General features: G+C 34.2%; 4 protein-coding genes across 5 annotated transcripts; 3 read left to right on the top strand and 1 right to left on the bottom strand.

Annotated features, from left to right (window-relative positions):
• Positions 1-22,505: 22,505 nt before the first annotated feature.
• LOC133200232 (forkhead box protein B1-like) lies at positions 22,506-23,516 on the bottom strand. Its single transcript, XM_061336052.1, has one exon. The coding sequence runs from the start codon at positions 23,514-23,516 to the stop codon at positions 22,506-22,508; it is 1,011 nt and encodes a 336-aa protein (XP_061192036.1).
• A 15,744-nt stretch (positions 23,517-39,260) lies between these two features.
• LOC133172279 (fibrillin-2-like) lies at positions 39,261-93,660 on the top strand. Its single transcript, XM_061307138.1, has 65 exons — positions 39,261-39,451; positions 42,634-42,716; positions 42,918-43,013; positions 45,490-45,585; positions 47,923-48,120; positions 48,665-48,790; positions 50,280-50,405; positions 54,438-54,590; positions 55,035-55,199; positions 56,082-56,204; positions 57,609-57,731; positions 61,791-61,916; positions 62,201-62,323; positions 62,579-62,698; positions 64,102-64,290; positions 65,883-66,008; positions 66,164-66,289; positions 66,411-66,536; positions 67,866-68,060; positions 68,217-68,345; positions 68,610-68,756; positions 69,143-69,181; positions 69,302-69,427; positions 70,983-71,108; positions 71,335-71,460; positions 71,805-71,930; positions 72,165-72,287; positions 72,422-72,547; positions 73,159-73,290; positions 73,407-73,529; positions 73,762-73,884; positions 74,484-74,609; positions 74,972-75,097; positions 75,226-75,348; positions 75,722-75,880; positions 75,987-76,055; positions 76,175-76,294; positions 77,881-78,006; positions 78,269-78,442; positions 78,607-78,648; positions 80,219-80,347; positions 80,628-80,756; positions 80,849-80,974; positions 81,423-81,545; positions 81,970-82,095; positions 83,362-83,487; positions 83,588-83,713; positions 83,808-83,960; positions 84,058-84,123; positions 84,594-84,719; positions 85,648-85,770; positions 85,851-85,973; positions 86,297-86,413; positions 86,497-86,619; positions 86,727-86,873; positions 87,710-87,763; positions 88,382-88,507; positions 88,960-89,082; positions 89,325-89,441; positions 89,747-89,875; positions 90,140-90,250; positions 90,334-90,456; positions 91,110-91,212; positions 91,341-91,524; positions 92,285-93,660. The coding sequence occupies exons 1-65, from the start codon at positions 39,261-39,263 to the stop codon at positions 92,666-92,668; spliced, it is 8,439 nt and encodes a 2,812-aa protein (XP_061163122.1). The 3' UTR covers positions 92,669-93,660.
• A 1,983-nt stretch (positions 93,661-95,643) lies between these two features.
• LOC133172290 (peptidylglycine alpha-hydroxylating monooxygenase-like) lies at positions 95,644-105,855 on the top strand. 2 transcript variants are annotated; one of them, XM_061307151.1, is made up of 13 exons: positions 95,644-95,888; positions 96,618-96,749; positions 96,871-96,928; positions 97,062-97,149; positions 97,763-97,881; positions 101,688-101,777; positions 102,592-102,640; positions 103,201-103,265; positions 103,366-103,446; positions 103,822-103,898; positions 104,385-104,438; positions 104,532-104,581; positions 105,261-105,854. In XM_061307151.1, exons 2-13 carry the CDS (start codon positions 96,624-96,626, stop codon positions 105,595-105,597), a joined length of 1,194 nt encoding a protein of 397 aa, XP_061163135.1. In that variant the 5' UTR covers positions 95,644-95,888; positions 96,618-96,623; the 3' UTR covers positions 105,598-105,854. The 2 variants fall into 2 exon arrangements, with proteins under 2 accessions (XP_061163135.1, XP_061163143.1); XM_061307159.1 differs by lacking the exon at positions 95,644-95,888 and adding an exon at positions 95,942-96,076 and having other exon boundaries at positions 105,261-105,855.
• Positions 105,856-106,833: 978 nt separating this feature from the next.
• LOC133200222 (peptidylglycine alpha-hydroxylating monooxygenase-like) lies at positions 106,834-111,247 on the top strand. Its single transcript, XM_061336041.1, has 12 exons — positions 106,834-106,988; positions 107,125-107,179; positions 107,335-107,422; positions 108,071-108,180; positions 108,263-108,340; positions 108,650-108,698; positions 108,772-108,836; positions 109,238-109,318; positions 109,476-109,552; positions 109,690-109,743; positions 110,688-110,737; positions 111,031-111,247. The coding sequence occupies exons 1-12, from the start codon at positions 106,848-106,850 to the stop codon at positions 111,221-111,223; spliced, it is 1,041 nt and encodes a 346-aa protein (XP_061192025.1). The 5' UTR covers positions 106,834-106,847; the 3' UTR covers positions 111,224-111,247.
• The last annotated feature ends 6,809 nt before the right edge of the window (positions 111,248-118,056 follow it).

Here is a 118,056-nt window from a genome sequence, read left to right as displayed (position 1 = left end):
ATAGGAAATAGTGGGTAAGCGTCCAAAATATACTTATTCTGATAGATAAAACAGAAGTAAGGTAAAAAAAAAAAAAAAAAGAATACACCCTTAAAGTTACCATGCTGATGCTAAGTATCTGTCAATCCAGCTAGTATGGTGATACACACCACACTTATGTTCTAATATTATACTGAATTAAAATTGAAACTCGTGTGCTATCTTAGTATAGTCAAAGATAAAAAACCTCTTTGTCAAAAATTTATTTCTGCAACATGGTTTTAACACGAGTACTCGAGTAACCGGTTACCAATTGACAAGCCTAATATATAAGCAGGCGTGGATCCAGGATTTTTTTTTCCAGTGGGGTGGGGGGGGTTCCAAAAAATTTCAACCCAGAAAATTCTTGACAAGAAAAAAACAAAACAAAAAAAAAAAAACAAAAACGTAAACTCCTTTCCCACACGTGTAAAACTGATATAAAACTATTTCGGGGGGGGGGGGGAGGGGGAGTCGTTGACTTCTAAAACAAGCTTCATACCTATGACTTATCATACCAACTTTACACATATCCGCGTTTTCGGGGGGGGGGGGGGGGGGGTTCTGCGTTTTCTGGGGGGTGGATGGGTTCCAAGGTCACTTTTAGTTGGTTTAGTATATATATTTAATGACTGCAAATTCCGGGGGGGGGGGGTCCTGACCCCCCTCTAGATGCGGCGCATGTATAAAAGTTAACGTTGTCAATGATTACCCGGTTACCCGATTAGAAAGGGCCGAGTACTGAATACTAGCTGTAAAATCAGTACTCGACTACTGGAAAAGAAATAAAATCATGCCATAATGCTTATTATATGTAAAAGTAAATAATTTTATGATATAAAGTACCTATGAAGACGTAGATTAGGGCCGGGTAGGAGACTGGAAGCATTAATAGTAAAGAGTAGGCGTACTGACACATCTGATAGGGACCGTAAGCCCCCAGCCCTCGGAGGATAACATCCACATCGGCAGACCGCATCCCCATAGTCTCAGGTGGCGAGAGAATCAGTCGTGGCGAGCTTCTAAACAAAAATAAAAGATATCAATTGTTTGGATACTGGTTTCACAATGTGCGCTTAAGATCCGCCAGCATACTCGCTATTATAATACTTACGTGCATAATTGGGTTTGTTCCCATTTCGCCTTAACTGTAAAATTTGCTTACAGACCAGAAAACAGTGACGTCGTGAAAGCCATTTCAGCGTTTATTCCTATTTATTGTCTTAAAAGCACATTTTAAGACCCATAGACGTTACAGATAATATAATATAATGTTAATTTTGTATTAAAATTACAATACATAGGATAGGTGTTACGTTGCTCCTACGACTGCATGAAACTAAAAAGCTGCCCAAAGATATGCGCACTCGAATTAGACTCGGCCTCGTTAAGCGTTTTAACATCATATTCTCAATAATATAAAAGATGAATTTCAACTCTAAAACTCAGCATACAAATACTTGGTTTCATGTAATCATATTAAACCATAAACGCAGTTTGGGTTTTAACATGAACAAAATGTTAAAAAAAATGTATTCCAGCGCAAATATTAATGTCACTTCACTCATTAAGATGTTTCAAAACGAAATTTTTTCACTTGCACAAGCTTTCACAATTAATTGCATGGAATATGGATAAAAAGTCCCCCCCCCCTTTATAAACAGAAGACTAATCTCTTTCCGCAGTCAAATAAATGGATCCTGTAGCATAGTCGTAGAAAAAGAATTACATGTAACTTCCGTAACGTTTTTGTTTAAAACTGTATACACAAACCATGCAGATCTGTCAATGAACCGGAACTTCCGTGTACCTAAAAGTGAACCAAATTGTTATGTATTGTAGCTGCGAGTCAGATCAAAAAAAGACCATCGCTTTTTGACATAACAAAATGGATTAGACAAACATTGTTGTCTCTCTCATTTAAAAGTGAAAAAAATGTTTAATTATTTTTTGAACAAAATACTTAATAATTTCGATTAACATCTTAAAATAAACGACAGTTATATTTTTTGCCAAGAATTATAAGTTTTATTGCTGAAAATTAACTTTCGTAACAATTAAGGTATTTCCACCCTCCTGTGATGTCATAGGTTTTTGCAAAAACTGTTATTAATTTGAATTCATACCCCATTTAAACATATCTTTTACAAGAATGTGTTTCAATGGGTGTAAAAACAAATATTGTTTAGTAAAAGAATTTTAAAAAATGAATATTTTCTTTATTTAATCAATTATTCAATCTTAAAAGTATTGCTAAGGGCAATAACTCTTTCTCACGAAATCTATATTCAGGCATTTTCCGTATTGTACTTCTAATGTGAAATGGTTTCCCTGATATTCACAATTCAAACATATTTTTAAAGGAGCATTTATTTTGGAACTTTTAGCATCACAGTTATCTATTACAACCAGTTTTTACATTAGTTTTATTATACTGTTTACTAAAAATGTACGATTTTTTGAATGCTGATATATGCTTCTGTTTATTTATGTCTTACATCTTTTAAAATATGGCAACCTATATATTTTATGCGATTATTCATTAATTTAAACTATATTCCATGAAAATAAATGCAGTTTTTTTTTTTTACTTTGAACCCATAAAATTACAAGGATGGAAATACCTTAACTTCCCGGAAACGACCCCCCCCCCCGCAATTTTAAACTTACTAGCAGACTCATGCCAAATTTCAAAAATCATGTTTTATCGATCTATACTTAACATCAGAAAAAAATAAAAGGTCATTATCAGGTTTATTGCCTGACGCCACGCGCGTCAGACAGTATAAGGATTAATTTTTCTATGATTCGAAACTAAACGATCATTCTTAATGAACTAGATTTTGTGCAAGCTTATTTACATCTAGTCTGGTTCCGGCCTACCCATAATGCTACGCACAGTAGCATTATGGGTAGGCCGGAACCAGGCTAATTTACATCGGAATTTGTTACCTGTATTTAAACAAATACAGCTTGCAGAAGAAAGAATCATATTACTGGTGCAAAATAATGATGTGTTTAATTCCTTCAGGTTTTTTTTTTTTTTTTTTTTTTTTTTTTTTTTTTTTTTGCATGCACATGTTTATTCTTTGTGATTCATTGTACGGACATGTCCGTGTAACATTTTTTCTGTGTTTCTAAACTACTGGATCAGTCCATCTGCCTTCTACGAAAGGGGTGACACAATCATTTTGCGCCAAATGTCACATGTAAATTATCTTCGTGCCTTTTTCTTGGATTGTTCTATTGAAAAGGTGTGATAACTCTCTATGGAAAATTTTTTTTAACCTGATTCTTAAGCTTCAGTTTTTTTTAACAGTAAATTTTATCTCATTTTTTAAAAGAACACATCGTATATGGGCAGGCAACACTAAAGCAATGAATTTGCTGATTATTCTTACTATTTATCCCATAAGTTGACTAGTCCAATCATAAACAAACTCCCTCCACCTAGTAAATGGTACACCCCTTCTTGATTCAGTCTGTTTTACACCTTTTTTTCAATATTACATTTATTAATAATGTACGTTACAAGGTTAGATTTTTAAAAAAGCTTAGAAAGTCAGCCAGTAGCATATTATTTCATGCTTTGTGATGAACAAGGGATTTCTTTTAATACAGAGACAAGATCGTAGGTCAGTACCCGTAGAGGAATGGGCTTCACTCCCGTAAGGTTTTTAAGTAAAGAATCGGCAAAATGAAGAAGACAAAATCGATTGAAAAGAAAAACTAAACAATTTTAAAACTGTACATAAAGATGTACTACAGAGACATTTATGTGCCTCTGCTGGGGATTGAACCCGGAGCCTCTGACTTGCCAGTCCAGTGCGCTACCAATTGAGCTAAAGGATTAACCCACTAGTACAAGCTAGTAGGATGCCGTGTATCTTACACTATCACAGATGTATTTTAAACTCATATACAATACATGTACATCTATATATGGTAAGACCATCATCGCGTGAGTTTCGTCCCGGGGGGGGGGGGTGTTATTAGTATCTTGTTTTGCTCTAGCTATAAAATGTACAGGCCATTTACTTTGCGTCCTAGAGCAGCATTGAAGCATTTTTGTCTCAAACACTTCAAGATAACTTTCCCAGTTAAAACTGTTCATAATTTACTTTGTTGTAGAGAACGACGGAAAACAGACCAGTTTATAAATAGAGGCCGTCTCATCAATCTATCACTGACCAGCGCGCGCGCAGAGAGTGTGCATGAAAAAGCGCGCCCTCTAGTAAGAGAGTACATGTAAAATGAATTTCTTTGAAACGAATCATCTAACTTTTTTCCCAGAATTATAATCTAAGCTAGCGCACTTGCAGTTTCATCCCAACGTAACTGGTCAGCCCGTGGGCTAACTAATAAATGACCGAATAGTGGCATGTCCTAGATATTCGTTGTTCTGTAGTATTTGGTTATGGCATTTGAGAAGGTCAATTGTACATCTTGTGTAATGAAGTATCGCAACTATATCGCTCCTTGATGACGGAAACGTTTAGCACCTCTCTTGTTTATACGTTCCATAGATATTGATTGATTAGTCAGGCAAGCTTTTTGAAAAGCTATTACTTGTATATTTTAAAATCACGGGTAATGAAAATCACATTGAAGAATTAAGTTGTTCAACAGGTTATTCGAAGCAACTTTTATTTTTCGTGTTATATACCCTGAATTGGTTCATATATATTGACTGACTATCAGCTTCAACTAAAACACTACAGGCCCTTATAATGCAGGGGGGATAGTATTTTGGTATTTAGTATATTGGTATATACGAGGGTATTTTGGGGCACTATCTGAGGATAGTATTTTGCTATAGTAAATTTTCCTTTAGATTCTGGTTCCCCCCTCTTTTTGATGTTGTAAGGTCGAGCACTGGCAAATTCTAGGATTTGTGCAGTAAATTATCTCCCCCCTACTTTTGGTCAGTTTAAGTTTTTTTGTTTTGTTTTGTTTTTTGTTTTGCTAGATAAAGAATTTCCTAGAAACAGTTTGAAATAAGCAAATTATTCTTTTAGCACTACTAATATTAAATTGCATGCTACTTACTTGATACGATAACAAAGGACATCTAAAGTAAAGCAAACATCAACCCCATATATACAGGTGTTTTCGTACCTTGAATTGATCACCGATCTTTTTGGACAATGACCTAAAAAGTATGTAGGAAAATGAAAAGTAAAATAAATTACTAATTCAGGACATGTCTGTGAAGTTTTTAACGATGAATTCGGGGACGACTGAATAATAAGATTGCATAAATTATAAAATGTACTGAAGTATTTACTTGTTCTGGTAATTATTTGCTATAATGGCACCCTTTATCTCTCAGATCAAGCTATCCAAAAAATTAAGTCAAAATTGACCGACTTATTCCGTCCCTTTATGATATATGTACAAAAAATTTAATTTGTAAGGAAAATCGTAACAAAGAAAACTATTCTTTATAAGAAATACATGTATATATAACGTTAAGTGGACTGTTAGATGCTGTCCAGAATCTGAAAAAGCCACCTAAGTCTTGAAATGAAAATACGAACGTACATGTAATGCAATGTTTTTTTAAAGCGTCTAGACAAGTGTCATGTTTAAATTTTGAATTTACTAGGTGGAAGTAAATGCGAAATTTACAGCATGATAAGTAATGTTGTAAATTTTGCATTTACCTCCTAGTTAATTCAAAATTTACAACATGATACAAGACGAGATATCTACATTGTAGAGGTAGGAAGAAAGTACGTCAAGATAGAGCTTTAGCTTTAATACTGGGAGGTGAAAAAAGAAGAGCGTGAAAATTACATAGAGAAAAAAAGCACAAAAATACAAGAAACGATAACAATAAAGGGTAGAATCTAGCACAACACAGTCATTCTACGATAAATGGATCAATTCAGGGTATAAAACATGAAAAAAAAATTAATTGTTTCAAATAGCAAAATGAACATCATAATTCTCTTAGGGACATGTCAGTGAACTTGAAAAAAAAAAAGAATTGTGCACAAATCTGGTATCGTTAACGTTTTACAACAATTTTAATACTCAGTATATCATTGATTTTTATTATTTTTTCAATAATTAAAAGCTGAATTTGACCAATTTTTCGTTTCTGATGATCAGTATAGAATGCTAAAGTATATGATTTATGAAGTCTCGCATGAATCCGAAATCAAGTTAAAATGTTGGGAAAAATATCGTTACGGAAGTTAATTCCCAGCAATAAAAGTTAAAATTCTCGGAAATAGGTAAAATTAAAGTTTGTTTTAGGATATTAAACAAAAGTATGAAGCATTTCGCACCCAAAATAATAAAAATCTTTATACCTTTAATGCAAAAACTTTCCTGAATTACCATTACGGAAGTTAATTTTTTAAGAGAGACAACTTTTTGTCCAATTCATTTTGTTAGGACGAAAATGTAATCGACTAAAATAGCTGACTCGCAACTAGAATCGATGATATTAGGTTCCGTGGTCACTTTCAGATAAGTTTCAGTTCTTTTTGAAATCTGCATTCTGTGCGTGAAATTTAAAACAAAATCGTTACGGAAGTTAATCGATTTTTAGCGACATACTATAATTTCGCATGAAAAAAGATCCATGCATGCATTTCTTCGAGATAAATTGTTTGATTTCTTTTTATATAGGATAAAAAACTTTCTTTAACATTCATTACACTTTTACGGCTGGAAATTTCATCTGGAAATTTGTAAATAAATGAAGTGACATTAGATTTGCAGTGAAATACGTTTTTCAACATTATACATTTATTGACTGGGTTCGAGGGCAACATGCGTTTTGTCAGACCAAAGAACCAAACTGTTTGCCTGAGGCTGTTAGGCCGAAAGCAAACAGTTTGGTTCGAGGGGTCGAGAAAACGCATTTTGCTCGAGAACACAGTCAGTAAATGTTTTGTTATACCTTTTACTTTTTATTTGGACATAACATGATGTAAATTTTGTTTACCCGCACTGCGGTTTAAACTTTGTCAATTCCGTAATTTTTTGTCGAACTCACACGAATTCAAATAAGATACAGCTGACCCCGCCCACACTGTGACGTAAGCGGTCCAACATCTCATCGAGAGGTCCAATATCTCGCTCTGCGGTCAAACTCCGATTTTTTTTATGACCGCTCAGTCAAACATTGGAAATATTAGACTTTTTTGAGTATAGAATTATATAGGAAACAATTTTTAAAGCTATAACAATACATTATGTTCATATCAAAACTGTAACTTAATTGGTCATGTTTTTGTAGAACAGACTCCCTACAGTCGCTGATGGATTCAAATCCTAGGACTTCTGCTATTGCTGGGAAAACCAAAATAGAAACCCAGGTTACCTCTCTACTCTTCCAGAGAAAAATAAAACTTTATCAGGTATAAAGCTCAATAACCATGTTTTGGTAAGGCATCTCTAAAATAATGTTTACCTGCCCTCCCCCGATTCAGAGTAAAAAAACTGGGTCGGTGGGTCGCTAGGTAGATGGGAAATTTTTTTTTCTCAGAAAATGTCAAGATACATGTTGACGGAATGGGAAAATTCAGGAATAAAAAGAAAAATTCCTGGAGGTTGAAAAAAGTTTTGAGTCGAGCCATTTTTAGCCAGTCGGTCGGAAGAGGGCAACCAAACATTTTTTTTTAAAGATGGCCTAAACATAAATTATAATAAAAAAAAAATTAGTATTTATTTATTGACAAATAATTGCTAACTCTGTTTCATGGGCACGAGTTAATCTAAACTGCCGTCTTACCCACTGCAATTGAACTTGCTGATGTCTTTATTTCAACACAACATCCTCAAGATCAAATGATGGTGAATATATAGTACCAGAAAGGTTTTAACGAGGTTCGCTCCTGAGCTTTTGAGCAGATTCTTATCTTAACCTATATTTCAAAAATTCTGCATAATGTTTTAATTCTTACAATAAATTTGGATTCTACAATGCCAATTTAACTATATTCAGTTAAAACTCCATGATTAAATTCCATACCAAAAGCATTAAGTGAGGAACTATATTTTGTGGCGGAAGGTTTTTTAGAAGAAAATGATCATTTTTTTCTCTTTCGAAGAATTAAAAGTATGTCAAGTTTGGATTTCTATTTTTACATGTAGTCTGCACACATAGTTCTTTTGTGCAGTGGACTGTTTTATACTGGTCCTAAATTATCTATTAAAAAAACTGCCATGAATTCTATCATCATATTTGATAAATATAGCAAATATATTGTGGAAATGAAGAAAAAAATAGCCCTAATTTAAGCTTAAAATTAGCACTATTTTAGTAATATCTAAAAATTAACATCACAGACCCCCACTTTTGATTTTCTTTTCTGAATATATACGATACTTTTAATCATTCTTCTTAAATTCAGTAAAATGTCATTACTTTCAAATGATTTTTTTTGCTTGTTAAATTTTAATACCAGAAAAATGAAATTGTTTGAGTGCAAAAAGGTCAAATAATTGAACATGCGGAGTAATTCAAAAATTTCTTCGTTGTTACAAATTTTAATGTGTCTTTAAAGATGAAATAAGACTGTGTTTGTTCACCATAATTTATTTGAACAAAAAATATTGAAGGAAAAACTTTAAAAATTGATTTATGTGTAAGACGTATTTACAGTACAAAAAGGTCAAACTAAATGCTCTGTAGCGCCAAAAGAAGCGCATTGACCCCCATTTTTTGTTTTGATTTTTAATAAAGCTATGTGTATAAATTCTAAAAATATACTTGATAAAAAATTCTCATTACTTTTGATGGCAGGATCCAACCTCCTTAATGAACTGTAAATAGATCAATGGAGAATTGTTTCCCCTGGGCTAGGGTAAATAGTCATTCGCGACAATACACCAGAAGGTGGTCAAGGCCGTAACTACCATTGGGGCAAGTGAGGAATTTGAACTTTAATTGATTAGCTGATTCTTTGTACTAAATTAATACTTTTAACTTCAGTTTCAATTTCTGTAAATCGATCATCTACCGGGTGCTTTATAATAATTTAGAAAAGCATATAAAAAATAATTCAAAACGTGAAAACTTTCAAAGATTAAGACTTTAATTTGCTGAAACCCAGAATTCGGGAACTCTCCCCTCCCCCGAGAATCCCTATAGGACACTACCCTGGACCCGCTTGGGACTCGGGTGGTCCCCAGATCCCTTGCCTCACTAAAATTTGAGCCTAATTACGGCCTTGGTGGTTTGCGAATTTAAGGAAGAAGAAGGACTATCCTGCGCGCAAACTAATTTCCCGAAGCCTTTTGCGCACCTTTAGTGCGCTGGTGTAAGGTTGGCGGTTAGCGATGGGGCCATCCTTAAAAAACTGTTTTTTGCGGTAACGCGACCGACTCATCAAAATCCACCCGACTCAATTTTTTTAAACCTGTGTATGTATGTATTTTTTTTTACAACCGTATCTGGTCGCCCGCGTGGCGCAGTGGTTAGAGCATCTGCTCTAGAGCCGCGAAGTAAGGAGTTGATCCTTACGTCGTGGGTTCGAATCCCACTGTGGGATGTGGAGACCGGTCCTTCAGATGAGACCGTATAAACCGAGGTCCCGTGTCACAGTAGGTGCTGGCAGGAAAAGAATCCCTCACTGCTCAAAAACCGTAAGTGCCGAGTATAGGGCAAAATTTGCAGCTCTCCACCGGCAAGGGTGGCGTCTCCATATGAGTGAAAAATTCTCGAGAGGGACGTTAAACAACATACAAACAAACAAGCGTATCTGCTTTCCGTTTTTATCCGACCATTTTTTGCTTCATGTCTGAATTATAGAGACGCTTGATTTCGTCAGTCTGCAACTATTAAAAGCATTTTGATGATCACGACAAACTCGTGTTTAAAAATGGCGACGACATGTCCGCGGGAAACACTTCTATGATTATTGTTATTGACACACGCGTTTACTATGAAGCAAGAGGGAATTTCGGTCAAAAAAGTTGCCTTAGGCTAAAAACTTTGCCAGGTTTTCAAGAGATTGAGATTTCAGTCGTCGTACATTTTTTTTTATCACTATCTTAAACACGTTAAAATCATTATTGAGGGGGAAAGTGTTATATTCTCCATCCGATGTAGTTTTTCACTGCGACAGTCCACAAAATTTTAGTAGAAATCAACATGGGGTCGTATTTTCCAGCTATAAACGTAAATTATGCAATACATTCGGTAAATGACTATAGATGTTTTGTACTGGGTACGTAATTTTCTTGTCATTTAACTGTTCAACTTCAATACATATGTATTACGTAAATGCCATACTGAACAGTTCTAGTAAATAAATTTATCAGGAAGAAAATAACGTTCAAAGGTAAAACAAAAAAATCTTACTTTTCTCAGCGTTTTTTAATTGTCAGAAACACAATGAAGTGTTGTCATAATAAAATATCGCTTCCTTTAATTTGTGTTAATTTGACCAAAAAAATGGGGATCCACTCTACTAAATGAATTTTAAAAATCAATTAGAAATGTTCAAACACTTCTATTTAAAAAAAACTTTGATATGCAGCACATTTATTTTTAAATAAGAATTTTATTACATATTTTATATCAATTTACATCAAAATGGTTTTCAAAAAGTATGTCAAATACTGAATCGGGAGAAAAATGGCGAGAGAGAGAGAGTAGAGTCCATGAAACATTAAATGCAGCCGGATGAATTGAGGAATGTAAATACACATATGGTTGCAGTAATTGTATACTAGTATTTTAACTTTTAAAAATGGTGATTTGATCTTTAGATCTAAATTTGAAAAAATGGGTTAAGGTGGGCTTCTGATGATTGCAGACACAGGTCATATTAAGCACTTAAACCATCAAGATGACTTGTGCGAACAAAATTTTCTTGGTAACTTGCAGTGTGCCAGCAATTGTCCAAATGATTCAGTAAGAGTATGTGATCTTAAAAGTTTAAGAAATTTGGGTCCATCAGATGCTGGTGTTAAAATTACAACACCTAAAATTAAATCATTTCCGACATTCGTCTACCAAAAAAATATACCTACCTACCTACTCACATCTAAAATGATGAGTCGCGTTACCGCAAAAAAAAAAAAAACCAAACAAAAAAAAAACAACAAAAAAAAAACCAAACAATTTTTTTAAGGATGGCCTGGTGGTCATAGAGATTGTAACAGCAATGGTGACCCTGTCTCTTAAACGATATCAAGCAAAATGTCTAACATGTCACCTAGGTAGTCACTTACTGATTTGGCATCCATACCTGATCCATCACACTTCCGGTTGCAAATTTTACGCAATAATCTTATAATAGTCATGTGGTGTCTATTAAAGGTGTTTTTCCATAGAAGACATTTTTGTATTCCTTAATCTAGTCAAAGTACTTTTCAACCAATAAATTCAAATTTTTTTTGAATGGTTTTATTTGAAAACAAAGATCTCTAATGGAACAGCTTGCAGACACCATACCAACTGTCCTACCACGATCTTCTACGGTCAAAAGCTATGTACCCAGTCATGTTTTTCATGAGCTTTTAATGAAAGCAAACATAAGGAAAGATATTCTAAAGAAGAAAATGGAAAGAAGAAGGTATGGTTTTAGCTTTATTGTGCCCTAAAAATTTAATGTTTTCAAAAAGTTTTGAAACTGGCTTAAATATTAGTTGAGTATATGACTGTAATAAATCAGGAAAGAACATAGCATGATGGAGTACCATTCTGGATATATGACGTCATTAATTTGATGCATTTCTCTATTTTAAACAGAAAAAGCCTCAAAATGACCCATTTCAAGGGTTATTTTCCTTAAGAAAATAGTGTCCACAGCCGTCGCCCACGTTAATTTTTAGATATGTTGTGTAAAATTCTTTGAAAAATCACATATCTCAAAATCTTTGTGGGCGATGCCTGTGGACAATATTATCTGAAAGAAAATTCCATTGAAAATTGATGTCTTCTGCAACTTTTTAAGAAAATACGGGAAAATGCACAAGTTTATGACGTCACAATTAGTATTTGGAAGGTCATGTGAGAAAAAAGATTTGTATGATCTTTCTGCATGGAATTTCAATAATTCAAAAAGCATGAGTTTTAATTTTTTACATCACTTTTATTTTTAAGAAAAACACAGGGCAAGATTTGTATTGAAACCATACCTTGTTCTTTCTCTAAAACGTGTGAGCACATTTTCCATGCATTTTTATGAAATGGTTACGCTTTGGTTATCATTTATTTATTTACCTGTTTGGGCATTTAAACATCTTACTTTTAGTTAATGTCATACCGGTAAATATATATATATATATATATATATATATATATATATATATATATATATATATATATATATATATATATATATATATAATTATATATATATCAGATGCCATGTGCGGATCTAGAAAGAGAGGGGGGGGGGGGTCGGGGTCCGTTTTCCCCTGGAATTTTCAGAGTTATTAAAAGTAAATACTGATGCAAATACAAAAAAATTACTATGGACCCCCCCCCCCCCCCCTAAGAAAACGTGGACCCCACCATCACCACCACGAAATAGGTTTTTTTCACTTTTGGGAAATGAATTTTAGGGGGGGGGGTGTTTTGTTTTTGTGTTTTGCTTGTCAAGAAATTTCTGGATAGGATTTTTTTAACTGGGGTGGACCCCCCTGGAAAAAATTTCTGGATCCGCGTCTGGATACGTCTTTAAAAACGTTTAAAAGGTAAAATAAATTTAATTACTAAAACTTGATTTTCTATAATGGTGCATTAGAAATTTTGTCTAGTGTATGTACGTAATGCAAGTCCGTTAGAACGAGTCGATGGCACCTCCCTGCATTTTTTGCCAAATTAATGTCAGGTGCTGTAAAAACGAGTTTTAACAGTGCAAAAGGAAGCGACAATCGTGAATATGCGGGGGAAAATACAGGGATGAAATGCACTGATCAGACTGTCACAGAAAATTAGCATGTCGAGGAACTAGTTCACATTATAACAAATTGTCCACGGCCCGGGACATTTGTGTTTAATGAACACACCTTGGTTTCCCCAATAATTAATACTTTTAACATAACAGTGTGTATCTGTATAGCCGACCGACTATTCCATTTATGCCATACATCGTTTCATTGCAACTTTGACATACTATGAAGAAAAAAAAACTTCGAAAAACATAAAACAAATTTTACAAATACTTAGAAGTACAAAACTTTACGCGTACACCTATTCTGAAATTTCATACGCAGTAACCCGGACCTGAAATAATCCCTCCTCTTATGCCAAATTATCCTCCACGTTAATCTGGATACAAGACTGTATCAGTGAAAGGAACTCGGGGTAGGTTAGTGAAAGTTAAATATTGACAATATTTCACACGAACACTGCTAAAGGATATTCTATTTTATATTCTATTTTACAATGACTACCCTGTTATTAGTTTACCTAAGTGATCAAAATATTAGATTGTAAGGAAAATCAGTTATAAACTTACCAAAGTAAATAGAACTGTTCACAACTTTTGATGACTGGTGCACATTTCTCTGTTAGTCTAGAAGGTATTAAATTTACTATTTTTATTACCATAGTATTGTTTTTTTTAAGAGAAGTATATGTCACGGATCGTGATCGACAAGTCGTGAAGACGCTCATTAAAATTTTACTATCTCTTTGATTGGGTGTCCCCCCTAGTACTAAGAGGCTTTGATTGGGTGTCCCCCTAGTATTAAGAAGCTTACATAAATCGTATACGGAATTCGAAACAAAAATATTGCTTAGAGAAGATTGTGTGGGAAGAGGTAAATGAACAGGCCCTACATGTGTACTTTTAAGAACTAGAGAATTCACATGCGCGGATCTAGAAGAGGGGGGGGGGGCGGGGGTCAAGAAATTTTTGGGTTAAGATTTTTTTTTGACTGGGATGGACCCCCGCCCCTGGAAAAACGCCTGATTCAAAACCATTATTTTTCTTTTTTTTCTTTGGAAATAGATATTTGTGTGATACGGAATATTTTCTTTTAAATATGTGTGTTTTCACTGGCTGCATATTATTGTCATGGAAACCAGCTGACATGTATCACAACCTGACTTGGCAAAATATACATGTACGTCATACACGTATTGAAAAATTGAAGAAAAAAAGGAAACTTTTTGTCTACTTAACGCGAGGATTCAACATTACAAAGATGAAAAACAGATTAATTCAGTGATTTTTTTTTCTATTGAGCTGAAGAGATTCATCTAGATAATGCTAGTAGGAAAGTGACGTCGTACTAAATACAACATATATAGATAGGCAATTCTGCAGATTGTGCCACATATTTTTATTTTTTTTTCTTTGTTTGTTTGTTTGTTTTGTTTTGTTTTGTTTTTTTTTTGTTTTTGTTTTTGTTTTTATTTTTTACAGATTTTCATATTTAAAATGAGAACTGTTACTGTCTTATACAGTAAAGCTAGGACCAGGCTTTGAAACCCACTCGGCACACCTCGGCCGATTCGTACCTAATCTGATGTAGGCGACGGAATCATCCGAGGTTTGCTGAATGCTTTAAAACCATCCAAAATGAATAGCATTCTGAGTTGAGATTCTGGATAAAAAATTAGGGGACTAGCATCATTGCTTATAGAAGAATTGATATATCTAAAATTTTATTAAGTAAACTTTTCGATAAATCATTTTGGCACTACGTATCGTGAGCATAACTTTATTCCCTTATATATAAATAATCACTGATGTTTTATGAGTAAACATCGCTTTTGACATCTATTAATAGCATTTGTTATTTTCAAAGTTTTTGGTAAAAAGATAGGAATAGCGCGTGCTTTCAGCGCATTTGTTAATCAAACTGATTCATCGATATGAAATTCAGTGATACGATTCAGTATCCTCAGATACGGAAGTGTATTAGTGCCACGTAGTATTTTTTTTAAAGTTGGAAATTCTAACTTTAAAGTTGGCTTTTCCAACTTTAAAGTTGGTATCATATATGAATTATATTCCAAACGATGAACTGGCTACTGAGGAGTTTGTGGAAGAAGATTGTGCACTGTATTACGGACGAACATGATAACAATATTCATGTTCCTGAAGTTTCTTTTAGAAATTGCATGATAGGGAGAGACAAAACAACATAAGCTAATATCATTCTCCTAAATTTCATTAAACTTAGTTCATGTAGAACTTAACTATAAGACGTACCAGTTATATCTAAGGGCGAGTCCAGAGAGGGGATGCACCCCCCCTTTTCCCTTTTTTTATATTGTCGATCGAGAGAGAGAGAGAGAAAGAGCAAAAAGGTAACCGTTATTCATTTCTGAGTATTTGATATTCTTTGGTTCAGATATGTTGTAACCAGATATATAGTAAATAGAGTCTTAACTTATGATATAAAATTAATAATTATTTACCTGAGAAGGCCTATGCTTACCACTATACCCAGGTGCTCGACAGTTTCCACTCACAGTGCACATCCAGTTTATGTAAAAAAAAAAAAAAAAACCTTATTATTATACAATAAAATATGTTCAAATCATATGTTTTTTCTATCTCCACGTAATATGATACCAAAAATATAAATACATGTGTAATTCTGTTTATTCCAAGGTCTAGGTAATGTTTTAATTTTCTGAATTAGCAGACGCGCATATAGCAGCGACATTAAGAGTTTGAACAAAGGTACATGTATATGTGTATGTATGTGGTAGATATATAATGGGAGGTGAATTTCGACTGAGTAAAAAAATCCCGTAAGCTGGAGGGCACCAAAAAACACGTGTACTCTAAGCCTAATGAAAAATGATTTTGTTTGGTATGAAGTCATCTGACACGTCTAATAATGCTCAGAAATATTCACCACTGGGTAATCCGACACACTGTCCAATCCGACATTGATTTTATTTCCCGCAGCATGTCGGATAAGACAGGTTTCACTGTAGAATCTATCTGATTCTCGAATTTTCTGGACACTAGGGAAAATTTGAATACATGTATTTGCATCGGTAGACAAAGATTCGTTTAGGCAAAATAAAAAATGAATGTCGTATATTTTCCTGGTTAAGTTGAAGAGAAGTGTTTATTAAGTCATTTCTTGCCTGCATACAACGAAAAAATGATAAATGTCTTCAGTTTGGCTGCAAGTAAAGTTGGGGGAAGAAATTATATTTCTCCGATGTAGGTCGCTATTTAGGATAAAATTTATAGGTCTTAATTTAGTGTGAATAATATTCCAAAAATGTTTTCCATATGAAAAATAAGGAGGTTTAGAGGAGGGTGTACAAATACTTTTTTTTAATTGATTGACGGACTTTAATTCTCTAACTCCCAGATTGAGAGAAATCCAGTTGTTTGTCTAGGACAAAGGATTTTTTAAAAAAGATTTCAAGTCTACATTTCGGAATTTTAGTGTTTTCTGTATTACGAGTTTTGTATGATGAAATGTTCCCTTGAGTATATTTGGAAAAATCTGATTTAGTAATCAGGGACAGTGTTGTAATGTATTTTAAACATTGTAGCTAATTTTGCTTTCTTACTTCTCTCTACAAGAGGTTCCCATCCCATTTCTGAATAGAGCGATTCACTAGAAACAAAAATGAGGAGACCCGTAATGATTCGCGCAGGGGCCAGTGGGTACCATTTACATCTACAGTTCCCTTAAAACTTTATAAATAAATTGTTTGAGGGATGATGGTGAGAACGACAACTCTGGAAGAGTCTAACAGAGGAACGAACGACAACTCTGCAAAGGACCGATGGTAGAGAGTGGAATGACCTACGTTAGTCTTTATTACCGTAGGGGCTTTTCTTCCGGATTATTTAATGTAAAATAAATTAATAAAATTTTTGAATCTACTTATGTATATAGGTGTGGTACTTTTAATTTTTAAACATGGTATTTCTTTTCTTAGGTCGTATAATGCCAAGACTGTAGAGATCAGTTATTTTTAAAATATTTATAAATACCCCGGTACCTAGCTAGCTTTTCTTAACTACCTTCCAGGATCTTTCCTGAAAGCTCGAAAAAAACCTCGGATATGTTTTCCGAGCTTGCCGGAAAGGTCCGAGAAGATGCGATTATTACAAACAGTACCACACTGGTACATCACTGGAATATTTTAAACTATGCACCAAGTGGATCTACTGATCTCTTATTTTTCACCTCAAAATCGAAATTACAACTTAAACTACAGAAGACCTAAAGCACGGTTAATAAGTTATGCCATTGCTGATGTGAAACCCACTCTAGATTCACCATTCTGAATCGAGAACCTTCCACCCCCCCCCCCCCACCCTCTCAGTGCACCACTGTGCCTTCCTATTAAATCGATTCAGCAAAATAAAACAATGTTTCAGATATCTATGATTTATGATGGCTACAGCGCTCGCTCAGCTGCCTTTTAAAAGAGAAGCTTGTTTTACTAGAGAGATGATAAAATTCTCTGGCTATTATAAGCATTTAGAATGTAAAATCTTAAAAATATAAATGTTAATGCTTGTCAAACTTTCAATTTTCCTGAAAATTCAGACGATCATTTATTACCCAAATACCACTTTTGCTTTCAATTTTACCATGGACATAGCGCCATTATAAGTTCACAGAGTGATGCATGCTATTAGAGTTCACCCATACTACAGTATAAAAATAAATAAATAATAATAAAAATAATATGAAGTAATAAAATAAATCATTGATAATATTGATTATAATAAAACAAGAAACTTTTTTATTTACCTATCGTGTCGTCATCTTGTCCGTACGCCAGCTTCGGCCATGTTTGTTTTTGCATTGCTAAATTGAGCATTTTTCAAATTAATATACATGAGTAGATTAAATATTTAATGGGGTGTCTCAAGTACCTGCACGACACGTTTTAACTTTTAAGGCCCATTGGCCTCGTACATTTTCGGGGGATTCTTTTTACTGGATGTACATTGTATATTTCACAACTTGTTCTAGAAACAATGACTTTTTAGCTTGAATTATGTAAGGAATGTTTCTTGCAAAATTTAGAACTAGTGTAACCACCGTCTTCTAATTTAGTAGGTGGGTAGGTGGAATAATGTACATGTACCTTTTGTAGTATTTATATATTTTTCGGAAAAGAAACACGCCTCTCTCTCTCTGTGTGTGAGAAATTGTAATCACTGTCGATGTCATATTATCAATACGTAAGCCTTCAAGAGAGGGGATAAAATTTAACAAATGTTAACATTTTGTGAAACTCGAAAGGAAAAATGATCATAATTAAAATGCGCTAATTAACCCCTCTGATCTAGACCTTAAGATGAAAAAAAGATTAGTACATTAAAACATGTTAACAGTTTATTTTTGGTATTCATTCCTTTTTTTCTGTAAAGCTAGACGTTCTTATTGACTGAAAAATTACAAGCTAGGTTTACTATAGTTCAATCATTTCTGGTTATTTCATAGAACCCTTTCATCATTTTTTTAATCTACCTGGAAACGAAGGGTAAAGAAAAGTAACTCGAATGTTCCAACGATTGTAGTTAGAGCAATTAAACGGCTTCATTCGTAAAATTAACAATTCGTGGTCTTGCTAAAACATTCAGCTCTGTTAAATATTAAACGAATAGCATTTCAAGTTTTTTTTTTTATATCTTTATGTTATAAAGGTAAGAAAACTAAAATATTCATTTATATACAATTAAAACTTACTCGAATTAAAATTATTGCAATATTAAGGAACAATATTCAATATTGTGAAAAATTCACAACAAATAGCTCAACAAAAAGGATCATCAAACAGGAGAGAGAGGACAGGCTCTAATTTTTTTTAAATTCGTTTTTGAAAGAAAAAAATTAATAGAGTTTCATATTTAAACATCGTGTTTAAGTTTTTTGTTTGGTAAGAGGAAAGAATAAAAAAAAACTTTTGTTATTTTTTTGTTCCAATTTGAATACAAATATTTTTGCAATGTTGAGAAATTTGACTTTGACACTGTAGCCGGGGGATACAGAAATGAAAGGCGTGATCAAATCATCACTGACATGCATGTAGACAAGTACAGGAGATTAAACGATTAACAAGATACAAATTACATATTATCCTTTTAAACAACTCATTATCTGCTGATCGGTCAATATTTGTTTAACAATTTAAATTTCTTTTTTGTATAAAATATCCTATAGATATCTTGATTTTTGATTTTTTTAAAATTATTTTTGTAAACAAAAAAGCATTAAGGAAAAAGCGTAGAATGAGTTGAATTTTAGGTGGAAATGTTGACAACTGCAGAAATAATATTCAAAATAATATGTTATAAAATAAATATTTAATTCTTAAACCAACAACCTAAATATCGTGGATGTGGTTATGTTGTCGTGTTTACTGAAGTATTTTATTATTCTGTAAGAACAGTGAACCCATCCCAAACACTCGGATATAACATTATACAATATATACACAAACTCTTTCATTTATTAAAAAAAATACAATGTAATCCAAAATTGAAATAACTAATTTTGAAAAATGTAACAATTACCTTTTTTAAAAATAATTGTTTTATTGAAATTGTAGGCTAATGTAATTAATTGTTTTAGTTTTTTATGAACTGAAATCTGATTGGACAGTAGGCGTGTTGCCTACTTAAGCCATATAATTGATTGCTTACTGCTTAGATATAACAGTAAAATTGTTCGATACAGATTATATGAAATTCGATAAACATATATATTGTAGATGATTATTTCGAAACAATACACTTTATATTGACTAAGGTCTAATGTAAGTGAAACCGAGTCGTTAAATCATTCCACTAAGTTGCAAAAAGTCTTTTGTATGTTCACATAGGAAAATTCCTTTTAACTCTAATGGAATCTATCCTGGAATTTATCACGTTCAAGAATTATCCCAGAACATTAAGGCACTTATAGTTTTCGAAATGTCACTGAAGAATTCTTTTTGCGATCTCTTAGAAAAATATTTTTATGGAGAATTACGCGTTTAATTTTGTTGACACAGGAATGGTTTTATCTTTATTTAATTCCATAATGAAGTTCTGCATGGGGTTATTAAGCAGCGGTTTGGAAAAATCTTCATTGAAAGACTTTAAGAATAGCCGCAGGAACTAGAAAAACAAGAAACTCATGATAAAGGCTATGCAAAAACATGTCTTCGTCTATCTAAAATTGCTCTTTCTTTCCCGATTATATTGTTGCTACAAATCTCTGTCTAATTTTTATGGAAAACAGCCTTTCTGTATGCTGGTCTATCAATATTTTCACCATAGAAAAACGATCGTTTACGATTCACCAATATTTGACTAGAGAAGTCAGTTTAAGTTAAAATCAGGTATTCTATCGCAAAACACTTTTGTATGCATATATATATTTAAACGTACATTTTGTGCCGTTAATTTTTGGTACTATTCAGCATCAATACGCATAACTACAAGGGGACAATATCATTTATCATTATTCTTTAGGAAACTTGTTTAAAATGGGGGGAAATGGATGCATGGATTGGTATATATTTTTGATTTATTTTGGTTGTAAATGAAGCAAATATGAAATTCCTAAAATATTAATGAATTGTAAATTTTCTATAATGATCAAATTTATCATTTTTTGCTATTCCCCTTATAAATTTATTACTTTATAGGAAACAACTGAGAAATCTTAAATAAGAATTAAACTTTATGTGGTTTAACTTATTTATTTTATAAATATATACATAGACCTAGTATCAATTTTCACTATTTTCGGGGGGAAAAAATTATTTGTAGCAAGTGGCCTTTATCAAACGTTTAACAGTAATTATCAACCGAAAGTTCAGAAATACATCTCTAATAAATGTAGAATATAAGCTCATGATTCTACATATTTTGCTGTACACGATATTCTGAAACAGTATGTAGATTTCTGGTTTCCATGCGAACAATTCAAATATATCTTTAGACTACGAATCAGAAATAGGAGGGAAGGTAGAAAATCTTTAAGGACATACGCAACGTACTTTACCTAATGATAATTTTTCAAGGTATTCTTAATTTAAGATTAAAGTGCCATCAGATGTTCATAAACAAAAAAGCAGCTTGCATTACCAGGGGTTTTGAAAAGATATCAGCTGATGAAAATTCTTGTAAAATTCAAAGAAAAATATACAAAAATTACTATACATATATTCTAGTTGTTTTGTTCATCCAAATTTGTTTTAAAAGAATTGTACAACAGCATATAAAGACATTAAAATGTAGCACACAGTTCCTTTAAGTATTGGAACTCTTCAACTCCAGGGAAAAAGACAATAAAGTTCAAACTACGTTGCGTATGTCCTTAAGTCCAAAAGTTGTAAAAAGATTTTATTCAATCGTTGTTGTTTTCGTTTAAATCATATTGATATTGCTCAATATCAACATAGATGAGCAGTCAGTTGTATTGGAGACTTTTACAGGTTAATGATTGCGATTAAGGAACCATTTACAAACTCATTTATAAGTTCATTTATGTTGCGTTTTTTTTAATGTGTTGTAAGTGAAACGATTTTCAAACCTGTATAAGACGCAACTTGTTACCTGTTGGCACCTGCTTGGTGTCATTTCAAACTCTCAAGACAAGCAAATACTTCGATAGTTCACCGTATTTGGTCAACAAATATTTGTGTCAACACTGCTCAAACATCGCCTGTTCGGTATGTTACAGGTTAAATATTTTCTTTTGATGAAGGTGAAAAAATGTTGACCTTATAACTTCCAACAATCCTAGGCATTTATTACCGGAAAGATTTCTAATGAATGCATTTATTAATTATCAATGTATCAAAACGGTATATTGCTAAAATCAACATCTATAGTCGTAAATTGCAAAGAAACAGCATTCACTTTCAATGAATCTCTTTCATTCAAATACCGTATAGGTATATTTGAGTTTAGTGAAATTACTCCAAAGCAATCAGCTACAGTGCAAGAAAGACAACATGCATACTACCCAAATTTTTAAAACGTGCAAACCCGCAACATTTAATCAAATATTTCCGGCCTCATTCTAATTTTCATTTGGCAATAGCATGAAAAATACAACCAAGAAATGCCACTAAAGGAAATAATATCCTTTTGAAATAAATAAATGAATAAAAAAATATTTTTAAAAAATATAATAAAATAAATAAATAAATAAATAAATAAATAAATAAATAAATAAATAAATAAATAAATAAATAAAAAATAAAATCAAAAACAAGACTTTGTTTTTGTTAAATCAATTTATTTATTGCACTATTTAGTGAGATTCCTCATCTCCAAAAAAAAAAAAAAAAAAAAGATCTTTTCACACACATTCATACAATTATCCAAATGGTTATTTATACATAAATTGCGTATTTGTGCACATTAATCTAATCAATCTACTTTTCATATTTACAAATATTATATACAAATATATTAATTAAATTGTTCACCATAGCACTAAAACAAGTACAAAAAGTCAAATTACATTAATAAACAAAAATATCTGAATCTTTGGAGACAACGTATTCCAATGGTTTGAGTATAAAACGATATCACATTGTATCACACAATTTCTGTGTGTTATCACTGGGCTGTTTGTAGTCTTTGGAGACCTGCGTACTGAGACCCACAATAGGTAGATGGCGGGGGTAGGGAAGAGTACCCAGGGAGGGAACCGGTGGAGGATGGGACGGGAGGAACTTGAGATCCGGGTAAATAAGATCCACTGAGGGACGAACCGAGAGACGATCCGAGAGTAGAGTTCATATTCATCCCGGGCGTGTTGTAATACGGAGAGTAACCACCGTGAGATGATGTGTTCCAAGATTCCGGTTTTGACGGTAACCCGTACTGCTGGGGTTGGGGTAGTCCCTGAGAAAACGCAGAAAGCGCCATAGAGTTAAATGAGGGATAAGGCTTGTATCCGGAGGGGGATCCGTACAAACTGAAATGTCCGTATGAATTCACATGCTGAACATGGGCTGGGTCCTCTCGCTTTGCCCGCTGAAGCTTGAACCTCTTCGCTCTTCTCAGAAAGCTTCCATTGCCGAACATATCCCCACAACCGGGGTGTAGAGCCCAGTAATTTCCTTTGCCTGGTCGTCCGGGAGCTCTGGGTATTTTCACGAAACAGTCATTTAGCGAAAGGTTGTGTCGAATAGAATTCTGCCATCTTTGTTGGTTGTCTTTGAAATACGGAAAACGATTCATGATAAAGGAATAAACTTCATTTAATGTCATCATTCCTGACGACGAACTTTCAATGGCCATCGTGATGAGTGCGATATAGGAATACGGCGGCTTGACGTCCGCAAATCTTCTCTTCTGCTGGGAAAGTGTGGTCGTCCCGGAGAATTTCATGTCATAATTGTCTATGTCCGACTCCGGTGAGTTAACGTTATCCGGGATTTCCGAATCGCTGTGATCCGACTTTAGATTCCTGTTAGTTTGATCTTCCTCGGTGATGCCGTGGGGAGGAATATTTCCGTACATGTTGACGGGAGTCTGCATCATGTGCGAGTTTGATGCCATCATACAGGAAGACTTGTCCTCCATGTCATGTCCACTTAAAACTCCGGCGTTGCTCTCTAACATGGTTGTGTTTCAATTAAAATTAATATTATCTCTTCTTTGAACAATATTTTACTTGTGATATGAGAATTCGAAAAGTCAATGTTTTCTCTGGAAAGGTTAGAGTAAACCTACGATGAGTCTTTTTTTCGCTTCAGTTTTTACCATTCTGTGATGTAAAGAATTCGCCACCAAGCTTTCTGATTGGTCAGTTGCAATCCAGAAGCATGTTTTTATAGGCTAATTGACTTTAACTACTTCTTTGTAAAGAGATTAACGGTCAGTGAAAGTTGAATATGGAATCGCCCCTGGATACGAAGTGTACAGGAAAACCAACCTACTGTGAAATCACTAATTTGTTTTTGAATGAAGACCAAAATTAGCTCCTCCTACAAGTTAGGACTGTGTTTGCATAATGATTAAAGAAACAACTTTGGGGAGAAATTGCTGAGAAAATATACGACAAGAAATCAAAATGTTTGCAAACAACAGATTCAATGTTTAGTGTTTTTATTTCAATATATGTTTAAGAACGGTGATTTAGACCAATATGTTTTTGAAGATAGTTTTGATAAGCGTGATTATTTAGATATGAGTATTTGTAACTTTTTATAAGCTTTTATAGTTACAGTAATCATCGCAGGAAAATTAAGTAAATGTTATGAAAATTCGGCAAAGTATTGTCCTGGTCAAACTCAAACAATTTTCGCGTGTGTCAGGGCCATGTAACATAGACACAACATTTTTTGTGCGATTTTTGCAGAGAAAGATCATTTTATATTCATGTAAATAATACTGCAACGGTCGGGAGGGGGGGGGGGGGGTAAGTTGCAATAACTGAAAGCAGTGGTATTTATTGTTTTAATTCTATGATTACTGCAAACGATATAAAACTTTTTTAAACATTTTTTTTTTGAGGGGGGATCTTTTTTTGACGCTAAACGTATATTAAAAGGGAGAAACTAAGTTGAAAGGTGACTCTTTTTTTTCATTTCAATGAATGAAAAACATAGGAATTAAACTTTTTTTTAAAAAATATTGACTTTAATAGTATATATGAAATCTTGCAATATACATGTGCACTTGATCTGAATGGGTTACATTGATGTTTATAACAGAATAAATTGTAATAAAAATTGTCCGTGCATATGTATGAAAAAAAAAAATTCCCTAAATATTGATTAATTTAGAGAAATTTGCCGGGATACGAGAATTGTAAAATGACCATTTAAAGGATTATTATGTAGATTTTTTCTTTTATTTCCGTTGCTCAGAAATCTGTAAGAATTCAAATCATTTCTAATAATTGAAATTATTTATATAATACATTTGTTTTCTTAAATCTTTAATTAGCTGTTTATCTTAGTAATTTGGATCTTATAATCAATTCCTTAAGTAACAATGAAGATTATCTAACCTTTGATAGAATTAATCAAAAAATAACCTTCTTAAAGTCTGAATAAATATTTTGAAACTTCTTCAGTCTACTTTTACACGTGGAATCCGTTCGCTTTTTCAGGGAGTCATCTTTATTCAAAGCGTAAGTGAATCTCGACGTAACAGGATTATCCGGAGAAAGGGCAGACTAAATGGGAATATAGGGGGGATTAGGACGGTGCTACTTGTTTGTATAAATGATTACTGAAGTTAATTTTCTTAACTTAATCAATCAAGAGAACAGTAAAATTCTCTCTTTCTCTCTCCCACCCTCTCTCTCTCCGCCGACTGCAAGTAACCGTTAGATTCAGTGTCCTTTTCAAGCAAATAATTCAACACTAAAAACTAATAATCTAATTATTTATATTACAATTTATAAATGGTTTACAGAGTCCTATTGATATTCTTTTACTATACACTGTATTTTATTCTATAAATTAAAGAAAAGATTTAAAGTATTTTTTTACGACACATAAACTCTAGTTATGTGTGAGAAAACGTACTTGAAACAATGCAGGTACAAATTAAATCGTTATTGTCGTACCATTGATTTTTATTTGAAACTGAAAGTGTTTTAGTAATGTCATTGCTTTGATTTTTAAATAAAATTTAATAATCAAAACTATTGAACTAAAAAGAAATTATACGATGTGGAAAAATCACCTGAAATAGGCATGTCAGGTCTAAACAAGATGTCAAGGAGCCCGTCATTCAAGGCAATGATGACATCTAACGATGATAATGGAAACTTACACGATACCTATTGTTATCTACACCGGGTCATTTCGAGACATTGACAACTTTCCATGGAATTCAATTATCTGTTTTGCGATTTTCCCGAGTGTTACTTGCAATCTGTTGGCCCCAGGGCTCACCTTAAAAAAAGTCAACTAGATGTGAAATTTGACAGGCACCCACAAGGAAACAAATCCTTCTAATCAATACTAACATATTCAAGGATTAGATTTCTGTGAAAAACATTGTCTGTATAAAATTATTACATATTTCAAATGTTGATGTGTTGTTGCAAACTGGCTACATAAATTATTTAATAAATGTATGTGCATAAGAATATTTGAAACATATATTATCTATTATTTCATATATAACACGTATGAATTATTTTAAATTTTTTCCCCTAGATTTTCTAATTTTTTTTGTCTATAGCTTAAATACATTTATATTATATATACATTATTGGATTATAAAATAATAACTGTGAATCCATTAAACATTTCATTGGATAAGCAAATATCAAAGGTTCCGACAGTATTTGCCGCTCATTAATTCCTTAAGAGCAATTAATCCAATTAAGCACCGATTAACGGAGTCAAACTCGAAAAGAATTATTCACCTAAGAATGCATATATAATTTCTTACGAAATTGAATAGACATTCTTTCAAATAAAAAATAAATATCGTAAGTATTAAATAAGTAAATAACTTACAACACAACTAATTTGTTTTATGTATGTCGGCATACTTTTATAAAATATAATCGTGGATATCCCCAAAGCTAAATAAATAAAAGTAGAAAAAATATTAAATATAAATAATTCATAAAAATGGCTGATTTACTGATTAATTAAAATTGACAAAATATGGAGAATATTAGTTTTACAAAATACTGTCCTCTCTGACGTATTTATTTGAATAGAATAATCTCTGAATTGGTCGTATTGTTGCGTTTCTTTTTCGATAAAAAAAAAAAATGTATGACAGGTAGAAAGACAATAGGAATACTTAACTTTTGATAAATCATGAAAAAAAAATTAAGGAAAGATTACTTGAAGTAAAGTGGTTTGTTTCAAAATCTTATTTTGTATATTTTTTATCGACAAGTTCATGTTTCTTACACAAAATGGTTTAAATGGAAACGAAAACAAATTACATTGCTTGTGATTTTCTTACACGGTAACATTAAAACCCAATCAAATTTAAAATTTGAAAACAACAAAAGTCATTATTCATTGTCTATACTTTGAAAAAAATATCCGTTGTTTGGTTAAGAAATTTTACATTTATTCATCGTTCAGAACAAAAAATCTGTCGATAAATTTATATAAAAATCGATTCAATGTTTAATTAATTAAAACCTGGTCATTTTATCTACGTGTATGGACGGAAAGAAGTTAACATTTTGTAATTATCATTCGTTTTTCTTTATTCATTATTGGTGGTTTTGAAATTAATGTATGAATTACATCTAACCTTGAATGTCTTGAAGAAGATTTTTCCTCTTTTTTTTCAGTTTTCCTCAGAGAGAGAGAGAGAGAGAGAGAGAGAGAGAGAGAGAGAGAGAATAACTTATTAAGAATCAGGGGCAGATTAACAGATGTTTTATCCCCTTATTATTTTGACCAGAATCAAACACAGGACTGCCGTTTTGTTTGTCCATTCCTTAGATATTTTAGTGTATTGTGCCCAGGTGTTCAATATCTATCATCAGTGACCTCCTCCACAACTAAAACTGGTTCATAATTAACCACGGACATAATGAGAGAGCCGTGCTCCATATTGCAGCATCAGGAAGCAATCCAAAAGGTCAACAAATGCTTTGGGCTTTTTGTTTGATTTTCAAATTTGCATTAACGGTGAAGTACTCTGACCAAACTACTTCTGGTCAAGATTTTAAAACGTTGCAATTATAGGAGTTTTGCTAGCCTCTGTGTATCAGTGTTAAAATATTTTGACCATTAATCATAAATAGGTTGGTTTAACAAGCAATTTCTTGCCATTTTGGAATAAATTCTTAGAAAAACAATGATTTGGGTTTATTGGTAACCATTTCTAGCAATACTGAAGAAGATAACTTGTAAATGTTCTCGCTCCGACACACAATTGGTCAATTAAATATTAAGTAACAGGGCTTCTTTGGATAGCCCAGGTGTTCTCAGGAATTTCAAGTTCTCGACAAACTGAAATCAATCGCTGTATAATCCTTTTTCAAGGCCGGAAATACAGTGGCCATTCTCAGGAAATAGGTATATCCGATATCTCAAAGTACACCCCCCTAAAATAACAATTTAAAATAGCCAAATAATATTTTGAAAGTTTTAACAATAGATTAGAAAAACTTACCCGATTTAGCATGTTTGTTTGTTTGAATTTTGGACTAGAAACAATCGGTAAAGCAAGACTGGCGTACTCCGCTTACTTTATTACTGTTTAACAGAGTCGTTAGTATACATCTTATTCATATTTCTCATCGGCGGCCATACATTTTTATTGGACTGAAATAATCTCTATACTTTTGACCAATATTTCGAATTCAACATTGGAATCGTACAATATGCATAAATCTCTCTCTCTCTCTCTCTCTCTCTCTCTCTCTCTTCAATGTATGTTACAGCAGATGTTCATTTTTTGTTGTTGAAGAATTGAAGTTAATAAGTCAATATAGCCTGCGTCACTTTTGCAAACTTACCCAAATTGGATTCCAAATGATATATTTCGCCGGAGAGTACATTGTAAAATAAAAGCAGAACTTTCCGTGTTTTATTCAATTTTAAACGTGAATATTTGAGTGCATGATTTATACCAAACAATATTGTATGGAAGAACGGGTATCTGTTAAAAAAAGGGAACGAAAACAAAAAGAAAAGAAACGAACCAAAAACAAAAAGAAAAGAGACCAAACGAAACAAAAAAGTAAATAGATTTATAATGAGGTGTGGGGGAGGGGGGGGGGGCTAACTTTATCGATCAGTGTACGGATATGCAAATGCAGTTTTCTTTTATTAAAGTGTAAATATGACGGGGAGGATGTTTAATGGGCAATTCGTATTTTTAATAAAATTCCAGGCATCTAATGCATATTAGAAAAGGGGGAGAAAGTGTAAGGTTTATGTATAATGAACGGTACTTTTTGTGAAAAAAGTAAGCAAATGCTCATACGCTAATGCACGTTTTGAGAATAAAGGGGGAGGGGTCACCTCTTAATTCCTGTTCCGACGCTATATCAAGTTGTTAACAGCGTTAAACCTAAGCCGTGTACCCCCCAGGTCCCTTGATTGCTAAATAAAACGCATATACTGAACATAAAAAAAAATCAAACATGAAATGAAAAGAGCATCTCTCTGAGCTCCAGTCAAATAGAATCGTGTCATAAAATTTAGTTTCTGTGTCCAATTTTGTTGCAATAGCATCGCCCGAAACTGCTTAACAAATCACGTGCATTGAAGAACTGCAAAAATGTAAGAAACGTAGCGGTAATGAGTTAAGATTTTTCGCAATGTAGCGGTAATGTTGACTTCCTCCCTGTCTCTCTCTCTCGATTGGTCCCATAAAGGTGCTCGCAAAAAAAAGTGATTAATGTACGGAGTACTCCCCCCCCCCCCCCCAATTTACTTCCGATGCGGCACGTATTATCAAGAGTGGTATTGAATTATTGATGACAAATCTTGTATTGAGATTAAATATGGGCTAAATTAATTTAATTGATGATTACTTAAGTAATTCTCATCGTATTTGCTTACGTCATTTCATGTACAAAAGTAAAGATTCATAAATCATCTAAGTTTTCTTAGCAATTTCTGCATTTCCGTTGAAAGAAGTTTACAATTTTTTGTCTGTGGTTATTGATTTTTACAGCAAATTCACCTGAAGACCAGTGTCAGTATATTGTAAAGATGTACAAAATACGAAAATGTGTATAACAAAAGGAATAAATGCCCAATGATATTACCTCCCTACATTTTTTTTCAGTGACGCAAAATCGTGTATTCTGAGCATCATCTAGGGACAAAAATCACTATATTGTAATACTAATCTCATGTGATAATCTTGTTTCCACTGCAGGTCGGCTTAAAAGAACTCTCCATACACACAATATATGCACTATACAGACTACCTAAAGAGTTTGAATTCCATGATATTTTTTGGGAGTAATCTGCCCTTAGATCTAAAATAAAAGACATGTAAATTGAAGTTTACAGTGTAATTCTCATTTTGTAGTGAATTCAGGCACTCTTATCTTATTGTTAGGCCAAGATAAAGTAAATGCATAAATCCCCCCCCCCCCCATTTAAGTAAACAACGGCGAATTTTTCCTGGGGGTAAAATGCAGGTTCCCCAATATAATACTTTTTTATGGTTTAATTTTCTTAACCCCCCTCCCAACGTTTTATTAGTATATGATGTGTTCTTATTTAATGTGAAATTGATATTTTGATTGTTTATAAAAATTGTTTCAAATATTGAATTAGCAATACTTATTTTGTTTCGTACATGACCGGAAAAGATTGGACTAAAATAAGTTCTTTCGAATAATTCAGTTTTCTATTGTCCTATTACTTATTTCACTTAAAAGTTTGCGACAAAAGGGAAGTGCACACCCCTTTATATTTTCCTCCGATTAATTCGCATTTTCACGTTGCAGGTCATTTTACTAAGAGAAATTATATTTTACAAATTTACATTCTTTGTGTATTACAATCCTGATGAATGATTATATAACTAAACCTTACATTGGTTGACTTAAATATCATATTGTCATTTTTTGTATGTACTATCACCCAGTGAATTAAAAAAATTACAATATGACATAAAGAATAAAACAATCATAATAATGCATTACCATGGGTCGATTGCTGATTTGACAATACTGTAAAAAAAAAGTGGAGAGAACAATATTTTCAACATTAAAAGATTATGTTTGGCAAAAAGTTGGAGGTGGGGTGGACGGTCTGGTGGATCGTAACTTTTAATATTGCCTGTTTACTAATGTGATATACATGTATTCAAAACAAAAAAGAACTAATAAAAACATACTGAACCTCCCCCCCCCCCCCCCAATGCCACTGATATTTTCTTTGTCCAGTTTCTCTTGTTATATACAATTTACATTTTGTACATCTTTACAATATACTGACACTGGTCTTCAGGTGAATTTGTGCAAAAAAAGCAATAACCACATGGAAAGAAAAAGTTAACTTCTTTCAACGGTTAAGAAAACTTTGAATGTTAATGAATCTTTACTTTTGTACATGATGTGACGTAAGCAAATACGATGAGAATTAGTTAAGTAATCATTAATTAGAGTAATTTAGCCCATATTTGATCTCAGTACAAGATTTGCCATGAATAATTCAATACCAACAATACGGGACATCATATATACTCATTGTCCGTAATATGTTTTTACAGTTTTCAATTCATGTACTTCGATTTTCAATTTCTCTTGTTATATACAATTTACATTTTGTACATCTTTACAATATACTGACACTGGTCTTCAGGTGAATTTGTGCAAAAAAAGCAATAACCACATGGGAAGAAAAAGTTAACTTCTTTCAACGGTTAAGAAAACTTTGAATGTTAATGAATCTTTAATTTTGTACATGATGTGACGTAAGCAAATACGATGAGAATTAGTTAAGTAATCATTAATTAGAGTAATTTAGCCCATATTTGATCTCAGTACAAGATTTGCCATGAATAATTCAATACCAACAATACGGGACATCATATATACTCATTGTCCGTAATATGTTTTTACAGTTTTCAATTCATGTACTTCGATTTTCGCTCAACATTAAAATGAAATGTCCCTGCTGCTAATGGTTTTGTACCAGTCAGTTTTAATGCTTATAACAATATTTTGACTGTGGATTGAGAAGGACTATTTAGCGACAAATCGGCAATCGATGTTCAAAGCTAGTCCTGAATTAATCCCCCTTTGTATAAAACGGCACAAAACACATGTCAAGTTTGGCCCCCAGACTCACTAGTCTACTCAAAAAAAAAAAAAAAAATGCTGAAAGTATTTGAAAAATCTCTGGCTATATCCAGAAGTTTGTTTAAATGCATATTCCTAAAAATGTTTTTTTTTTAAGTCAAGAAGATTAAACCCATCTTATCATAAAATGATCATAATTATATAAATTCTTGCAAACATTTTATGTTTTATATTTTTGCATATATATTGATATTCTTTAACATTAAAATTATTATTTTATTATCTTGCTAATTAAAGTATCTCGTAAGGTTTTTAAATTTTCTTCTTCCTTTTTTCATGCACATGTTTGAAATTTACATGCAATTCCATCATTTCAAATCAGTTTGTTGGTTGACTCATACCATCTGTAAAGGATAATTAATTAGATTTTTTCGAATAATAAATTTAATTTAAAAAATGTTGATAAAGCTGGAAGGAAAGTGTCAGTTCTAAAATTGAAAACATGCATTTGTTAAGTTTATATAGTATGGGAACTTCTGTCACTCTTTGAAAATGAATGCTTTTGGAAAAGTAGAATTTTTGTCACGATGATGTCATCATTGGGGAGATTGTTTGGATTCAATTCAGAAGTTTTCAACTTATCCCTAACACCTGCACGTGGTCTTACTGGCCGATACCAACTGTTCATTTTCTCTTTTGTTACTCCAAAATTACAACATATAGAAGACCAACCTTTTAAGTAGATAATAACTCTGAATTTATTTGCATAAGGAATTAAACGGACGGATTTACTAATTGACAAAGATCAACAAACAATTGGAGAGCGCTGGTCATTTTCAGCCCCAATGGAAGTGTCGCGGTTCCCACGTTTTTACCAGTACATGCCAGAAGCGATGACTCTCGGCCGTTAGCCGCAATAAACCTCAGACTAAGTTGGACCTACATGTACTCTGAAAATATTTGTTTCCAAATGTGCACAAAATACATATGTCTCCAGTTTTATTGTTACAATACAGGTCTTAATTTCCTTATTATTCCTAAAATCATTCAATAAAACAACTGTAAAAGACATTATTTATGGGAGGAAAGTTATTTTGAAAATAGATTAAATTATTTCTGTGGAATAGAAATTTTTTTTATAAATATTTCATTGGGATGGAGGTTCCTTTTGGTATTGAATGAAACGTTTCTCTCTCAAAATTTTCAAAATTTGCAACCTATTCCAAAACTCTTCCGTTAGAGGTACCTTTGATTTGAAAATATTTTCTTTTCTTTCTATTGGCATGCGCTTGACTTGACAGATTTATGGCCATACGGACCCGTTTTCCCTTCAGTCAAGATTTCGACATTCTTGTCGCACCAACCCCCCGCGCCTCGTTACGTCATTTTAATTAACCTGCTACCTACGTCCCCGCCCAATATACGCTCTACTTAGTTCTTGCGTGATGGTACCGGTGTCAACCGTTATCTCGTTGTAATTTCAACGTAGTTTGTGCAATTTATGGAATAATCATAGCTTTAAAAAATGTTGAAGTGAAAATCACTACTTTTAAGTAAATGTGAAAGATATGTCTGGATTTATTATACTTGGTTGCATTTCAAATTTTGTTTTTGTGGATCTGTTTTATCTAATAAAGTAATTAAATGAATGTTTAAAACAGGGACCTATATACTAGTATATATAGGTCCCTGTTTAAAATCCAAAAAAAAAAAAAAAAAAAAAATCTGGCAGTTACTCTAGGATGGTTTTAAAAATTTCAGTTCGACTGTTTAACGTGTATAATAATTTATTCTTTAAAAAAGAACATAGATTCAAATTAATGATGAGGTTTTAGCTAACAAAACTATGGGTTTTTTTTAATTTAAGGAATGTTCTCTTTTAAAAAATAAATTATTATACACGCGAAGCGGTTTATAAAAATGTAAATTGTTCCAACCCACCATATAAAGTAATTTTTTATCCAATAAAGTACTGCGTAATAACTAGAATTAAATTACATTATTTTACAAATTACCTGTATATGTGTTTGCCTATATAAAAATAAATAAACAATAAAAACATTAAAAGGAATAAAAAAAGAATTATACTGATATGTAATTAAAAACTAATCATAGAGATGCACAAATATCATATCTCTTGGTTCAAGCTAAAGCAATAAAAACTTTGCTAAAACATATTAAAAATTTATATATGGCAAATTTATTACATGTTTTTATTTTCATTGAATATCAAAAATCTGTTTGATCTCAACCACATGTCCATTATATCAAACTCTAAGATTTGTAAAGGGAAAATAAATAATTGTCTGAACTATACGAACTTGCATAGTAACAGGAAAAGGAGAGTAGAATAATATATAACAAAACAAAACAAACAACAACAAAACAAAACCAGGCAAAAAACAAAACAAACAAAAAAAAAAACACCCCAAAAAACAAACATGAACAAGAAGAAAAGAAAGAAAAAGACCCCCCCCCCAAAAAAAAGTAAAAAAATAAAGAAAGAAAAGAAACGGAAAACAAAGGTGCTATATTGTGGTTTATGTTTTAGAATAAAACTAAACCAAACAAACAAAAAATAGGAGACAAACCAAACAAATTAGTTGGGAAGATTATTGCTAGTCGGAAACATCAGAATAAATACCGGTACCAATTTTTAAATATCTTTTATGCATAAATTTCACGAATTGACAGATTTTTCAATATTGTCGCACTGGCCGTAAACACTATATTGGTATGGTGTGTGTGTGTAGCTAATGACACAGGGGAAACTGTGAATATTTACACCAACAACGTGATTGTAAGTCAATAGGAGTCATTGTACATAGGAATGTACTACTCAAGAAAATCTTCACAGGTTAATTGTTTAGTTATTTCATGGTGAGATTTGATGGCGTTTAATGGACTTAGCTGACAACCCCAAAGTATGAATTAAAAGCTTCTATAGAAATCTGCATACCAAGTATCACTCACAGGGGAGCGAAGGCCAGAGCCCTGGAATAGGGGTTGTGACGTATAGGTCAATATTTATGGAAATTCTTAAAACACCTGGGATAAAAAAGTGAAATAAATGTATGTGTGATGTGTTTATCCCAGCTTCAAAACCCCAGTCTATCTGTTGGCGAAGTTGTTATGCAAAAGGAATTTCATATACAAGTGGCTGCAACTCCCCCCCCCCCCCCACACACACACACACAAAAGAGAGAGAGAGAGAGAGAGAGAGAGAGAGAGAGAACAACAACAAACAAACAAGCAAAACAAGATACAAATTATAATGTGTGATTATTAATAATAATAACAAGTAAAATGAACATATATGCATATATACATGTAAGATAATATTTTTTATGATTTGATATCCAAGATAAAGTATGAAACTTTATCTATATTGTACCTGTAAAATGTGAATCTACGTACATGCATGTATTGACAATCAGGAAATTATAAGAAAAATAGCTTTAAAGATACATTCTGAGATAATATATAGATAGTTAGACGTGATTTATGGAAAACGGCTCTCGATTATAAGATTTTAATTTGTTCCATATAATAACACAGGAAATATAGGCTAATGTAAAGAGCACAATTTATCATCAATCCGAAAGGATTATAACTCAGAAAATTCAACAGGGTCTGTGGTGTCAGAGGTGGGGAGGGGGGGGGGGGGTCAACCCACCTAGCAATGTTAAATATATGCATTTTCCCTCTTTAAGAATGTTCTGTAACTGAGCTAAGCTGTTGTCTATTATAACATGAGATAATATGAATTTATATAGGTCTCTCCTGTTCACCAATCTTTGGAATTTGCCATACCACGGGTTTTAAATCACCATATCCCATTCCTCCTGAACTTGAAGTTGTCTTCCCAACTGCTATGCGTTCTATATGATCACAATATTACAGTCCAAGAACGAACTGGCCTCTCCCTTTTAGAAGCTGAATATTACTTTGTCAATTCTCCCTACTTTTCAAAATGTTAAGAATACCCCCCACCCCCCACCCCCCCCCCCACCCCCGCATTGACCCGGGCACCTCTATGCAAAGGAATAGGACAAGAAAGATAACTCTAACATTGTAAAGTAAAGTTGAAATTGTCAACCAAATGGCACCCAGAGTTGTCGTTTCTTGTCACTTACTACAACCTAATCGAGTGGAAACAGAAAGGATGGAAGGGGTTGTGAGGGGCTTAGACCCCAAAAAATTCAGAGAAAACGTGCAAATTACTGAACATAATGTAAGCTATCTAAAATCAAGGCGTCGCAAAAAAGATCCCTTTTTGCATCCTCCAAATCATTAAGTTAGTTATTAACCAATGCCACAGATCAAAACAATTTCTCTTTGGGTCCCCTCAACCTTATTGATAAATGTTTTACATTGAAGTTAATTTTTAAAAATAAGGAACAGAAAAAAGGCGTCAAAGATTAAAACCCGTTATCATGAAATAGATTTATGACCTAAGTAAGTCTAAGCTCTATTATCACTTCCTCTTTCCATAGCAAAAAGTAAAAAAAAAAAAAAAAAAAAAAAAAAAAAAAAAGACTATTCGAAACACAGGCACCTGACGCATGGATATTTTCTTTTTCTGTTATATTTTTCATGAAAATTTCTTCTAAATATATAATTATAGTCTGTTGCTATATATCCAGTTATATCGATATTAAACCAGAGCAAAACTTGGGGAGAGTACATTGAAGGTGCTTGGACACAGATTTGAAGTAAATATTTTCTCAAATTTTCCGTATAATTTCATGACTTATATGTTGTTATAGCATTTCACACTAAAATATAATAAAAATCTTATTTCATCTCGAAGTTATTAAAACTTTGAATTTCTGGACCCGTTGGATTGACACATCCTTGCGCTTTCACATATTTTAATTTTATTCTTAATATTTAAGAAAAGTGGCAATTTTGTTGTGTATTAATGAAAATATTAAAACTATAACCCAGAAATGTTCGAAAGCAAAACCCACACACTGTATTGTAAGTCCGTGCTCAGTGGTGTGTGCAGAGTTTAACAATTGAACACACCCGGTGAATCGTAAACATTAACAACAACAGAGCTCGTGCCCAGTTTACAAATACAGTTTACGTTTCACGCGTGTGTTCAATGTGTTAAACTCTGTACACATCACAGAGCACGGACTGACAATACTGATGGGTTGGTTTTGCTTTCGAACATTTCTACTCTGAATTTTCTGGATTATAGATGTAATATTTTTCATTAATACATAACGAAATCGCTTCTTTTCTTAAATATTAATGATAAAGTTAAAATTTGTGTAAGTGCAAAGATGTGTTAATCAAACGCGTCCCGCAATTCGTAGTTCCAATAATTTCCAGATAAAATAGGTTTTTAATTAAATTTTCGTGTGAAATGCTATTGCAATATACAAGTTGTGATATTATACAGAAAATTTGAGAAAATATTATGTTCAAATCTGTGTCTAAGCACCTTTGACAATATATATATATATATATATATGCAAAGGATAAGGATATGCAAAGGATAAGGTTAGTTTTTTTTTTTTTTTTATTTTTTTTTTTTTTTTTTTTATTACTGTACATGTACTTGGTTTTCAGTTTTGAAGATGGTACAGTGTAATCAGAATAGCTCGCCCTTAACATGTACAGTTCTAGAGATACTTTTTTAATTTACCAAATAACTCCAAGATGAACTCCAATTAAACCAACCTACCCCTTTTCATCTATTCATTAATTTGTATGAGATGATCAAATGACATCAAACAAGAATTAAGTCAATTCCATCGGAAATATTCGATACCTCGATCTTTATGCGTAAAGTGAGAAAAAATGAACTGTACAGTTGAAGCACATAAATAGGAAATCTAGATCAAAGTCAACTCCATATTGGTTGTATATAAAACATTATAGATTTTCTGTTATCCACAGAGTTAATACTTAAATAGATCATCCACTCATCCACATCAACGCTAACCGGAACAGTTTAACAAAATATGCGGAGACACATGATCAGATGTCGCCTCTTACAGTAATCCGACCAAGGATCAAAAGGTCATAAGCCTACCTTGATTAAAAGTTTATGAATTTACTTAATATCAAGGTCCCCGTCTTATATAATCCAAACGAAATCAGAAAACATTGTCACATGTAGTGTTTTCTTGACTCGAGTTCGCTAAATTAATATAACATAACTAATCACAAGAATCCTTTAGCCAGATGTGTATTTATACATTTAAATACTGGCGATTTCATCATATTGTGTTTTAAACTTTTAATTCATCGAACTCGAGTCAAAGTCTCGGAAAACACTGTGTGATACTTCTGGTTTCGTTTAGTTTTGTATTAAAAATATATTGAACATGGCCGTAGGAACCAGGGGGGGGGGGCGTTCCCCCTCCCCTCCCAATAATTTTGCCGATATATAGATTTCTATAGAAAACATAGCTGCTATATGCTTGTGCCCCCTCAAAAAAATGTCTGATGACCTTTTCTTTTGCTTGTTAGGGAATTTTGGGTATTTGATAGTGCCCCCAACTAAAAATGTATGGCTGTGCCCCACCCCTCCCCAAACTGAAATTGCTTCCTACGAGCCAGTTGAATATTTTAGAGAATAAGTTGCAAGAGGAAGCTTTCTCTCCACCCTAAATCTCTCTCTCTCTCTCTCGGGACTAGGAATTCAAACAGAAACTTCTCTGGATCAGCTTTACCATCTTTGTTGTCCTGAAAATCTGGTCTACTACCTATAATGTATACATACAACGTACTCACTTATATACATTACATACTAAAATGTACAGAACATATCCATGCTGATCATTTTGGCTCATTTAAAATGCAGTGTAATGCGATATCGATATATACTCACACTTTTTCTAGACCTTTGCTGATAAGCGAGCCAATTTTTTTTTATCTTCAGCCGTGTAAATTTTTAAAATCTAAACATTTATTCGCCAAACGGTAAACATATGCAGCATGGTTGCTGCTAAGGTGACACGCAGAAAGTAGTTTGAAATGCAGAGGCTCTAAGCCTATACAATCAAAGTTCCCGTAGGAGATAAGTATGAATTAGAGAAATGATACAAATTAGAGGTTAGATATATTAATCCGCTGGCACTCGAGGAAAGTTAAGAGCTCTTGACATTGTGGACCCGACATTCCTGCGTCGAGCAGGGGCTTTGCTACCTAAATGTTTTAAATAACAGGTGGTCGACAACGTTCAACAGGGTGAAGCAACACGGTATCATTAACAAGAGGTTACAGTGAACACGCCTGCATCTTATTGTGGATTACGGTGACTGCTCCACATGGGTTTTCGGTAGTCGTTAAATATAGCAATAGATGTAGCACTAGATGCAAAACAAAGTCGCAAATGTTTCATTCATGAGGAGATTGATAGACGGGTTAAGAATTTACGTTTTGGAATTTTTGGGAAAGTGAAGCATGGGATTTAAGTGTTTTATATACCGAGATAAAACTGACTGACATTTTTTTAGCTGACTGGTTGGAACCTTACTGGGACTTTCAACCAAATTCTGGCCTTGTCACGATTTCATAGAAATGTCAAGCTAAAAAGTGGATTTGTATATTGTGTGATCAATTTGCGGAAGAAAAAAAAGCCGAATTCATCCATTTTCTAACATTGTGGTTAAAGTCATTGTAGACCCATAATGAAATTTGTGAGGGAAAAGTTGAATATAATCATCTTCACTGCCGTGATTTTAAGTGTCATTCAAATACATTATGTGAATGGACAAAGCAAAAAAAGACAACAAAACTACTGGTCGTATTACCAAAGAGATGGTTCTAACTCACGTACCAGCAAAGGTTCAACAAGACAGGACGTTAACTTACTGAGAGGGTAAACTAATATTAACGCTTTCATCACACTCCATTTGCAAACTTGCAAAACATAAGACTCTTTCTTCATCAAAAGTCCTTGTGTATTTAGAATACTTTTGTTTACTTTGGTGTCTGTTTTTTTCTCAGAGAATCCATAATACAGTAACGTTATTACATGAGAGGCATAGCTTCTATTTGAGTGTGGATCAAAAGAGAATCTATTTGCGAAAATTATTTGTTTTGTGTAACACATTACAGATGTGCTTTAATGTGGTCAGGGTGAAAAGAATTTCACGAGTCAGCATCTTTAGTAGAATACACATAAAACGTTATAATTAAATAAATATCTAAAAGAATGTCAGAGTTCATACTATCAAATCTATGTACACAACCTCTTAGAATGTTATCAGCTCGTTTGTCTGAAGTTCAAGCTCTCCTGGCGAAATTCAACAGCTACTAAGTTTTTCTTTTGGTCATTTAGGTTAAAACTAGCCGATAAGTGTCTATGTAATTCTAATTTACAATTTTGACACTCGACAGGCAGATTTGATGACACAATTCATATCGTCTGCTGACTTAGGATACATTCTGGCACACGTAGACTTTTCTTCTGAAGAAACTACAAGATGCATTCTTTATGTTTGAATATTTGATAAATTGATCTACAATCTTTAGTAAATGACCAGGCGCAGATCGAAGTTGGGGGGGGGCGCAAAAAGTAGGCAGGGGGTAAAGGGCCGCCTTGAGGCCCCCAATGGGTCCAGGGCGAAGCCCTGGTGGGGACCCAGTGTGCGAAGCCCCAGTAAGCTCCTGGATTCTGGAGATTTTGTTGGGTAAAAATGAGGTCTACCGAGGATACGTTTTTAGCTCACCTGAGCTGAAAGCTCAAGTGAGCTTTTCTGATCACCTGTTGTCCGTCGTCCGTCCGTCCGTCTGTAAACTTTTCACATTTTCAACTTCTTCTCAAGAACCACTAGGCCAATTTTAACCAAACTTGGTACAAAGTATTCTTGGGTGAAGGGGAGTGTAAATTATTAAAATAAAGGACCAAGTCCCCTTACAAGGGGAGATAATCAAGAAAAGACAAAAATAGGGTGGGGTCATTAAAAAATCTTCATCTCAAGAACCATTGGGCCAGAAAAGCGGAAACTTATGTGGAAGCATCCTGGGATAGTGTAGATTGTAAATTGTCAAAATCATGACCCCCGGGGGTAAGGCGGGGCCACAATAGGGAATCAAAGTTTTACATTGATATACATAAGAAAAATCTTTACAAATCTTCTTCTCAAGAACCACTGGGCCAGAAAAGCTGAAACTTATATGGAAGCATCCTGGGGTAGTGTAGATTCTAAATTGTTCAAATCATGACCCCCGGGGGTAGGGCGGGGCCATAATAGGGAATCCAAGTTTTACATTGAAATACATAAGAAAAATCTTTAAAAATCTTCTTCTCAAGAACAACTTGGCCAGAAAAACTGAAACTTATATGGAAGCATCCACAGGTAGTGTAGATTCTAAATTGTTCAAATCATGACCCCCGGGGGTAGGGCGGAGCCACAATAGGGAATCCAAGTTTTACATTGAAATATATAGGAAAAATCTTTTAAAATCTTCTTCTCAGGAACCACTGGGCCAGAAAAGCTGAAACTTAAGTGGAAGCATCCATTGTTCAAATCATGACCCCCGGGGGTAGGGCGGGACACAATAGGGAATCCAAGTTTTACATTGAAATATATAAGAAAAATCTTTAAAAATCTTCTTTTCAAGAACCACTGGACCAATAAAGCTGAAACTTATTTGGAAGCATCCTGAGGTAGTGTAGATTCTAAATTGTTCAAATCATGACCCCTGGGGGTAAGGCGGGGCCACAATAGGTATATTAAAAGGGGGAAATCTGGTAAAGAACAGCATGGCCAAAGTTACTCAGGTGAGCGATGTGGCCCATGGGCCTCTTGTTTCATTTTCTCGACGAAACTGTGATTCACGCTAACTTTGACAATTTTAGGGGGGGGTTGGGGTTGGCGCCGGGTGCCCCCCTCCCTTAAATCCGCCACTGAATTGACCTCTAGTAAAACCAGCTTTTAGTTAATAATTAATATTATACACGTAATAGCACTGCAATATATTATATTGGTTGGGGTTTCCCTTCATTTTGGATACAGTGAGATTCGTTGCTGAAAACTTAAAATTTTACCTTATTATGCAGAATAAAACATGTTTTGTGTGATAAACAGTAAAATCTTACAGCGAGTCCTTCTGGGGTATAACTGCGTCTGGTCAATGTAAATGTTAGGAAGCACAAGGTTTGACACTAATTTGTTTAGATACTGTGTTATACAAACTAAAAGTTGAGATTTTTTTCGGGGGGCATGCCTAAACCGCCAATACCTGTTTTTACAAACTGGTAGAAAATGCGATAGTAATCCTCACAGAATCTATGTTGTAATTTACTTATATAGATTTTTAAGAGGATCTTTTTCCATCATTTAAACAAGTGCCCAAAACTTGATCATTCATTATATCTTATTGAAAAAATTCAAAGTCCCGTTTTGTCTATCTTAAAAAAATGTATTTCTAAAGAAAAAATCAATTGTATTTGAGAACTACGAACGCCTTTTCACATGTTTTACCCCCCCCCCCCCCCCCAGTTTGATTCTAATAGGCTTTTGCAGAGGACATATTGAATTTGTTTTACCAGGAATATATTCTCGTCAAATGGCCTCATTGCATTAAAAAGCATGCAGTGCTACTGGCCTCGATCACTTTTGATTCATAATTCGAAAGTAGATGCATACTAGAATATGCAGTAGTTTTCCCACAAAGGACTTAATTTTTCAAAGGATTAAAATTATTAATCAAGCTATATTAACATGTTATTCTAGTAAATTTATAAATATGTTGAAAGTAGGGTTGAACCATCTAATGAACCACACTGATTTAATGAGCCATTTGCGGTTCAAGAGTTTGCACTTAGGCATGCATTGGGTTAATCTTTGATAAAAGTGAAGCATATCAGTGACTATAAGGACAGGATCAATAATGTTGACATTTGATTTTCTGGGGGAAAAAACAACAAACAAACAAAACAACAACGACAAAAAAGTACCTTGAAATCTCTCTATTTTCTTTCTCATTGACATAATTTTTGATATGGCTGCTACTTATAATTTTTATTTTGATAAAACTCAGTTTTCTTTTCAGACCAAATACCTGCGGTTCAGCTTCCAGAAGGTATTGTTGCCAGGGGTGGACTCGACAGCCGGGACAGTACAGATGTATCATACGTAAGCATGTATACGGCTCAGATCTCTGTATGATGTCTAAAATTTGTCAGACTATTTATCTACAGATGTGAATAAACGAAGTCTCCAGATAAATCTCAGTGGTTCTTATGTTAACTTATGTAAACTAGAAGTAAAGATTTATTTGTATTGATTTTTCTGTAACTGTTTATATACTTAATACAGAAATCTTTACTTCTTTAGCTATCTGCCAGCTTGGATGTGGTGGGGGAACATGTATCCGTCCTAATCTGTGTTTGTGTTCAAATGGACAGCCCTCCACCTCTTGTCAAAATGCAGGTAAATACGTGTAGTTATATGGTCGAAGAACGCGTGCATAACCTGATAACAGATGCAGGAGCCTCTGCCACCCCCATTTTTGTGAAATTGGGAAAATTTGGGGGAATTTTCAATCCAAGACTGACTGCCTCCCTCCACTTTTTGTTGCAGTATTTTTTTTTTTTGCCTATTTTTTCTGTAGAAATCTAGAGAATCTGCCCCCCCCCCCTCGATTAACGATTTGAGTATTGTGAAACTGAAATGCCTATTTACTTTGAAAAACGATGTTTCCTGCATAATATAGTCATTTATTTTCCAAGCATGTATGACATACTGGCATCTACATGTGTAGGGCTACTCGGTGCATTATGAAAATGACATTTTTCTCGATATGGGCTTGTCCCAGGACACAGTTAGATTATTTTACCTAGATTTCATGTCCTTGACTTGTCATGCACTTATTTTGCATTATTAAAATCGCTAACAATTCAATTTAATTCAATATGTTGAAGGTGATTTTTGAAAACTAAACGACTTATGAATTGTACGACTTAACCAAAATCAGGAAAAAGTCGTCTGGATGCTTTGAATTGAATGTAACAGCCGAAGCAGACTATGTATGCTATTGGGTTATTTTAAAAGTTTTTGATATTGTAAAACAAGTATTTCATGAAATGGAAAGAATATAATTTCATATGAATATCTTGGCACTTGTAATATGCATGAACTGCTGTAACGAAGCCGTGATACGAGTGCTTGAATTTATGGCGCGAAAAGAGGGGGATGGGGGTGTAAACAGATTTCAATGATAGAATATGGCACACAAGTAGACTACACTTAGATAGGTAATTCTGTGTATCGATTTTTAATTTCAATGAACAGTTGCCATGGTTGCTAAAAATAGAAATTTCTTTGAAATTCTTTCAAAACGCTACTCGATCCTGATACAGTTTTAGTCTGATTTCAGTATAACTTGGCACACAACGGACTACACTAAGATACATAATTCTTTGTTTATCATTTTTTTGAGTTTTTGTCAATTAACAGTGTTGCCATGGTCACTAAAAATAAAAATTTCCGTGAATTTCTTTCAAAATGCTACTCCTCCTACAGTTTTAGTCTGATTTCAGTGTAACTTGGCACATACATGCCAACTTTTGAAATTTCCTTGGGGGAGATAGTGCATAACGACATTTTTTAAAGTTCTAAATTCGCGGCATTTTGTCGTGAAAATAAGTATTTGTTGGTTTTTTTTAAATATCAGTCTAATACCTTTTATCATATATTATTACTACTTTATAGTGTTTTCTTCTCTATCAACTTCAACAAAAACACAATATTATTTGAAATTTAAAAAGGAAAATTTTAATCAAAATTATTTAATATGTTAATATAATGATAAACATTACCCCCCTGCCATATGCAATGTCATACACATACAGATTATTACATGGATAAGGATGTTAAACTTAATTACAAATAAGCTAAAGCAAGTTAAATTACTAAAAGAGTTCGTGCAATTACTGCTTTTGTCTGTTGGTAAATTACATATTTTATAAAGCTACGAAGTCTCAGACAAATAATTTGTAATTTTTTTAAATTAAAGGGAATACTAAGAAGAAGTCACTTTAAATGTTTTCATACAAAGTCTGTAAAAGGCTTGGTACGTCTTCTCCTTCCTAACTTTTTTGAACCACTCCTGGAATTCTGCCAAAAAAAAAAGTAACGGTTTGTACTTGCAGACCATAGTGCCTATGTTGCAGACGCATCTTTTCAAGTTGGATTTTGGCAGTGTCTTTTCCATGATCAATGACGTAGTTCGTAATTATAGTGAGAAATGCCGTATTTCCTAAACTTGAAAACCTTTTATTAACAGCTTATATGTATATTGTCAAATTTTGCGGTAAAGTGTGAACTCGTCACAAGTTTGTATCCTGTTGTGTGTATTTCTAAAATTTTCACATCTGCCATGATTGTCTAGGTAAATATACACTGTTAATGAGAATTGGGGGCAATTAAAACCACAGTAATGACTGGTAGCACAGTTGACACCTTGTTGATAACCTGTTATCAGCGGCAATAAACAGATATCTACCGATAAACATTCGAACCGCCATCTTTATTCACACGGAAATGTGGTATTATGCAAAGCAGATTGGTAAAAAATCCGGAATTCCTAAAAATCGGTAGAAATGGGATTAAAAAAATATATCGGTAGACAAGCGGTAGGTAGGGTTAAAAATCGGTAGACTCCCGAAAAAATTGGGAAAGTTGGCATGTATGTTGGCACAAGAAGATTAAAAATGTCTAAATCTTGTCTAAATATTGTTATAAAATTCCAAATTTTAGCCCTTAATTAGCCCTAAAAATTCTTAATTTTGTCCATATATTTGCCCCAATTTTTTGTCAAAGAGTGCTAATCAGCCTAGATTTATTCAAAGGTGAAGGATACGCTACTTATGAAAACAAATCTACAAGTTTATTGTCTTTTTTGTAGTTGTGTGTAACCCTCAGTGTCAAAATGGAGGAAGATGCATTGGAAACAATAGATGTGCATGCTCGTATGGATTCTCAGGGAAACGATGTGAAAATGGTAATTAAACTGTACCTGGCCATTAAAGGGTGCTGAAATCTAGATCGGAAGATTTGTATTCAATGCTGACTTTAATACTGTGTTAATAGGTCATTATATTTTCAGATTACTGCAGTATTGGAATTCTCTGCATTTTTAGAAAGCTTTTTATGTTTAGCTTTTGAAGTAAATTGTTTTACTTTATTGCATTTAAATATCAAATCACAAGACCACATAAACATAAGGTGACCCATTAGTTTGCCTTTTTTGCATATTTGGTATCAAAAGACAAAATTGAAAGACATTTATGGGGGATTTGTCATCATTTACTAGGTATTTCTGCAAAGTTGAATAGAATTTAGTGTTTTTAGACATCTTAAACATTTTTGTTTTCTCAAAATGATCACCAAGAAAACAAGTTTTCTCTCTGCCTGTATGTATATGAGAACTTCATCTTCAATGGAACATGATCTGTTCTGTTTTCATAAATTTGTAATGCTTTAATCAGCAAAAAAATTATTTGTGACAATGCATTTATTCAAGGGAGACATTTAGCAAGGTTCAATGCAATGATGCTCATGTACATATATGTTTGTTGTAAAAAATTAGATATATATTCAGGGAAAATATGTATGTTATTCTTATTTACAATATTGATATGTTAGCACAATATATTATCATATTCTTTTATTAAGTATGCATAGTTGAACTTGAGGCGTTTAAGCAATTTCACAGGGTTGAGGATAACCACTCGCCCACTCGCAAATACAAGTAAAATTTTGCCGTGGGCGATTAGATATTAAAAATCTGGTCACCCATATGGCGAACGATTTTTTTTTCCGGAACATAAACACATTTCAGAATTACATACTTTGTACTTTCAGTTTTAAGAAAATGCTCTACTAACCTAGACTATATTTGTGCTGCATGCAAGCATATTAGTCAAACATGTACGTGACTTTGATCAAACATGGCGATTTATCGAAGTGGTTAAATTTGCAATCTCCCTTAAATTTGATAATATGAGGCAAACGTTTGAGATTGTTCTTATAGAACAATTGTAACAATCGGCTATGGTTGTCAGATACGGTACTCAATCTGGACAATCAGATACACAATCCGGGGTCGTTATTTATGGATAGAATTTGAATTATCGTGTCAAATGCACACAAAAAAAGATCGGAATCAAACTTCATCACGGGTTGTATGCAATTTATTATTTAATATGCCCCCTTGATAAACCATAGATGCTTCATTTGTATGATTAAACACTACAAAATGTAATGAATATATTCTCGGATTTCAGTTTTAGAAAAGACTGCGAACATATTGATACCAGGAATTTAAAAAAACTAGGTTAAAAAAATTAGGATTTTGTTATTTTTACTAAAAATATAATGTCACATTAAATGTGGGCCCGTGGAACACATTGTGGGCCCTTAAAATTTGTAAAGTTAGGAGCCCAGATGGCCCCTAAGGTTTCAAAAGTTAACCACAACCCTGATTATCATATGTGTCAGTATTTGAAATCAAAGCCTTTAGGCAATATATGTCAGGTTTGAAAGTAGATTAAACCTTGCATTATTTTGGATGCTCTGTAATAACACATCTGTAGATTATTTTAAGATGTATGTGTTTACCCATTCACAATAGAAGTGCTTATTTTAAGGGTGCTTCCTGTGACATTTGATATTAAGTCATACCTGCCAGTCCTTAGTTTACTATTCAGCTGTCAGAGTCTGACGATGCAGAAAGATGTGTTTATTCTAGGGAGCATTTTACATTGATAAATCAAAACATTCACTGAATGCTAAAACATTTTGAAAAAAAAAAAAATCAGTAATCAAAGCTGAATCTTTTTTTTTTTGAGAAGAATAAGAATATATAATGACCAGGGATGCAAGTAGAGTATCTGCATATGTCAAAAGGGATCAAGACCTATGTTAAAAAAGGCACAAAAGGATTGTATTAATGTAAACAGGATTAAATTTAATGCCCATATGTCTCTCCGTTTAACCCTGTAAGGCTGATATTTTTCATGTCAAAATTCCATTATGCATAGTTCACAGCAAAATAAATATATACTTTTCTGTAACATCAAAATTATACTTTAAAAGTGGATATTAAAGTGTGTTGTAAATGTAAATTACAACTTGTAGCAGTAAAACTGTATGCATGGGGGTTATTTCAGAAATACTAATACAATATAGCACAAGTTAAAATTGAATGAGAAATATAGAGAAGATTTCTGTTCACTTATTTAGTGTCATGTGTAAATTTCTACGTTTATAGTAACTTGTAACATCTACAGAAGCTGAATTCATTACACCCTAACTGTCTTTTTCCCTTCTTGTTTAGATTATCGAATAGGACCATGTTTTACCCAACTTTCAAACAACATGTGCAGGGGTCAACTGACAGGGCTGGTGTGTACCAAGAACCTGTGCTGTGCCACAGTAGGAAAAGCTTGGGGCAATCCCTGTGAGCAATGCCCCATTCGACCATTCCCTTGTCGCCGTGGTTACATTCCAAACTTACAAACAAACACATGTCAAGGTAAAGTGTATATGCCTCTTCAATTCCTTTTCTTAGGCTCTACAGGTCAAAAGCAAGCAGAACTTTTGTATTGCTTCAAGTGTTTGGCTTGTTTTTGTTTTAACAAAAATCTGCACATGATTTTTAATTTGTGTGAGTTGTGAACCTTAAATTAATTAAACAAGATGTTTTCGATAGACATTTGACCTTGAAGCTCATAAATGATCCTCATGACTTTTGCTGTAAATAACCTTTTCTGATTATCATCTTCTGATTTCACATATTGGTAAATCAAGATACAATGATTAAGATAATTGTCACAAGAGTTGATATTGACCTCTTGGTCTTGAAATTGGGAAATCTATAACATATTTAACTTACCTGTTGATAATGATATCAATCCTTAACTTAGCACATAGGTAAATCCAAATGAGATGTTTCAATTCCATTCTGCATTTTTGTGAAGTAAAAAGGTCAAACATTGTTTAATTACATTATATCAATGCATAGATTATTTCTGTCACAGTATTTTCTGTGTTAAACATGTAGTATAAATCTGTTGTAGATGTAAATGAGTGTGTAGCAATACCTGGGGTGTGTGGAGGTGGGACATGTGTGAACTCTGTGGGTTCCTATAGGTGTGAGTGTAAGAAAGGACAGAGACAGAATCCTATCACTCAGGACTGTGAAGGTAAATTACAAGATAAATATCTCTCAGATCCTAAACTGCTGGACATAGGAAGCAAGCCAGACTTGAAAACAAAAATAAGTTGGGGCATGTTCAAAATCATAGTTTTAACAGATTTTAAATTAGAAAGTAATGCACACAAACATTTTAAAATAAAATTTGTCTAATCCGGCCAACCACAGGTTCCAAAGAAATTGGACGGATTAGACAACATTCTGGATTAGACAACATTTTAAACAATTGAAATTATTGAAAGGGACTTGAAGTTTTAATCGTATGCAGGCAAGTTTTCGGAATACACAATATATGGATTAGACAAGTTTCACTGTATATTGCAGAACTGATTACAAACTTTATGATATTTTATTGTTACTGATCTCATATAAAAAACTCAATAAAATTCTGGAAATTTTTCAAATGTCATTTCAAAATCTAGAATACTGTAATCACTTAATTTTTGCAGCACCTTATTTTTGCAACATTGTTATTTGGTATTTAAAAGCCAGACAAAGTATTCATGATTTTCGGTCATTTCTCTATATATGCTTGAGTAATGCTAATGTATGGGAGGATGAAATTTTTGTGAGCAGACGGTCTCACATAAATACGCAAAAATAAATTTTTCGTGAATAAAAAGTGATTTACAGTAGATAGTTTTTTCATATGTCGTATTTTCCCTTTGGAGGAGGGAGTTATTCCCCTTGGCCATCTTGGAGGTCAGTGGTAAATTTTCCTCTGAGCAACCAATTTTAAACATGTATGGCACATACATGTATATATGGGGAAAAATCTTTACAATATTTGAAATTATGAATGAAAGGTGGCTTTACCAAACATATATTCGTCAGAAAAACAATGTTATCTACACCTCAGTGCCCAGTATAACAAGAATAATGTAGGAATCTGTGCATGTTGACATCCAATATTGGAAATAACTTATTATAACTGTGTCTATCAAAAACTATCCATATAGTATAAACACTTTCAGAATTGACAATTCCTAGAAAGGTCCTTTGGTGCTCATTGGGACAGATATGGTAAGGAAGGCTAGGTCATGAGACATGAAAAATTTTGAATCTCTGTTAGTTTTTAAGCAATACAATATGTATTTTTTTTTGCAAAGTATTAGATACAATGGACTTCATATTTATGTAGGTTAGAATTATTTCCTTCAGCTGGGATTAAATGTATATACATTTGCTTATATTTCCACTAGAATTCACCTTCATCTGTATGAACTTTGCCCAGCCCCCAACCTTGTAGCACCTCCTTACAAATAAAGGTTACATGGGGAATATATCATTTATCTGATCAATCTGAGTAAGATTTAGTACTGGTGAAAACTCATCACTCATTCTTGACTCAATGATTGGTTATCGACCCAAAGGTTTCAATGCTTTGATCCAAGGTCATTTAAACAATTTTTAAAAAAATGTAGGCTAAAATATGACATAATGGGAAAGACTAAATAATTTATTTGATTTTCTTGTAGACATTGATGAGTGTGCTGAGAGAAGAGATATATGTAGAAATGGGAAGTGTACAAATACCCAGGGGAGCTACTTCTGCACCTGTAATGAGGGATTTGAACTTTCCCCAGATAAATCTACATGCATAGGTATGTATAGAAGTACCAATTTGTAGACGTCGCAGACTTCTGACATATGATACAGGAGATGAAATAAAGCGTAAGTTTGTAGGAAATGATAAACCAAGTAAAAGTAGAAGACAGCATTGTAAGTGGCCTGTTTCTGAGGATGATAGGGCTCTATCTTAGGAATTAATTTCTTGCAATAAGTTTAATGAATTCATTTTCATATTTTTATTTACAGTTAAACTTCGTTATCTCGAAGTTGACGGGACTGTTGATGAACTTCGAGATATCCGGGGGTTCGACATATCAAGGATTATAATTCTAATGAACTTCAAAAAACTTCGCGCAGTGAACATGCACTTAATAAAATTCCTTCTTGTTTGAAATTCTGTATACGATTTCTTAAATATACATGGACATGTATTTAGCATTTAAAAGATTTTTACATCCTCTTTATAATTCGCAAAATAAAAACTTTGTATAGTATGCACAGAAGTATAATCCTTCTACCAACACGGCAAGTCTACTCAACCGCTAGGATCGTTTCCCATGTATACATAACCGGTTATTGTCTATGCATTGTAAATTTAAAACCGGTCGCTGTCAGAAAAACGGAAACGAAATATACATTTTTTTTTATTGGAAAAACATGTTCATACATGTATAATCCGTTAAAAGAAAATATTTTACCATAATAAAATCAAATGCAAAAGAAGAAACACGCACTTTTGTCTAACTACAGAACGACACTGAACCACAGGGCACTATAGCACTTGTCAAGTTTTCACTGCGACACACGCTCACATGATGGTGTGTACTGACGATTGTAAATTCTGCGCGCTCATATAGGAAAAATAAATTCTAATTGCATTAAATTACAGAATTTTGTTTCACTTTAATCTTTATAATTTTCGCTTTGATATGCATAAACTATGCAAGCGCGCATATTACACAGAGCATTAAATAGCGATTACCAAGATAAACGTACCCCAGCCACAAAACAATTTATAACGTGTCATCCACGCGTATGCATAAGACTTATACACACAACCTTTAGCTTGCATAATTAAAATCAAGGTAAGCCATACATACACCTCGTATAATTATCGCGCTATTGTCTGTTGATCACAGGAACACAGGTAACCCATGCGTGACAGACAGGTGGATGTTATCAATAGAGCGTTCAGTTTACCTAACGGACTTGATCATCAGAGCGGAAAATTATCCTGACTTCGAGATAATGCATATGATTTTAATGAATGGGTACACAATTTTACTTTGAGATAAGCGGGGTATTCGACATTACCGTGTTTGACATAGAGGGGTTTATTTTAATCATTTATAAAGCAAATTTCGTCGGGACCGCAGTCTTACTTCGACATATCCGGGGTATTCGAGATATCCGTGTTCGAGATTTCGAAGTTTAGCTGTATTTATTTATTATTTTTTTTTGGCATTCCACAATTTAATTATCCACAGTTTGTTAAAAGTTCAAAGGATTTGACTGTAATAAAGTTCTGTGCTAGTCATATTATGTATGATGGTGAAATGTCCACCAATGGCAGGGGTGTGCAATTACCATCGCCCGACGCCCGGGGCTACCAAGTTTAGAGGTCGGGCTATCATAAATCTATACTGTTTTAGCCCGTCGGGCTGGTAAATGTAAAACATTTACTTCGACTGAATTGATGTACGGATTAACTTTGTTGTTAAATCATATTAATCTTTGATTCGTTTTGAACTATATGTATTGTGTGTTGTTATCGCAAGTCATTTCAATGACAATTATAGTGGATAAAAATAGGGAGAAGTACCTGACAATTACAAAGCGCAAACCTTTATTTGTTTTATTTATTTCAACTTAAATTTTTTTTACCTTTTTGTTATACTTATACATGTATTGTTTTCGGTAGTTAATGGGCTAGTGACTGGCAACCTCGGGCTAGTAACTTTGTTACTGCCACTAGCCCGACGGGCTAGTAACTAAATTTTGTAATTGCACACCCCTGAATGGTCCATCTTTCTGTCTGTAAGCAATTTTTAAACTGGTACTTCTCTTGCAGTTTTGGTCTGATTTCATAAGATATTTATGCATTTTTGTTGGTGGGGATGGGGGATGCTTGCATTAATCATTGAACAAGTAGACCACTTCAAAGTTCTATTTATCTACATTTAATCCATATTTAGCTGTGTTGCCTGTAAAGCAGTAGAGCTACAGTCACATCACATACTTCTGGTTTTTTTTGTTGCAAATTTAATTTAAAAAAAATTCAACCAATATTTTCTAGATCAGTAAGAGACATTTTAATTATCTGTTAATAATTAAAGACGTTGAAAAGAAACAGATAGATCTGGGTCTTGTTGAATTTTCAATTTTCTGATCTACATGTACTAATAGTATTAGATGGAATCTTACTGCCTGCTTATCATTTCACTTAAATTCCAGACACATATTTATTTAAAAAAAAGACACACTGCCATCAATCTCTCTAGTTTTGAGGGAGGCTGTGGTAATTGTAGGCTTAGGGTAATTTGTTCTCCATACTATCTGATAGGTATCAAGCTGGGGTTTAATCATCGCTGATGGATTATATTACTCCACAAAAAGAACCCAACTTCTGACACTATGCAATTCTGTGATTCATGCAGAAGCTACTTTATATACATGTTGCTCTTTGAGAGCATTGTGAGAGATCCACTTAACAGTTCTAAAGCATCTCCAAATGAAAACACAGAAGTTTTACACCATAGTGTAAACAGTCATGTTTTGAGCCAGGAGTTCTTTTAAAAATATTACGTAATGCATTAATTACAAGTGATTTTTAGCTGGGAATTCAGGGTATCAGTTTTTCTCAAAATCTCTAATTTAAAGCCTCTCTTGTACATAATTTGAAGTTGATAGGACATTCACTTTGGTAGTAATGTAATAAATAATGTGGTATTTAGTCAAATGATAAGTCAGCATAATTAATGTTTCCTTTTAGTCAAAATATTTTGTTCCTATAGTTTGCATGAATAGTTTTCATGATGTTTAAAGTGTAGATCACAAGGACTTTACCTTGAGTGTTTACCACTAATTCTTGGTCGATGTAAAGTGCAGCTGCACATGCTGAGAGTAAATTCCAGAAAGCTGGTTGTTATCAGCTGATAATGGACAAAGCAATTGAAAAACTTAAAAACATATACATTAATTTGTTCTCCTGCACCCATGTTTTAAATTTACTTTCTGTTTTAAGCTCGCCTTAGCTTAAGTCTGGCTTCTGTTGTCTTGTTTCAGGATTTTCAGCTTTGAATGACTCCTATTGTTTTCAATCATATAAGATATATATGCATTTTTATGGTTGGGGGATTCTTGCATTAATCATGGCCCTGCTGGGGGCCATGATTTGAACAAACTTGATTTTACTATGTCAGAAAACTTTAACATAATTTAAGTTTTATCTCTTTTGGAGTAATGAAATTTTTTAAAACACGCACCCAGTATTGGGCTTTTAATTCTTGATTTTCTCCCCTTTCAAATGTGTGACCCATCAGGCCATCTTTAAAATAATGTTTGCCTTCTCCTGACTCAGAGTAAAAAAAAAATTTGGATCGGTAAGTAGGTGGGAATTTTTTTTTACCTAGAAAAGTTCAACAAACATATTGACAGGGTGAGAAAATTCAGGAATAAAAAGAGAGAAAAAATTCGTTTCCTGGAGGTTAAAAAGTTTTGAGTAAGGGCCATTTTTAGCCAGTCAGTCGGGAGAAGGCATGCAAACAAACAATTTTTTAAAGAGGGCCTTATTTGAACAAACTTGAATTCCTTTACCCAAGGATGCTTTATAACAAGTTTGGTTGAAATTGGTCCAGTGGTTCTAGAGTGGAAGTAGAAAATTCAAAAAGTTATAACAGACAGACAGACTGACCACTGACAAACTTCAATCAGAAAAGCCCACAAGCTTTTTGTTTAGGTGAGGTAAAAATAAAAGAGCAAAATTTTTCATATACATGTATGCCTTTTGCCATTTTCAATTAATAAGGTACATGTTTAAATAATCAAATTTGTACATGTTGTAGGAATACAGAAGAAAAGATGCTTTCTGCAAGCTGTAAACAACAGGTGCTCTCAGCCAATGGTTCCCCTTTTATCTCTGGCTGATTGCTGCTGTGATTCAGGAAAGGGGTGGGGAGATGTCTCTAACTGCCAAATATGTCCAAAACCTGGAGAGGGTAATATTCATTGCTATATAAAGCTGGGTCTATGCAATTAGGATATGAACCATAATGATTATGGTGCTATTTGCTAGCTGTTTTACAATTATATGTATAGTAAAACCTGTCTAATCCAGATATAGTGTGTTCTTGCATATTTCTGTGGACTTTTTGTCCCTTTCAGTAAATTCTATTGTGAAAATTTTTTCTAATTCAGAATGTTGATAAATCTGGCAAGTTTTTATGGAACAAGTGGTGTCCTGATTCAGCAATTTTTAATTGTATTCAATAATTAACAGAATTATTTCAAATTTTATGTGGCATTCTGCCACTTCCCATGAGCTAATATCATGTAACTTTTATGGAATATGCTTTACTTTGTAGCTCTGAATTGATAAAGTGCCAGGTAGCTCAACAAATTTTTACTTTCTGTAAGTGTGTATATTGATTTTCTTTTTAAAGAGGCCCATTCTGCACTTTGTCAGAGAGGGGGAGGTTTAGTTAGAGACAAATGCCGACTATTTCCCAATCTGTGTGTGAACGCTCGCTGTGAGTCCACCCAGTATTCCTACAGGTGTGTTTGTTTCCCAGGTTACAAACCTACAACAGACAAAAACAGGTGCACAGGTAATCATATATAACAAAAACAAAGAATTTAGCTGCTTTTAAATACTTCTCAAGTTATCACCATGCTAGATTTTTTAAAAAAGTGATGTAAAAGGAGCAAATTAATATATGAAATATTTTGAAAAAATTATGTATTAATTAAAGTTATTGACTATATATATGAATATCGAGAAATATACCCGCCTGAGGTCTTTGCATGGTAAAGTGGACCAAGCTTGCGAGGTTCACACCTGCACAAAGCTGGAGGATGGGAACTTCCTGATATTCAGTCAACCTTATTATTGCATATTTTAATAGTACCAATACATTTTTTTGGATTCATTTGAATGGAATCTGTACTTTTCTGGTCACAAACATCCTTACAGAATAGTAACTGCCAGTTCAATGGATAATTGTGAAGTCAAATGCACATGTATGTGATATAAAATGGAGAGATGGGAAAATATATTGTGATGTCACAAACGAGAGTAGTCCCGGGCGGGCATTTACAGTGTGGGACTGTGGGACAATATGGCTCTGTAAATGCCCGGGTACTCTCTATACATTCTATTGAGAAGTATATCAAAATATTTAATAAGTTAACCAACTCCTGATTCAGAGAAGACTTTAATTTAAGAATGTGGAATGGCAACTATTTAATTGAACTTGCCATAGGTTTTGGTCAAAAATGGTCATTATGTGAAACCGTACTTGTCTTTTTTACTTGCGTTCTCTTTTTTTCCCTGTCATTACAAAAAAAGAAACCTAGGTACCTATGATAGGAAATGAGTTTTCCCTAGAAAATTATATAAAAGAAAACAATTCTTCCAAAGGATGACAGTTTTATAGAAAGCTCATTGGAGAGTCAAACAATTGACTTTTTTTTTACCCATTTATTGATAGATATAGATGAGTGCTCAGAGCAGCAAGGCATATGTCGTAATGGTCAGTGCTTTAACACTCCTGGGAGTTACAGATGTCGTTGTAACCGTGGATATGTACTGTCACCAGATGGTCAATGTAAAGGTAAGTGTCAGGAAGGGCTGATGTGTGAATTATCAGAATATACTCATGATATGATGCATATCACAGTGACTATAAGCTCACCTGAACTATAAGCCCAAGTGAGCTTTTTTCACATAGTTGCCCAGTGTTCATCTGTCTAAACATTACACATTTTTTGTCTAATTCTCTCTAGAACCTCGGGGCCAAATTTGACCCAAAATTGGCACAGACCATCTTCGGATAAAAGAGATTTAAAACTATTCAAATGAAGGCCCATGCCCCTTCCAAGGGGATATAATCAAGAGAAGGCAAAAAAGATGGGGTCATTTAAAAAGAACTTTTTCTCGAGAACCACAGGGCCAGAAAAAGATGAAACATATAAATTCAAGTTTGTTCAAATCATGGAAAAAAGAGAGGCGAATGTTAAGTCGGACCACAGCAGAGGGTGCAATTTTTCATGGAAATACATGTATATAGAAAAATATATAGGAAAAAATTTCTTCTCAAAAAAACAGCATGCCCATGATTTGTCATATTAATATGCAAGCATCCTCACTCCTCAGGTAGTGCAGAGTTGTGTTAGTAATTGAATAATGGTGGAGGCACTATGGGGTCAATTTTTTTTTTTTGAGGGAGGGACTTGTGTAAAGCATTCCAATGTAATGCAGATTCAAGTAAGTTCAAATTATGGACCCTGGGGCTAGAGTTGGGCTGAAAATAGAGATTCAAAGTTTTACGTAAGAATATATAGGAAGGAATTGAAAAAATTAAATCTTTTAAAAAAATAGCAGGGCCACACTAAATCATTTCAGTGTGCAAACATTCCAAAGTTGTATGGAGTATGGTCTCAATTTTTTTTTTTCAAATTATGGACCCTGGGATTAGGGTTTGGCTAAAATTGGGGATCAAATTTTACATAATGCATGTATAAAGGTTAAAAGAATCTTCTCCAGAACAGCAAGCCCATGTCAGTTGTACTGATGTTGAAGCCTCCTCATGTGTGGTTTTTTTTAAGATCAGTTAAGTCTAGACACCTCTGGGCAAGGGTACATGTAGTTTACAGTATGGTGTCAAATTTTGCATGAAAATAAAGAGGGGGGATATTTTAGCAATCCTCTGAAGAACAGAGGGGCCAAGGTGACTCAGGTGAGCATTATGGCCAATGGGCCTCTGGTTAGCTTTGGTACCAGTATCATTGAAAAGCACTAACCAGTAGTTATGTGAGTTCCAAAAAGTATGGAAACAAGCTAACATTAATTCTTAGAATAGAAAGGTTTTTATTTAAAAACAAAGTTAATGTGATGTTGCTTAACTTTTGGCAATCTGCATATACTTTATATTGATTATTTTGTGAACAACTTAAAAACAAAAATGTCAAAATTAAAATAAATAATCAAAGTTTAATTTTGAATATTCTGTTTTTAGATATGAATGAATGTGCCACTAAAAGGATGTGTCCTAATGGTCGGTGTGTAAACATGGACGGAAGCTACAAATGTGATTGTAACCCAGGTTATCGTCCATCATCTAACCTACAAGTCTGTTATGGTAGGTAAGGTCTGACAGGAAGACACAAGATTTTTGATAAATCACATTTACTTATTTAGTTAATTCCTTGTGATCATCATTCAAAACAAATATTAGATTTAATTGTTGTCAGCAAATCTTCAAGTTTGGGATCCACAGTAAGGGAGTTTATTTTATGGATATATTTAATTATGTGAGAGAAGTGTAAATCTGATGAGTATTATTGCCAGTGGGGCCAAAATAAAAAATAGGTTTGTTTCCCCTAACGCGACCGACCCACTTAAATCGTGCCGACTGAAAAGTTTTTTTAATAAGATTATTCAAATATTTATTTTTATTGTTTATCAATTTTTTAAAATACAATTTCATCAAAATTCGTTTTTTTTCAGAATGGCGGCTTTTGTTTTACTCTCATTTGGCGCCCACAACATGTGGCCACAGAGGGTTATTTAGTGTTATAAAACAACGGCGATGTATCAGTCTTAATATACATCTTTAACTTATTAGCATAATCCTACACTCTTGAAACATTTCATGAATAAAATATATCATGACTAAAGAGTGTTAAGATGGTATTTACAAATGTGTCTTCTAAAATTAACGTACGTAGTAAGCATGACGAAGCCCACTTTGTGTATGCATATCAATAAATTTCACTGCATTTCATTCGTTTTGGATGGAACTTTAATCATTTTAGATATGGTTTGGTTGAATTAGATATTGTTTATACATGTACAGGTACTCTCTTTTCAAATAGTGTTAAAATCTTTAAAGTTGGATTATGGTACGGCTTCCTGAGATGTCCAGTGTAATTTTCTTTTCTTTAGCTGGGCCCTTGAAAATAGGTTGTTTCTTTGCTTTAAAATACCTTTAAAAATTGCTGGGTCGACAACATTTGAACACCTGCCTGGTGGAGGGCTCCTAATTTAGACTTTTTCTTGGCACTTATGGCCATTGATCATACATGTAAAGCATCAGTAAGGGATCTTTATCGGCCAACATCTACATGTATACTGTGACACTGCATGGCCCTACGTTTTTTTATGGTCTCATTTGACTGACCAGTTTCCACGCCCCACGTCGGGACCTGTGACTTAGAATAAACTCCTGAATTACGTCGTGACTCCAAAACAAAACACTATAATTACTGCGCCACGCAAGGTCCTTGACATTTTATCTGGGTAAGCACTCGAAGATGATAGTAGGTTTAAAAAAATATACTCGGATGGCTGATGGTTGAGTATTTGCGAATCTTGTCTTTTTGTAAAAATTCAATTTCAATAAATTTAAAATTAAGTTTAAATAAATAATATTTGTGAATTAATTTACCATACATGTTAAATTTCATTTGTATGATATTCGGTTTAAAAATCGGTTTCTTTTGTTCTTTCTTATTTATACAGATATTATTCAATTTTCAGCATGTATTTTCAAAACTGCTGTCAGAAAAAAAAATAATTTACCTACCTACCTACTCAACTTGAAATTTTAGGGTCGGGTTAGGGGAAACAAAGATATTTTTATTGATGGCCTGGTCCTGCTTTGTTTTTAGCTCTTCTGAGCCAAAGGCTCAAAGAGCTAATGCTATGGCCATTTGTGCGGTGTGCGTAAACTTTTTAGAATATGGGCCATAACTCAAGAACCCCTTGGCCAATTATTGTCAAATTTGTCACAGGGTATCCTTGGCCCAAGGGCTCCCTTTTATACTAAAACTGGGGTTGTGACCCTTTAACAAGGGGAGATAATTAGGAAAATAGAAACAAAAGTACTGGTTGCTAAAAAATCTTCTTCTCAAGAACCACTGGGCAGATTATCACCAAACTTACACAAAAGGATGAGGATATGTTGTAGATTTAAATTTGCAAGGGGATTTACCCTGGGGCAAAGGGCGTGGTCTCAAGGTCACTTCAAAGTTGACCAAAAATTACATTTTATTAAAATGTTGATATTTTGCTTACTATAAGGACTAGGACCATCAAATCTTGTCAGTTGGTGCATCTAAGGACCTCATATCATGTTTACTCAAAAGTAGGTCACGGTGACCTACTTTTTAAATTTTGCGGCCATTCTTTTTCAAAATGATTTAGAGGCATATTTTGAACAATTTAAGGCCTATGATCATCAAACTTTGTCAGTTGATGCATCTTGGGTCCTCAAAGTACGTCAACTAAAAAGTAGGTCACCTTGACCTACTTTTTGAATTTTATGGCTAAACTTTTTTAAAACAATTAAGGTCATTAATTCGAATACAGGGAGGCTTAGAATCATTAAATCTTGTAAGATGATGCATCTTGGGGCCATAAAACATATTTATTAAAAAGTAGGTCACAGTGACCTACTTTTTGAACTTTGCAGGCATTCGATTTCAAAGCGTTTTAGAGGCATAATTTGGACATTTTAAGTCCTATGATCATAAAACTTTGTAAGTTGATGCATCTTGGGTCCTCAAAAAAGGTCAACTGAAAAGTAGGTCACCGTGACCTACTTTTCAATTTATATGACTATAATTAAATATTTCAGGTACTAATTGGCTTAGAATCATAAAACTTTGTCAGTTGATGCATCTTGAGTCTTCGGAGTAGGTCGACTAAAAGTAGGTCACAGTGACCTACTTTTGAAAATTTATGGCGTTAATTAAATATTTCGGGTACAAATTGGCTTAGAATCATCAAACTTTGTCAGTTGATGCCTCTTGGGTCTTCAGAGTAGGTCGACTAAAAAGTAGGTCACCGTGACCTACTTTTGAAAATTTATGGCTTTAATTAAATATTCCGGGTACTAATTGGCTTAGAATCATCAAACTTTGTCAGTTGATGCCTCATGGGTTGTCGGAGTAGGTAGACTAAAAAGTAGGTCACGGTGACCTACTTTTGAAAATTTATGGCTTTAATTAAATATTCCGGGTACTAATTGGCTTAGAATCATCAAACTTTGTCAGTTGATGCATCTTGGGTCTTCAGAGTAGGTCAACTGAAAAGTAGGTCACCGTGACCTACTTTTGAAAATTTATGGCTTTAATTAAATATTTCGGGTACTAATTGGCTTAGAATCATCAAACTTTGTCAGTTGATGCCTCATGGGTTTTCGGTGTAGGTCGACTAAAAAGTAGGTCACCATGACATACTTTCAGAAAATTTATGGCTTTAATAAAATATTTTGGGTACTAATTGGCTTAGAATCATAAAACTTTGTCAGTTTAAGCGTCATGGGTCCTCGGAGTACAACAACTGAAAAGTAGGTCACGGTGACCTACTTATGAAAATTTATGGCTTTAGTCAAATATTTCGGGTACTAATTGGCTTAGAATCTTTAAACTTTGTCAGTTGATGCGTCTTGGGTCCTCGGAGTACAACAACTGAAAAGTAGGTCACCGTGACCTACTTTTGAAATTTTATGGCTGTATTTAATATTTTCAGGAATTATTTGGCTTAGAGTCGTCAAAATTTGTCAGTTGATGCATCTTTGGTCCTCGGAGTAGGTTGACTGAAAAGTAGGTCACCGTGACCTACTTTTGAAAATTTATGGCTGTAATTAAATATTTTGGGTACTTATTGGCTAGAATCATCAAACTTTGTCAGTTGATGTATCTTTGGTCCTCGGAGTACAGCAACTGAAAAGTAGGTCACGGTGACCTACTTTTGAAAATTTATGGCTTTAATTAAATATTACAGGTACTAATTGGCTTAGAATCATCAAACTTTTGCATCTTGGGTCCTTGGAGTAAAACAATTGAAAAGTAGGTCACTTTGACCTACTTATAAAATTTTATGGTTATAATTTTAAAAAATATTTTAGGTATTAATTGGCTTAGAATCATCAAACTTAGTTGATGGGTCTTCAGAGAATGACAAGTGATAAGTAGGTCACCATGACCAACTCTCAGGTACTAATTGGCTTAGAATCATTTTGGGTTCTCAGAGTGTGAATTGGAATTTCAAGGGTTTATCTAAATATACAGGATACTTCGAGGCTTCAAATAGAAGTGATAGGTTGTACAGTTTATCAGAAGAGCGATTCAAGGCCCATGGGCCTCTTGTTAAATGTTCTATGCTACTGAGTTGCAAAGATTTTGTTTTTCAGATATAAATGAATGTACAGAGAATGGTAAACTATGTACTAATGGTCGATGTCAGAATACAGAGGGATCTTACAAATGTATCTGTAACCAAGGTTATCGGCTGTCCCCAGACAGGGCTTACTGCTTAGGTATGTTACATATGAAGCTAAATGAATTGACAGTTGTTATGTATGCTACATCTTTTCATTTTGCTAAATATTACATGAATCAATTCAAAAAATTGAATTTTAAAACTTTCGAAAGTGAACTTTAAAAGTGACATTGAATCAATTATTCAAATATTTATCCATGTAAAACAGTGGTACAAAAAATTCTACAACTCTTCAAAAAACAATTTTGCTAATTATGACTGAGTACAAATGACAAACTCAAACTGCATGACCATTTTAAAGTAGTTTTAGTTCTTTTTCAGATTACAATGAGTGTGAACGTACTGGTATGTGTACACATGGTGTATGTGTAAACCTAAATGGTGGCTATAAGTGTGTGTGTAACACAGGATTCACATCTTCTTCTGATGGCAGAACCTGTCTTGGTGAGTGGAATTAGATAACAAGGGGTTTTTGAATGGGAAAGTGGGGCAGTTGGTCAAAGAGGCATGTGTTTTCATGGCTACTGGAGGTTGGAAAATTTGTGAATTTTTGCCCATATCATACTGGTACATGTGCAGATTTTCATCCCAGATCTAATTCAAAGTATTTAGTTTTTTATTGGAGAATTGTTCTTTAAATCTGAAATTTAGTTAATTAATTGTCTGTTATAAAACAACAAGAAATGTTATCATTTTTAGATGTAAATGAATGTCTCAGAAATCCTTGTGTGAATGGAATATGTATTAACAACCAGGGAAGTTATCGGTGTGAGTGTCCCAGTGGCTTCCAATTACAGAGTGATGGGAAAACCTGTCTAGGTGAGACAATTGTTCCTTGCTATAGAAATACGACTGTGAGTAAAATTAAGGTCTTGTGTTTTATTATGCCCCGCCATGAATATGGGCGGGGCATATAGTGTTTGTCATGTCCGTCTTCCGTCCTTCTGTCCTTCCATCCTTCCGTCTGTCCTTCTGTCACACTTTGTGTTGAGCTCTGTTCAAAGCTCAGTTTCAAAGAAACTATCCAAGATATTTTTATCAAACTTCATATGCTGATAGATATTGATGAAAACTATGCAACTGCATCAACATTTTTTGACCTTGACCTTTCCTTTGACCTTGACCTCACTTTTCTTAAATTAGTGTTTAGCTCAGCTTTAAAGATACCATTCAAGATACTGTAATCAAACTTCATATGTTGATATATGCTGATGTAAGCTATTCAACTGCATCAACATTTTTTGACCTTGGCCTTTCTTTTGACCTTGACCTCACTTTTCTTAAATTAGTGTTTAGCTCAGTTTTAAAGATACCATTCAAGATAGTGTAATCAAACTTCAGATGTTGATACATACTGATGTAAGATATTCAACTGCATCAACATTTTTTGACCTTGACCATTCTTTTGACCTTGACCTCACTTTTCTTAAATTAGTGTTTAGCTCAGTTTTAATGAAACAATTCAAGATATTTTTAACAAACTTCATATGCTGATACATTCTGATGAGAGCTATTCAACTGCATCAATATTTTTGACCTTGACCTTTCCTTTGACCTTGACCTCACTTTTCTTAAATAAGTTTTTAGCTCAGTTTTAAAGATACCATTCAAGATAGTGTTATCAAACTTCATATGCTGATACATACTGATGAGAGCTATTCAACTGCATCAACATTTTTTGACCTTGACCTTTCCTTTGACCTTGACCTCACTTTTCTTCAATTAGTGTCAAACTTCATATGCTGATATATACTGACAAGAGCTATTCAACTGCATCAATATTTTTTGACCTTGACCTTTCCTTTGACCTTGAACTCTTTTTTCTTAGATTAGTGTTCAGCTCAGTTTTAAAGAAACCATTCATAATATTTTTATCAAACTTCATATGCTAATACATACTGATGTAATCTTTTCAATTGCATCAACAATTTTTGACCTTGACCTTTACTTTGACCTTGACCTCACTTTTCTTAAATTAGTGTCAAACTTCATATGCTGATACATACTGATGAAAGCTATTCAACTGCATCGATATTTTTTCACCTTGACCTTTCCTTTGACCTCACTTTTCTCAATTTGTGTTAAAATGTTGCATTACTAATATACCCTCGGCGGGGCATTCATGTCCTATGGACATATTTCTAGTTTTGATATCTCAAATGGTAGAAACGCATATTGTTTCTTGTACATATTTTTTTTTAAAATGGTAAATCCAATGTCAGATATTAGGCATGGCAGTTGCTACCTGGAATATCGACGGGGCCACTGCTCCAGTGCCCTGGCTTCTCAGATGTCTAAGTCACTTTGCTGTTGTATGGACGATGACCTGCAGAAGGCATGGGGACCTCGTTGTGAACTGTGTCCAAGGAAAGGAGAGGCGCAGTACTCACAACTCTGTAGGGGCATTCCAGGTCAGTGCTGCTTAAATGTATACTAGGTAGGAAACTTAAGGTAAAACTAGATGTGTTTTGCTCTGTTCATTTGCAAGGTTTTTTTTTTTAAGGAAATGACAAATAACTGTCATATTTTATGTTGTAGGTTTTTTTTTGGTCACCTGAGTAAACTCAGGTGACCTATTGCTATCTGTTTTTGTCCGTCGGCGTGCATCGTGCGTTTAAACATTTAAACATTTTCAGCTTCCTCTCTGAAACCGCTGAACCAATTTCAACCAATTTTGGCATATAGCATCTATGGGTGAAGGGGAGTAAATATTATGAAATTCATGGCTCCTGCCCCCCTGGGGCCTGAGGGGTGAGGCTAAAATCATCAATATAAATGCAATGTTTAAAAATCTTCTTCTTTACTCCTGGACATCAAGCAGCAAAACTGTTGGCATGATTGTAATAAGCATTGAGCTCTCTACCAAATTGTGAAATTCATGGCCCCAGGGTCAGGGGTTCTGGTGCTAGGGTGGGGCTCTGTTGAATATATAGTGAAAATACATTATTTCTTATAAAATCTTCTCCTCTGTTTCTGGGTATTAAGCAAATAAACTAAATGCATAGTTATGATGAGCAAAGCTGCCTCTTCCAAAATTGTGAATTTCATGGCCCCTGGGTCAGGGGTTTTGATGTTAAAGCAGGGCTCTATTGTTTATATAATGAAAATGCATTAATTCTTTGAAAATCTTCTCCTCTGCTCCTGGGTATTAAGCCGATGAATCATGTACATAGTTATGTTGAGCAAGAGTGTTTCTTCTAAAATTGTGAATTTCATGGCTCCTGGGTCAGGGGTTTTGGTGTTAGGGCGAGGCTCTATTTATTATATAGTGAAAGTGCATTAATTCTTTGAAAATCTTCTCCTCAGCTCCTGGGTACGAAGCTGATGAACTAAGTACATAGTTATGATTAGGAAGGATGCCTCTTCCAAAATTATGAATTTCATGGCCCCTAGGTCAGGGGTTCTGATTTTAGAATGGAGCTCTATATATTATATAGTGAAAATGCATTAATTCTTTGAAAAATCTTCTCTTCTGCTCCTGGGTATTATGTCGGTGATCTAAGTGCATAGTTATGATGAGCAAAGTTGCTTCTTCCAGAATTGTGAATTTCAAGGCCCATGGGTCAGGGGTACCGTGGGGGGGGGGGGGGGGGGAGCTCTAATGATTATATACACTGAAAATGAATTAATACTTTGAAATCTGCTCTTTGGTATTAATCAAACATTTAATATGAGCAAGGGTGCCTTTTCCTAAATTGTGAAATGTGTGGCCCTAGGGTCAGGGGTTCCTGTGGGGTGGGGCTGATTACATAGTGGAAATGCAATTTGGCTTTGTTCCTCTGCTCTGACTCTGGGAATTAAGTAATCAAACTAAGCATGCTAAGTTTATTATGATGAGCAATGGTGCCTCTTTCAAAATTGTGAATTTCGTGGCCTCTGGTTTAAAAAAAAGGAACCAAATTCAATTGTTGGAACGTTGTTATATGATACTCAGGTGACCTATAAGGCCCGTGGGCCTCTTGTTTTTGATTCCAGTTATTGAAAAATTCATTATTTATTTCAGACATTAATGAATGTATGCTGAATCCAAATATCTGTGAAAATGGAGCTTGTGAGAATCTGGAAGGAACCTATAGATGTGTTTGTGATAAGGGTTTTACCCCAAATCCCACAAGGAAAAAGTGTCTTGGTAAGAGAAAATAATAAGGGCATGCTCAAAAATATATGAAGTAGGGAAAACTTATAATAGGTCTAAACTGCTTTAATCAAAAGATGAAAAGTTGATGTCAGGTTTTAGATTTCATGACAATGTTATGTATTATGCAGAAATGATTTTCATTGCAGATATAAATGAATGTCAAAGGTACCCTCGCTATTGTGATGGTGGAACTTGTAAAAACACCATAGGAAGCTTTCACTGCACCTGTCCCTCAGGTTTCCGACTCAATCCAGCCACTACTGCTTGTGAAGGTATCACTGAAGCCATTAAAGTCAAAGTATCAGATATCATATTAGGAAAATCAGAATGAATTAAAATTTCTCAGGAAAGAAAACTTAGGCCGATTAAAATTGATATTATTGATGTTTACAGATATAAATGAATGCACAGACAGCAACCCTTGTATTGGAGGGACATGTAACAATGTTCCTGGAAGTTTCCGATGTGACTGTTTGGACCCAGGAACAAAGCTTGATGCTACTGGGAGGATATGTTTAGGTATTAGTTTGTATTTAGTGTTAATTCCATCTCTTACATAGCTAATCTATTGCCAGGGTACTCCAAATCAAGCTGACACATGAGTAAGATATGTAGGTTTTAGGGAAATGACTTTTTATGTAGATTATGTTCATAAAATGCTGTGGAAATCTAAGAAAATGTACAGCTATTTTTATGCTCTCCTTGAAAAAAGGGGGCATATCGCTTTGCACCTTTTGGTTGGACAGTCGGTATGTTAGTCTATATGCGTGTCAGTAGACCAAGTGTTGTCCACTCAATATCTTGAGAATCCTTTGCTTGACACACATCAAACACTGGCACACTGAACTCCTTGAAGAAGAAGATGACCCCTACCGATTTTGAGTCATAAGGTCAAGAGTCCAACTACTCTGGACATAGGAAAATATTGTCCATTTAATATCTTAAAAACCTTTTCCTTGACTTGATTCATTGGTTTCCCTTAAGAAGTAGATGACCTCTATTAATTTTGAGGTCACAGCTCAAAGGTCAGGGGTCAAACTGACATAGAAAGATATTGGCTGCTCAATATTTTTAGGACCCTTTGCTTGACATACATCAAACCTAGAACACTGATTTCCCGTAAGGAGTAAATGACCACTGTATACTTTGAGGTCCCAAAGTCAAGGGTCAAACTCCTCTGGATGTAGGAAGATATTGTCCTTTTAATATCTTTAGAACTCCTTGCTTGACATTAAATTCGGTACATTGGTTCCCCTCAAGGAGTAGATGAGCCTTATCAATTTTGAGGTAATAAAATCATAGGTCAGCAATCAAACTGGACAAAAGTAAATACTGACTGCTCAGTATCTTGAAAACCCTTTGCTGGCAGACACCAAACTTGGCACACTGGTTCCATTTAAGGAGTAGATGAGCACTGTAGATTCTGAGGTCACAAGATCAAGGGTCAAACTGGACAAAGAAATATATTGACCATTCGGTATCCTTCAATCCTTTGCTTGACACACATCAAACATGGTACACAGTTTTCCCAGGAAAGTTACAAGATCAAAGGTCAAGGGTAAAACAACATAGACACTAGACAATAGGAAGATATTGTCAGTTAAGTATCTTGAAAACTATTTGCTTTATGGACATCAAATTTAGTACAATGATACTCTCTGTAAGAAGTAAGTTTCCCATAGTGATATTGATGTCTGATAGAGATCAAGCTTAGTACTGTGTTTTCCCCAACAAGTAGACATCCAAATTTTTTCATTATCATTGCAGACATTCTAAATTTAAAGTTGTTCCCATATAATATTGCCACACAGGGAACATCTCAAACATTTCTTGTTTGTTGTGTTGTAGACAACAGGAAAGGATCTTGCTGGTTAGAGATTAACAATGGTCGATGTGAAAATAATGCTCGGACCTTGGTGACCAAGTCAGAGTGTTGTGGAAGCATTGGTGTAGCCTGGGGCAGTCCCTGTGAGGAGTGCCCTACATCACAGGAGAGGCAGTGTCCCCCAGGGTATGCCACAAATGATGGCAGAAACTGTTTAGGTAAAAAAGTGCTGAATCGCATGTTGATTGTTATATGTATTTTTACATGAGTACACTAGCTTCCTCACATATCAGAGATGAATTTACTTCTTCACATATCAAAGATGGAATAAATAGAGAACATGAAAATCTTTTCTTTTCTTTTTTGGTTGACAGATATAAATGAGTGTGAGATGTTTGAGAACATCTGTGAAGGAGGAGGTTTATGTGTCAACACTCAGGGGTCCTTCAGATGTAACTGTCCCCCAGGGCTGATTCTAGATGCCTCTGGCAGAAAATGTATAGGTAGGGCAGACAAACACTTGAGCTGTAATGAAAAAGTTACCTAATTTAGAAATTTAAATTACAAAAAGGCTTGTGTTTAAAGACAAAAAAGTAAAAGATGTTTCTAAAAAGAAAAGTATTTTAAAGATATATTTAAAAAAATATATAAAAAGAAAATATATAGATAGAGAAGATCCATAGCATATACAATGCATTGGTATTCTCTGGAGTACCTTTCAGTATTTCTTTCATATTATGAAATGTCTCTGAATTTATTTAATACAGATAAGAGGGAAGGCATCTGTTATTTGGAGTACAGAAGAGGGTCCTGTGAACGTCCTGTGGAAGGGAGGTACTCAAAGGTCAAATGTTGTTGCTCTCTGGGGAAGGCCTGGGGACCAGACTGCTCAGCATGTCCCCGTAGAGGTTCAGGTCAGTCTGTAGACATTAATTTTGTTCTCGTGTCTCAGGCATTATTTTGGATTGAATAGTTTTTAGGAGGGAAAAATCAAGTATGCACACAACTTAATATGTAACAATAGCCAGTCAAGCACTAGGTATATTTGTTGCCATGCTGTCAGGAGGAAAAAAATCATGGTATTTCTTTAATTTGTGCCAAGTACATTTGCAGTTAATTCATCCCCTGATAACAGAATTTTTTGTAAGTAATAACAGAAATGTTATGGTAAATCGAATGAAATTTTCACATTTTAAACATTTGATTTACTTATATTTAATCATAATTAAGTAATATGCATTATGAGTTCTAGTAACTGTCTGTTCTGCTCATTTGAATTGCAAGAATTCATTATTTACAGTTGAATTCAAGCAGCTGTGTGATACAACAAAACAACCAGGTAAAAATGGATTATAAACTTATCAATTTTGTCAGTTTTGTTCTAAAAAAAAAAAGTAATCTATAAGAGAACAGGTTGTTCTGTTTATGTGTGCTAATAAAATTGTTTTATTCTTTATAGACATCAATGAATGCCTTGAGTTCCCAAATATTTGTAAAGATGGAGTTTGTGGTAATACAGTGGGAAGCTTTACCTGTAAATGTAATCAGGGATACACTCTGGATGAGACGGGAACTACTTGTTTAGGTAGGTATATGAATTAGAGGAAAAAAAGAAGCGGTTTCATCTCTTCTGAGCCAAAGGCTCAAAGAGCTAATGGTATGGCCATTTGTGCGGTGTGTGTAAACTTTTTGGAAAATGGGCCATATCTCAAGAACCTCTTAGTCAATTTTTTTCAAATTTGTCACAGAGTGGCTTTCATTTATTGTAAAACTAGGGATGTTTCCCTGAAACAAGGAGAGATAATTTGGGAAATAAAAACAAAAGTAGTGGTTGCTAAGAAATCTCCTCCTCAAGAACCACTGGGCATATTATCACCAAACTTATATACAAGGATGAGGATATGTTGTAGATTAAAATTTGCATGGGGAATCGCCCTGGGGCAAAGGGTGTGGTCTCAAGGTCACTTCAAAGTTGACCAAAATTTATGTTTTGTTTAATCTTTTATATTTTGCCCACTATAAGGCCTAGGATCGTCAAATCTTGTTAGTTGATGCATCTTTGGAGCTCATATCATGTTGACTCAAAAGTAGGTCACGGTGACCTACTTTTTGAATTTCGTAGGTAATCATTTTCATTTTAATTTTGATGCATAACTTGGATACTTTGAAGCCTCTGATCATCAAAACTTGTCAGTTTATGCATCATGGGATCTTGAAGTGTGTCAACTAAAAAGTAGGTCGCCATGACCTACTTTCTGAATTTTATGGCTTATCATTTTCTAAACATTTCGGGTCATTATTTCAGATACTAAGAAGTTTAGAATCATCAAACCTTGTAAGTTGATGCACCTAGGGGCCTTAAATCAGATTTGTTAAAAAGGTCAGAGTGACCTACTTTTGGAATTTTACAGGTATTCATTTTCAAATTGTTTTGGGGCATATTTTGGACACTTTGAAGCATAGAATCATCAAACTTAGTCAGTTGATGCATCTTGAGTCCTCGGAGTGGGTCAACCAAAAAGTAGGTCACCATGACCTACTTTAGAATTTGATGGCTTTTTCAGTTACTAATTGGCTTAGAATCATCAAACTTTGTCAGTTGATGCATTTTGGGTCCTCAAAGTGTGTCAACAAAAAAGTAGGTCACCGTGACCTACTTTTGGAATTTGATGGCTTTTTTCAAATACTAATTGGCTTTGAATCATCAAACTTTGTTAGTTGATGCATCTTGAGTCTTTGGAGTGTATCAACCAAAATATAGGTCACTGGGACCTACTTTTGCAATTTCATGGTTTAATTTGAATATTTCTTGAATCCTCGGAGTGTATCAACCAAAAAGTAGGTCACTGTGACCTTCTCTTGCAACTTCATGGCTAAATTTAAATATTTCAGATACTAATTGGCTTGGAATTATCAAACTTTGTCAATTGTTGCCATGCTGACCTACTTTTGGAATTTCAAGGCTTTATCCTTATATATAGGTTACCAAGAGGCTTAAAACAGATGAGATTATAGGTTGTACAATTTTCAGAAGAGCGATTCTAGGCCCTTGGGTCTCTTGTTTTTTTCTATACTTAGTGATCACAAGTTGATCAGCTGTTCAGCTGTTGGAATGTATATTTTGGAGGTTCTGATTGTAGATATCAATGAGTGTAAGATCTCCTTTGGTATCTGTAGCAATGGCACTTGTATCAACACACCAGGAATGTTCCGTTGTCAATGTGACCCAGGATTTAGGCCTGTCATGATGGACCAAATGTGTATGGGTAAGTCTTTTTTTTTTGGATAAATTGTCTGATAAAGAAATAGTAATATCAGTATCCTATCTTGAATGCTTACTTTTCCCCTCCCATTTAAGGGAAGTGGTTGCCATTAAAAATACATGTATACTTTAGCAGCTTTACAAAGTATGGAATTTTGTCATTAGAATGTTTGATCTTGCTTTATGAGTTAAAATTTGTGATTGGTAATTTGATGTAATGTTTGTTGTAGACATCAATGAGTGTGAAGAATTACCTGCCCCTTGTAAAGGAGGACAGTGTCTGAATCTTCCTGGAACCTTTCTGTGTGAATGTCCTGAGGGACTCATTCTCTCTCCTGATGGACAGTCCTGTCAAGGTCATTTTCCTTTACTAAGAGATGTTGCTTTTATTTTGAATTTATTTTTTTTTTTTGAATGGAATTTAACACATGCAAAAATACAGTAGAGCCTTGTTAAAATCTCGACACTTATGTTCCCGAGCAAATTGTTCAGATTAATTAAGTGTCTTGATTACTGGAACATACTTGGTATATATAAATATAAATAGTTCTCCACAAATTCCAAATGTCCAAAAGGTGAAGTGCCCGGATTATTGGCATTTGGATTAACCAGGCTCCACTGTACATGTATACAGTATTAAATATTAAAATAAATTTGTTTGACTGTCTCTCTTAATATAAATCTGAATCTCTATTGGCAGATATTGATGAGTGTGGTGACAGCAGTAGTCTGTGTAGTTATGGGGTCTGTGAGAACTATCTGGGAGGATATCAGTGTCGCTGTTTAGAGGGATACGGCCCCAATCGTCAGCATACCTCCTGTCTAGGTATGGCAGACTGCTGGTATTCACATTCTTATTGCCAACATTTTGGATGTTTTTACAAGTATAATAAGTTGCTTTATGAAATTAAGTGTCCAGAAATTTCTCCCTTGATATATGCAAGGAAGGTTAGTAATTCTTTTTGCAGCTGGCTAAAACAAAAATGACATCAACTAATTTTATTTACCTGAAATCTGGAAACAACAAATTTATGTATCATGTCTGAATGTTGATTTTCAGACATTGATGAATGTGCCACAGGAAATGGCGGTTGTCAGTCGCTCTGCCTCAATATACCAGGCTCATTCTCCTGTAAATGTGATACTGGCTACATACTGATGCCTGACCAGAGATCATGTCAAGGTATTGAGAAATCTAATAGTTCTACAGTTAAATGACCCTGCTTAAACTACATGCATATAGAGCATTTCCTAAAGGTGATTTATTTGGAAAAGAAATATAAGTGATGTGTACATTTTTATCTATTGTATTTTCAGATGTAGATGAATGTAAGGAGACAAAGGACATCTGTAGTGGAGGCACCTGTATTAATCTGCCTGGCTCACACCGCTGCACTTGTGTTGGCGGTCTGATTTCATCTGCTGATGGAAAGCAGTGTTTGGGTATCAAATTTACACCTTAACAATTTTCATATCGATGTACAGACATTCCTATGTAGTGTGTAGTGATTTTTCAAGTTTGTTCAAGTCATGGTCCCTGGGGCTAGGATGGGCTTGCAAAAGGAATGAGAATTTTACACAGTAAAACTTGGTTATTAAGAACTCGCGTAAAAGGAAATCTCTGTTATAAGGAATCTTTTACGAATCCCTTGGGGAAATTTTCACTATGTTCCTCATACAGATATTAAGGATCTTGGTTATTTAAGGAAGCAAAATTCAAGGTCCCAAGAACTGTCTTATAACTGAGATTCACTGTATAGGGATACCATGGAGAAGTTTTTTTAATAGTCTGAAGAAAGGTTGGGCAATAATTGCCAGATAATCATACCCATATAGTGTGGATTCAAGTTTGTGGAGGTTCATTGCCCCTTGGGCAATAGGTGCAGCCCCAATAGGGAATCAAACTATGACATAGGAGTAATAGGAAATTTAAAAAATCTCAGGCAGGACCTAGGAGCCTTCATTGAGTGTTTCACCCACATGGGTCTCTGTTTGTAGCCTTTACCTTTGATTTTTGCATTTTGGAATAATTGTCTATTTTTGGTATTTTGTAGATATCAATGAATGTTTGGAGAATGCTAACATATGTCTTCAGGGAACCTGTCACAATATTCATGGCTCATATGAGTGTATTTGTGAACCAGGCTTCTCTGTCAAACCAGAGTCCAGAAATCCAGCTTGCACAGGTGAGTGCGCAACACATCCTGTGTGTATATATTATACATGTGTGTATATATATGTGTGTGTATTTCGCATTGCTTGATTTGCTTTCTGTTAATCTTTGGACTAAATGTTTCATCAGATGATGATGAGTGTGCCACTGGCCAAGCTAACTGTGATCAGAATGCCAAATGTATCAACACCCTGGGCTCCTACAAGTGTGACTGTATACCGGGCTACTCTGGAGATGGATACACATGTAGAGGTCTCACAGTTTATTTTAATCTGCTTTTATGAACATGAACCTTTTATCTTTTGAAGGAGATTTTCTTAAATACCTGAGTTGGCATAATCTGACAGTACATGTATGTCATATACAGTACCTAGAAAATGTTTCTGCATTATATCATGAAGCATATGTCAGTGTACATCTTTCTTTATTGACAAATTTTATGCAGTCATTTGACGCATGTTTAAGACTGTTGTGTCCATTTTAGACAGTAATGAGTGCACACGGGACAATGGAGGCTGTTCTCTTGACGCTGACTGCATCAATTTACCAGGAAGCTACAAGTGTGTTTGTGAAGAAGGATTTAAAGGAGATGGTTATAGCTGTAGTGGTAAGTTAAGAACATTAAAGATTTTTATTCAGGCAAAGTAATTATAGGCACATATGTTTAGTCAGTGTCAAAATAGTAAGCAAATGAAGTCAAAGTACTGTGAAATCATTAATTTTCTCAGGGTGTAATTTTCGTTGTTTTCATGGTATGAAGAGACCCACAAATTCATGTCCTCACCAAAATGTTTTAATTTAGTTTCAATATTTAACAACTCAACACTTCATCAACCACAAAATCAAATCCCCAAGAACCATAACAGTGTTGTCCCTAAGAATTGAAAAAGAAGGGGCCATTAAAAAAAGTAGACCGGGGTCTGAGGTTCCTCTCCTAATGGAGAGTTCAGGGGGAATACCGAAATAACTGGTGAATTACTTCCCCAGCCTCCGGTTCTTAGGGACAACCCTGAATAAGTTTTCACAAACCATGAAAATTTGACCCCCGAAAATATGTGATATTACAGTAATACAGCACTGCTTCTTCTGTATAATGGGGGAGGGGGGGGGAGTTTATAGCTATTATATGTTTTACTTTGCAAAGGTAATACATGTATTCCTACAGGTTTACATACAATACAGGGCTTAATTTGGCCTGAATTTCAGATGTGGATGAGTGTTTGCTGAATCCTGAGCTTTGTCAGAATGGAAATTGCCTGAATATAGCTGGGAGTTACCGATGTGAGTGTGACATGGGCTTCTCCCCAACATTGGATGGCAAGGACTGCAGAGGTGGGTATTGATATTGACATAAGACTTATGTCATAAGTAGTGGTGATATGTTAAGAAATGGATTTAACATACTGTAAACATACTTTTTTCTCACTAAGTGATAATTCCACAGAATCACAATTTTTGTTCAATCTGTGGATAGAAAATCATGCAGATTTCTTGGATTGTCTTGAACACACTTTAAGTACGCTGTGACTAATTTTAGTTCCAGTTCTTTTTTTAAAAACAACAACAACAAAAAAATATGAACGACTTGTCCTAAGTCACTTGAAATATACATGTATATCAATGATGGTTTATATATATTCGTTATTTTGGGGGCAAACTTAAGTTTGATACATGTTTGTGTCTAATCTCTGTAGATATTGATGAATGTAGCTACTTCAGTAACCTTTGTATAAATGGAGAATGTGAGAACACATTGGGGATGTTCCGTTGTCGTTGTAACCAAGGCTTTAAACAGGATGCAACTGGAGGAAACTGTACAGGTTAGTGCTCTTGGGTCTAAAAATTCAAAGCTGATTGTGCTGTAAGTGTAAAGATTCTGTCATAAGTAATTTACTAAACGTTGAAACCAGCAGTTTGAACAGTATGATGGTGTAGTTTCATGTTGTAGATATAAATGAGTGTGAGAATGTGGACAACTGTCTGTATGGGACATGTATCAATGTGCCAGGGAGCTACATCTGCCAGTGTCCCATAGGCACAGTACTGAACCCAACAGGGACAGCATGTGTAGGTAAGAACTTACAAGCCGTCAACATTTTACAACAACTAACTTCTGTCCATATGCATGCAACCTTCATTCTATTTGTCCCATTTTGGAATTTAGTTGTTGCATTTACCTATTGATTTACATACAAACTTTTGATTATTATACTTTTCAATTTTCACTTTTCAATTATAGATATGGAAATGTTAAAAAAAAGTTTGAAACAACTTTTGCAACTTTTGCCATTGGATAAGCAAGCTGGATGTTGTGCATTTAAGTTAAATATTTTAAGTCCTCAATTTATAGACCATTCCCAGATGGTTGATGTTAACAAGTTTAACTGTAATGTATTCAGACATTTTGAAAGTGATGAGTTACAATGTATTGGTCATTTTTGCAGACAAAAGGCGTGGGACTTGTTATCTTGAAGTAGGAGACAGGGGGACTTGTAGTAATGTTATTGGTAGGAATGTCTATAAGACCAGCTGCTGCTGTTCCTTTGGTCAGGGCTGGGGAGAAGTATCAGGACTCTGTGAAGCATGTCCCCAAAATGGAACAGGTAACCTGCAATTACAGATTTGTGCTCAAAAGTCAAGTTTTGAATTTTGAAATAATCAAATACATATCTTGGAAGGATCTAAGCAGTAAATTTGCTCTACCCATAGGTGAGTACCAGTTGCTGTGCCCTGGTGATCCTGGATTGAGACCTGATGAAGTTACAGGAATACCAATAGGTTTGTATGTCTTATTGCCAAATATATTGCCAAAACAAAGTTTTAGGTTTTTTGGATAATTAGAATGAATTCCAGCAAAATATTTGATGTTAATAATATCGGAATTTTTCTATGTGCAGACATAGACGAGTGTCGGGAGATAGACGGATTGTGCGATGGAGGAGAATGTCAGAATACATTTGGGAGTTTCTTCTGTGTGTGTCCCAAGGGCCACCGACTGATTAACTACAGATGTGTAGGTATGACATTTATATATGCAAGGTAATTTAGTTTGACGATAGATCAACACCCTTCCTTTTAATATTTACTGTTTATTTTAAGTACAATACTGTGGTTTTATTAATATTCATGGGCATTAGTTTTCGTGGATTTAGTAAAAATCACAGTTTTGAGGAGACGTAAATTCGTGAATAATGGTCCTAACAGAAAAAAATGTCTGTCATCTTTTCATATTTTTTTTCACCGTATGCTTTAGCGGGAGCCAGCATGTCATTTACAATGTTGAGAGTATGTAAATATTTTTTTAAAAATAAATACTAACAGGTGAAAACTCTTTATTTTATCATTTTTACTCAATTAATTTTTCAAAAGTCGGAACCTTCAAGTGTTTACAATGCAGTATGTTGTAACAATAAAGGGTGAGGCATTCCAAATACCTTCTCCGCTGTAACACAATGAGCTAGATGGGCCAATTAAATATTGGAACAGAATATATTGAAACAGAATATAAAAAAACAATGAATTAAAAAAATAGACTAGTCTTTTATTTAATCAATTTTGGGGAAAAAATATCTCAAAATATCCAGACAATTTGAATTTTATTTTTTAGGCACACGTGTATACGGACGATAATTAAGTGTGGCAACATAGTAATAAACGTAACAACAAATAAGTACCGGGTATTTCAATTTACAAAATGGTGTTATATACTTATTTTCACATGCACGGCGTGTTTCTGGACTTGACAAAGACATTCAGACCCCCTTGTTTGTAGATCTCTGAACAAATACATCATATACGACTTCATGCTTAAACATGCAAAATGGACGACAAATAATTAAGCCGTGATGGGCTTCGAAATGACAGGACTTTTTACATACTGTTATTTTATGTTTAACTAAAAATATGTTGCTAAACAAACAGATAAAAATAAAATAAGCATTGAATATGTGTTGATAATTTGTATAATTTTGTAATTAATTATTTCTATCAGAATTTTTATTTAACGATAATTTGTTGTTTTCATTGTGAAGGTGATGATGGGGGTTGGACCCTTATATTGTTTGAGAAAACAAATTTATCACATTTACGCCTGATTATCATCCTTTGGGGGTAATACCGCTCATTGGAAAATGCACCGCGGTGACAGATCTACGTGTTGTTTGCTTATCTCTGCAGAATATTAAAACATTTTTACTCAAAAAGTCCAGATAATTATGTAAGTATTTCTACTTCTTTTTTAATATTCTGAAAATGATAAAATATGTTTATAAAGTCAATCTGTTGGGAAAGGGGAGGGGGTATTTAATACATGTTATCGAAAGTCGGAATGGGCTTTTTAAAGGTTTATCATAAATCAAAGTGGAGGCACCAAACTTCAATGAACATTTAAATTCGTGGATCGACTTAACGAATTCCACGAAAATTGGTGTTCCACGAATAATGATGAAACCACAGTATGTAAGTAATAGGAGGGGACATAAAAAACTTTTAAACCAGTGTACATGTAAATAAGTTAAATTAACATTTCAAAGGTGTAGACTATAAATATGTAAATCAAGTAATGTGTGTTTATATTGTGAGAGAGGTTCTTTTTTACTTATAGATATTGATGAATGCAGGGAGAATGGTCCTCTTTGTGGGGCAGGCTCTTGTGTGAACACCAAGGGTAGCTATAGATGTGTCTGTCCTGATGGCTATGTCCTCATGAAGGGGGAGACTGAGTGCATGGGTAAGGCTTAACATCTCACTAATTTCTTAATCATTCTGAAAGAAAAAAAATCTATGAAATTTATAAATGCAGTTGTAAAATATATATCTACTTAGGATGGGATGACTTTGGGGCACCTGTGTTCCCAACCAAATTGAACAAAGGAAAGAAATGAAATTTTGAATGACAAGAAAGTGGTGTCTTTTTGATATTTGAAATTGTTTGGACTCTTCAAAACTTTTCACTTTGTCATGCAAGCTATTTTGTTTTGGTATACTTTTAGACATGAGGAAAGGGAATTGTTATCCCACTTACTACACGACCACTGGTCCTGGGCCCCGTCAGTATATCTGTGAGAACCCTCTGTCAAGGAATCTGACCTACAAACAGTGCTGCTGTACAGTGATTGGAAAAGCCTGGAACTCACCCTGTGAACCATGCCCAGAGTCCAATACCAGTAGGCTGGGTTTATTTCTGTCTGTATCATGATTGAAATTTAATATAACATTTATAAAACAAAATGGACAAGTATGACGTCATTGTATACAGAATATTGTTTCATTCACTGCAGTAGATATTTCATCATGTGGTTTTAATATTCATATGTATTTTTCTTTTCAGCGGACTATGAATCCCTGTGTGAAGTATCAGCAGTTGTAGATGGTAAACTTTCTTTCTGTAAATGCTTGCACAATAATTTCTTTTGCTTGTTTGAACCAGAGTTTTTTTCTGTTTGAAGCTTATAATATCCTATCTGTCAGGAACAATTACATAGAACTTTATATTTTAATCAAACATAGTGTGAAACACCCATTGCATTAACTTAAGGGTTTTCATTATGAGTGATTCAGTGTCTATTCACTGATATGTATGTATTGGTACATGTATTTGTTAACTTGGTACACCTTGAATCACCAAATATCTTGCATAATTGCTTCATGCAATTTATTCAGATAGTAATGTGAGAAATGAATATGTGAGCATTTTCATGGAAAGCAGAATTAATATTTTTGGCACTCTGTATATGCAGCAGTTAGTGTTGTGTTTGACTTTTATATCTCTGTAAGGAAAAAAAACAAGTAGTGATGTCAATTTTGTCAATAATTCATATTCGAATATTCAATGAAAGTATTCGAATAAATTCGAATATTCGATAAAATAAATAAAATCTGTTTTATTTTGAATATGCATCATCCTACTCTCATGAAAGGTTTAGCGTAGGTATACTTATATTGGAAGTAAAATTGTATAAAGACTTTTGTAGGTGTACAATAAGAAATTCCATTTGATATTTACCAATGTTTGAAATAAATAATTGATTTCAATGTAGAAAAGTATAATTTTAACAAATGAAACGTGTATTTATAGTAGCTCCAACTGAGGAACCAGTCGTCTTACAAAAGGCAAGATAGTCGTAACGGTATACTGTTCAGATTTCAATACGTGTAATAAATTACAATTATCTGCCTAATAAGAGATAAGATTATAATCTTTGATACAATGTAAACAAAAATATTTCCATAGACAATTTTTCTAGGTAATTAACTAATTTCCCGATAATGAATGTAAAATTCAGGATTATGTACAACCCGAGATAATCAAGTAATTTACACATTTATCTAAAATTAAGTCCATTACAATATTAATTACAGACTAATTCTATCGGACATTCATTCAATGATCAATTAATTTTATTTTGATAAGTATATATACTTTTCACGCCTTTTAAACATTCTAAGATTTCATTTTGTTGTCCTCGATTCTAGATCCGATCGCATCTAATAAAAACTACGAAAGTACGTTTTGTAATATACATAAAGCATTATTGTACAATTCTTTAACATCTTACTCAAAACAAAATACATATAATTTAGTAGATCCATAAGAAAGTAGTGAAAGGAATCAGGCGATCGAAATTGATCGCTAGTAAATTAAATAGGGATAATTCCAGCACTGTTCTAATAAAAATTTATTAATCACAGTACTTCTTTTTATGAAATCTGAAAAACACCTAATATTCGAATCTTAAATTCATATTCAAATATCAACTCATCGAATGAATATTCGAATGTTCGAATATTCGTTGCCATCCCTAAAAACAAGTTATGACCATTGTGGCTCACGAAACTCATGTCCAAATGTTTGATAGCACTTGATTTGATTTCAAAAATGTACAATAAATAAATGATAATATAATTCTTAAAAGTGTTTTAAAATTGGTTTAAATTTGTAGATCTTGATGAATGCGCATTGTTTGGAGATGCCATCTGTAAAAATGGCCGATGTATTAACACCAAGGAGAGTTTCCGTTGTGAATGTAACAGAGGATACAGATATGATGTTCAAAGTCATAGTTGTTATGGTAATTCATCATCATCTATAGCAGTATTGAAGGGAGAGTATGAAGTTAATACACATAACCATATATATTATGCACGTGTAAAGTAGATTCTACAGATTTCTTCTGGGAGATATGTTTAAGGTACAATAGAATTACTTATAACAAGTCGGAAACTTTGGATAATTAAGTTATAAAGCTCCTACAGGAATTGTATATGAATTTAGATAATTTTTTTTTTTCACAATCATTCAAAATCTGAGTTAAGAATGCATTAATTGATGGCATTGGTGGGTTTGTACAGATGAGGATGAGTGTAGGAGGAGCTTACCCCCTTGTGTCCCCGTGGCTCAGTGTGTGAACACCCCCGGCAGTTACCGATGTCAGTGTCCCTCAGGTTATAGGCTTCATCAGAATGGACATAACTGTCTAGGTAATACCCCTTACACAGTGAAAACCAAAGTTGGCATCATCATTGAAGATAATGCTATACCAGAGAAATTAAAATGTGAATTTATATTGTAGATATCAATGAGTGTACAGAAATTCAGGGAATCTGTGCCAATGGAGTTTGCACCAATTTAGAGGGCAGGTTCCGCTGCATATGTAATCCAGGCTACAGATTGAATCTTAATAGAGATGCATGTTTTGGTAAGTATTTGAAATTAAAGTAAAGCTTGTTTACTGCATGCACCTTTCTGTCACTGAAAATTATACTGTGATGCTTGATTTGTTGTCAAAAACTTTATGTTTGTAGTAATTGTTATATACATCTTGCAAACTCTTTTGTTAGTTTATTTGTACATGTGCACTTAATTGAGAAGCACACAAAGTTTGGGAGTTTACTTGTACATGTGCATGCACTTTTCTGCTACTCTGTAATTGAGAAGTTTTAGAATGTCCTATACATTTCACAAAAGTTGCCTATATTCAAAAGGTCTGGCTTTATTCTCTGCTAAGTCCGTTTGATAACATGAAGGTACACTGTTTATCTTGCCCATATCTTCTATCTGCTCTTTGTAATGCAAGGGGGCTGTAGGAGTTTGTGAGCACTGAATTTGATAGCATCTAAAATCTGTAAATATTCTGTGAATTGTAGATATTGATGAGTGTAGCTCCCGGCCTGGCTTGTGTAACAATGGAACCTGTGAGAATACAGAGGGACATTACAGGTGTCACTGCCATCCCGGATTTACTCTGTCTCCTAATGAAGACTGTCAAGGTAAGCTTACTTATCTATACATGATGTAAACATGAATAACTGGCACCTAGAATGGTAAAGGTATATGGTTGTCAGGCAAATCCGTTCACTGGTGGCCAGATGGCTCAGTTGGTAAAGCAACTGTTCAGAGGGCCCAGGTTCATATTCTGGTTTGATCATATAATCACATCCCCCCTCCTGTTTTAGATGTTTCCAGTGGGAAGTTTATTCTTTATATTCAGTCTCTGATTATTTCATGAGATAAACTCCGTATTTCACTCTATGTAGAATGTCTTATCACTTCTGCAATGAATCATACGAATACCATAATATCTTTATCAATGCATGATTATTTATATATAAATATGAACAGAAAGGGAGATTTTGGAAATATCTCTTGATATTCCCAATTAATAATCTTTGATAATAACTGTTTATTTTGTAGATATAAATGAGTGTTTGACTGAGGTTGGTCTTTGTCAGAATGGTCGCTGTGTGAACCTGGTGGGGAACTTTACATGTCAATGTCAGAGTGGTTACATGGTGTCCAGTGACGGCCGCTCGTGTCAAGGTCAGATCTTGTACTTAGTTATTAGGGCCCCCCTCTGCGGGTGCCCTATAGTGATCAGTCTGTCCGTCCTTCCGTCCATCTGTCCATCCGAAAAATCTTGTCCGGAGCATATCTTCTCTCTCCTTGGCCCAATCTGGCTCATACTTCACCCACAGAGTGTCTTTGGGTAAAGTGATCTTGAACCATGTTTCAAGGTCTAAGGTTAAGGTCATAGCAGAATTATATGAAAAATCCTTGTCCGGAGCATATCTTCTCTCCCCTTTGTCCAGTGTGGCTCGTATTTCACTCACAGAGTGCCACTGGTCAATGGATGTGCAGTGACCTTGAACAAAGTTTATAGGTCAAGGTCAAAATAGCCTCTGTTTAAAATCTTTGTTCGGTGCATAATTTCTTTCCCTTAAGCCCAGTCAGCCTTAAACTTTACCAATTGACTTTGGGTACGGAACATTTGTGATTTTCCTTCCATATTTTGATAGAGGATATGCAAAAATTTTCATAGAGGATATGCAACTTTCGTGATTTTTGTGCCGTTTTTTGATAGAAGGTATGGAGCACTCATGATTTTCGTGCCATTTTTTATTATAACAAGGATGAAATAGAAGCCCTTTAGACTCAAACAACACATCCCTTAATAGTACACAAATGTTCCTCTTCAAAATAAACCCTTTTCAGCTACCTTACATTTTCATGTTCATTGCTGAAAGCGGGGCACTTTGAGATGGCGACCATCTCAATGATATCTAGTTTGCGATTGTACACTAAGCATGGTACTAACTGGTGAGTTATAAAATATTGAATATGTGTTATGTTAGGTCATCTTCCAGGCAATGTTCTAAACTGAAGATATTAGCTTATCTTCCAGGTAAATGTCCTAAGCTTGTTTATTATATATCTTCAAAGCAAAGACTATAAAACTGGTGAAAAATTGGTAAAGAGCTGAATGTTCACTATACAGTAAAACATGCTTATTGCAAAGTGCCAGGGATAAACAGTTTTGATTTGTTATAAACATTGTAATTCATTATCCTAAGCAATTGAAGTCCAGAAACACAAGGATAAATTTGGATGTGAATGATGCAATTTTATTTTATTTATTTCATTGTATTGGCAGACTATTGAAATGCTCTGTGGACTTGCTGAACACAAGGCCCACTTGCTCATTCATATTAGTGAAAGTTTATTTCAAATCCACTTAAAAAAAATAATAGATAAAGGAGTGTTGCATTGTTGATTTATAGGATCAAGAGATGGCCACATTTATTTCAGATGTTGATGAGTGCACCCTTTTCAGGGATATCTGTGGTAATGGGGTGTGTAGGAATAGAGAGGGCTCCTATGAATGTATCTGTCACGAGGGATATGAACTCACCAGAGCAAGGGACACATGCATGGGTAAGATCATGTATTTTTTGAGATAGTAACTTGTTAGAGTTTCACTCTCTGTGTCTTGGTACTAATGGGCACTCATCTCTTGACAAAATTAACATTGTAGATATCAATGAGTGTACGACAGTGCGTGGTATTTGTGCTGGTGGTCGGTGTAGAAATCTGGAGGGAGGATTTAGATGTGTGTGTCCACCAGGCTTACTCCTAACTGCAGATGGACAAAGATGCATTGGTCAATAGCAATATTATAGACTGTATCAGGATATGTTTGAACTTCCAGAAATGATTTTGATTACAGTTATATTAAAGCATTAAAATTATTACAGATGTGAGGATGGGGAACTGTTTCAACATATTTAGGAATGGCCAGTGTCGTTTCCCTCGCCAAATCAACATGACGAAGGCCGACTGTTGTTGTACTCTTGGCCAGGCCTGGGGGAGTCAGAGCCAATGTGCTGTCTGTCCTACCGAGCGGGAACGTAGGTCAAGTAGAAACTAAAGATTCATAGCTGCTAAAGAAAAAGAATCATATAGACATACAAACGGATAGTACACCACTACTTTTTTTACTTCCAGCTGCCTTTAAGATTCTCTGTCCAGATGGTTATGGAAGAGTTGTAGATCCTTCTGGAGGCATTGTTGGTAAGAAATAAACACCAATGTTTAATTTTAAACAGTATTAAAGTACATGAAACAAAAGTTTAACTGATGGAATGTAATGTAGGATGAATGGAAATTATGTCTTTTGAACATGAGTACATATAGTTTGAAACTTGCTGTTGGCTAGGTAAGATAAATTCACACAAAGTATGTTAAGATTTACCGTGCTTTTGTTTAAAGTATGTCAATTAATCTCCATAACTAGATGGGGCAGAATTTACAGTAATCAATGACTTATAAATAAGTTTTTGAACAGAAATCTTACAAGGACCAAGACTCTTTTTGCTCTTCAGACTTGTTTCTGTCCCTCATAAATACACAGGATAAAATGTATACATGGAGGAGCTATAACTTGTGTACTTGAAGAAGTCTTCAGTAACGTTACAGAGTGTACATGTACAGTGTATATTTGAACATTTTGTCATAAATTTGGTGTAAACTTTTTTCTTTAGATGTGAATGAGTGTGCTAGAGATGCAAGTTTGTGTGTAAATGGAAAGTGTGTTAACACAGATGGATCCTACAGATGTGAATGTCTTCCTGGGTATAAACTAGGAGCGGATCAAAAAACTTGTGAAGGTAAGATGCTTAGATTCAAGACTTTCTTACCAAATTGTTCAGTTAACAACTGTATTTTTACAGAAAGGAAATATTTTCTGCAATGCCATGCAGCAAATTGCATGTGCCTGAAAGTAATTACATTATTTGTTTCTGTTAGGTCCATGCCAAATGACAGATTGTGTTTATATTTCCGTATACATATTTTGATTGGACATTTTGGGGGGGAGGGATGGAAATGAGGAAGATATTTTTAGATTTTGGTTCACTTATTTGAAGATCAATGTCAAGATTTCATCGACAAGATTTCTAAGCTTTTTCAATTATATTTCAATGAACAATTTTCCCTGTTCCAGAACAGTGATGAACAGTTTGCCCTGTTCCAGAAAAGTGAAATTTATGTTCCCTTGTCTGCAGGATGAGGATAAGTTGGTCACATATTGAAAATTTGAGATCTGTCAGGCAGATTATTGAAATGCTTATATAATCGGCAGCTAGCTCTCTACTAAAATTATGAAATTCATGTCCCCTGGATCCAGGATTCAAGTCCCAGAGTATATTTTGAAAATTGATCATATCAAGTCCCTATGAATTTTTTTTTTATCCCTGATCATTTGTCAGGCAAACTATATACATAATGGTAGTAAGCAATGGGTCCTAACCAAATCTGTGTCCTTGGGGCCCTTGGGCCATGGTGGAGCTAAATTCTCATATATTTAAAATATATTTTTTTCTTTAAAATTCTTACCGATTCCTAAGCTTCTAGGGGACAAGCTGCTTGATTATGATATTGATCAGAGTCCTCACCAAATTGTAAAATTAATGTTGCATGATTGAATCCTGAGTTCAAGGTGAGATCCAGTTGGCCGTAGCCTGAGAATTGCATGATGTCCAGGTAACTACCAGTGCCCATGAACCTCTTGTTGATATTTTGGTTAAAATTTTACAGATAAAAATGAATGCATTGATAGTCCAGGCATCTGTGGCAATGGAACATGCCGTAACAGAATTGGAGGATTTGAATGTTTATGTAGTTCTGGATTTGAACCTGGAGCAGATGGTTCCTGTCAAGGTATGAACTGAGAAAAATTATTGTTTCTTAGAAGATTGTTATTGAAAATAGCAATTGCAAATAAATATCTTGTCATACAGATATTGATGAGTGTAGTGGCCCCCTCAACAAATGTGCTTTCCGCTGTGTCAATCTTCCTGGAACATTCCAGTGCGTGTGTCCCAAAGGCTTCACTCTGGCCCCAGATAACTCACACTGTCAAGGTAAAGCAGTCCACTTAGGGTATAAGGATCATCATCCCTCTGCTCACTCATAAAAAATCTTTCCATATAAAAGCTTATGATTATCCAAGAGAAATCTAATTTATAATTAAAATGCACACACTTTCAGCATACCTTGTGGGGCCAAATTTAACAGAAATAGTCTATTAACTTGACAATTTTGTAAAGGAATAATAGTCATTTATACAAGTTAGAGTTATCTCTCTTATCAGAGTATCATTGAACCTTAAGTAGTCTTTTAAAGTTGATATATACATGTATAATGAAGATATCTTTTATAAGAAAACAGTGAATGACTTTTATAGACGTGGACGAGTGTCAAACACAGGTCAACAAGTGTCGGTACGCCTGCAAGAACCTGGTGGGGACGTTCATGTGTGTTTGTCCGGAAGGCTTTACTGGTACAGGGGATAACTGTAGAGGTAATGTGTCTCATAAAACTCATCAGCTTTAGCTGTTGACCCTTGATTTGATATTGTAAAGATAGTTTATATATACATTGTAGATATAAATGAGTGCCGTGACCCTAGAGTTTGTCAGCCAGGTAGATGTGTCAATCTACAAGGAGGATACCAATGCAGATGTCCTCCTGGCTATACCCTCAGTCCAGACAGAAAACAGTGCTATGGTAAGAATAGTTACAGAGAATTTTACAGGAAGACTAAGGACTGTCTTAAATTGATATCTTAAAAGGTCATTCAAAATTGGACACAATCCTTGAAAACATTATTTCAGACCAGAGAGAAGGTAACTGTTTCCTGGAGTTACTGGGTGGGAGATGTGTTCCCTCTAGATTCTACAGAATGACCAGACAGGAGTGTTGCTGCTCAGGGGCTGCAGCCTGGGGTCCAAGCTGCTCCAGGTGTCCTTCCAGGGGATCAAGTAAGTTCTGATCTATCACACACTGTGGAAAGTACTGAGTACTGATTCACTGTACTTATTGACAAAGGAGTAGTGAAATAAAAAAAAAAAAAATGATTTAAATACTGTAAAAGATTCCTGCTATTATACAGTTATGGAATGAGTATGAGGGAAATAGCAAATTTATGGTTCCCCGAGGGAGGAAACTATTTCCCGAGGCGGCTTTGCCGCCTTGGGAAATAGTTTCCTGCCGAGGGGAACCATAAATTTGATTTCCCAAGTACCCATTCCATAAATGTTTTATTATACCGAAACAGTCATGAGAGATTTATTAAACTAGTGACTCAGACATTTTTAAAACAATATAGAGGCATTTAAATAACCACAAATGCATAATGTAAGATGCATCAATACCGAGGAAAATAAAATTATTAAAAAATATATAATACTTTCACTGACACTCCGAAGGATTATGGTTGTCTTCATTTTGCTAGAATTTCCAGTATGATTTTGACATCGCATGTCGAAATGTTTTGACGTCATAGTTACATTGCTAATAACATTACGTCACAGACTCGAGATTCCTTGAACGCTCCGCCCACTGTTCATTTTAATTGGTTAAAATTATTAATAAATATTCATGAGGGAGTAGTCCCAGGGAGTAGCTCTGATTTTTCAGGGAGTAGTCCTCAGATGAGGGAAATAGTATCTTCTCAGGGAAATAGACAGTTTTATGGTATTAATTTTATATAGAGTAATAACAGTAGAGGTATAATAAATATATATATATAGTGTGTATGATGTTCATGAAATAAGATACCATTATTAATGTCTTTTTTCTCGAATTGTTGTTTTAGGAGACTTCCAGGAGTTGTGTCCAGAAGATATTGGCAGAACACCAGATGGAAAAGGTTGGAAATAGTTTTTAGCTCACTTTAGCTGATAGCTCCAGACTAGTGAGATTTTCTGATCAAAGTTTGTCCTTTGTCTGTTCTTAATTTTTTTTTTATATATTTGACTTCTTAAAAATTTAACCATTAGACCTATTTGAACAAAACTTGCCACTAAGCATCCTTTGGAAAATGTTCAAGTGTAAGCTCACAGTCTTTTTCAAGAGAAGTAATTACATGTTTGGGGTTATTTAAAATCTCCTCCTGCAGAACCACTGGACCACAAAAGACAAAACTATGAAAGCTTTCATAACAAGTGTAGATTCAAGTTTGTTTTAATCATGGCCCCAGGGGTTAGGGTGGGGCCACGAAGGGGGTCAAAATTATACCTGGAAATATATAGGAAAATTGTCATCTCAGGGGCCACAATTAGACTTGTGTGAGTACTGTTGTCCTTGACCCTTATTGCTTTCTTCATTATCTTGAAATATGCATTTATGAAAGCAACATTTAGTGAGTTGTAGCACATGGGCCTCAATGCTTTCTTTCTTCATCATCTCAAAATATGCATGCAACCAAATTGATTTTGACTACATTAGTTATGCTGCATGTGTGTAAAATTGGGTGTTTTGTTTTTAGATATAAATGAATGTCTGAAGTTTCCTGGAATTTGTGGGAATGGATACTGTATTAACACTGAAGGATCCTACAGATGTCGATGTAACCGAGGCTACAAAACAGATATCACAAATACAAAATGTGTCGGTTAGTTGTATGGTGTAGAATTTTTTTCACTCTTTAGTAATTCAAAACATTGGGGAAAAAACATTGATTTTTTTTTAAAATTTCAACATAGAATATGGTAGTTATTATGTACATGTAACTACTGTATACAGAGAAACAGGGACATTTTCATCCCATTTTATTTTCACCCTCTTACGCCCCCATTGCAAATAGGCAAATTTAAAATTGGGCGAATTCAAAGAAAACAGCATAATAAGTTAATAACACAACTTTATCTGGGCGAATTTAAAATGGGACAGAATTGTTTAGAAGTATGAAAGGGCAAAGATTACACGTGGCAGAAATATATACAGTATATCAAAAAACATGCATTTTACATATGAGTCTTTCATGTTGCTTGGCAGTATGGCTGTATTTATTGCATCAAATAATCATTGAATGTCATTTTACAAAGAATCGTGTATTATTTTCAGATGTGGATGAGTGCAGAGAGGGTACATCCCCTTGCGAGTCTGGCTGTGTGAACACAGTAGGAAGTTATAGATGTTCATGTCCCACTGGCTTTGTCCTTAACAGAAATGGCAAAACATGCAGAGGTGCTTCAATTTGTAAACTTTTTTGCAGTTTAACTATTTTCCCCATCCTGCAAAATGTTGTCTTCATTTCACTTGCAAGTCAAAGAATACCATGTAAAATACATTGAATACTAGTAATTATACATTGTCACATGACAAACAGCTTTTTCTTGTGTTATCTAGTGGCATCTGAGAGATAGATTCTCTTCATTTCTATTGTGAGAATTGAATGAGTGTAAAATTCTTTGCAATTCTTTTGGTAGATTTGGATGAGTGTGCCACAATGAAGCACAATTGTCAGCAGATTTGTACCAACACCCAGGGAAGTTATCGGTGTAGCTGTCAGACAGGCTACAGAATGGAGGCCAACCAGTGTAGAGGTCTGATGTCATAGTGTGTCATTCTTATACAGTAAAACTCGGTTATAACGAAGTCACTGGGACCTGTGAAATTACTTTGCTATATCCGCAATTCCCTATATCTGTATAAGAAATTCGTTAAATTTATATAGCTGGGGATCAAAGAAAAATTCGCTATATCCGTGAATTCATTATATCCGTGTTCGTACTAAACAAGTTTTACTGTATTTACATAATCTTTGGCATATTATTACCTCTCAACTTTAAAAGAAGAGCGTTTGCTCAGAAATAGTAGAATCACTCAAGAATTTCTCTGTTATTTTTAGACATTAATGAGTGTAGGGAAGACTCCTCACTGTGTACGCCAGGAGGAACTTGCCGTAACACCTTGGGTGGATATAAATGTATCTGTAAAAGAGGCTACAGACTGGACTCAACAGGCAAAAAATGTATCGGTAATGTCACATCTGATTTGAAGAAATTCTGGATGCATTAGGCTAATATATTTTTATCTGGATATCGGCTTAATTTGAAAAATTACTTTTTAGGAATACAGTAGACATTTGGATCAGATATACTTTCTGATTCATCATTTTAGGGTCATCATAATTTTACTGCAAATAACTCCTCTGTGCTTTTGTAGTCCAAAGATTAAGGATTTTTGATTGATAGTTCAAAATTGTCCTTATTCTGTAGTTCTGATGTACAATATCTTGTAGATATTGACGAATGTGAGACTGGTCGATGTGATGATAGATGTGAGAATGTCCCAGGCTCCTTTAAATGTATCTGTCCTCCAGGGTACAAACCAGTCTATGGACAGTGTATAGGTAAAGAACATTATCACAATGTTATCCTGCTCTTTACATCTTTCTTAAAGCTCAGACCAGTGATTTTTATCTTTTTATTACAGATAATAATGAGTGTCAGATACAGGATATATGTGGCTTGGCAGTCTGCTCAAATGTGCCTGGATCATACAACTGTCAGTGTGGACCAGGGACAAACTTTGACCCTCGTCTTATGACTTGTATAGGTAGGGTCATCCATATGAAACTGTCATTATCTGGGTCAGGGATAAACTTTAACCCATGTAATGAACTGTAAGGTAAATTCATACATCTGGCAGTGTGGGTCAGGGACAAAATGTAACCCATATTTTATGACCTGTAAAGGTGAAGTCATGCAATTGTCAGTGTGAGCTGTTAACAAACTTTGTCCTTTGTCTAATGACTTATGTAGGTAAGATCATACATATACAACTGTCAGTCTAGGTTAGGGACAAACTTTGACTCATTAAATGACCTGTAAGGTAAGGTCTTGCATCTGTAGGTCAGGGACAAAATTTACCGTAATCCATATTTTATGACCAGCTAGCACAGGTAAATTCATGTACAGTTGAACTTCGTTTTCTTGAGCACTGATATCTCGAATACCATGGATATGTTGAAGTGATTTGGAAGTCCCAACCCCTTATTCTTCAAGTATTTTACCCTGGATATCTCGAATCATCGGATATCTCAAAAGTTTTTCCTCGGTCCAATTGAGTTCGAGATAAGGAGGTTTGACTGTAATTATCAGTGTTGGTGAGGACAAATTTTGACCCTAGGGAAATAATAATGATTTCTGTGCCACATCTTTATACTTGTACTTTATTCCCAAAAATATAGAGATATGTTTTTGTTCTAGATGTCAATATTTGTGTGAATGCCCCCTGTTTATATGACTGTTCTTCGACTGGTTCCTCCTTTGTCTGTGGCTGTCCACCAGGCTATCAGAGTTTGGGAGTGGGGTAATACATGTGAAAAAAGGCTCAATTGAGCATAATGGAGCAATAAATTTAAATTTACACCAAGTGAGTTTTTTTGTATGATTTGCCCTCACCATATTCATTATGTTGGACGGTTATTCTGATTTCAGACATTGTGTGGCCATCTCTCCAGATGGTGGTGTGGGAGGTTCATTTCCTACAGGAGGAAATATACCCCATGTCCCTGCCCCAGGTGATGGCAGACCACCCCAAGGGGAGGGCTGCATTGAGTGTGATATCAAAACCCAAGACATTCCTTTGTCCAAGAGAGTTAAACGAGATGTCCATAATAAGGTAGGTATGAGAAAAAAAAATATTTGCATATATATGTTTTAAAATTGATTTCCATTTCTTTTGGTCAACATATGGCATAAATAATTGTGATAAGAACTAGCAAACTAAATGAGTCTTGTGTAAGTTCTTGAGATTTACATGTATATCAAAGAAGAAGGTACGGTTTTAGCTTTATTGTGCCCTAAAAATTTAATACTTTCAAAAAGTTTTGAAACTGGCTTAAACATTTGTTGAGTATATGACATTGATAAATCAGGAAAAAATATAGCATGAAAGAGTACCATTCTGGAAATATGACGTCATTAATTTGATGCATTTCTCTATTTTAAACAGAAAAAGCCTCAAAATGACCCATTTCAAGGGTTATTTTCCTTAAGAAAATAGTGTCCACAGCCGTCGCCCACGTTTATTTTTGGATATGTTGTGTAAAATTCTTTGAAAAATCACATATCTCAAAATCTTTGTGGGCGATGCCTGTGGACAATATCATCTGAGAGAAAATTCAATTGAAAATTGGTGTCTTCTGCAGCTTTTCAAGAAAATACGGGAAAATGCACAAGTTTATGACGTCACAATTAGCATTTAGAAGGTCATGTGAGAAAAATGATTTGTATGATCTTTCTGCGTGTAATTTCACTGATTCAGAAATCATGAGTCTTAATTTTTTACATTACTTTCATTTTTAAGAAAAACACAGGGCAAAATTTGTATTGAAACCGTACCTTGTTCTTTAAAATGCTGGTAATGTAATATTTTTCAGACTGTTACAGTGGACTCAAATTCAAAATCACTTCAGAGTCATCATGCAAGAAAACTACGTCCAGATATTGTGACGGAAGTTTTGAAACTATACATAGAAAGGAAAGATATACAAAGAAAGAAAAAACTGCTTGCAGTTCTTCCATCATTAACAGCACTTAAAAATAATGTCAAGTATCACATCCTACGAGGAAATCAAAAGAAAATATTTATTGTTCGTAAAAAACAGGGTGTCAGTTCCCTACAGTTTAGAAGGAAAGTAAGGAAACCCAAAGTTTTGAAATTAACAATAGAAGCAAAACCAATACATAAAGAAGAAAAAGTGGCAGGGTCAAAGGTCATATTGAGAAGAACTCTTTTAAATGTGGAGGTGCATGTATTGTAAAAAAAAAAAATAATAATTGATTAGAAAATCTTGTAGTGATAAAAGTATGTAGACTGATTGGTGTGAGTTTGTACATGTAGAGGAAGATGGCTGTTTACATAGTGGAGTACAGTATGAATGTCAAAAAGTGTACGAAATATTCCTTGGTTGCAGAAGTAAAACTGGAATTTTAAAGGCAGATATTAATGTACTTGTATGTGTATATGTATTTTAAAATTTAGTGAAGCTGAATCACTGAGACATGATTCCAGCTTAAAGTACTACACAAACAGTATCATTCAAAATAAGCATTCATATATGGTGTAATTATGTTAAACTTACTATAAAAATACTCTGCTGATTTTTCCCCCATGATTTATTTTCAATCTGCAAAGACTACATGTATATAATGTACATCTTATTATGTGTAAATATTATTCTAAGAATGGTGCATATGGTTAAGTATTATATATAACAGTATAGTACGTGAATATATATGTAATAATTGAGCTTATCTGATAATGGTTTGGTGGGGACTTGAATTTTGAAACTAGTTCATTGATAATACTTCAAAAGGCAAAAACCTTAGACAGCTGTTAACAATTGGTTTTACCTATTATAATATACATTTAAATTATTATCAAAATTATCTTGTTACCATTCCAGCATTGCTGGAAATTATATGTAGCATATCTCTGTAAAAGTTGGCCAGAATTCCATACCTAAAATCATTTCAAAGATTATGAATAAAAGAAGTTATTTGAAAATTACCACTTTATTTGTTAAATTAATTTTTGGCCAAGACATCTCATCTTTTTATTGTACATAGAAGATCAGCATAACAGATTCTCTGCCAAACTTTAGTACAAGCAAGGGCACTGACAGTAGTATTTCCCCTTTTTTTCAAATTAAATGTACTAGTAGCTCTGTGTACATGTATATATTGTGATTGTATGAATGTTAAACCAAACGTTGAATTTAAAAGACTTGATTAAAATAATTGCTGTATAATTGCCATTGTTCATGTATTTTTTTTTTAATATATCATTAGGTATGTGCATGATGATGATGAAATTCTCAGAAATATTTTGCATTCAAGTACATGTATTGTTTAATTGTAAACATAAGAGTTGTTTGAGACAAAGTGTTCCAGAAATCATTAAGGTTCCCACCAGCATGGCTATGCAAGTAAACATACATGTTACACTTTCTTACAAGACAAATAATTACATGTACTATAAAAGAACATTGACTTATATTAGTCCATACATGTACTTATACTCAGCTTTTTCACATGTTACTATTGCATCAATTTTTGTTTTATTGACTTTATGGAGAGAGCAGGTATAATGGATAAATTTCTCAAATTTTATATTTACTGTGTAATCAATATTTGGATCAGTAATGTGAAACAAAGTTTGCCTTTGATGAAGTATAATCAATATACCGTACCTGTAAAAGTACGTAAATACAAAATGGTATCCATTCTGTTGCACTTAATTCATAAACTGATTAAAATTGATTAGAAAACAAATGTATACCAAGTGTAGAAATATAAACATCTCTATATTGAAAGGCTGTGTGAGTTGTTTTTAGTCATACATGTTTGTTTCCAAGACTACTATGCAAATAGCGCAGTTTTTCATCAAACTGGAAAACTTACGAATTGTTTTAATGAAATTTACCTATTAGTTGAAGGTTTTTGTAATAGTTAGAAACATGGGGGTATAAAACTTTGTGTGTCAAGTCCACAGGTTTACTTCGCCTTAAACAGGCCTGTAGTATGAGGGGAACCCCCTCCTCTCATTCACCATCTTCGCAAGCCAAGGGTTTTCGGTCCGCTCCGCTCCCCACAAACCCTGTTTGTGGGGAGCGGAGCGGACCGAAAACCCTTGGCTTGCGAAGATGCTCATTCACGGTTTTGGAGAATTAGTCTTGCTGTATAGTTTTTTTAAAATATGAAAATTCCCTTTTAGTCCCCCCCCCCCCCCCCCCCGTTTTTGTTGCATTATGGTCTAGGTCTGGCAAATTTTTGCATTGAAAGAAGGTTGAGAACGATTCCTCCACTTCTAGTTATTACGAGATTTTTTCTGTAATAACGAGATATGTTCTCGTACTTACGAGATCTTTTCTCGTAATAACGAGATAATTACATAGAAATTACAAGAGAATGGGGCGTCCTTATTAATTTTACTTGATACTACATTTAATTGATAGGCTTTCGTATGGAGTGGTATTCCGTCAAATTGAATGCTCTGTAACGAAAGAAAATATGAAACGCCTTAGCTGAGGAAGCTTGAAATCAAGTTAGATATAGTATAATAGCTTTTCATCAGCTTAAAAAGAAACTACCTTATATTTTCTCTATTTCCCAACTTGAAACAGGAAGATGCGGCAGACTTTCATTAGAGTAGAATTGCATCGATTGTGCCCAAGGATGCAGGCACATATTTTGGGGGTCCTCCTTTTCTGTTAATTTAGAATGGAAAATTTCGTTTACAGACTGCCTCCCATCATGTCCACCTCCACTTTTTTGTTCGCATGTAATTCTAGTAATTTTTTTTTCTTGTCTGAAGTTGGATCCCCCCCCCCCGAAAATGGGGGGTGGCAATTTTCCTTTTTTTTTCTTAAATTTTGCTTACGAAGATTTTTTTCATGTATCTTGTCAAATTTTTTTCGGACTGGCCCTCTACTTTGATGAAGGATGCTACATGCTTGGGATGCCTTGCAATAAGCATGAATGAAAATAGATGACGTTGTCTAGAGAAGTAAAAAAAAAAAAATGCCAGGGGAGGAGGAACAGTGAAAATCAGGAACCTATAGGTCCCTGTGAAAATCAACCGCTGATCTTTTCACTGCTTCTGGTGAGCTAAAACAAATAAATTATTTATTCACTTTCACTGCATTTAATCGGAACGATCGAGGCATGCTACATCCTATGCAAGCATCAGGGGTTTCGTTTTGACTGAAAATCAAGTACGGACTTCCTTCTCTCATCTGTACGTGCTGGTCAACATATATTTGTCTCATGGTATCTCGTTATCTGGAGTGGTGACGCATCTGTTACTTGCCTTATACATGTACTAGAAATCGATTTCTGATATTCTGCGATTCTAGAGGGCGCTTTAGCATCCAAAACAAGACCAAAATATCGATATTCTAGTGAAAGCAGTGCATATTCTAAATATTAAAGAACATTGCGTAGGAGAGGGACAGAGGAATTGTTACTATAGAAACACTGGTACGTCATTTTTATTATAATTTTTATTTTTCTATTGTAACGTTTATGTACAACAGGAAAAAGCCGATCTTGTGTCTTTTATTAACATATTAGCCCCTTCCTGCAGTGTATGTTACAAATTTAGCCCTGGGCTATATCTATTATTAGATAAAACTAAGGATTACACACGTAAGGACTAAGATAAGAAGGTAAGACTCCTTTTCGTTTACATGTAGCAAATATACTTCTCTAACAGAATATTAGAAACAATGGCATCTTCTAATGTCATGTAGATATAGGGATAAGTAAATGTAGAGTTGAACAGAAATAGGCCATGACACAACATATGTCAGTTGCCTTGCTACAAAATTGTCGTTTTAACTTCAATCAATGATAATGTAATCGCTATGTTTTTTGTTTACCTGGAACACCTGATTACAGGTGTATCTACTACTTCAAATATTTTAACGGAAATCGAGAGAGTTATAATCATAAAACAATAATTAATAAAGGAAAAACATGTTTCGATCCGTATGAACATGTGTTACTGAAAACTTGTGTGCAAATAAATGACATGCATATGGTTCTATTTATCATGTTTATGTCAAAAACGTGTCCATGTATGTTTGTGTTTTTACTGACAACTGATAAACCTCATCAGTGTATTGTCATCAACATGTTAATTTTAAAATATTTTTTTTTCTATATGTTCATTAACGAATTTTACAATGGCAACAAAATTGTTTTTAGGGACCAATGGCCACTATGGCCGTAATCAAAATAATGTTGTGTGGGACACTCTTAATAGCTGTCAGTGGTGCTCCCCAGAGAAGGGACACCTCCAAACTCCCCCTCAAAATGCCACAAGTAGCACCTAAAGTGGTAAGAATATACATTTCATCAGATGCACAGAAAATAAATTTCTTTCACGTCAAATTATGAAATAACTTTCGTTGTTGGGTACATGTTAAACAGCTAGATTCTCCGTTTATTTTACTTTCAGAAAGACACGTACCTTTGTCACGCAATGAAAACAAGCCAACCCAATCCCACATATATTGGTAAGTTCGAGACATATAATGAAACCTAAAAACTCTGTAATTCGAACAAAAAAAGTTCCATGCCAATGTCTACCGAGTCTGTTTACATGAAACTGGTTACAAAATGACAATAACCTATGAATTTCCCTTACAGTTGGATTTCAACCAGATGCCAATAAAGACATAGCCCACCACATTCTAATCTACGGCTGTGGTACTCCAGGGAGTAGAGAAAGCGTCTGGTAGGACTCTTAAATTGTCTATCATTGTCTTAATTACAATATTTTTAGACTTAATTAGTCATAAATACTTTATATTTTGAGAATTGTACTTTCATGTGCATGTACATGTATTTTGAAAGAGTTCTACAAGTTGGGAAGGGGGGGGGGTCGAGAACCCTTTTCTGTACGGAAATTACAGTCTGATTAAAACCAGCCCCTTCTCCTATCGTCGTGACGACGAAAGGAGAGGGGGGGGGGGCTGGTTTTAATCAGACTGCGAAAATTATTTTTTTAAAAAATATCAAGGAAAAAGATGTAAACCACCATTAGGTCTAATTAAACACCCTTGTCTGATAAATGAAGGGTTTAGATTAGTACAATATACATATTATCGAATTTGTATACATCTTCCACAGTAGAGAGTTGTTCCTTTTATGGGAAAGGGCGGACGGGGTGGGTAGGAGTGAGAGATTAAGGTCCTCAGTGCAGTAAGGTCCATATGATACCGAGGAACTGTCATATCGAACACAAGATATAAAGCAGTAATATTTACATGTCATTGAGGTCTTTGATAAATGTCAGAAAATGTAAATATACCCACATGTTTTTCAAGTTCGTATTTTCTTTTCTACAGGAATTGTGGAGAAATGGCCCACACCACTTCAGAATATGCCTCAGGTGGGGTGTGTGGGAGCGGATCGCAGATCATTTATGCTTGGGCAATGGACGCACCAAGTCTTACATTACCAAAAGGTAAATCAGACTGCTGTTGTAACGTACGCATGCAACTAGTAGTCTCTTACCGGTATATTGAAAAGCGTATACTTTTAAGTTTTAACAGACTTTGAAACAATAACTAGAACCAGGTAATTGTTGAATTCTATTTGTTAGAAAGCTTGAAAACAAAAATTGGATCCATTTCTGAGGCGAACTCAAACATACTCCAAAATTCTGTATTTCTATACACTTGGTTGTTTAAAAATACAGATTAGTGCCGTTTAAGGGTATCCGATCCTCAGCCAGGAAGGATAACTTAAATTTATTATTTTATTTAAAAAGTCTCAAAATGAAGCTTGAAATTGAGATCTTTTCGTGCAACAATTTTCATTTTATGCATCTTAATGTGATTCAAGGTTCTTTGAAGTCTTAGAAAAGGTCTTGTAAAAAGTTGACATTTTTACCCCATAAAAGAAAGAAATGAATTCATTTTTAGAGAAATCGAATTTCCTTTAGTCTAGCATTAGATACCACTGCTTATTAGCATGATATGAAATTAGAAAAAAAAAACAACTTGCCTGAAAAAAACTTTCACAAGCCATAAAAAACAAGGGAGGGGATTTGAACACTCACGCCTGCTTGTAAGGGGGGAAGGGGGTAGATTCCAACTTCTTTTCGCAACCACTTTACCAGTTTATAGTGATTTAACAATGCTACAACTAAAAGTGTGTGTGTGTGGGGGGGGGGGGGCAACCAGCCTTTCAATGGACATTTTAAATAATAAAAGTTTATGTTTCGGAAAAGGGGGGGGGGGGCTACTACATGCTTGTTGCATGCAAAAAGTATTCTAATGCAAGAAGTAATCTTTTCAATGGATACCTCATGCTTATATTGGCCACTATTGATATAAATCTATTATTATGTGGTGATGTAAATTAACAACAGTTTGCTGCTGTTCATAAATTTATCGAGTAAACATGTACATTGTAGATTCTCTTACTTGATATATCATTTTACCGCTTTTCATGACATTGTTACATGTATATATAAGGAGAGGAACTATTAAGTGTTAAGAACTCGTTTCCAATCCTTTTGATGTAGTCAATAAAATATGTTCAAAATAAAAACGGAGTAAAAAAATATTTAAATCATGTTACATTACCGTAACCGATATACCTTTGTAACTTTTCCTCAATTCATGTTAGTATTAACATACACGAAACAATAAGTCTGTACAAGCAGCATGTTTCGTGTTCAAAGAGATCGTAAACAAGCAGCACAGCATGTCGTGTGCAAAAAAGGGGGGGGGGGTTAAAACCTATGGAGTAAAAGGTGAAATAAGAAAAACCCAGAAAATCGTGGCAAAACCCTCCAAAATAATATATTACCTATACAAAACAGCTGACTCAGTTATTTTACCAACGCACGGTGTGCATTGTGACGTCAAAAACTTGGCATCGATTCAAATCACAGTCAAGCCAGATTTTTGACGTCATTTTTACATTTTGGCAGTGATTTACATCCCATTAGACTCTCTTTCTCTCAAACAGCTGAACCATCAAATAAGTTTAAAGAAAAAGAATAAAACATGAAGTCAGTTTTTTTTTCTGCATTTATTAATGAGTATACAAACAATTTTTCAATAACAGTAGAACAACACATAATAAGAAAAAAAAATTAAAATGTCTATCACTTTTCTCTGTATTCATTGCATGCCCTTCTTTTTGGTTGGCTCATCAGATGGTTTACTATAGGATGGTTCTTCTCTTCTTCGGTTTCAAATTTTTAAGGTAGTGATGCTCACCCTGTTTATATTCTTCCTTATCCTCTTGTTTGTGAACATTCATTGGCCCAGTGCCCTATTTCTCCACATCGATAGCACAGGTCCTGCTGTTTTCTGGGGCACTCTGGCGCCAAATGGCCTAGCTCCTTACAGATATAGCAGGGGTCAGTCTCCCTTGTTTTCTTCTTGAGATCTTTTTCCTTTCTTTCCTGGTTGTAATCGGCATTTATCCCCTCTTCTATTTCAGTCAATTTGACCTCTATTTTGGCTAGCCCTCCTCGGATATGACAAAAGTCGTTAATCTTTTCCTGTTTGAAGGTATTAAGAGTATTGGTGATATCTGCTAAAATAGCGGTCAAGATCCCCAAATCTTCTTTACTGATAAACAAAGGCTTTCGTTGTTCGTACGGTGGTGATGATGGGCATAGTGAAGTTATGTTTTCTTCTTGCTGTCTGTCTGTTGTAACATCTTGCAGACTTCGAAAAAGCCCTGTTTGTTGCTGTCTGTTTGCTCTGGCTTTCTGTAAACTTTGTAAAAGCCTTAAATTTTCTCTTCGAAGTGCTATTTCTCTTCTCCTCTGTAGGTAAATTATACTTACTAATTGTTTTTCCCTTGCTCTTGGTCCTAAACGCTGTTGAGATTGGAAAAGTTTTTTCAAAGCAATGTTAAAGTCCATGTTGACAGGAAAAGACTTGCTGTCAGAATGAGAATCGTTTCAAATTTACTACGCTTTTATACTTTTTTCTGTCTATTTATAGCGATGGGTTTTTCCTTATTTCACTATTTCATATGGATGTTAACCCTATGGGGTTTTTCCATTTTTTGCACACGACAAACTGCGCGTGCTGTTTGCACACAGTTTTGTCACCTTTCAATTGTTACTATATTTAGATTTTTTTCCAGAGTCGTTTGCATTATGGGTTTTTCCTGATTTAGCTTTTGTTTTAAATAATATGAAATTTGGTTTTTCCAATGCACTCAGTTGACCTCCCTTATTCTTATATATAATATACGCGTAGGCCTATAAGCAAATAAATTTCCCTAGATGAACTTATAGGTTGCCAGAGGTCATAGGGCGAATATTAATACATCTTAGCTTTCGTATTTATGTCACAGTGAAACTGGTTTCTGAACTTCTAACTTGATACCGATGACAGAGGTAAAATAATTGAAACATATGGATTCAATCAACAGATGTCCATTTATTTAGATCTTCCTCTTTCGATGTGAAGAATAATTTGAATAATCGTATTAAAATCGTGCTTACCTTTAAAGCCCGAAATTCTTTTGAAGGTTTGTAAACTGAAACAAACGATATCACCGCCTTTGACTGAAACCATAAAATAATAAGATTGTTCTCAACACCGATCATTGTACTATCATTATAAACAGAAATTTCTGGAACTTAACTAGGCTTAAACATCGATGGAAACATTCAAATTTTGGAGCGAAGCGAACTTTCATGACCAACTTCTAGGTCACTGCGTGTCACGATACAGTGATATGGCTGGCTTTTCGTGTAATATTCGTCTTAAACGTAACATATTTAAGTAATAAATAACAAGTGGGAAATGAACTAGGTTTTTACATAATAAAATCTACTGAGAAGCCCTTCCCATAGAATTTTTCAACCTTGTTATTTATTTCTTGATTATTTTATTAATATTGGCATTCGATTTTTGTTGATAAATGTAATTATATGTGTCTACATATAAGGGTATTTCTGCAATGCATCGTGATATAATATTTGAAAATTGTGTCTTAATATCAAAATGGCAAAAATATCTCATTTTATTGTAATTTAACACTGAGATTGAGTAAATTTTGTGTGACTTAAAAATTCGTTTTCTGAAATTACAGTGTAGGAAATGGCTTGCACATGTTTTTGTTACGTACCGAGTAAAACTACGTTTTCAACAAGACATCATTTAATAAGTGTTGTGTTTTGCAACATAAAAAAGAACAACATGAATTTTATTTTTTGTAGCTTAGTATAAAGGCAAGTGTGTTACATATAGAAGACATTGTGTAATGACCGACCACATCTATATATTGCAGATGTAGGATTTAAAGTAGGAGGGGACTCCGACATCAAATATCTGGTTCTACAAGTCCACTACAAGAATGTGGATAACTTCCTGCCACCAAGTAAGTTTTACTACAAACTTTGAAATGATGACTGATGATAAAAATGTCAGTATAAACTATTATTTTATATTATTCTGTGGGGCTTGCCCACTATTGGACTCCCATAGTAAATTTGCACCTCTAGCAATACTGTGGAGCAATCGTTCGCACACACACCCTCCCTTTCTGTGAAAAGGGTAGACGAAATAGCTAAATAAATGTGCAAATTCAAAAAAATGTTTACGATTAATGTTTTCTCTATGAAATTTGATTTAAATCTGTGTAAAATATGGCTTCAACCCAAAAATATATGAACACGTATTTTTTTTTTTTTTTTTTTGGGGTTGTGATACAATATATGACAACTAACTAAGGTATATGCCGTTAATCTAAATTTTGAAATATATGAAAAGGTTGGGGGTATTGTCCCAGCAGCAAAGTGCGCTACCCCGGGGGACCAGTAGTACTTGATCTAGAAAATTATCCCATGTCCCATCATCCTAACAAGTCAGGGGTCCCGAGTCAACACGTTGCCGTCCAACGTTGTGAGGATGGTTGTTTATCATGTTTTAAGATATATGATCTGTGGTTTAATTTACATAATTTTACGTTACGTCTGTGGTTTTACAGAATGTTAACGTCTGTGATTTTTGCAGAATTTTAAGTTACGTCTGTAATTTTTTTCAGGATTTTAAGTTACCTCTGTGATTTTACAGAATTGTGAGTTTCTTAGCTGATTCTGTAGAATTTGAAGTTAGGTTTTATAGAGTGTGAATAATGAGCATGAAATTTACTGAATAAAATTGTGATGAGTTCTTAATTTTCCTTTTGTCAGAAAATGGCAAGGACAGTTCTGGTGTCACTCTCCGTACCACGACGAGTCCGTGAGTAAATCTGAAATATTACATCTTATTTCTAGCTGCAGCTCTCTGAGAAAATTTGAACTACTGGTTTGTCTACCAGAGAGATCCAAGCATTGTAAAAACCTTGGAGATATTATTTCATTTATTATGTGTTCCCCAACCAAAAGCACACGACATCCGTTAATTAACTATATATTTTACTCCTAAGCATGATACCTTATTTACATACAGCCGTATGTGACTTTGGAATGTCAGTTTCAAAAAATTGGCATCCCTACATCTATGTTGGGGTCACGCTATTTGGGACCCTTGTAAGGTAAATAAAGCATCATGTTTAGGAGTAAAATACATGGTTAATTAACGGATGCCATGCTTTTGGCTGGGAAACGCATATAATACATGAAATACCCCAAGGTTCGACAAAAAAGCGGCGCCGTAAATTGAAGGTTTTTACAATACTTGGATCTGTAGCTCCCTGGTTTATCTGTCCGAATTTTCTCAAGGAGAGAGTTACACTTATTCATAAGGGGGAGGGGGGGGGGTATTAACCAGGGGAATCTTAATGTTACATTTTTTTTCAGAATGCCCCGGTCAGCAGGTGTCTATCTGTTGGGAACTGGCGGAAGTATTCCTCCAAAGTCTGTTGGTAAGTCGAATAATGCATATACATCCCAAGTTATGTAAATATCTTAAATTATAACCTATCATGATACTGAATTCCCTTTGGTACCTTGTTTTATGTGTAGAGTATATGGAAACTGCCTGTGAAATATCTGAGAACATCGTTATGCACCCATTCGCCTTCAGGACGCATGCACATACACATGGTAAGAAAATACAACTTTACCATTACGAACTCTTTTAATTTATAACCAAGCTGACTTACGCGGGAAAAGAGTTTATTTTAAAAACATTTTTTTTAGTATGAAAGAGATCTAACGGAAAATAAAATTTGGTGGATTTATTTTTTATTAATTAAGCAGGAATTTAAGGGAAACTTTTCCTCCTGAAAATGACAAGCAAAAAAAAAAAAAAATGATAGCAGAATTTAAAAAAAAAGCTTTGCAAATTGAAACTTATAAATACAAGAAAATATGCAACAGGTTTCTTTTTTCGTTTATTTCCCTGTATATATCAAAATATACATGTATCCCTTACCTGTGGTTGAGATGAGATCGGTAACAGACTGTGTTTGTTGTCAGGTGAAGTGACTGCTGGCTACCGCATCCGAGACGGAAAATGGACAGAAATCGGTAGAATGAGCCCCCATAAACCACAGGTGATATATGATATGTATTTGGGTTATATCAGATATCTAACAGTGTGCAGTATATATATGATACATGTTCTATGATCAAGTTATATCCAAATGTCACAATGACGGAAGATTCAATTATTTATTGGTGCTCACACTAGTTTGGAATATTTATCATTGTGACACACAATATTTTCATGTTTTTAACCAAATATTTCAAATGACAAGAAAAAAGGATGGGTGTGTATTATAAAATCCTCTGTAACTTATATGTTCACGCTATTAAATCACAGAGGAGTAACTATGTATTGTTCCTGTTAACCCTAAAATCTACAATTTTTGTTTTGAATTCAATGTATTTCTATAAAAGAACTTTTTTAACCTTGCGTTTTATGAACAATACAAAGCTTTTATTGCACTCTATAGTATAGAAATTTTATATAGTATAGATTATTTATTGCACTCTATAGTATAGAGAATTTTACTATGATCAAGTAACATCCTTTTCAGATGTTTTACAATGTGACCACGCCTAATATAGAAGTACGCAAAGGAGACATTCTGGTGAGACTTATTGTTTCAATACATTTTCCGATACCAAATGGAACTAAATTTTATTTTCGAAATTTATTTTCCAAATGGAATTTTATTTTTTAGGCCGCTAGGTGTACAATGAAAAACGATGAATCGAGAACTATCCAGATAGGGTAAGGAGTTGTAGTATTAAGGATTTGTATACATTGTCCGACTTCAAAGAGATATTCCTGCCTCATTGCAGTATAACTTGGAATATTTACATTTGCTGTGTTTTTCTACTAAGCCAAATGTGAAATTGATTTGAAAGTCATTTTTGTGTATACTCACGCCTAGAAACATACACGGTGAAACTCGCGCTAAAGTGATATCACAATGAGACTACAGAGACGTTAATAAAAATATAACGATAAAGGGCAGCAAGAAATTCAAATATTGAGTATATTATTGGTGCTTTTAAACTTGTAAAATGTAAATATAAAGAATGTTTTTAAGTTTAGTGTGAATTATTGGTGTGTAAATCACACAGACTTGCACGTAGGCATATTTTTCATGAAGCGCTAGCGCGCTTCATGAAATATGCCTACGTGACAAGTCTGTGTGATTTACACACCAATAACTCACACAAAACTTAAAAACATCCCTTAAATATTTTTAATATCCTGTGTTTTAATAAAACGCTAGCCTAAAACAAATATTTTATATTCGATGCAATGTCGAAAAACATTTGGAAAAAAAAGTTGACGTTTTCGCTACCCTCCTTACTCCCCGAAAACGGAAAACCCTGGATTCACCTAATACAAAAAAATCACCGCAACAATTATACTGATTTATCTGTTTTTTCTGTTCTAGAGCAACCCAGAACGATGAGATGTGTAATTTCTATATCATGTATTTTGTGGATGGAACCAAGACAGCCAGAGACCACAATTGTTTCTCTCCCGGTCCACCATACTACTACTGGGATAACTCGCCACTGGAGCACAAACTGAATCTCAAGGATGCCCCTCAGTCCGCCAGCATCATTCCCAACAAAAATGTGTTCCTCAAAATCTCATCTCCTGCACATCCGGGGATCTCCGCGAAGGATGTGACGTTGGAACAGAATCTACAGGATAAACGCCTGGCGCACCTGCTTGACTACCTCAACAATGCATATGGCGATCCTGACTACTATCCCCAGTTCTGAAATGTTCTAAAATGGAGTCTGGTTATTGTGTTCAGTAATGGTTTTCATTGATAAGTCAATTCACCAAATGTTATGAAAATTTCACTGTCTCTAAATTCGTTATATTTATACTAAAAATGCATGTACTGAGGTATTTTGTAATAGCAGCATAATTTATCAAAGAGAAAAAGTTTACAAATGTTGAATAAATTTAAAGTTACGCACTTTGTTGAATAAATGTTTGTTTATGTTTATGTTTAGTAACGTTAGGAAGTATTAATATATATCATTATTTTTTATGAAAATGTTGGCTATATTTTAAATGTTTACAATAAAGTTGGTAAAAGTGATTGTCGTGTGATATTTTAAATTAATAAATTACCGGTAATTAATTTAAGTCAATTAATTCAATACAAATGTAAGATGAGAGGATATGAAAGTCATCACTTTTCCGATATTTTGCACTTTGGAACTTGCCTTTTCACAATTATTTTTTTTAAAAACTCATGCAAGTTGACAGTTTCCAAATATTTTCCCGATTCAAAAAGGAGTTAAAGGTGTAGTATATTGACCTCTGGTTTATGCGGTCTCATATGTTAAGGTGTGACGATACGTTCCTCAAACATCTGTTCTATATCTCTTCGTAATATACAACAAATTAATTGTAATTATCATTTTCTTGTGATTTCTAAACTGTTTCAAAATGTACAAAAAATGAATACATGAACAATTGTGATATTGGCAATGTTAGTGATTTCCTATAGAATTATATAAGAAACACCATCCCCTGGTATCTTGCACGAATGCTTGGTAAGGTACCCCAATTTATTTTTGTGTGGAAACTTGTTGAAGTAGCAATACTTTATTGACAAATTCTTGGGAGAAATTATCTGTTTTTGAGGAACGTGTCGTCTGACCTTAAAGGTCTATCTCATTGACCGTGAAGTCATTATAACATTTTCAACTGGGTGACTTTCTTCTGGTAATTACTTTCAAAGGTATATTAGTGATGGGAATAGGACAGGGCTTGTAATAAATTATTCTGTAATTGAAACTCATCTGTGAACACTATTCTAAATCTTAACCAAAAAATTAAAAAATAAAAAAATAAAAAAAAACAAAGTTCCAACAATTTCGATACCTTTGGTTTTTTTATTTATAAATTTATGGTTTGATGTATATACGTGCTCATTCTAACGCAGTACAATAGTATAATCTGCAATGATCTTTGACCTTGAACTATCCTTTCCTTACGAAGTTAAGATAACGAAATGGAATTACTTCTCACGCACAGAATTTTACTAATAATATTGGGAACTTGTCTACTGCTTCCACGATGTGAACTAAAATACCTTAAAAATCCCAACTTCTTCACAAAAACCATACGTATGCCAAATGTAAAACCACAACATGTGAGTATAATTTATGGTGGAAACTGGGAAGAGCGAATATTGAATATTTTTGCTAGTCTTAGTCTCTGGAATTTCACATATATGAAGAAAAACATTTCAAAAATAATTATTTATGAAGAAAGTAAATTTCTCACAGGCAGACGATCTTATTTGTCATGGTGTTAAACTAGACGAGAGAGAGGCATATATTTGTGAGTTTGATTCAAGTATAAATGCTAATATACATATCTATACATGTACATATTATGCTATAGTTTATAATTAAGACTCTATTTCTCCACTACAAGACAATAGAAGGTGTTTGATATACATATACATGTATATACTAAATGTTTTTTTTTTCAAGTGAAATATGAACCCCATGCCTCAAAAGAAATAGCACACCATATGATGGTTTATGGCTGTGGTGAACCCGGCTCTACCGAGGATTCCTGGTAAGAACCGGAGGACTCTGTGAAATATAATATTCATGTATAAGGATAAATACAATAAAGTTTTCTCTGAAGATTAAAACATTGGATTTCATGCTGCATGCTTTATTCGGCGAAAAAATTGTTATGTTTCTGCGGTTACTGGCTGAGAAAATATGTGGAGGGGGGGTGGGGGGTGTTCAACACATATACTTGTATATTCATACCCCCGATGATGAGCTTGTACGTCTTTTTGTCCGCAATACTTGAGGGTACCCATCTCCTCCAATATAAAAAATAAAATTTAAGGAGACTTTCACAGAATCTTTTTTACATAGTGCCAATGTGAACCTCCTTATTTTTCGTTTCGAACAGATATATATGGGGTTTCCCATAGCAAAAACGGACACCGTCATTCTTTCTATAACACTGAGGGGTACCAATCACTCATCTACGGATAACAACTCCTACACCACTGAGTATAATTTAATGAGACTTTCACAGAATCTTTGGGTCATTTCCTGCAAGAAAGGAATGTTAAAAATGGCAATTGTACATAACATCCTAGGCCTGCAACAGTTAATGCCCATTTTCAATTTGGAACTTGAATGCTCACTGCTCAGTCCTGGCAAAGAGTTGTGATATGAGTATTTTAGTTTTCTATCCTTTCAGGGCGTGTGGGGAGATGGACGACAGATCAGATGATTCTGTGTGTAAGGATGGACAACGGGAAATCGTGTACGCATGGGCAATGGACGCAGACTCTAGAGAACTTCCGGAAGGTGGGCATGCACGGAATAATCGTATAGCGAAATGGCTTCTTCATAAAGTTTGTTACAGTTTGGGATCTTTCATTTTTTTTAGGTGTTGGTTTTCGAGTTAGCGGCAGTACATCAATCAAATACCTGGTCATTCAGCTTCATTATAAAGGTACCCTGGAAAGTGAGTACATTTTTTAATTATCATAATTACAAAGTATCGTGATGTAAATATTGAATTTACCAGATGGAGGTAAATGCAGATTTTTACAAAATTTGTCTACTACCCATTCTATTTACATGTATATGGACACAATGTTAAACAAAATATCAAAAAAGTATACAGTGTATTTAATATAAAGGGGCATTTCGGTAGATTCAAGGGGCATTTCGGTAATTTCTTTGGACATTTCGGTAAATCTAGGTATCGCCCTAAATAAGATTTCTAAGTATACAGATTACGAGAATTTAAAATGGCTTTTCTCCTTTTTAGTTTCAGAAGGTGATGACTCGGGAGTAACACTGCATATGACTTACACACGGTAAGATAATAGAAAACCAATTTCAGTTTTGTTTTGTCTATTCTGCATGTATGTCAAATATATGTTTTTTCAGACAGCCTCAACAAGCTGGATTCTACGTGTTGGGTAATTACGGATACATACCACCAATGATACAAAGTACGTAAATGTTATTTTTTATTGTACATATCATTTGATTATCATATCCATTTTGTTGATCTAAAAGTGATTTTTCTAATGATAATAGTGACTGATGTAGGATATGCGCATACTTTTTTAAAATTAATTCATGGTCGCTTTTATTTTATGGAAAAGAGTTTAGAAGCGTTCTAATATGATCAAATTTTAACTAAACTTACATGTAGCATTACATCACTTTTTTTTCTCTCTTTCTTATATTTGGGTATAAAATAATTTAATTTTACCCCATTATTTAAAAAATAGAGTAGTCTAAAGAGATACATTGGCAACAGCATTAATATTGGGGATGGGATAACTTTGTGTCAGACGAATTCCCTTGTTATGTTCTATACTAGCAGAGGTATTTTCTTCTTTCATAGATTTTCATCTGGAGTCTGTCTGCCAATATAACAACTACACAATAAATCCAATCGGGTTCCGAACGCACTCGCACAACTTAGGTTATACTTCATTTATATAAAAATGCATCCACAGTAAATACTTTAAATGATGTTTTTACGAATAAAAAATCTGCAAAGAAAAAAAATCAAAATATCGAATAGTGCATTTGATTTATTTAATTCCTTGACATATTGTGCACGCTTCTTCTTCTCTTAGGCGTAGTCACCTCAGCATATAGGATACGTCACGGAGAGTGGACCGAAATTGGACGGATGTCCCCCCAGCTACCCCAGGTACTGAATGCCAAAAAGAGATGTACAATTTAGTATTCAAAGTGTTTAATGTCTTGTTTCACTGCTCATTGAATCAGAGACTGTACTATAATATATTTGCAAACACAACAGTTATTCATTCATTTATTCTTCTAAAGGCTTTTTATGACGTGTATTCCCCTGGCATGGATATACGCCGAGGAGACATGTTGGTAAGTGCAAGATGTCATGCTCTGGAAGGTGTCTCTCCATGGTTTTCCCATATACCTTGCTCATGCACTATCAATGATAAGAAAATTCAAATAAAAATGAATAGAAAAATCCTATCAAAGCAAGTTGTTAATGAAAATTATTAATTTTAAGCAGAAGTGTAACCAGAAATTGGGGCCTGGGTGGGTGGGGGTCACAATAGCAAACAAGGCGATGATTGGCGACATAACAACTATAATGTAACAAGGAAATCTTAGGACGGTGTCAGTTTCTTGCGTAACTGTTGCTGAAAAACAACGAAATGAAATAAACCTAACTATGCACCTACAACAGTCTTCGAAATTTACTACCTACCCCAGCAGTGGCGGATCCAGGATTCTTGAAAAAGGGGAGGGGGGGGCATCCAGTTGGGGCTCTGGGATGGGGGTTTTAGGAGTTCTATGGAACAGTTTTTCGACTTATTTTAGCTACATTTTAGGTATAATTCATGCAATATACCCCAATAAAATACTGATTTACTAGTATTAATCTTATGCATATTTTTGGTCTCAAAAGAGGGGGGCTGAACCCCCCCCCCCCCTCTAACTCCGCCAGTGCCAAGTGTTAACACTTTAATCTGATAGGATATATACAGCATACTTCACTGTCTGACCATCCGGCGTGTCGTGAGTATAAGCATTTGGTGCACCGGAGCCCAGACTATCAATAAACGATGAATTTGTCACAAAGTGGTGGGGAGGGGCGATTCAACGGATTTACAATAATGATCTCTAATACAATATTTAGCTGTCTCAATTGACCGGGGGTGGGGGTGGGGGTGGGGGCTCAAGCGCTTTAGATCTATGGCCTCCGCTTAGTCCACACGTATACATTAATTGTGATTTCTATAACTGTTTTAATATATAGGATATATTATCATTAATAATGTACTTTTTTCTCCTGTCAGGCAGCACGTTGTACGATGAGTAGCGACAGGACATTTCCAACAAAGATCGGGTAGGTACTATAAATGTTGAAAGCGTATTTGAAGTATGATTGACGTCGACATTTTGAACAGAAGTATTTTTCAGGGTGACATTCTAAAATACACCTCTGGTTTTTCATTCTGTTATAAAAAAAAAAAAAAAAAAGATCGAAGAAATGGCAAAGGATTCGCTTTAATTGTTATCTTGATAACTGATTTAATTATGTACGATATACATTTAGTAATGTGTCATAAATCTCTTTAGCAAACTTGAGCCTGTTTTCACTAGTCAGAAATATTAACTGAAATATGTTACTTTTACAAGATCCACAAACAAAGACGAGATGTGTAATTTTTATATACTGTACTCCACGGACAACCCCGCCAACCTGGAGGTTCAGTACTGCTTTAGGGACGCTCAGACCTTCCACTGGAGGGACTATCTAACCTCTGTACCAGTTAATGCCAGTAGTATTGTCGGTTTACCAACATTCTCTCGTGAAGATCCATATGCTTGAAGTAAATAAAATTTAAGCATTGAATCAGTTGACTAATTATCGTTGTAATTTAAAGTGCACTATATAATTTTGTCTCTACCATGACTTGTATGCCTGTAGGAACAAAGAGCGATGGAAATGTTTTAATATCCAAAAAAATTATCACAAACATTAATATAAAAGATAATGTCAAGAAACTCAAATTTCTTGACTAGCATTTCACACACACACACACACACACACGGAGAGAGAGAGAGAGAGAGAGAGAGAATTTAACATATAAGCTGCCCTTTTGAACAGAAAAAATATATACCAAAATTATGAATATTAAATAAATTAGTAATATGCTTAAAATAATGATAATTCAAAAATACAACTTGTTCTTACCAAGTCAGTGACTAAACACTAACCACACCATGCTTGACAGGCTCGTAGGAACCGGGGTTGGGGTTGGGGGAGTAAGTACCATCCTCCCCCAGTAATTGCCAATTTATACTTTACATGTCGGGGAATTTTTGTCTGGTTGTGTCTACTTCCTAAACAGGAATTTCTCCTATGTACATGCATATGATTTATTTTTGTATCTCATGTATGATTATTAAATAAATCGATAATATTTATGCTTTTAACTATTAATACCCTCACATTTTTTTTCTTCAACGCGATGTTTCATCGTCATGAACAGTTGTAACGCCATCACCCCTTTCTGTGGTCTTTGGATTGGAAACTAACCGTATATTGTTAACTTGTGTTAAAACCTGAAAATGTATATCCATTTCCTTCCCGTTACATTTTGCAATTGAAAAAAAAAGGACATGCATGTATCTTTTTACTTTAAAACATTTCTTGGCAGAGGTATAGTAATATTTTTCTTGCACGTTTGATGTCTTAATCGGGAATGAATTAAATTTCTTCTTTTCCACATAAAATGCAAATAAAAAATTACATATTTGATTAATAATGAATATACGATGTCTGAAGAGGTGAAAAGACGGTAATCCTGAATGTTTACATTGGTAAATATATGTGTATATTGTGCACAGAATGCTAGACTGCAGGCCCGTAGCAATGGTTTCAAAAGGGGGAGGCAACTTCAAAAAAAAATCTGAGGAGCAAAAAAAAAAGCTCCTTTACTGTCCAAATCCTGGAATTTGCCAGTGCTCCACCTTACAACATCAAAAAGTGGGTCTGTGTGTTGAAGGGGGGGGGGGGCAAACAGCATCTAAAGGAAAATTTACTATTATAACAAAATACTACTACTATACTTAGAAAAAAGTGCCCCCCGCGTTCTACTGGACTGGATTGGTTTGAGATACATGCACGACAGTCTCCCACTTTTCACACCTATTATTGTAAATTTATTGGAAAATTCAGCCCGCGGGGTTCTATTCACACCTTTCAGAATTTCTATCCTCACGAAAATGCGGTAATAAACTAATACATGTAATACCCTCACAATTTTTTTTCTTCAACGTGATGTTTATTGACATTAGAAATTACATGTGAACACTTGCAATTCCCTCACCCCATTCTGTAGGCTTTTGATTGGAAATAAACTATAACTGTATATATGTAAACTGTATTAAAAGATTTAAAACCTAAAAATGTATTACCATTTCCTGCCCGTGACATTTTGCAATTGAAAAACAGGGCATGCATGATTGTGTTTTTACTTTACTTTCAGAATGAAATTGAAATAAATTTCTTCTTTTCCACAGTAAATGCAAATGAAAAATTACATACTTGGTGAATAATGAATATTCGATGTCTGAAGAGGTGAAAAGACGGTCATCCTGAATGTTTACCGGGCGCGGATCCAGGAATTTTTTCGGGGGGTTGGGGGGGGGGGGAGGAGGTTCCACCCCAGTCAAAAAAAAAATCCAATCCAGAAATTTCTTGACAACCAAAAAATAAATAAATAAATAAATAAATAATAATAATAAAATAAATAAGAAAAAATTAAACTCCTTTCCCAACCGTATCAAACCCAGAACATTTATTGACAAGCCAAAAAAATTTTGTTTTTGTTTTGGATTCTAAATAAAATGGCCTTGACCTTCATATCACAAACAACTCTTCTTGACGTTTTCAAAATGATAAGGCTTAATTGTTACTACAAAATAATGGTTAATTTACATGTTTATGTTCAAGACACCCCCCCCCCTTTCTCCTTCGAAACAGCCAGGTAGAATACGATATAAAAACGTAAAGTTCATTCCTAAACGTAAAAAAAAAAAAAAAAAAAAAAAAAAAAAAAAAAAAAACTATTTCGTGGTGGTGTTGGGGTTCATGTTTTCTACGGGGAGGGGTCCAAAGTCATTTTTTTTTCATTTGGTTCAATATGTCTTTTAAAAACTCTGCAAATTTCGGGGGGGGGGGGGTCTGGACCCCCTCTAGATCTGCGCATGTATACATTGGTAAATATATGTGTATATTGCGCACGGAACGGCAGAATGCAAAATTGGTTTTAGGTATATGTATATAGGACAGTCTCCCACTTTTCACACCTTTTACTGTAAATTTATTGGAAAATTCAGCCCGCGGGGTTATATTCACACCTTTCAGAATTTCCGTCCTCACGAAAATAGAGTATTCAAAAATTCAGCTTCACACCTTCTATTGCGTACCATTTTCCGTTTATTGGTCATCGGGAAGTTCTGCATGCTTGCTGTATCTGTGTATGGACATAGAGTTTACATAAAATGTACAAAAGTTTTAACCATGTTAACAACGTTGTTAAAGGGCCCTGGACACAGATTTGAAGTTAATATTTTCTCAAATATCTGTATAATATCATAACTTATATGTTGCATTTCACACGGAAATGTAATAAAATCGTGTTCAGAAACTTCTTTTATGTGGAAATAATTGAAACTACGAATTTCGAGACGCGTTTGATCGACACATCCTTGCACTTTCACAAAGTAAACTTTATCCTTAATACTTAAGAAAAATAGAAGTTTTATTGTGCATTAATGAAAAAATATGAAAACTGTAATCCAGAAAATTCAAAGTAGAAATGCGAGAAAGCAAAACCAACTCACCAGTATTGTCAGTCCGTGCTGAGTGATGTGTGCAGAGTTTAACAAATTGAACACACCCGGTGAAACAACAATATTTCTCATGGATTTATAATTAAATAGGTAACCCGAATAATATTTGCCAGGTAAAGTAGGAGAATTTTGTAAGATTTTGTCACAATATTAAAAATATGTACAAAATTTTGCATAGAATTAGTGAATTACATAGAAAACGAAACAAAGTCGCATATCTAAGCACCAAAGAAAACATACGATTTCTTTATACTTGTATTTCTGGGATTTATTATTTATGTCATTTCTATTCAAAATCAGTCAAAAATATATATCAATCCATGCATCAAATTTTTGTTTTATGTATCCTTATATTTTTACTGAAATATTCATTCACACCTCCTGAATTTCCACTGAAATGCCCCGTGCCTTCCATGTAGAGTACAGAACAGTAGATTTGAGGTTAATTATAATTATTAACTTCTTGGTTCAGCCACATAAGGGATGCAATACATTACAAAGAGTACATGTATACATGTATAAACTGTTGAAGCACAAGTAAAGATTTTAAACAAAAAATGAAGATTGAAATTGTTCAAAAACTGAGCAACAATCGGGGATTTCATTTGTGAGGAAGAATGTGACTCAAGAAGAGTTGTGGCCCATAGGCCTCTTGCTTTAAAATACATGACATAATTTTTTTTCCTTTCTGCACGAATGGGAACGTGTCCTTTAGCCGATGAATGCACTTAACTTCCATAAATACTTCAAACACTTTTTGCAATTTAAAAATATGTCGAATTCATGTAGATCTATGCATTTAGACGATTTTTTTTTTGTAATTTTCTAAATTAACATCTTCTCAGTCATTCACTAGGCGAAAGAATATATTTAGCTAAAAACTAAACAGGGGAATGTGATATTAAGTTAAAATTTCAGAGATTTTGACACAATTTCTCTCACCAGCATTTATCCCAAAGGTTTCAGTATGATGAGTGCCTTTCCAATTTTAATATCGACAGCAACCACCCAATCAGAGATTCCAAGGAAAAAAATCTTTGAATTTTATCGTGCTAAGAATTATCTCAAGCAGGATGCATCTCTAAATGAAGATTTTTTGATAATATATGAGTTGAACTAAAAAAAGCCCAGAGAAGTTCAAGGTAAGTAAAATTCGACAGTTTAATGGTTCTTACTAGTGCAAATATATACGTTTTTAGAGTACAAGAAACCCTTTTTTATCGTGCATCCTGGTTCAACTACCGGTTATAGTCTTTTCAATATATCCATAAACTAATCTAAGTCCTTTGAGAGGTAGAGACGTCCATTTCTGTGACTTTTCAATCAAGAACTTGATCCTCTGTATGTAGATGGTGAAGTTTTTTGTCCCTCTTGAACTCCTGTCAATTAATAAATTTCCTTCTCCATTAAGAAATACCAATAAAACTGCTGCCTGGGAGATTTCAATTGTTAATTCGAAAACATTATTACAGATTAAGCGGCAGATTTGTTGATGATTATTATACCGTATTAGACTACAACTTCACATAACGAAGCCACACTAAAAAAAAAAATACAGACCAGCGGTCAAAATTAAATTATTTCTTAAATAGTTACGTATACGAGAGAGAGAAAGAGCGTTTCTGTATAAAAGGATATACAAGTAGTTTCGGTTTTATATTGAGACCATTATTGAAAATTCAATCCAAGGAATTTTGCAAATGATTCAAATTTAAAACTAGGGAAGTTTGTCGGTTAAAATGAATAATGATTAATAAAGGTCTTAAAGCAGCAAACTTTCAGTTTTAGCGTTCTTATCACACTTATTTCTTATTGCTAAGATCTAAGAGAAAGAAAGGTTGTATAAAGGAAAGTAACAATTATAGCATTTAAGAAATAACTGAGGAGAAATTTTGTTTTTTAGTGAGTTTCGTTTTTTATTTCTCATCCTAGTAGTCAATCAATGGTAAATCGGCAAACGAGAAAATATGTCATTTGTTGCATACATGTAAATAAGGGATGGATGCACAAAATTAATTTACAAAATATCAGGCCTACAAATTTTGTTGATAGAGAAATGTTAATTCAACAGCAAAGTAATATCGTAATATCAGATTGCGTATGACCTGAGGATATGCCATGACCTTGACCCAATGCCATTTAGGCAAGTTCAAAGTCATTATCAGAAAGTGTAAATTGTCGGTCCTGGCCCCAAGACCATAAACTGAGAAGAGACTTAAGTCAAAATTTCAAATCAACATAACTTTTGAAATAATTCTCATAACGAAACAAATTTTTTATCATATGTTTAAATCAGAACATTATCCAAACCTGCAATTTTAAGTACATATGTTAAATAAAACTCAAGATATTCAAACTCAAAATTTTGACTTAAGTCTGTTCTCAGTTTATGGTCTTGAGGCCAGAACTTTCTAACGGAGAACATGAAATTCCTGTCAAGTTAAACTTTAATCAAAATCTTCATTTCCTGAAGCACTAGCCATATCGCGTTTGATAATTTCTCAGAAAATAGCTACATTTGATCAAGAAGCACGAACCCAAAAATCACGATTCTGTTTAAAGACGTCGATCATGTTATTGTTCTTATCATTGTGGCTTTAAAAGTCTGTACCATTGTAGGAGACACTTAGATTAATTTTTATTCCCACTGAGTGATAAAAACACAAAAAGTTTGAACTATATATTATATAAAGTACTAGACTATATTTACTGCATTTGTTTAAAATCTTTGTAACCAGATTAAGGAGGTTTGCTCCCGCCGTTCTTGAAATGTTAAACCTTCTAAAAACGATCCATATAGTAGATTAGGGTTAGACATTAATTTAAAAGGCATAAAAAGCCAGCGTACCATGGATTATCAGATTTGTATTTCTACAGGGTCTATTCTATTTGTGGATAGAATAACCATTGATCAATTTTAGCCGTACAGTCAGTGTCTTGATGCAATGCTATATTGCTTTTCTGTAAACTTGATTGGTTTTGTATATTCTAAATTTGTATTTACTCCCACACTGTAAATTCAAAACATAACAATATAATCAATGTAATTAAAGGTTTAAAAAGGAAACGCAGTGGTCAATAATCAATGTAAGAAACATACGTAGTGGTTAATGATATTTTTTTTTTTGAGTTATCTCTCTTTTTTAAAATTAGATTTTCATTATGACTCAATATTAGTTACATGCACATCGTTTTACTTTGAATTTTGTCAGAGGAATTGCCTACCAGGGTTTGTCTTCTTCGGAAGAACATGGCAATATTTTATTTAAGTCTTCTAGTATAGTAAGTATATCGTGAAACGTGAATTCAAATCAAGACCAATGAAATCTGGTCAGGACAGGAAGGGTTTATTTTTCTTTGCATGATTTTGTAAAAATATTTTTTCTCCATACATATTCTCAAATAAGAAGTAAATGTCTTTTAGCATATTAAAAATGTGTAATATATATTTAACATTGTTCAATAATTACCCACAGAGTGAGGATAAATATGCAAGCGTCTGAATATTATCAAATGAAAATGAATCAAAGCTTTCGCTTTCCCTGTCAAGATGTTTTTTTGAGGAGTAATTTTATTATTCCCCATTAGGACAGGGTGGGACCCATCATGGAACTTGTCCTAATTGTTTCTTTATTGCGGGAAAGTGAATTAGGCATGTGTTTTAGCTTTTGCGTGTTGTTGATAACTCATAATTGGAAAAAAAATTACGATTGAAAAATTAACCTGTAAAGGGCATAGATGATTACCAGTTCTGTTCTGCTTTCTTAACCACGAAACAAATGTCAAATGAGACCATATCTG

Source organism: Saccostrea echinata, unplaced genomic scaffold (assembly GCF_033153115.1).
Source record: "Saccostrea echinata isolate AGI-Se365-2 ecotype Australia unplaced genomic scaffold, CSIRO_AGI_Sech_v1 ptg000002l, whole genome shotgun sequence".
NCBI classification, from domain to species: Eukaryota; Metazoa; Mollusca; class Bivalvia; order Ostreida; family Ostreidae; genus Saccostrea; species Saccostrea echinata.
Note: the sequence above shows the minus strand (reverse complement) of the source record. Positions and strands in the feature narration are given on the sequence as shown.

Bases quoted from the DNA above. Each gene is read 5' to 3' on its own strand.
- LOC133200232 (XM_061336052.1), bottom strand. From the start codon at position 23,516: ATGTTAGAGAGCAACGCCGGAGTTTTAAGTGGACATGACATGGAGGAC.
- LOC133172279 (XM_061307138.1), top strand. From the start codon at position 39,261: ATGAAATTTGTGAGGGAAAAGTTGAATATAATCATCTTCACTGCCGTG. The intron at 69,428-70,982 runs GTAGGTATATGA...TTCTGATTGTAG, and splicing joins GACGGGAACTACTTGTTTAG to ATATCAATGAGTGTAAGATC. The intron at 83,961-84,057 runs GTAGGTCAAGTA...TTTTACTTCCAG, and splicing joins CTGTCCTACCGAGCGGGAAC to CTGCCTTTAAGATTCTCTGT.
- LOC133172290 (XM_061307159.1), top strand. From the start codon at position 96,624: ATGGCCACTATGGCCGTAATCAAAATAATGTTGTGTGGGACACTCTTA. The intron at 97,150-97,762 runs GTAGGACTCTTA...TCTTTTCTACAG, and splicing joins GGGAGTAGAGAAAGCGTCTG to GAATTGTGGAGAAATGGCCC. The intron at 103,899-104,384 runs GTGATATATGAT...CATCCTTTTCAG, and splicing joins TGAGCCCCCATAAACCACAG to ATGTTTTACAATGTGACCAC.
- LOC133200222 (XM_061336041.1), top strand. From the start codon at position 106,848: ATGGAATTACTTCTCACGCACAGAATTTTACTAATAATATTGGGAACT. The intron at 108,341-108,649 runs GTGAGTACATTT...TCTCCTTTTTAG, and splicing joins TTATAAAGGTACCCTGGAAA to TTTCAGAAGGTGATGACTCG. The intron at 109,553-109,689 runs GTACTGAATGCC...ATTCTTCTAAAG, and splicing joins TGTCCCCCCAGCTACCCCAG to GCTTTTTATGACGTGTATTC.